This window comes from Nymphaea colorata, chromosome 11 (assembly GCF_008831285.2).
Source record: "Nymphaea colorata isolate Beijing-Zhang1983 chromosome 11, ASM883128v2, whole genome shotgun sequence".
NCBI classification, from domain to species: Eukaryota; Viridiplantae; Streptophyta; class Magnoliopsida; order Nymphaeales; family Nymphaeaceae; genus Nymphaea; species Nymphaea colorata.
The window spans coordinates 9,297,778-9,417,881 of record NC_045148.1 but is presented as its reverse complement, the minus strand read 5'-3'; the positions used below and the strand labels follow the sequence as shown (position 1 = coordinate 9,417,881).

The following is a 120,104-nucleotide window of genomic DNA, read 5'->3' as shown; positions in this document are numbered from 1 at the left end:
GTTAGGGAACTAAACTTGAATAAATTTTAAAATGCGTTCATATGAACCTTCTTTTGTGTGTGTGTGTGTGTGAGGAAGAGGAAGAGAGAGAGAGAGAGAGAGAGAGAGAGAGAGAGAGAGAGAACTTGTCGGAAAAGGTAGTGGCGGTGTTGAGAAAGAAGACCGAAGCTGGTTATGTGCACACCCCTGCACATGAAAAATTATGCAAAGGAGGGTGCAATGACCAAAATATCTCTATTAAAATTAAAAAAAAAAAATTTAGAAGGTTAGAAAAAAAATTGTGAAAAGGTTGAAATGTCTAAAATGTCTATTACTTTATAAAAATTTTTAAAGAAAGTGTGCACTCATCAACATTTTTTTAGTTCAATTTGTTTTCACAATTTAATTTGTTGTTTCTAGTGACATGCTGAACGAGATGCAATTATTATAGTATTGTGCCGTCTTCAAGTATGGTGCATTACTTTGCAGCACACTGGACGACAAGGTGGTCCACTTCAAAAAGAAAATCTGATATTCAAATCTCGTGGCCATTGTCACAACCCAATGAGCTCATCTCATCGGCTGTAATAGGTTCTGAAACAATCTCTATAAACACTGAGGGTGATGGGCATAGGGAAGAGACGATGGCCTCTCTTAGTGGTAGTGGATTTAACCACTCTCCTTGAGGGTAAAAAAAAAAATGTATGGTGCACATACTGGCAAATCTTCTTATAAGCGCTATAATTACATTTCCATGTCACCATGCCTTAGCCTGTCCTAATAATCACCTTGCTGTTCCAACTTAGTGAATCAAACAAGGATAGACTACATAGCCTGTTCATGTTCCTAGAAAATAAACTAAGAATAGGTCACATCTGTTCAAAGAGGAACAGATCCACCCGGTTCCAAGAACAACAGAACAGGACGTACGTCGTGGTTCCTGCTGTTCGACCAAAAGAATAAAAGATATTTGATAGTGCAACAAAACAAGTTGAGAACCGCACTAGTATATGTATGACATTCACTCACTTGAGATGCAGCTCATTGGCTTTCAACCTCTATGCTTACGCCGATCAACATTACCATGGGCAAGCTATTGGCGGGTTCAAACTTGATGAGGGGCGAAGCCAGAAATTTTTTATGAGGGAGGCCGAATTAAAGTTTCTAAATTTTTATTATGGCCGAATTATCATTTTTCAAAATTTTCATATACAACAAGTAAAATTTTCTAAAATTTACATGTAATTTTTTTTTAAAAAAAAAGTTAAGGTGTGTAGGGCCCATGCGGGCCCTACCTTAGCTCCACCCCTAAACCTAATTGAAGTCTTTTGGCTCAATGTCTTGCAATATTTGGTAACGCAGTAATTGCATTACTAAGTGCTCCTGAATCTTAATAAGAAGCCGATCAGATATTTATATATATCTAAATTTAAATATAACTGGATGTCATTTCTTAAATCTAAATCTGAATCCAGTCTAATTTCTTAATCAAAATTTAATTTTTTTTTTCCGTATCCAAACTCTTTGAAATATTTTTTTTGGATTTATAGTCAATTCAAATCGAATATATTGACATCCTTAAATTCATGCTGGCCCTTGGGTGGGCCATGGGCCCTTTCATATCATCCTTTCATAGGGTAGGCAGCAAGTGTCTTTATAAAGGGGTTCGACACATAAGCTTCTTCCCCCGTCCCCCTGCCCACTTTCCTCTTTGAGCATTTAGTCGGGCCGAGACCGAGTTATGCATGACACCTAGATCCCATCAAGCCTCATGACATATAAAGCATTGTGAGTGGAATCCTATTAAAAGCTTATGCAAACACTATAAACCATTGAGATTTGAATAGCAGAAGTGGACATTCTTTAATAAGATCTTACTGAATTGGTCTGAAGGATCATGAGATACATAAGGTCCACTTTGGCCAAAAAAGAATGCAATTAAAGTAGCATTGTCCTACGGGGAAACCACGACAGAGATAGTTGGCATCAAGTCAGTGCTTGATCCCTTAAACAAGAAAGGAAAAACGAACATAAAAAGCATGATATGAATCTTGAGTAGAATAGAGATATATATGTACATTCAGGTGCAGGCTCTAGTCAAAACTCTGACGGACCCACTGTGGTTTATTAATATTCAGTGACGCCGTGAAGCATCAGTGCTAACGTATAACTACGCCAAGCGGATGTCACCATGAAGCCTGCAAGTTAAAAATTTGTGATACAAAAAGTCTAAACCCAAAGAGGGCCATTAGGAAAAGGAACATTGTATTATGTGGAATGCGACATGATATACTAATCCCAGCAGGGGCGGAGCCAGAATTTTCTTTAGGGGCGAACCGACAGTCCGACCTTTGGATCTGGGTAGTGCCAAACTGAATTCTAATACAAAAAATATATTACATAATTAAAAAATATTATTTTTTTCAATGTAAAAAAAAAAAAATTCATTGGCTGCGGTGGAGCCATGGCGTAGGCGCGGCCCCCCCCTACCCTCCGCCCCTAAATCCGAGTTACCAAACACTATCAAAAGGCCTATTTCGCAAGGTTCAAGGGACATAGCATAACTATTTGGGTAGTCGCCTAAAATGTGCATCATTAGTTCAATTCTCATAAATGTTACTACTTTGAACCCAATATACTCTACCAACTCTGAGAGACTTTAGAGGCAAATAAAGAAGGGAAGGTTTTTTTGGGCCTATTGTTCGGGTGGCAGGTTATTTACCCCCTTCCCATGAATTTAAGTATATATATATATATATATATATATATATATATATATATATATATATATATATATATATATATATAGGATGGAAGTTGTGGGCCCCACCGATTTCCTACCGGCCCTAATCTTCCATTTGACGTCCTTGATCACACAAGGAAGCTGACACCTTATTAGTATTATCATTATTATTATTTATGAGATGATGAAGTAAATTAGCCCTTATATGACAAAAGGTTTTGAAACTGTCTTCATAAAAAATAGTTGATATCAGGCATGTATTGGTCAAATCAGCTAATTATCTCGGCTCATACGACAACCAATATACTAGAAAATTAATAAAATAATAATAATATTTTTTTATTTTTGGAATCTAATGGGTTATAGTTGACGTAGGTGAATGCGTACTGTTGGGATGGAAACCAGCTCCGGATGTCAATCGATTGGATTTGGATCAGGCCGAATTATTTTAAATAAGCCATATTTGGATCAGATATCGACCCAAACTGTTTTGATAAGTTGAATATATAACAAAAATACATTTTGCATCAGATTAGGAATTCGTATTGGATTTAGAAGATGACTTGCAATGAGGTTCGGATTTGGATCCAGTGTCAAATAAATATTTGATCACATAATAAGCCAATTGAATTTTCCTATTTCTAAGATCTACACATTTTTAAAGTCTGTTGTTAAAATATAATAACGCGATTCGAATCCAGTTGCGAATTTAAATACCGAATTTGGGACATGATATAGACTTCTCTTCATGGGTACGCTAATCCGAATCCCAATATATGAATCAGATATGATAAAGAATGCATCTTATTCTAATTGACTCTCCACGGCAGTATTTTTATTACCATGTTTGCTTACATTATTAAACATTATCTCATGCTTAATCAATACTCAATAATATATTAGTTTTCCTGCCCAAATGCCATCATCATTGTCACCAAAGTTATTATTTTTTTCGGTTGACTAAAATTATGAGCCCTTCACGTCTACTTGGCTGGGAGGTTTATTTAAAGCTAAAACCATTGTAGTTAAAGAAGTTTCACATTTCAACATCCAATGGAACACTATAATTTAGCATTACAAGGGCCCTGACCCCTTTATGAGGATTGGAAAAAAGATCCGAACACTATCTTGGGCATCCCCATATTCTCTTTTCCTCTAGAACTTGGGCTGTGTCAGAACCTGGATAGGATATAGCATACTTGTCGATTAAAGTGTTACACTCCTACCGTTTACGGTGTTTACGGTTTAAGAAAGTAGCACCCACGGAAATCAGAAGGCAGCCTACTTTTATACATTAGTTGTGTGACTAACTATGTTATGCCCCTTTGAGACATAAAGGGTTTGACCAATTGGTAATACGCCTAGGCATCAGGCCGGCCCGATAAGGAGCTGGTCTTGGACCGGCTCAACACCGAAACTCAGGCCCAACCGGACCAGCCAGATAAATTATCAGGCCAGCCCGGTATCCTTTTTTTCCGGTCCAGTCCCGGGCTCGAGTCAGGCTGGATACCAGGTACCCATTGGCAGCCCGGCCCAGTGCTCAACCTTAAGTGGTAGTACAACGGCAAAAACATGTTTAAGTTATGAATGTCCTTCATTTAACTGCCGTTTCTTATACAATTTAAGCGGTTAAGTTAAACAAATCTAAAGTTGAGCATGTTTGCTGAACTTTTGGAAAAAGAAAAAGGGCCTTTCTGTAAGCTGAGCTGGTTGCTTTCAGCTGCTAAGTTTCCCTTACCCAATTTCCATTTGTTACAATTTGTTTGGTTTGTCTTCTTGGTTCGTCTGCTCGGGCTGAACAATGAGTCGAGCTTGGGCTCGACAAACTCGCGTGTATGAGCTCGATCGGTTATCGATTTTAACTTAGCTTGAGCTGTCAAAAGAGTCGAGTTCAAGTTACAGGAACTCAACTCGGCTTGGCCGTAACTAGTTTAGGAAATTATGCTAAAATCTTTCAAAATTTTACTCCACAGCCAGCTGCTGGCGTGAGTCTTTCAGTCTCTCGAGCTTAAAAGAGTCAAGCTGGATTTTGACTTGGTTTATCAAGTCGAACTCGAGCTGACCATTGTGAAGCTTTGAATTGAGCTCGAGGCAAGTGATCCAAGAGTTGAGTGGTGCTCATGAGCTCAACTCGACTCGTGTTCAATCACTGAACTCAATGCTCGTGTGATAAAATGACCAAAATACCCCTGGTGGTAAAGCAGGAGAACCCCACTGCAAAGTAGCCGAATAGTGCCAAGACAAGTGGGTTCGAGCAAGCAACAGTGAAGAGATATTTTCTTGTTAGATCTTCGATTTGATTCCGTAATCAAATTTGAACATTTAGTGCATTGGGTGGGTCTTACCCCGAGCTCACATTATTGCGCGTTTATTAAGTTTTGATTCCACACTATTGCAGTCTTCCTTGCTAAATCAAAAAGTTCTACAATAACGATTATCGATATGCTCTTCTTAGGGGTTTATCTCATTTTATATCAGCAGTTCATGAGTTTGTAATATGTCATTTCTTCTAAAGACAAATCTAACTTTATAGTCTTTGTGAAAAAAAATTTCTAGAACAACATGTTATATATATATATATATATATATATTGAAATCTTTAACATCTTGAAATTTGTCTAATCACACTAACTCGATGGAATTAGGGGCACATTCATGTTCATGTATAAGGATGTATGACCCCAAAACACTTCTGATAAGATAAAAAAAATGTAAAGATGGAAAGGAGATTATGAAAATATTAAAAGTGTAAAATATACATGTATTTATTAAAAAAAAACTTTAGAATACTCCAACTCTTTTGTTTTAGTGTATATTTCTCTCCCAAAAAATAGACAAATTATATGTATATATATAATCATTAACCGTGACCTACCTACCTTGATTGCTGATAGTTTGTCGAAAGGTGGCCATGGAGGAACTGGTACAAGAGAACGGCTCCGGCAACCACGGCGTCCCCAGGAAGAAGCCGAAGCTCTCCAAGAAAAAAAACCAGAGCCTCTCAGAAATAGTCCGCCAAGAATTCGCGCACAACCAGAGGTTCTCAGAAATAGTTCGCCAAGAATTCGCGCACCATGATCCCAACTTCGCCCGCGTGAACAACGGCAGCTTCGGCTGCTGCCCCGCCACGGTACTCGCCGACCTGCGCCGGTGGCACTACCAGTTCCTCAGCCAGCCCGACCGGTTCTACCACGGCCCTCTCCAGGACGGCCTCCGCCGATCACGGGAGGCCATCGCCTCCCTGGTCAACGCCTCCCACCCTGACGAGATTGCCCTGGTCGACAACGCCACCACCGCGGCTGCCGTCGTCCTCCACCACATCGCCCGCTCCTTCTCCGACGGCACCTTCCCCAAAGGAGATTCCGTCATCATGCTCCACTATGCCTACGGTGCCGTCAAGCAGTCCGTCTACGCCTACTGCGGCAGCGCCGGCGCCAACATAGTCGAGGTCGAAATGCCCTTCCCGTTGACCTCGAACGAAGAGATCATCTCCTCGTTCAGGAAAGCTCTCGAGGAGGCCAGGTCCGGCGGAAGAAAAGTCAGGCTGGCCGTCATCGACCACATAACCTCCATGCCCTCCGTCGTGATTCCGGTGAAGCAGCTGACTGAAATCTGCAGAGAAGAAGGCGTGGATCGCGTCTTCATCGACGCTGCCCACTCCATAGGGAATATAGACATCGATCTTCAAGCAATTGGTGCAGATTTCTACACGAGCAACCTCCACAAATGGTTCTTCTGCCCGCCGTCTGTGGCCTTCCTCTACGCCAAGAAGTCTGCGTCGGCCGACATCCACCACCTGGTTGTCACGCACGAATACGGCAAAGGCTTGGCCGTCGAAAGCGCCTGGGTTGGAAACAGAGACTACAGTGCCCAGCTTGTGATCCCCACCATCTTCGAGTTCTTGAAGAAATTCGATGGTGGTCTCGAAGAGATCAAGAAACTCAACCACGAGAAGGTCGTCGCGATGGGCAGGATGCTGGCGGAAGCGTGGGGAACGGGCCTGGGCACCTCGCCGGAGCTGAGTTCGAGCATGATCATGGTCGGACTGCCGGCTGGTTTGAAGATTCGCAGCGATAAGGACGCCATGAGATTGAGAGCTCATTTAAGAGTTAATTTTGAAATAGAAGTTCCGATTTACCACGTGAAAGATTTGATCAGTGAAGACGGCAAAGATTGTGAGAATCTTGTGACCGGGTACGCGAGGATCTCGCATCAGATTTACAACACTCTTGCTGACTATCATAAGCTCAGGGACGCGATCAACAAGCTTGTCGAAGATTCAATAACTTGCGAGAAACTGGAGGTAATTTGATACCCGTGATCCGAACTTAGATGACTTCTTCTGTTTCTTTTCCGGCGACGGAAAAAATCAGACCTGGCGTTGCAGGTTTGACCGACTACTTTATAGTCGACAGTTTTTTCGTATGCTGTCGCGAACTCACCCCGAGTTATAGTTTGATGTGCGAACTCTCTATCTTTCCTGTTGTACGCTTTCAGTCTCACAAGAAACTTGAATAAAACTTGTGTTGTCCTGTTTGAGTTCAAGAAACCATGCAATTTTGCAGTAATTGAATTGAATTTCTTTTAAAGGAGCTTGTTGGTGAGAACAATTGGAAATCTAAGTGCAATTCTCACCAAGATCCGTCGAACAAGGAGGAAAACCAGTTGATACAACTCATATGGAGAGGAAAAGATTTGCATTTTTTGGAGTTTCTTGGGTATGCAAAAAACTGATACAGGGCTTAGTTTTCGTGCTTCAAAATGCAATTTTCGCTGTACTTTTTATTTACAGCACAAGAAATTAAAGTTTTAGAGATTTGAAATGAAGACTGGTCGCCTATTAACCTTGATTCACGAAACAACATGTTGAAGTGCAAAGTTTTTTACTTTCTTTTTTTTATTAAAAACTTCAGGCACCATTTACGTCCATGTGGGATTATATTCCTGCAATTTGAATGCAGATCTTTTGCAAAATCAAATGGGCAAAGATGAAGCCAACTTGATAACTTTGATTATTGAAAAGAAAGATTTGGAGATGAGGATGAGAAATGAGGCGACCCACATATAAAATATATCTTGTAGTTAGGTATGCTGGTAGTGGAGAATCCAAAGTAAAAATGGAATAAATAAATATGAAGAAAATGAAAGGGAATGCAAGAAAGTGACATGGAAGATGCATCCGCATAGAATAATTGACAGAATACGTAAGGTGACAGCTATATGAACATATAAAGAAATTCGATATACAGGGATCCGGTTGCAACAGGTTTCGCATGCATAATTTTCCGGATTCTATCTCTGTTAGTTAATTGGATACGGTGAACAAATGGGATCCTGATTACTGTATGGCCAGGATGAATCTAGCACACAGCTCTGCATTTTATTTGATTAAGAGTATATTAAAACTAGTTTAAGCTAGTTGGACTCAGGTTTGATTTCAGGGTAGTAGAGCTCAGTCTGAACCCAAATTCAACCCCAATAAGTCAACACCTCATATATTCTCTCTCTCTTTCTATATATATATATATATATATATATATATATATATATATATATATATATATATATATATATATATATATATATATAAGTAAAAAGGAAACCACCTTGAATAAGAGACAAAAAAACCAGACCCATTAAAACTAATTATTAAAATAATTTTTTTTTTTTGCAATCTAAACTTATAGATATGATCTTAAGAGTGGTTTGGTGAGAAATATATATTAAGTTAGTAACCTTTTTAACTTAAATAATGGTTTTCTAATAATGAAGAGAGGAACGGTTCAGAAAATATCAAAATTTTGATAAAGATTTTTTTTTTTTTACAAAAAATGACTTAAACTAAAGGATGATTTATATTGAATTAGTGTTTATAAACACGTTAGAAGGTTTGCATTTTGTTTAAAACAGTTTTTAACACAAGTAAGGCAGATGATTTATATCGCACAAAGGCTCGACGAATCTCAGTTTTGGAGAACACACAAAACGGCTGGAAAGACACCGTTTCAGATCCAATATGATACTAAATGTGGGGGTCCAGATCTTGAATTTGAATCTGCCGTCTCTTTCAAGATCTGAATAAACAAATCACATCACCATCCATATGGCTAATCCAAGTCTATGGATGATGCATGAAATGCATTATATTTTAACTTAATTATGCATGCATTCATCCACAATTTAGAGTTTAAATCCCATGAATTAATACATACATACATACATACATACATACATACATATATATATATATATATATATATATATATTTTAACCTTGCTTTGCACCAAATTTGAACCATAGGCACTTCACAAACTATATATATATATATATATATAGTTTGTGAAGTGCCTATGGGTCAAATTTGGTGCAAAGCAAGGTTAAAACAAGGAAGATACTTTTTGGTGTTTTGGAGCAGGTTTCCAATATAACAGAGATCCATATCCAAATCCAGAAGCTCAATCAAACTAAACTAGGGAGCTAAACCGCTAATCTACATCCAAAAATTCATGATCCATATATGAGATAAAACTAAAATATTTCAAAAGAATGCGACCAAAAAATGGAAGCGCCTTGTGCTAGCACATTTTAGAACAGATCAAGTTGGTTTGAAAATTATTGCTAAACCTTGTAGTGTTCTTGAAATTTTCATTTTTGAGAACATGAACAAAATGCAGGGGAAGTCCCCCATTATGGGCATCCTAAGCTTTTAAACATCATATATCCAATGCTCTCACATTTTGAACTTGCCAACATTTGGTCCAAAATTTGGAATCGGTTATGAATGTAAAAATCAGATTCAGATTGTGACATCGGATTTGGATTTTAAATTTGGACTTACTTTGTTGGACGAGCCAACGGGTTGGTCCTCTTTTTGTTCCCCTTCAACAAATTCAGTCTAGAGTCATAGTCACTAGGGATGTCAGTATATCCGATTTGAATCCGATATCCGACCTATCTGATCCAAAAAAATCAGATATTGAAAAAATGACCTATCTGATTAAGAAGTCAGATCGGATTCAGATTTAATAAATGACATTTAATTGGATTCGGATATACATAAATATCCGATCGTATTCAGATCAGATTCATTTTTATACAAATATCTTGTATCTAGTGCTATTAAATTTTGAAAATTGGCTAAATCCTATTCAAAATTTGGATTCGAAGTCGGTTATACATAAAAATTGGGTTCGGATTGTAAAATCGGATTTCAGATTAAGATTCGCTATGACTTTTCTTTATTAGAATTCGAATCAGAATATGTAAATAACAAAAAAAACAGAAATAATCAAGGATGTATCGGATCCCAATCCAATCGGTAGACAGCCTTAATAATCATGTTCTTTATGTTTCTCTTTTTATTTGATTTCCCAGCACAGTTTTCTTTTTTCTTTTCCTTTCCTTCACATTTTGACATTTCTAGGTTTAAGTTTTTTCGGAGCATTAATGGCTTTTGCAAGTGTGCTGGCCGGATGGCTAAAGCTTATTTGGCATCCGTTTTTCTCTTCTTATTTTCTGTTTTATGTTGATTTTCAGCACATTTTAAGTATAGATTAAAGGAATTTTTGATCAGTGGTTTACTGTACTTTATGTATACAATGTATATTCCTTTATATATATATATATATATAACATGTTTGGAGAAGAAGAGAAACCAGCCGGCAACCTCTTCATTGCGCTAGCTGGTCAATCTTCTTTCTCCCAACCTCTAACAAAGTTAGGTAAATTGTGTTATATATATATATATATAGTAGGAGAAGCTTTTTATCACAATCCATTGGGTTCAAAATAGGTGGCTGAATAAAGTCTTACAGAAACAATGTAAATGATAAGGATCGACGTGATCCAATTGTGAGGTGTGCCAGCAACCTGCCAAAGTTTTGCTATCCATTTTGGCAATAATAGTCATTTGTAAGATTTAATATCTATCTCGGCGACCTTTATAGTTGGGTAATCTTGATTTGTCTTTATTGGGGCGATGAATTGTTCCCATTGCAGATGGAGCAAGTAAATCTAATTGCTTGAGAAAACGAAAACATTGGGGAAGCGATAACTTTGCGGGATTATATTGCTATCTAAGTTGGCAGTAATATTAATTTATTAGATTTATTAACTATGTCAGCAATCTTCATAATTGATATATATATATCTGGATTTGTTTGGTCATGCATGACATGAACATTACCTATATATATATATATATATGAAGATGGCTCATTTCATATGAAATAGCCAGTTTTACACGCACACCAGAGTGAATGGGCAGCGGCAGCAGTAGTGAGAGAAACAGAAAAAGCGGCAAAGAGGGAGAAACACCAAAAAAAATTCAAAAAAGAAAGGGCAGAGAGGGAGAGAGAGCATATACACTCTGCTTTACCTATCTTCTTCGGCAGTCCATTGGCTTTTGATCACGTTCCCTTTCTTCTGATTCTTACTTGATTTCTTATTTGAGGCACCATTCTTCTTGTCATGGCTGTGGCCAACAGACCCATCACCTCCCCTAACACAACACATTGGTTGATGATCATTTGGCATTTCATGCTTATTTAATGTGCTTCTTGCCGCTTCGCTCATTTTCTTGCGGGTTCTAAAGATCTGATCTATCTATATTGACTGATCAAGAGCCATTCAATCACATTGATTGAAAGTTCGTAAGGTAGAACTTGTAAATTGATTTTTCAAGACGATGTAGGCCTCAGGAAAAGAATAACTAACCTCCTTCTTGGTATTGTCAATCACACACACACACACACACACAGAGAGAGAGAGACCTGCATTATCTCTAATGCAGCAAGATAGGCCCGGATATCACAATCTGCATATCCCCAACCTTGAAGATCTCCAATGACCACAAACTTTTCCTGCCCAGCTGACAATCTGCATACATGAAAAAAGAAGTTAAAGATGCTCGTGGAATCCAGAAATAACTAGCTCGAGTTTGATTGCAGACTTTCACAGCTTAAGAGCGGCTAAGGTATCAGTAGGTGCTAAATGAATCTGTTTAAGTAATTCACAGACACGCACGCAGTCAGTGGTGCAAAATGATAGTGAAGAAGAAGAAAGGAATCCATCAAAGATCAATAAAACCCATAAAAATCATGCCAGAAATGAGGCGAATCAATGAATAAATCAATGTAGGGCATATTGATCCATTCAACCGAGTCATTTCTCGCAGAGACATTAAGACCCCTAGAATTGTTCCTAACCAGATAGTCCTCCCTGGGAGAGAACTGGCATTATTTCTCCATGAGAAAAGCTACCAGACTCTCATCTGCCATCGTTACCACAGGGTCCACATGCAAGCTGGATTGTCGAGAAGAATACGGCTGTTTCGGTGGCCGGAGCTGCGAGTGGATGAGTTGATCCGACGGTGAATAGATGCATTCATTTTTCTGCATGGCAAGCAGAATCTGGTGGGTGATCCCTTCGGCATGCTGGTAAGGTCGGAATTTTAATCACACAAGCCAATTAAGCTTGGTAAATTTTTCATTGCGTCATTGAAGAGAAAAAATGACCAAGCATAATTGACGATTACTAACTATTTGTGGAACGTGTTGAATAGGATAGAGAGAGAAAAGAGCGTAAAATGAAAGTGGGTCACGAAGTTCAAAGGATTGCCTAGCTAACTTTTCCTATCTTTCCCCTCTTTCTTCACCTAAAAGCAAAGTAGCCATCATTATTAATTATCGCCCCCTCCCTCCCTTTGCACTAAAAGTTTAGTTTGATTTAAGAGTGAAGAACCTAATGGGAAGGGAAGAGGGGTCAGGGCTACCGAACGGTACACTATTCAATTCAAGTGTCGTGCATGAAGCCATGTACATTATAAACAAGTAGAATATACTACGATGTATCATCAGTGTGACATTCATGCTGACCAGCTATACTACACCAATTAGGGCAGAATTGAACAGAGATGGTTGTTCTTCAATGAAATTTTACTTGTTGTTCTTCAATATAGTTTAGTCACACCCATGCCTTCCTGGTTACAAAGACAAGGTGACTTGACCATATTGAAGAATAGCACGTAAAATTTCATTGAAGAACAACCATCTCTGTCCAATTCTGCCCTAATTGGTGTAGTATAGCTGGTCGGCATGAGTGTCACACTGATGATACATCCTAGTATATTCACCTTGCTTATAATGTAAATGGTTTCATGCACGACACTTGAGTTGAAGAGTATACCGTATGACCACCGAAAACGGCAGCCCTAATCCCTCTTCTATTCCCTCTTCTCTTCCCGTCTTAAGTCAAACTAAACTTTTACTTGAGAGGAAGGGAGGGAGGGAGGGGGCAATAATTAATAAAGATGGCCACTTTGCTTTTAGGTGAACAAAGAGGGGAAAGAAAGGAAAAGTTGGCTAGGCAATCCTTTGAACTTCGTGACCCACTTTCAATTTTTGCTTTCTCCCTCTATCCTATTCAACACGTTCTACAAATAGTTAGTAATCGTCAATTATGCTTGGTCATTTTTTCTCTTCAATGATGCACTAAAAAATTTACCATGGTTAATTGGCTTGTGTGTAATTAAAATTCCGACCTTATCAGCATGTCGACGAGATCACCCACCATATTCTACTTGCCAAACAGCAAAACGAATGCATTTATTCACCGTCAGATCAACTCATCCGCTCACAGCTCCGACCACTGAAACAACCGTACGTCTCCACAAACCAGCTTGCATGTGGTCCCTGTGGTAACGATGGTAGATGAGAGTCTGATAGCTTTTCTCATGAAGAAAGAATGCCAGTTCTCTCCCAAGGGAGGACTATTTGGTTAGGCACAATTCTAGGGGTCTTAATGCCTCTGCAAGAAATGACTCGGTTGAATGGATCTATACGGTGCCCTACATTGATTTATTCATTAATTCGCCTCATTTTTGGCATGATTTTTATGGGTTTTGTTGGTCTTTGATGGATTCCTCTCTTCTTCTTTACTATCATTTTGCACCACTGACTATGTGCCTGTTTGTGAATTACTTAAACATATTCATTTAGGAGTATGCATTGCCTGTATGAAATCTGATTAGCCCAAACCCCTTTTTTTCAGTGCCCAGATTTATTTCTGAAGGGAGCATTCTTTGGCAGATATTTCTTTTTCCTCAGAGTGAAAAAATAGCATGCTTCTTCTGCATGTCCAGGACCCATTGTTGCAGACCGTGATGCCATAGCATTTGTAAGCTCACATGACTAGGGAAAATGTTAAAATAGAAGAGAAGAGAAGAATGAAGAATTGAAACATAGATTTTTACGTGGTTCAGTTCATAGACCTACATCCACGAAGAACACCAGAGCAGCGACCCCTTTGATTTCCTCTATTTCCTTATCTCTTTTTTTCTCTTTGCTTTACAAGGATATATATGATACATGAGGAAAGCAGCAACTTATATGAACGTTGGTAAACTTTACATACAAGATCAAAGGTTATTGAGGAAACTAACGAGAATGGCAGTAATCCTTCAAACGTTCAAATGGATTTCAATGAGGCAAGAATGAGGGAATCCATTGAGTATGTTGCGCTGGCTGTAACAATCACCTTCAACACTCCCCTTCAAGTGGGGTGTAGAGATTCAAACAGCCCCAGTTGCTTTTAATATCATCAAATTGCTTCGTAGAAAGTCCTTTAGTAAACCTGTCGGCCAGCTGCTCTGCGCTCCTAGTATATGGAGTTTCAATTTCTCCTTTTTGTACCTTTTCATGTACATAATGACAATCAATTTCTATGTGTTTGGTACGTTCGTGAAAGACTGAATTTGCAGCTATATGAATTGCAGCTTGATTGTCACAGTGCATGGGAATGGAAGACTTGATAGCAAATCCAAGTTCTTGGATGAATGATTTTATCCAAATGAGCTCACTTGAGGTAGTCGTCATTGTCCTATATTCAGCCTCGGCACTGGATCTGAAAACAGTGTGTTGTTTTTTGCTTTTTCGAAAAACTAGGTTTTCACCAACATACACACAATAACCTGTCATCGATCTTCTATCTGAAGCATCGGCTAAGTCTGCATCTGAATAACCTCGAATATTAACATTGTCATTCAATTTGTACTACAAACCTTGTCCTGGAGCCTTCTTCAAATATATGAGAATTCTTTCCACACCTTTGACATGAACTGCTTTAGGCGAATGCATATATTGACTTACCAAGCTCATGCCGTAATTGATGTCAGCGAGTGATAGTAAGATAAATTAATTTTCTCACAAGTCTTTGATAGCTTGTCACATTTTCAATAGGGTCATCCTTGGTATTGTCAAGTTTAGGGTAGACTTCTATGGGCATGTCTACTGGCTTGATATTTTTTTTCTTTGTTTTTTTAAGTAAATCAAGTATGTACTTACGTTGGTTTAGAAAGATACCTTTGTTGGATCTAGCAACTTCGATTCCCAAAAAGTACTTTAGTCTCCCCAGGTCCTTGATTTCAAATGTATTGTGAAGATACCACTTTGTGTGAACTATCTCTTGTACATCATTGTCTGTAATTATTATGACATCAACATAAATCAATACAACAACAATGTTATCGTCAGATCCCTTGATGAAAACTGAATTATCTGAGTAGCATCTGATGAATTTTTTGTTTTCCAATGCATCGCTCAATTTTTTATACCAAGCTCTAGGAGATTGCTTCAATCCATAAATCGACTTCTTGAGTCTGCAAACAAGATTTGCAGTATACCCTTGTGTTTGAGTATACCCTTTAGCAACAAGGTGTGCTTTGTGGCGTTCAACAAAGCCATCACTCTTGTACTTGGTTTTGAAAATCCATTTGCACCCAACTGCACGTTTTCCCATTGGAAGAGTTTCTAAATCCCAAGTGCAATTTTTGTGGAGAGCATCTAGCTCTTCATGCATGGCGTCAACCCACATTTTTTGGACTTTGGCTTCTTGGTATGTAGTAGAATATTTTTGTTTTTCAATGTGACTAAGGAAGGCCACATGGTGTTTGGGTTGATTGCTATAACTCAAATATTTTTTCAAATGACGAGATATAGAGATGTTGGTAACAAAGTTTTTCAAATGTCTTGGTAGCTAAATGTTTCGAGAAGATCTCCATAGAGTGGGTTCAGACGGGTGAGATTCTAAGGTTTCCAAGTATGGTCCAATATGATCTATAGCTCCAATTTCACTGTTTTGATATGATTGAAGTTCAAAAAAGGCTTTCATATTGTTATGATGAGTTTCAAGGTTTTCAATGAATTCTCTTTCTTCAGGGTTACTACAGTGATGGGTTACGGTGATATCAAAATCATTGTATGATAGACTGTTCGGTGTGACCATGATGTTGTGCTTGGAACTATCCTTCCCTTGTCTTGCATTGTGAGAGAAATTAGGCTTTTTTCATCAAAAACTACATCGCGAGAGATATGGATCTGCTTGGTGGTGACATCATAACATCTGAACCCCTTTTTTGTCTATGAGTAGCCCAAGAAACTACATTTTTTCGCTCTGTGGCTGAGTTTGTCTGTAGCTTTACTCTTAACATAGACTGTGCTTCCAAAAATTTTCATGTGGTCCACTTTAAATTTCCTTTTCTTGAGGACTTCCAAAGTAGTTTTTTCAGCAAGAATTCTTGTGGATGTGCGATTGATAGTATAACAAGCTATGAAAACTGAATCACTCCAAAAACGCATAGGAATATTCATATCAAATAATAAAGACCTAGTCACTTTTAGAATATGACAATTTTTCTGTTCCGCCACCCCATTTTGTTGGGGTGCATCTACACAGGTGAATTGATGATCCATACCGCTTTCCTTTTTGAATTGTTCAAAGAATTTGTGTTTATATTTCGTACCATTGTCAGATCGAAGACATTTTATACGAGTTGCAAATTGAGTTTCAACCAACTTCATCCTTGGTTTTTAGTAGATAAATCAAAGTGATTTTTGAAAAATCATCAATAAAAGTGAGATAATACCGAAAATTTGAGTTTGAGTTCATGGGGGCTGGCCCCCACACGCTGTTATGAACAAGATCAAAAGGAAACATAACATTGTTCAAGGATTCATTGAATGCAAGTTTCACAAAAATGAGAGTCATGATTCAAATTTGGTACCAAAATATTCAAGGCACGACGTGGTGGGTGACCAAGTCTCTGATGCCAAAGTTCACCCTTTCGGTTGATTTGGACAGTCAAGGCATATTGATTGATTTTCAGCAAGTATATCCCATTTTCGTGAAAGTTCCCTCACCAATCTTCCTCTTCAATATAGGGTCCTATAAAACAATGTTAGTGGGAGAGAAAACAACTTGGCAATTTAAATCTCTAACAATTTTTGAAACGGACAGCAAGTTGGTGGAGAGATATGACATATAAAGCACTTTAGATTTAACACCATTTCTAAGAATGTCTAATTTTCCTTCTCCTCGAACATGCATAGAAGGGCCATTAGCAATAACAACAGATTTTTTTCTAGTCATAGGAGAATAATTACTAAGGTTATGGAAGTTCATAGACATATGATCACTAGTTCCAGAATCGACAATCCAATAATCAGATTTGAATAAAATAAGAGCGTTACCGGTAACACTTGCTGAAGCTGCCGTACTGTTTTGATGTTCTTTATCATGATGATCCTTGACATTTTTCAGCAATTCGTTTATTTTTTCGAGGAGGTAAGGGAGATCCGAAGTATCAAGAGTTTTGGCTGCAGCATTGGCTACGGTAGTGGTGCTCCCTTTCTCTCTTTTTTCTGTCCTCATGGTGGTGGGTTTTCCATGGAGGAACCGGCGTATGACATTCCTTTTTGCAATGAGAACAGAATCGTTTTGGATGATTCTTTTACTTATGTTCACTGCTTTTATCAGCTCCATAGAAAGTAGCATGTTTTATATTGCTAGAGTTCTCTTCATGAGAATCAAAATTAGCATAACCTTTTTTCTAGATTCATCTCTCATATGAATTCAGCAAATAGTGCTAAGAGAAGGAAGTTTCAGGGACATTAAAATTTGGCTTCGGATGGGTTCATACTCTGGGCCAAGAGTCGCAAAAAGTTCAAAAATTTTTTGTTCACACATATTTTTTTTTTATCTAAGAGTAGCCGACATATCCATAAGATAGTCAAGTTTATCCCACATACCTTGGATGTCACCTAGCAGGTCGCCAAAACTTTTGTTTTGCTTCTTAAGGTCCCGAATGCTTTGAGAGAATTGATAGATACGAGCAATGTTGTTTTTTTTTTACTATAGAGTTCTTTCGCCTTTCTCCAAATTTGATAAGCAGTTTCTATCAAATAGAATCCTCTAGCGACCTTAGGCACCATAGAGTTAATCAACCAGGACATTATGAGATGATTGGTGGATCGCCATTCTCTGTACGTCGGATCTGTTTCAGCAAGTTTTAGGAGATCTTCGATGACAAAATTCAGTTTGTTTCTACCACTTAAATAGAGTATCGCCGATTTGAACGAAGCTAAATAGTTGCTGTCATTTAGAAGTACATAAAGGCTTGGTTGCTCCTGCATGATATTTTTTCTACCACTCTGCTGGTGGTTCAGACACTTAAATCTTATGTCATGATGAAATGAGCAACGTCCAGTAGCTAGGCGATGGATGAAATGCGCAAGGAATGAACGTCAAAGCTCTGATATTGAAATGGAAGAGAAGAGAAGAACGAAGAATTGAAACATAGATTTTTACCGGGAGGATCCGTTGAGTATGCTGTGATGACTTTAACGTTCACTTTCAACAGAAAGAAAATGATAAAAGTGGGTAGTGACGTAAGCACCGCCGATCCTGGCTATATCAGGCTTACATTTCAGCTGGCCCGACTCTTTGGAGTAGAGGTCGGTGGAGAGGATGAAGTCGCCCCACTGATAGTTTTCAGGGTGCAGAACCTTCCTTCTCAAATGGTAAGCCACCAGCTGTTGATCGGTGGGGTCGAACTTGAACTCAGCTACGCTGCCATCTTCAAACCGTCTGCCAGGACTGTCCATCACCGCCGATGTTAAAAAACCAGAGATTGACATCATTGCAATCCACATAGAAGTAAAAGCAGAAAAGAACTTTCGGTAACGACGACCGCCTTATGCTCATGCTTTGAAGAGATGGGCAGAAGCTTCCTCCGGCGACACTTGCAGGCGTAATAAGGCTGCAATATTGAACTAGATATAGTATATCCCAGCTGGTATGTGCCTGTATATATGTAGTTTTAGTGCGTATATGAACACCCTTTCCCATTGCTCTGCTACCAAGTTTAGTGGAATATGGCCAGGCAAAAGAGCTAGATAAAAGTATTATTGAAAGTTTAAATCTTCGATGTTAAGTTGGTCTGTCAACTAAAAGTATTTTTTCTTTAGTGATGTGACATAAAGACGTCAAAACTTGTTTTCTCTCCTCTTTCCCCTTCGTGAATCATCTGCGCCCCAATATTAAGGTCTCTCTCTCTCTCTCTTGCTACATCTTTCTTTCCCTCGGATATATGTTTTTTAGATTTCGTGCTCTACTAAACTCGGTATCTTTTATATATAGGCATGTATAGTGAAAAAATATACGCATTTCTTCATGTTTGTACATATTGCTTAATTGGCGATGTTAATGGATTTTGACACTGAATTTTCCTTTCCATTCGTTATTTTAATGGCAATGCAGAAGGACACATGGACAGAGGAAGAGGAGAGAATGTTCATTGCTGCCCATTCTGAGATCGAGAACAAATGGGCAGAGATTGCTAAGAGGCTTCCAGGAAGAACAGAGAACTCCATTAAGAAAAACTGGAACGCCACCAAGAGAAGACAGCTCTCAAAGAGACGAGCCAAATCTCTGGACTCCCAAAACCAAAAGCACTGCTCCATCTTGCAGGAGTACATCAAGAGCTTGAGTTCCTCTTCAGCTCCGGCGCCGTCAACAATGGCTGACCACCAAAATCATCAAAATGAAAACGAAAATCCGTTCACCAGATCGACACAGCTGCACCACCCAGATCAAACCCAAGCACCAGTGACTTCATGTGATCACGGCACTGCTAAGTCATGTTCAAAATTTGGATTCGAGCCAGTTATACATATAAAAATCGGATTCCGCTATGACTTTTCTTTATTCAAATTTGAATCCGAATATGTGAATATTCGAAAAAAAACATATATAATCAAGGATATATCGGAATCGAATCCGATCTGTTGACATCCCTAATAATCATGTTTTTTATATTGATTTTCAGCACATTTTAGGTATAGATTAAAGGCATTTTAGATCAGTGGTTTTCTGTAATTTATGTATACAATGTATATTCATTTTATTTATGATTATATATATATAACATGTTTGGAGGAGAAGAGAACCAGCCGGCAGCCTGGCAAAGTTTTGCTGTCATTTTGGCAAAAATAGTCATTTGTTATATTTAATATCTATCTCGGCGATCCTTATAGTTGGGTAATATTGATTTGTCTTTAATGGGCCGATGAATTGTTCCCTTTGTAGATGGAGCAAGTAAATCTAATTGCTAGAGAAAATGGAAACATTGGTGAACATGCGATAACTTTGTAGGATTTTATTGCTAACTAAGTTGCCAGTAATATTAATTTATTAGATTTATTAACTTGTTTGGTCATGCATGACAGGAACATTACCTATATATATATATATATATATATATATATATATATAAAAAGATGACTCATTTGATATGAAATAGCCAGTTTTACACGCACACCGGAGTGAATGGGCAGCGGGAGCAGTAGTGAGAGAAACAGAAAAAAAGGCGAAGAGGGAGAAACACCAAAAAATTTCAAAAAGAAAGGGCGAGAGGGAGAGAGAGAGAGAGCATCTACAGTCTGCTTTACCTATCTTTTTCGGCAGTCCATTGCCCTTTGATCACATTACCATTCTTCTGATTCTTACTTGATTTCTTATTTGAGGCACCGTTCTTCTTGCCAAGGCTGTGGCCGACAGACCCATCATCTCCTTCCCTAACACAACACATTTCTTGATGATCATTTGGCATTTCATGCATTGTCCCTTCATCATTCCCACCTTCCACAGTCCCTCCCTTACTCAAAGCAAGATCCCACCACATCATTATCACTGAAGATATCCTCAATCCCCAAATGATAACCATCTAATGCTCCACTCCCTAAATAGTCCAAGAGGGCTGCCTCCTCCAGCTGGAAACCGGAGGCAGTGGCCGGATTCCGGTAAGCCTCCAGGAACCCACTTGATGAGTTGGGCTGTAGATGATGAATTCCACTACCATAGCCCAGTGACTCAACAAGAGCCGTCGGAGGTGAAGGCTTGGTGAGAAAAACCGGCGGGTTGGTCGGAAAGCCTTCTCCAAACATGCTCATTTAATGTGCTTCTTGCCGCTTCGCTCAGTTTCTTGTGGGTTCTAAAGATCTGATCTATCTATATGGACTAATTAAGAGCCAATTAATCAAATTGATGGAAAGCTCATGAGCGAATGGGAAGTGAATTAGTTTTTCTTCTTTCCGCTCATGTCCGAATTGTTGGTTTTGGTGTTGGTGGTGGTGGTGGTGGTGGTGGCGGCGATTCCATTGTCCCAGTGACAGCGCTTGTGGCCACCGAGGGCCTGGCCGGTGGGGATGAGCTTGAAGCAGACGGAACACTGGTGGAACTTGGCAACCTTGGCGCGCTCAGCCAATTGGTCGCCGGGGTCGGTGGAGGAGGCGTTGGTCTTCTTGTGGCTGGCCTTGTGACCGCCGAGCGCTTGATATGAGGGGAAGGCCTTGTTGCAGACAGAGCAGCGGTAAGTGAGGGTGGGAGGCGCCTCCACCGCTACCGGTACTGGTGTCAGGTGGCGCCTCCACGGCTACCGGTACCGTTGCTCTGTCTGCGACAAGGCCTTCCCCTTATCAAGCGCTAGGCGGTCACAAAGCCAGCCACAAGAAGACCGCCGCCTCCTCCACCGACTCCGGCGACCAATCGGCTGAGCGCACCAAGGTTGCCAAGATCCACCAGTGTTCCGTCTGCTTCAAGCTCTTCCCCACCGGCGAGGTGCTCGGTGGCCACAAGCGCTGCCACTGGAACGGAGGAGTGGCCGCCACCACCACCACAGCCACCAACACCAACAATTATCACGAGCAAGCATAACATATTAATGTTTATGTAATGACGAGGAACACATTTTTCCTCTGCAATTCTGCCTATGATTACAGAATGTGGCTTTTGATGGTCATTTTCAAACCTTTTCATTTTGCATGCTAAGTTGCAAATAAATTGCCTAAGTCCTCCGTCAGGGTTTACTTCTAGTAGGCCTTATTGAGTACTTTGGTTGAACTTACGATTTATTCCAGATTCTTGAGTACTAGATTTTGTTCTTTCGATTTCTGATCACACTTTCTGATCAAACTAAATTATTTGAGAAAACAGGTATTGAGCATTTGGTGCCCCTGTATCGGCTGACTAACAAATGGATTGGGTGACCATATAATACTGTTAGTAGTTCTGAGTAATCCAAGGTTTGATACCTGAAGAAGAGAGCATTATTATAACCCAGTAACAAAAACAATTATGATGAAATAATCTCAACTTTTATCGTCTTCAATCCCAGTTTCCGTGTAAAATTTCAGAAATGGATTCAAAATTGAGGAACTAAAAAATCATTTTTGTGGTTAATTTCTGATGGCATTTCCTCTCCCATTCTGGGGTTTCTAATTAAGCACGAAAACCAATTCTGGAGTAACCGAGGATCCACTGCCGTAGAGTAAATTAGTACAGTAAATAGAACCTCAAGAAGAGTTGAGCGTGTTAATTGCGCTGTAGCTAATCAGATGCAATGGTTGGTGAATCAAGGTATCGAGTCTTCGGGGACCCTCCCTCACAAATATCAGCTGAAGATCTTGCATTTTCTGTGGCTCGGTTTTTCTCCAAAAATGGCTCGCACGTCAACTATTACATGGTAACTTTGCAGAGCCGCATCCAAAAGATTGTGTTTTTGAATCTCGATCTCTTCGTTTTTTTTTTTTTCTGATAGTTTGCTTTGAAACACTGTGCTGTTAACATTTGAACTCTTGAACAGTACCATGGTGGAACAAACTTTGGGAGGACAAATTCTAAGAGGCAACTTCACCGAACTAATGGATAATTATTCTAATCTCACAATTGACGGATGTGGAGTTACAGCATACATTCAATGGACGAACCCCTCCTCTTCTTCTTCTGCGTCTGTGTTTTCTGTATGGGGGAAGCTTCCCATAGAGAGAGCGATCCTCGTCTCTTTTCCTTGAAGCTCGTTATTCGTTTTCCTATTGAAAAACGTCTTTCCTCTCTTTCTCCCTCCCTAGATTTCGATTTGGTGGATTCATTATCGTGGAGTAATAATAGCTTGAAACAGAAAGGTGGGATCTCTCCCTATCTCTCTTCGTCACCCAGAGGGAGACTCCAAATCTTCTTCCCAACGAAAGAAGACATGGGGGGGCTAAAAAACAAAGGAAACCACATATATAAGTGGAGAGCTGCAACATTCCGTTTCTGTCGTTCCTTCCCGACGGCGGCGGCGACGCCACCATCTCAGCCTCACCGCCTCCACGCACAAGATTCCTGACGGAGACGGTGGCGTCGCCGCTGCCGTCGGGAAGGAAAGACAGAAACGGAATGTTGCAGCTCTCCACTTATATATGTGGTTTCCTTTGTTTTTTAGCCCCCCCATGTCTTCTTTCGTTGGGAAGAAGATTTGGACTCTCTCTGGGTGACAGAGAGATAGGGAGAGATCCCACCTTTCCGTTTCAAGCTATTATAACTCCACGATAATGAATCCACCAAATCTAGGGAGGGAGAAAGAGAGGAAAGACGTTTTTCAATAGAAAAACGATTAACGAGCTTTGAGGAAAAGAGACGAGGATCGCTCTCTCTATGGGAAGCTTCCCCCATACATCGTTCGAAAACACAGACGCAGAAGAAGAAGAAGAGGGGTTCGTCCATTGAATATATGCTGTAACTCCACATCCGTCAATTGTGAAATTAGATCATCAGAAGAGTATATTCAGTGATAATGATGTGGTGGGGTCTTGCTTCAGGGAAGGAGGGACTGTGGAAGGTGGGAATGGTGAAGGGACAATGCATGAAATGCCAAATGATCATCAAGAAATGTATGTGTTATGGGAGAAGATGATGGGTCTATTGGCCACAGCCTTGGCAAGAAGAATGGTGCCTCAAATAAGAAATCAAGTAAGAATAAGAAGAAAGGGAATGTGATCAAAGGGCAATGGACTGCCGAAGAAGATAGGTAAAGCAGCCTGTAGATGCTCTCTCTCCTTCTCTGCCCTATCTTTTTTTTATTTTTTTGGTGTTTCTCCCTCTTTGCCGTTTTTTTCTGTTTCTCTCACTACTGCACCCGCTGCCCATTCACTCTGGTGTGCGTATAAAACTGGATATTTCATATGAATATGAGCCATCTTCATATATATATATATATATAAATAGTTAATAAATCTAATAAATTAATATTACTGCCAACTTTGATAGCAATAAAATCCTGCAAAGTTATCGCAGGTTCGCTAATGTTTTCATTTTCTCTAGCAATTACATTTACTTGCTCCATCTACAATGGGAACAATTCATCAACCCATTAAAGACAAATCAATGTTACCCAATTATAAAGATCGCCTACATAGATATTAAATCTAACAAATGAATATTCTTGACAAAATTGATAGCAAAACTTAGCAAGGTTGCAGGCTGGTTTCTCTTCTCCTCCAAACATGTTATATATATATATATATATTAAGTCATAAATAAAATGAATATACATTGTATACATAAAATACAGAAAACCACTGAATATATACCTAAAATGTGCTGAAATCAATTAGGGCTGTCAATGGATCATATTGGGATCAGATATATCCTTGATTATATATTTTTTTTTGGGTATTCGGATTCGAATTCGAATAAAAAAAGTCATAGCAGAATCTGAATCCGAACCCGATTTGTATAGGCGACTGGAACCCTAATTTTGAACAGGATTTAGCAGTGCCGTGATCACATGAAGTCACTGGTGCATGGGTTTGATCTAGGTGGTGCAGCTGTGTCGATCTGGTGACTGTTTCGCTTTCATTTTGATGATTTTGGCCGTCAGCCATTGTTGGCGGCACGAAGAGGAACCCAAGCTTTTGATGTACTCGTGCAAGATGGAGCAGGGTTTTGGTTTTCGGAGTCAGAGATTTGGCTCGTCTCTTTGAGAGCTGTCTTCTCTTGGTGGCGTTCCAGTGGTTCTTAATGGAGTTCTCTGTTCTTCCTGGAAGCCTCCTAACAATCTCTGCCCATTTGTTCCCGATCTATGAATGGGCAGCAATCAACATTCTCTCCTTTTCCTCTGTCCATGTGTCCTTCTGCATTGCCATTAACATAACGAATGGAAAGGAAAATCCAATGTCAAAATCCATTAACATCGTCAATTAAGCAATATGTACATACATGAAGAAATGCATATATATTTTCCCTATACATGCCTATGTATAGAAGATACCAAGTTTAGTAGAGCACGAAATCTAAAGAACATATATCGGAGAGAAAGAGAGATGTAGCAAGAGAGAGAGAGAGACCTTGATGTTGGGGCGCAGATGATTGTGCCACCTCTCACGGCATTCTTTCCCTACCCTCCCTTTCAGCATTTGGTCTATATGAGACCATTTCCTCAAACCAAATAGATCAACCAGACGTCTCAGTAACTTGCACATGGCAACATACTTCAATCATACCAGATGATATATATATATATATATATAAAGTGAAAGAGAGAGAAAGTCTGGATTGTGCCCAGCATGTTCGCAGACAGTCATCTCAAAAAAGATAAAAAAAAAGAAAGGAAAAGGGTCTTTGCATGCAGCAGACTCTCACATTTTCCACGCACCTCCGCACAGGTTTCACCGTCGATGCTGCACCGCCACAAGCCGTCCAGATCTGAGATGGACGGCCCAGAACGCTGCAGCCAGTTACCTCCCCCCCATCTCTCAATCCCGACCGTCCATCTCCTGGCAGAAGCAAGCCTTCAGACCAAAGGCGAGGAAGCCTTTTTTGTTTGCATTCAGAAGGGGAAAATTTTTTTCCCGCCTTGACCAGAATAGCCCTCTGATCTTTTGTAAACTAACATAAGGATGTCGTTAATTTAAACGAATTAAAAAAAAAAACTAAAAATATATGGCTTTTCTTAAGATTATTAAAATTAAAAAATATATTTTTTAAGTGAGAGAATAGGGAATAAATTCTATATTTATATAAATTCCAAAATTCGTGCAGAATTAATGCAAGTCAAAATTTCTGGGGTCGTGTTTAAGGCATATTGGGGAGAGTGAATGAGGATTTATTACTTATTTATGATGTCTGAATTAATTTTCTAATAATAACAATGTATTACCGTTTTCCGAGCGTCCTCTAATCCCTCAATCGCTCCTCCTATCTTGCATGTGATTTATGACTAAACATTGATTATCAGTATAACTACCGGATTTGTCTTTATTTTTCACAACACGAACATAATAAATGTTAATTGCAAATATTGAATATTTAAACTAATAAGCAAGTGAAAACTTATACGTATATATATGTTTTGATTATCTCTATGTAATTTACATGTAACATGCCTTCAAAGTCGATTCAATGTGAACTTAATTTTTTATAGTTGAACTTCTTTATTTTTGTTCAAAGTGTTCACTTTTGTCCAGTCGACCGTTAGCCGATAGTGCCAAAATGTTAATTACCAAAAGTTTTGCATTTACATAAATAAGAAGTGTGCTGTTGTGCCAATCTTTTAATAGTTTAATTCAAGAACTCAATTCCGAAATGTTTGATTTTAATTTTAAGAATAATAAACTAATAATAAGAACATTAATAAATAATAATAAATACGAAAAATAAAAGAAAAGGGTATTTAGGTCATTTTCGCATGATGCGGCTTTTGCACGTTTCTCGTTTGTCTTCTTTCCCCCCCCCCTCCCAATTAGGGTGTTGCCACGTGTCGCGAGGCTGATTTTGGTCGACTGTTCCCAAAATGCAAGTACAATAAAAATTTTGATGATTGCATAAAATCTCAGTGGGAAAGGAAGTTGGGAGGTCACAGGGGAGAGGAAATTCAGGCCGTTGGATCCAAGCCGAGATCAACGGCCGGAATCATCCCGTTTCAGCAGAGACTCGCTCTTGGACTAATAGCACAAGAGCCTAAATTTGTTTTTAGCTGAAGAAGTTTCTTGCATTCAGAGCTTTCATCTCCATTTCTTCTTGCTTCCTTCCCTGCCGGGTCTTGGGGGGAGGAATAATGCAGAATTGCTGTGATTTGGACGGAGATCTTGCCTTCCGGCTGCCGCAAAAATGTGCAAAAACCATGTTTGGAGAAGGCTTTCCCACCAACCCGCCGGTTTTTCTGTCCAATCCTTCACCTCCAACGGCTCTTGTTGAGTCACTGGGCTATGGCAGTGGGATTCATCATCTACAGCCCAACTCGTCAAGTGGGTTCCTGGGGGCTTACCGGAACCCGGCCACTGTCACCGGTTTCCAGCCGGAGGAGGCCGCCTTCTTGGACTATTTCGGGTGTGGAACATCAGATGGTTGTCATTTGGGGATTGAGGATATATTCAGTGATAACGATGTGGTGGGGTCTTGCTTGAGTGAAGGAGGGACTGTAGAAGGTGGGAATGGTGAAGGGACAATGCATGAAATGCCAAATGATCATCAAGAAATGTGTTGTGTTAGAGGAGGAGATGATGGGTCTATTGGCCGCAGCCTTGATAAGAAAAATGGTGCCTCACATAAGAAATCAAGTAAGAATGAGAAGAAAGGGAATGTGATTCGAAGAAGACAGGTAAACCAAACTCTCTCTCTCTCTCTCTCTCTCTCTCTCTCTCTCTCTCTCTAACTTCCAGTATTATTTCTGTACAAGCATAACGCTAATGCAATTATTTTTGTTTGAAGATATCGAAACTACCAAAAATGATACGTAGAACAAAAGTATCCCTTTCGATGGTTTTTTTCTTTTGGCAAGTTCTTGCTTGATGGGGAACCAAACTTAGAGCAGTTATGGTTTGTATGCTACATTTTGTTGAATATTTCTTTGAGCTACTTGTTTCAAAAGAACTTCATCTTTTTCATAATAACAATGGTAGGATTTTCTAGTCAATATTTCATTCGAATGTTTTGTTGTTAATTTTTCTTCTCTTTTTGATATTATTATCTTCCCTCCAATAATTGAAAGGGAACTGCAATTTTAGCGGCACTGCACTAATTAATTTGATAAATGTAAAGGCAACAGGAAAAGGGAAAGAGGATGAAAATTAATGAGCAGTACAAACTCATGCGAAGAAAGACAGTCTATAGTTTAGTTCTTGACTTATATAGAAAACATTACCAGCTTGAGCCTTTCATAATAAACTTCGAGAAAGTATATAACAATCTTTCTATGCCACAATTTGAAAATTAAGATAATACGATGAAGCGCTCCAAACTACTAGGATCTTTTCATATTAAGTTTGCAAGGCTCATGTCGAAGGAGCAAAGGGAGAAGTAATTCCAGAAAGATTCAGCTTCTTCCATTCGCTTTAACTTTTCCCAGTATATCGGCCATCCTTCCAGGATTCGTGCTCATTTTTCCTTCATATTGTCATTACAATATTTAGTGCTAAAGATTTGTGTAAGTAACAACATGCCAAAGTGATCCTTCCATTTTCTTTTGTGGGTAGACGAAGCATGAGACCTTCTCTCTCTTTCACTTCTTTATATATATATATATATATATATATATATATATATATATATATATATATATATATATATATATATATATATATATCATCTGGTATGATTGAAGTATGTTGCCATATGCAGGTTACTGAGACGTCTGGTTGATATATTTGGTTTGAGGAATGGTCTCATATAGCCCAAATGCTGAAAGGGAGGGTAGGGAAACAATGCCGTGGGTGGCACAATCATCTGCGCCCCAACATCAAGGTCTCTCTCTCTCTCTCTTGCAACATCTTTCTTTCCCTCGGATATATGTTTTTTAGATTTCGTGCTCTACTAAACTCGGTATCTTCTATGTATAGGCATGTATAGTGAAAAAATATACGCATTTCTTCATGTTTGTACATATTGCATAATTGGCGATGTTAATGGATTTTGACACTGAATTTTCCTTTCCATTCGTTATTTTAATGGCAATGCAGAAGGACACATGGACAGAGGAAGAGGAGAGAATGTTCATTGCTGCCCATTCTGAGATCGAGAACAAATGGGCAGAGATTGCTAAGAGGCTTCCAGGAAGAACAGAGAACTCCATTAAGAAAAACTGGAACGCCACCAAGAGAAGACAGCTCTCAAAGAGACGAGCCAAATCTCTGGACTCCGAAAACCAAAAGCACTGCTCCATCTTGCAGGAGTACATCAAGAGCTTGAGTTCCTCTTCAGCTCCGGCGCCGTCAACAATGGCTGACGACCAAAATCATCAAAATGAAAACGAAAATCCGTTCACCAGATCGACACAGCTGCACCACCCAGATCAAACCCAAGCACCAGTGATTTCATGTGATCACGGCACTGCTAAGTCCTCTTCAAAATTCGGATTCGAGTCAGTCAGTTATACATCATATAAAAATCGGATTTAGCAATGACTTTTTTATTCAAATTTGAATCTGAATATGTGAATATTCAAAAAAAAAACATATATAATCAACGATATATCAGATCGGAATCCAATCCGTTGACATCCCTAATAATCATGCTTTTTATGCTCATTTTTAGCACATTTTAGGTATAGATTAAAGGCATTTTAGATCGGTGGTTTTCTGTAATTTATGTATACAATGTATGTTCATTTTATTTATGATTATATAAATATAACATGTTTGGAGGAGAAGAGAAACCAACCGGCAACTTGGCAAAGTTTTGCTATCAATTTTGGCAATAATAGTCATTTGTTAGATTTAATAACTATCTCTGCGATCTTTATAATTGGGTAATATTAATTTGTCTTTAATGGGGCGATGAATTGTACCCATTGTATATGGAGCAAGTAAATTTGTTAGATTTAATAACTATCTCGGCGATCTTCATAATTGAGTAATATTGATTTGTCTTTAATGGGGCCATGAATTGTTCCCATTGTATACGGAGCAAGTAAATCTAATTGTAACTTTGCAGGATTTTATTGCTATCTAAGTTGGCAGTAATATTCATTTATTAGATTTATTATCTATATCAGCAATCTTTATAATTGATATATATATATATACATATATATATATATATATATACATGAAGATGGCTCATTTCATATGAAATAGCCAGTTTTAGCACACCAGAGTGAATGGGCAGCTGGAGCAGGAGTGAGAGAAACAGAAAAAAAGGCGAAGAGGGAGAAACACCAAAAAATTTCAAAAAGAAAGGGCAGAGAGAGAGAGAGAGAGAGAGAGAGAGAGCACCTACAGTCTGCTTTGCCTATCTTCTTGGGCAGTCCATTGCTCTTTGATCACATTACCTTTCTTCTGATTCTTAGTTGATTTCTTATTTGAGGCACCATTCTTCTTGCCAAGGCTGTGGCCAATAGACCCCTCATCTCCTCCCATAACAAATTATTTCATTTAGGAATTCAGTTGGTGTAAAATGTTATTTTATGTATATGGTAGAAATATAATATCTAAAACTAAGGTAGTTTTCAAATAAGCAAAGTTTTAAACTAAATTATTTGAGGAAACAGATATTGAGCATTTGGTGCCCCTGTATCGGCTGACGAACAAATGGATTGGGTGACCATATAATACTGTTAGTAGTTCCGAGTAATCCAAGGTTTGATACCTGAAGAAGAGAGCATTATTATAACCCAGTAACAAAAACAATTACATGAACTGATGAAATAATCTCAACTTTTATCGTCTTCAATCTCAGTTTCCGTGTAAAATGTTTTCAGAAATGGATTCAAAATTGAGGAACTAAAAAATCATTTTTGTGGTTAATTTCTGATGGCATTTCCTCTCCCATTCTGGGGTTTCTAATTAAGCACGAAAACCAATTCTGGAGTATGTACCGAGGATCCGCTGCCATAGAGTAAATTAGTACAGTAAATAGAACCTCAAGAAGAGTTGAGCGTGTTAATTGCGCTGTAGCTAATCAGATGCAATGGTTGGTGAATCAAGGTATCGAGTCTTCGGTGACCCTCCCTCACAAAGATGAGCTGAAGATCTTGCATTTTCTGTGGCTCGGTTTTTCTCCAAAAATGGCTCGCACGTCAACTATTACATGGTAACTTTGCAGAGCGGCATTCAAAAGATTGTGCTTTTGAATCTCGATCTCTTCGTATCTTTTTTTTCTGATAGTTTGCTTTGAAACACTGTGCTGTTAACATTTGAACTCTTGAACAGTATCACTGTGCTTCTACGTTTGCAATGACACGTTACTATGATGAGGCACCCCTTGCTGAATATGGTATGACCTCTTTCTCCACACCCCATTTCCAATATCTCCAACTGCCCTTTTACCGCATATAGTTTCCACTCCTAAAAAACCGAGCAACTTTGTGGTTATATTGATCTTGCATCAATATGTTGCTCGGTTTTTTACCAATTGTATACCGCATATAGTTTCCACTCCTCAAAAAGTAATCCAAGGACAAGATAAAAGCATGATAAGTTGAGTTTGGTGCTTTATTTTTTCCTTTAAAACTCCAAATTATTGCACAATTCATCTTTATTATTCTAATCTTGAGTTACTAGGTATCCACTGAAACCAGAGGATTATGATCTGCCGTAACCCTGAAGGGCATGTGTCGTATAGAGGGAAATCCTTCGAAATTGGGTAAGTGGTATAATGATTAGAATATTCCTTTGACCATAATATTCCCAATCAATTGAAAGGAGAGCCTCGACCAGAAAAAAAAAAGTAATAAAAAAATTAAAATGCAGAAAAGGGAAGAGTTGATTCTCTTAAGCAGCCTGAGTATGGAAAATGCAAAAGATTGTCTTCTTTGACATACTATATAATGTAGACAAACGTGCTACCTAGTAATCCTCTGGTTTCAGTGGATACCTAGTAACTCAAGATTAGAATAATAAAGATGAATTGTGCAATAATTTGGAGTTTTTTGAAGGAAAAAAAAAGCACCAAACTCAACTTATCATGCTTTATCTTGTCCTTGGATTACTTTTGAGGAGTGGAAACTATATGCGGTATACAATTGGTAAAACACCGAGCAACATATTGATGCAAGATCAATATAACCACAAAGTTGCTCGGTTTTTTAGGAGTGGAAACTATATGCGGTAAAAGGGCAGTTGGAGATGTTGGAAAATGGAGTGTGGAGAATGAGGTCATACCATATTCAGCAAGAGGTGCCTCATCATAGTAATGTGTCATTAGGGGCGAAGCCAGGATTTTCTTTAAGGGCAGGCCAAATGGAGACTGGGTTTTGTGGATTGGATTTGGGTAGGATCAAACTGAACATATATTCAAAAAATACAATGAGACAAAAAAAAAAATTCAATTTTTACACTAGATTTTTAAAAAACTAAATTGGTTGGGGTGGGGCCATGGCCTAGGCGCCCCCCCCCCCCCCCTCCCTCCGCCCTTGCGTGTCATTGCAAACATAGAAGCTATCCTCCCAAAGTTTGTTCCACCATGATACTGTTCAAGAGTTCAAATGTTAACAGCACAGTGTTTCATGACGAGGCAAAGTGCCAGGTATTCCTCCTCCGATCTGGGCTGCTTGGAGCGTTTCCCCTTCTTCTTCCATGAGACCACTTCTTCTTCAAGGCTGGGCATTGGGTTATGCCAAACTCGGGTTCTAGACAGGCATATATATATTTGACAACAAAGTTTTTTCCAAATCCCAAATGACGTGACTAATGACACAAGTTTTAATCTTTCAAACATTTGCTCTCAGTGGTGTTAGTTTCTCTTTGTCAAAAGTTTTGTTTAATTTCTCAGTGGTGTTAGTTTTTCAGTGGTGCTAGTTTCTCTGCTCCTTAGGAACGAGAGTGCGTTGCAGTGTTCCGTCTGCTTCAAGCTCTTCCCCATTTGCTTTTAGCTGAAGAAGTTTCTTGCATTCAGAGCTTTCACCCACATTTCTTCTTGCTTCCTTCCCTGCCGGGTCTGAGGGGAGGAATAATGGAAAATTGTTGTGATTTAGACGGAGATCTTGCCTTTCGACCATCGGAAAAATGCGAGAAAACCACGTTTGGAGAAGGCTTTCCGACCAATCGGCCGGTTTTTCTGTCCAAGCCTTCACCTCCAACGGCTCTTGTTGAGTCACCGTGCCATGGCAGTGGAATTCATCATCTACAGTCCAATTCATCAAGTGGGTTCCTAGGGGCTTACCGGAATCCGGCCACTATCACCGGTTTCCAGCCGGAAGAGGCCGGCTTCTTGGACTATTTCAGGTGTGAAACATCATATGGTTATCATTTGGGGATTGAGGATATCTTCAGTGATAGGGATGTGGTAAATAAGCCCTTTTCATTTTAAAATACACTTAATTTGACAAACATTGTATTTCTAGTTAGATTTGATAACATGATACGGAGAATATGTAAAGAGTCATGACTGACTCTCCAGGAAGAGTCGAGATGACTCAAGAGGCTCCTCTTTCTTTTGTAGTCGGTGGCTGTAATGATTAAGAAAAATAAAAATAGAAAACAAAATATGTAGAAATCGGTGGAAGCATCATCCACCGACTTCTTCATCCCTATAAATAGGGATGATGGGCATGTGAGTTAAGGGTGTGAAAGAAGTGTGTTCAGTGGGTGTGCTCACTTCTTGAGCTGCTTCGGTGATACGAGTACAACAAGGAGTGTCTTCCTTTGTAAGTGAGGAAGCTCATTACATAAGCTGGTGAGGTGAGTGTTTCTTAGACTCTTGGTGTTTATGTAATACTTTTATTATTAAAAATAGTTATTCATGGTTTAAGTGTTGATGCATATGTTACATCGTTGCTTGGTCAAGTTCATTTTGTGAACTTTCTTGGTGTTGTTATTAAGTTCCTACTAAGTATACTTTGTTAAGAATTATTTTGGACATCGACACTCTGCTGGATTTTCTCTGCATAAATTTGAATTTGGTTCTAAGTTATATCTAGGGCCCACATTTGGTTTTCCAACAAGTGGTATCAGAGCGAGGTTTAGTTTAAGGGCCGATTTACTAGTGAGATTAATTGGGCCAATTATATTCTGAAATTATGGCGGCATTAGTAGTTGCATTAAATAATATTGAGAAACTTAACAATAGCAATTATGGCTATTGGAAATCTTGTATGGAGTCGTATTTTCTAGGACAGGAATTATGGGAGATAGTATTGGGATCAGACACAAATATTCATGTCGATGAGGAAGCTAAAAAGAAATAGATGATTAAAGTAAGAAAAACACTATTTGCAATTAAGGTATCAATTGAAAAAGATTTATTAGAGCATATACGTGGTGCTATAAAGAAGCATGTGATGCTTTTCCAATACTATATTCTTGAGCTAATGACGCCCGCCTGAAAATGAATTAGCTTCATTAACTCAGGAAAACATGTCGATAGCAGAATATTTTATAACTGTTAAAAACATCTGTAGGGAGATTTCTCAAATTGACCTTGAGTCTAAAGTTAGTGAGGCCCGTATGCGAAGAATTCTTGTTCATGGACTTCGTCTAGAATTTAGCAGTTTTATAATTGATGTTCAAGGCTGGTCAGTTCAACTAACATTGTTGGAGTTGGAAAATCTTTTGATCAATCAAGAAACATTAGCGAAGCAAATGGCTGGACTTTCACTCAAAGTAAATAATCAGGAAGCTTTGTTTAGTAAGGGTCAGAGATCACGTTGGCCAGCTAAGCTGGTCATTAGGTCTCTAAATAGGAACATTGATGAAAAGAAAGAGAAAAATATAAAAAAGAAAACAAGAGAAGATACACAACAGCGGAGACCAAAGAATAAATGTTTCATATGTGAAAAATTGGGTCATTTTGCTCGTATTGCAGAGTCAGAATAGATGAATGAAATGCAGTCATGACAAGAAAGCAACATGGGAGAGCTAATGAGACTCTACATAAAAGTTTATTTTTGTATTCAATGGAGGTTAAAGAGGATATTACACAAGAAATATGCAATTGTATTCAAAAAGAAGAGAAGATCAATTATCAAACTGATTGGATAATTGATTTTGGATGTTTAAACTATATGACGGGTGATGAGTGCAAGTTTTTAATTATGAAAGAATATGATGAAAATCGAGTTGTTGGTACTACGAACAACACAAAGCTCCCAGTGGCACACATTGGAGAAGTAGAGGTTGTAGCAAACCTTGGCAAAGACTGGATTTTACGGAAACGTTTATCATGTTCCAGGAATGACAAAGAACTTGTTGTTTGTGTCACAACTTACAGTCTTAGGTTACTATGTATTGTTCGACCCAAATGATGTTAAAGTTTATTGAAATGAAGATGTTCAAAGAACTCTCACATTTGAAGGAAGAAAAATTGAGTCAATATATGTCGTGTCAGCAAGAACAACATATATTTACAAAATAAAGAAGCATGACACTTCGGATATCTGGCATGAGAGACTTGCTCATGTTGGATACAACAAACTTCGGGAGATGTCTAATAAGGGGCAAATGATTGGCCTTCCAAAGCTTGAAGTACAAACAGACAAAGTATCCCCTGGTTGTCAACATGGAAAGGCGAACAAAAGGTCATTCAAAGAATCCAAGTACAAAGTCAAAGCATCATTCGAGCTTGTGCATTCAGATGTATTCGGCAAAGTACAAAACCGATCAGTTGGAGGTAAATGGTATTTTATCACATATATTGATGATTTTTCAAGATATACTTGGGTTTATTTTATAAAAAAAAAGTCTGAAGCACTTGAAAAGTTTAAGGAGTTTCACCAGATGGTGCGAAAAGAACTTGGGTATAGAATTTGGTGTCTACAGACCGACAATGGTGGTGAATATATATCTGACATGTTTATCGCATACATGAGGCAACATGATATTCAAAGGCAATTTACATGTGCCTATACGCCACAACAAAATGGAGTGGCAGAACGAAAGAATCGTCACATAGGAGAAACATGCGGAAGCATGATGCACTCAAAGAACATGCCACCAAGATTTTGGAACGAGTGTGTCAGCACTGTTGTACATGTCATTAATCGACTACCATTGCCAAGATTTAATTTTAAGTCTCCATATGAAATACTCCATAAAAGGAAACTGTTTGTGAGTTATTTTAGAGTATTTGGTTGTGTATGTTATGTCTTTCTATCTGAACAGCACATGACTAAGTTCGACAAGAAAGCACAAAGGTGTGTCTTTGTTGGATATGATTCATATTGAAAGGGATGGCGATGTGCTAATCTTAGCACAGGACAAGTTCATGTTTCTCACGACGTCCTCTTCAATGAAGCATCGTCCTGGTGGTCAGAAGAAAAGAATGCACTTCCATATTCTCCAGTTTTTAAGAGAAATATTCGAAACAAAATACAATTTGAGATGAATCAAGGAAAACCTGAGCCGAAAGACATAGAAGGAAGACGACCAGATAAACAAGTTCATATCCCAAGACAAGAAGAACGAGCAGATCCATGGAGAACATGAGTCAATCCTCTTCAACAATGAAGTATAGAAGAAGAAAAATCATCACAACTTCAAGAACCAGAAGAAGCACCCATAACACTAAAAACAGCATAGAGAAGATTGAGTCAGCTTCTTTTGAAGAAGCAAAAGATGTTGAAAAATGGCAAGCAGCAATGAAAGATGAAATGAAAGCATTGGAGCATAACGGGACTTGGGAATTCGTACCAAAGCCTGCAAGAGTAAAACTCATTACTTGTAAGTGGGTTTACAAAATAAAAAGAAAGGAAGATGGCTCATAGATATAAGGCTCGACTAGTCGCGAGAAGATTTTCACAGCAGTATAGCATTGACTTTGAAGAAACTTTTAGTCATGTTGCGAATATCATATCTGTACGTATTCTGATAGCCATTGCTGCAAGTAAATCTTGAAAGCTATGGCAAATGGATGTGAAAAATGCTTTCTTATATGGAGATCTCGATCATGAAATCTACATGAAGCAGCTTAAAGGATTCAAATCTCCAAACTATCCAAACTACGTCTGCAAGCTAAGAAAAGCACTCTATGGACTGAAGCAAGCACCAATAGCATGGTATGAAAAAATAGTTGATTTTTTTGTGTTTAGTGGATTTCAAGTCGCCTCAGCATATTCAAGTCTCTTCATCAAGACAAGAGGTACGAAGATTACTATTTTGTTAATTTATGTTGACGATTTAATTATTACTGGAAATGACAATGAAGAAACTAATCTCATTCGTGAACATCTCACGGTGAGATTCGAAATGAAAGAGCTGGAAGAGTTGTGACACTTCCTTAGATTGGAAATTGACTATGAATTTGAAGGATTATTTTTAAGTCAAAAGAAGTATGCTCATGACTTACTACGTAAGTATGGTATGCTCGGTTGCAAACCTATCTCAACACCAATTGAGCTAAATGTGAAGCTTAAAATTGATGAAGGAGACAAGCTAGAAGGTGTCACTTTGTATCGATAACTGATTTATCAAGACCAGACATTGCCTATGCAGTTGGTGTCATAAACAGGTTCATGCAAACTCCAAGGAAACCACATTTAGAAGCAATAAAAAAATATTAAGGTATATCAAAGGAACTCTTGGCCTTGGTATACTTTATGATAAATGGACAACTTGTCAAGTTGTTGGTCATTGTGATGCGTATTATGCTGGAGACTTATCAACTCGAAGATCGACTACTGAATATACATTTAGTCTCGGAAGTGGTGTGATTTCATGATGCAGTAAGAGACAGCCGACAGTTTCACTGTTTGCAACCGAAGCAGAGTATAAAGCAACATCTCAAGCAGCACAAGAATGTGTGTGGTTGATGCGACTGTTGAAAGACATTAAACAAGATGTGAATTATACAATGAGACTCTACTGCGATAATCAAAGTGCAGTTAGACTTGCAGAGAATCCTGTCTTTCATACTCGAACAAAACACATAGAGGTAGAACATCATTTTATCAGAGAGAAGGTACTCAAATGAGAGATTCAATTGAAGTCAATTGCTTCAGAAGATCAAGTTGCTGACATCTTAACCAAAGGCTTGCCAATACAAACATTCGCCAAGCTTAGAAGAATGTTAGGAGTGATGAGTAGAGAGTCGGTAATGAAGGGGAGATTGTAAAGAGTCATGACTGACTCTCTTGGAAGAGTCGAGATGACTCAAGAGGCTACGAGCCTCTTTCTTTTGTAGTCGGCCGTAATGATTAAGAAAAACAAAAATAAAAAACAAAATTTGTAGAAATTGGTGGAAGCATCATCCACCGACTTCTTCATCTCCATCTCTATAAATAGGGATGATGGGCATGTGAGTTAAGGGTGTGAAAAAGAAGTGTGTTCAATGGGTGTGCTCACTTTGTGAGCTGCTTTGGTGATACGAGTGTCTTCCTTTGTAAGTGGGGTAGCTCATTACATGAGCTAGTGAGGTGAGTCTTTCATAGACTCTTGGTGTTTATGTAATATTTTATTATTAAAAATAGTGTAAGTGTTGATGCACATGTTACATCCTTGCTTGGTCAAGTTCATTTTGTGAACTTTGTTGGTGTTGTTATTAATTTTCTACTAAGTATACTTTGTTAAGAATTATTTTGGACGTCGACACTCTGCTGGATTTTCTCTGCATAAATTTGAGTTTGGTTCTAAGTTATATTGAGGTTTTCCAACAAAATATAATTCTACCAAGCGAGCTAAACCCCTTTTTTCTTGTCATAAATAGACTTTAAGAATCTATGATACGGATGTTTGATTAACGTTGATGAGAAATGTGTATCTGTGTGACACAGGGGTGTGTAAAGAAAAAAAAATGGCCTTGATAAAGTTCAAAAAAAAAGGAGAATTTCAGAAGGATGGAAAAGGAATGATGAAAATGTAAAAAAACTGAGCTGGAGTTGTGTCTTTGAGACAGTGATTCATGGGTGAGGAGTGCATTTGCGTGAGTGCTTTCGCTGTGGGTCGAAGAAGTCTTGGTGAGTTTTTTAAAAATGATTTTTATGTTGGGCGATATACACAAAACTCCGATGTTTGTGAATAACCAATGCCTTTGTAAAAGTCAGGCTTTGTTCATGTCTCACTGGGAGTTCTTCTCCTTAATTTTATTAGAAACATATAAAAGCTTAGAAACATAATCAAGCAATCAATTTAAAAAATAAAAATAGAAAAGGAAACCGCAAAACACTATGTTGAGAAACAAGCAGAGCAGGGCATCCAAAAACGAGAAACTGTGCTTAATTCTAGAAGATCACAAACTTACTCATAAATCTGATCTGGAGTTGTGTCTTGAGACAGTGATTCATGGGTGAGCGCACCAAGGTTGCCAAGATCCACCAGTGTTCCGTCTGCTTCAAGCTCTTCCCCACCAGCCAGGCGCTCGGTGGCCACAAGCGCTACCATTGGGACGGAGGAGTCGCCGCCACCACCACCACAACCACCAACACCAACACCAACAATTCGGACATGAGTGGAAAGAAGAAAAACTAATTCGGACATGAGCGGACAGCGCTACTGCATGCATGCAGGAAATGTTAAAGCTCCACACTTCCTTTCAATTAAAGGTCTTCAATTTGATTCAGAATGGTTTAAGTAGTGGAAGGAACGAGAGTGCGTTGCATGCGCTGTTACGCATGCAACTTATATACCCCGTAATAGGAGATGTGATATTTTGGTAATTCAAAAAAAAATGTTTTTTCTAGTCTTTTTTATTTTTTTATTGTCATTTTTGTCCTAATGGTATTTTCATCCTTAGTTATACTATGCATAACGAGGTTTGCTTAGGAAATCCATGTTCGTGCAGACACAAGAATCTACCTAGCTAGGTTTTATGTGACATTCTTGTCCGAAGTGTTTGATTCACTGATCCGATGTGATTTAAAATCATTGAGAATCTTTGATATCAGATATGAGGTTTTGATTGTAGACTAAGGATCTCAAATAATTTTTTTTTTCATATAGTGAAAAAAAATCCAATGTTTATTTATCATGTGCATCCCACACAAGAAACCTTAGGTCAACCTTGCCTTTGAGAACGAGGCGATCAAACTGAGCTCCTTTTTATTATTTTGGTTATTTGGTCTATTTTCTGGAAACTGAAACCCGTGTGGGCTCAATATCACTAAGACGAGGAGCTGCCAAACGCGATAATAAGACCCTTAATTAGTATATGGTAAGTTCATATCTAGTAAAATATTTATATCCCACACCATGATATTAAAATTGGTAAGCTTCTCTCTTAAGGCATAATATATCCCTCCATCTCTTAGCGGATATATATATATATATATATATATATATATATCTTTCACTGCTCCTGTATTTCGTTTCACAGTACAGATCCTAGACTTCGACTCACAGTTAAAACGAGTATAAAACGTGAAAAAAAACTTGTTTTTTCAAAAAAAAAAAAACAAAAAACAAAAAATACATATAATACCCATATTATATATATTATACCCACTTTTTTCTTTTTTTTCGTTTTTTTGTTTTTTTATTAATTTTTATTTTTTATACTTTTTTTTATTTATTAAATGTTTTAAATTTTTAAAAAAGTCACCGACATATTATCCAGATATACAACTTTACCGACCACCTCTCATTCATCTTAAACAAGTTACGCCTTCACATTTATTTCTTCAACCGATTCATCCGAGTCGGTACCCGGTTTGCGAGAGGGAAGGGAAATTGTTTCCAGCATTACACGTGGCAAAAGAAGTTGTCAGGCCTTTATTTTCCGGTCCCACGATGTTCGCAGACAGTCATATCAAAAAAGATAAAAAGAAAGGAAAAGGGTCTTTGCATGCAGCAGACTCTCACATTTTCCACGCACCTCCGCACAGGTGTCACCGTCGACGCTGCACCGCCACAAGCCGTCCAGATCTGAGATGGACGGCCCAGAACGCTGCAGCCAGTTACTTCCTCCCCATCTCTCAATCCCGACCGTCCATCTCCTCGTAGAAACAAGCCTTCAGACCAAAGGCGAGGAAGCCTTTTTTGTTTCCATTCGGAAGGGGAAAATTTTTGTCCCGGCTTGACCAGAATACCCCTCTGATCTTTTGTAAACTATGATAAGGATCTCGTTAATCAAACAAATTTAACTAAATACAAAAAAAAAAACTAAAAATATATGGCTTTTCTTAAGATTATTAAAATTAAAAAAATATGTTTAAAGTGAGAGAATAGAGAATAAATTCTATCTTTATATAAATTTCAAAATTCGTGCAGAATTAATGCAAGTCAAAATTTCCGGGGTCGTGTTTAAGGCATATTGGTTATGGAAGTTAGGGAGCGTGAATGAGATTTATTACTTATTTATGATGTCTGAATTAATTTTCTAATAATAACAATGTATTACCGTTTTCCGAGCGCCCTCTAATCCCTCAATCGCTCCTCTTATCTTGCATGCCATTTATGACTAAACATTGATTATCAGTATTACTACCGGATTTATCTTTATTTTTCAAAACACGAACATAATAAATGTTGATTGCAAATATTGAATATTTAAACTAATAAGCAAGTGAAAACTTATACATATATATGATTTGATTATCTCTATATAACTTACAAGTAACATGTCTTCAAAGTCTAGTCAATATAAACTCAATTTTACAGTTGAACTTCATTATTTTTGTTCAAAATGTTCACTTTTGTCCAGTCGACCGTTAGCCGATAGTGCCAAAATGTTAATGACCAGAAGTTTTGCATTTACATAAATAAATGTGCCGTTGTGCCAATCCTTTAATAGTTTAATTCAAGAATTCAATTCCAAAATGTTAATTTTAATTTTAAGAATAATAAATTAATAATAAGAACATTAATAAGTAATAATAAATATGAAAAATAAGGAAAAGGGTATTTAGGTCATTTCCGTTTGATGAGGCTTTTGCACGTTTCTCGTTGGTCTTCTCCCCCCCATGATTTTTCATTCCCTTCTCAATAAATCCTCCTGCGTTTCAGCCAAAAAAAACCCTAAAATTCAGGAAGAGGCTATTGGGGTGTTGCCACGTGTCGCGAGGCTGATTTTGCTCGAGTGTTCCCAAAATGCCAAGTACAATAAAAATTTTGATGATTGCATAAAATCTCAGTGGGAAAGGAAGTTGGGAGGTCACAGGGGAGAGGGAATTCAGGCCGTTGGATCCAAGCCGAGATCAACGGCCGGAATCCTCCCGTTTCAGCAGAGACTCGCTCTTGGACTAATAGCACAAGAGCCTAAATTTGTTTTTAGCTGAAGAAGTTTCTTGCATTCAGAGCTTTCACCTCCATTTCTTCTTGCTTCCTTCCCTGCCGGGTCTTGGGGGGAGGAATAATGCAGAATTGCTGTGATTTGGACGGAGATCTTGCCTTCCGGCTGCCGCAAAAATGTGCAAAAACCATGTTTGGAGAAGGCTTTCCCACCAACCCGCCGGTTTTTCTGTCCAATCCTTCACCTCCAACGGCTCTTGTTGAGTCACTGGGCTATGGCAGTGGGATTCATCATCTACAGCCCAACTCGTCAAGTGGGTTCCTGGGGGCTTACCGGAATCCGGCCACTGTCACCGGTTTCCAGCCGGAGGAGGCCGCCTTCTTGGACTATTTCGGGTGTGGAACATCAGATGGTTGTCATTTGGGGATTGAGGATATATTCAGTGATAACGATGTGGTGGGGTCTTGCTTGAGTGAAGGAGGGACTGTAGAAGGTGGGAATGGTGAAGGGACAATGCATGAAATGCCAAATGATCATCAAGAAATGTGTTGTGTTAGAGGAGGAGATGATGGGTCTATTGGCCGCAGCCTTGATAAGAAAAATGGTGCCTCACATAAGAAATCAAGTAAGAATGAGAAGAAAGGGAATGTGATCAAAGGGCAATGGACTGCCGAAGAAGATAGGTAAAGCAAACTGTAGATGCACTCTCTCTCTATCTCTCTCTCTAACTTCCAGTAGTATTGCTGTACAAGCATAATGCTTATGCAATTATTTTTGTTTGAACATATCTAAAGTACCAAAAATGATATGTAGAATATAAGTATCCCTTTGGATGGTTTTTTTTTTCTTTTGGCAAGTTCTCGCTTGATGGGGAACCAAACTTAGAGCAGTTCTTATGGATTGTAATCTACATTTTGTTGAATACTTCTTTGCTCTACTTGTTTCAAATGAACATGATCTTTTCTTGTCAATATTTCAGTCGATGTTAACAAGGTGCCTAGCAAATTTTTCTTCTCTTTTGTATGTCATTATCTTCTGTCTCCAATAATTGAAAGGGAACTGCAATTTTAGCGGCACTACACCAATCAATTTGATAAATGGAAAGGTAACAGGAAGGGGGGAAGAGAATGGAAATTAATTAGCAGCTCAAACTCATGCGAAGAAAGACAGTCTATTGTTTAATTCTTAACTTATATAGAAAACATTACCAGCTTGAGCCTTTCATAATTAGACGTCTAGAAAGTATAAGATCTCAATCTTTCCATGCCACAATTTGAAAATTAAGGTAATACGATGAGGCGCCCCAAACTACTAGCATCTTTTTTCATATTAAGTTTGCAAGGCTCAAGTTAAAGGAGCAAAGGGAGACGTAGTTCACGAAAGATTCAGTTTCTTCTATTCGCTTTCACTTTTCCCAATATTTAGTGATAAAGATTTGTGTAGTAAACAACATAATAGAGTGATCCTTCCATTTTCTTTTGTGGGTAGACGAAGCATGGGACCTTCTCTCTCTTTCATTTCTTTATATATATATATGTAATGGTTGAAGTATGTTGCCGTATGCAGGTTACTGAGACGTCTGGTTGATCAATTTGGTTTGAGGAAATGGTCTCATATAGCCCAAATGCTGAAAGGGAGGGTAGGGAAACAATGCCGTGAGAGGTGGCACAATCATCTGCGCCCCAACATCAAGGTCTCTCTCTCTTGCTACATCTCTCTTTCTCTCGGATATATGTTCTTTAGATTTCGTGCTCTACTAAACTTGGTATCTTCTATATATAGGCATGTATAGGGTAAATATATACGCATTTCTTCATGTTTGTACATATTGCTTAATTGACGATGTTAATGGATTTTGACACTGAATTTTCCTTTCCATTCGTTATTTTAATGGCAATGCAGAAGGACACATGGACAGAGGAAGAGGAGAGAATGTTGATTGCTGCCCATTCTGAGATCGGGAACAAATGGGCAGAGATTGCTAAGAGGCTTCCAGGAAGAACAGAGAACTCCATTAAGAACCACTGGAACGCCACCAAGAGAAGACAGCTCTCAAAGAGACGAGCCAAATCTCTGGACTCCGAAAATCAAAAGCCCTGCTCCATCTTGCAGGAGTACATCAAGAGCTTGAGTTCCTCTTCAGCTCCGGCGCCGTCAACATTGGCTGACGACCAAAATCATCAAAATGAAAACGAAAACCCGGTCGCCAGATCGACACAGCTGCGCCACCCAGATGAAACCCATGCACCAGTGACTTCATGTGATCACGGCACTGCTAGTCCTGTGGGAGGGAAAGACTACGCCTGCGATTACTGCCATGTTGGTAGCAATAGTAGTAGCAACTATCTGTTAAGCTCTTGCGAAGATCTTTTGATTCATTTTCAGGAAAGATCCAAAGATGGGAGTCAACAATTTAACATTAATGATCTCTTTGAGGTCCCATCCTACCAACTGGTTGAGCCAAAGAAAGAATTGGTGGTTGAGCCAGTGAGTCAAGAGAAGAAGATAGATTTGGATTTGCTGGAATATTTCAAAATGACTTCGACTCCTAGCGGGGGCTAGCGTCGTCAGTCTTTCCTTCTGTGTTTCTCCTGTAACCTTCTGGGGTTTCAAGTGGCGAAAGAAAGAACCAGGAAAGATTAATAGTATCGACCAAGAGGCTGAAAGAGTTACCAAGCTGCCCATCAAAAAATAGCGAGAGAGAGATAGTTCCTTATAGTTTGATGAATAAAAGTTGTATATTTTTCTTCTTCTCTTTTCCATTCTCGGTTTGACTACTGACAGTCAAACTTTATGTACACATGACATGAATGGAGACCATTAATTTGTTCTCTTCTTTCTTCACGATGAAGTTCCTGATCATGGTGCTTAAAGAACTGGTTGAGGGAGATCTTGAGAGAGAAAGAGAGGTGCTGTAAGAACGTGTAGATGGTGCAACATCTTTCAACGGATGAGGGGGGGAAGCTCTTAACGTGAAGGGCAGTGGAGCAGTGCCGACGCATCTCCAGCCAATGGAACATGGAGTGCCGTCTTTCTCCTCCTGCTGCTGATCATTTTGTCCTGCCTGTTGGAGAAGAAGATCTTTGGGTTCCTTCTTTTCTTTGCTCTCGTGTTTCTCCAACGATAAAAGGCGCACCCTCCGGCTGCAGCTAAATTCCATGAATTATGGTTTCTGCCGTTCATGCTTTTTCTCTTTCATGGCGCGCATTCTTGCTGCAACACGTGAATTCGAGCTGCGCGGCTGAGCCGGCTCAATTTCAAGTCGAGCTTCAGTTGGGCCGGCTCAATTCGGCGGCGGGCTGAGGCTGGCTCTTGTTTTGTTTTGAAATTTGAAGGCCAGAGCTTGGGCCAGAGAGGGGGGCGAGGCGAGGTAAGGCTCTCATGAGCTGTAGTCCTACTTCAAAAAAATATATTAATTTACATCTAAATTTTAAAAAAAATCACTGGTTGTATATAAAAATAAAAAATATATATTTTTTTTTACTCTAATAAAAATTTAGAAGCTTTAATTCGATCCCTCTTATAAAAAAATGTTGGAGAAAAGATCTTTTTGTTACTTCTTTTCTTTGCTCTCTTTTCTTTGCTCTCTTGTATAAAAGGCACAACTGCACCCAAATTCCATGAATTATGGTTTCTACCATTCATGTTTTTCTTTCTTTCATGGCATGCATTCTTGCTGCAACATGTGAATTGGAGCTGCACGGCTGAGCCGGCTCAATTTCTAGTCGAGCTTGAGTTGGGCCGACTCAATTTCGAGGGCGGGCTTGAGTTGGGCCGGCTCAATTCAGGGGCGGATTGAGGCTGGCTCTAGTTTTGTTTTGAAGGCCAGAGCTTGGGCCAGAGACCAGGGGCAGGGGCAGAGCTAAGGTAAGGCTCGCTTGGGCTCTAGCCCTACCTCAAAAAATATTTTTTTTAATTAACATCTAAATTTTAAAAAAATTCACTTTTTATATGTAAAAATTAAAAAAAAAATTTCTACTCTAACCCCTTATAAAAAAGAATCTGGTTCTGCCCCTACCAAAAACCATCATGAATTGAGCCATGGAAAGTCAATTTTAATAAAATATATAAAATATATATGAAAATAAATATATTAAAACAGTGCATCACGTACTCGCTCCTGCTGGTGGGCCAGCGGTGCATGCAAAACAGGTGACCTCCTGGCCTCATTCCCTCTTCGATAAAACATATTTGATTACGTATGATCATGAAAAACTCATTGACGACAAAAATATAAGTCGTATTTGGTTTTATATGATTTTTCAACATTAATGGTTTTAGATTTGTAGGCTCATAAGGTTCATTCTAGTCATGAAGGTGCCTCCCAAACTTTTACATGTTCGAGTGTTTCTGCCTTAAATTAATAGAACATCAAAACCTTTAATGAATGGAATCTGCAAAGTTTGTCAACAAGTTTTGAATCATATGATTTTTGTGTACAAAAAGAAAAAAAAAATTGAGGGCATTATAAGATGACACACGATGCCTGCAAGCTTCATGATCTGGTAAAAAAACTTGTCTTTTTCTCTCAAATTTTTGAAAAGCTTGAAGGTTTAAAGCCCCTACTAGTTGATGTTTTATTTTTCTACAATCGATTAATGTCTTCCTATTTCTCCCCCACAAACACGTCTCTGCATCTTTGTCTAATATTTAATGCCCGTTACATTGGCTTCACTGCTGAAATTATACTGTTTAATTTCTTATCTTTCGCTTTTCCTTTTTGCATTTTGAATTTCCACTTTTTTTTAAGGGTGGATTTGATAACTGTTTGTTGCAAAATATAACTTTAAGCTATATATTTTGTTGTAAAACAAAAATAAGTCTTCACAAAGTTGGTTATATACACTGTGTTGTATATGAATTTTTCATGCACCATTTTAATAATGACAAAAAATTACCTATGATTAATTTCAAAAAAAAAAAAAAATTTGTAGCGACAAAAAAGTAAACCATGAAAAAAAGATTTTAGGATTCGATAAAAAAAACTTATCCACTGGTATATGCATATCTTTATAACAAAAAAAAAAATGGGTCTCACTCTTAATGTTGTCATACACATTTGTCATTTCTCATACCTTTTTTGTTATGTCAACACATTATCTCATACCTCTTTTTCGCATCTCATACATTTGTCATTATTTCATACTTCTTTTCTTATCTTATACACATTATTTTATACCTTTGTTTAACATTATCATATTATCTCATACACCTTTTGTTACGTTATACACGTTATCTCACCCCTCTTTTGTTATTTCGTACACATTATTTGATACTTAAATCATTATTTTATATCACTCCTTGTCATTATCTTAGATGGATGTTAAAGTAAATATACATATTAATAATATAGTCCACATCCAACATATTAATAATATAGTTAACATCCAATGCTCGTTGTATACACGGTGGTGTAGCATACAAAACTTGGTCTCAAGTCTTCCGCATACTACCTCAACCCGTCTTTCATTTAGCCAACAATTACTTCCATATGGCCATTTGTTATGGACGCTAACATGTCAATAACATATTACCTTCATTTTAATAAATTTTTTTTCTGGCCAAATTACCAATTACTTTTTTCTTATTAAAATTTTCAGTTAATCAAACGCCTCATAATGGGTTAAATAAACCACCAAAAACAAGAACGGAACCATCAAGTTAACAGAGGGTGGTCATTGCAATTTTTTTCTAAATATAGTGCTTGATTTATGGCTAATATCGCAGAAAAACTCTTTTTGAGGGGTTTTCGTGAATAAAATTATTTTTTTATGATTCAAACAGACTAACCATAGTTTGGACTGGGGCCACGAACGGATGATCCCGATCATTCCTGATTGCAGACTTTGGAATTAAAAATGAGAGCTTCCGAATATACTAAGTCACCCAGACTCTTCTATTTTGCGACTCTCTATTTTACTGCTGCACCCAAGTTGCATCGAGTCGAGTGCACATTTTGCGACTCTCTATTTTACTGCTGCACCCAAGTTGCATCGAGTCGAGTGCACATCGAACATGAATGCAGTTCCGACTTCTTACCCGAACCTAATTAGAATATCATATTACTAAATTACTTATATAATATATATGTTGTTATGATATTTTTTTATGCAATACAATTATTCAAGTATGTTATATACATTAATAATTAAATTGTAATAATAATATATACATGCTTATTTTATAATATATATATATATATATATATATAATAAATTATTAATAATAATAATAATAAAATACCCTCACCGTACCTAAATTTTTTAAAATGTGCTGCTCTAAGTTAATATATCCCAAGTTCACATACCCACCATTTAACAAAATGCTACCGTAAGGTGGTTGTTGGACCACCATGACTTTACGGGACCCATTGTGGAATGTCCACAAAAAGCAGGACTAATTTGCAAAATCACGTGTGACAGTGCGACACAATGTGACGTTTTGCAAAAGAAACCCCTGATTTAGCTGAAGAATCCAAGAACAAACATATTACAAGACAAAAGATTTGGAAAGGAAACATCTCTAGAAGGAATTGAAGCACTGGTTCGTGGAAAATTTGGGCGAGATGCAACTGGCAGCCAGCACTGCCCATAAAATACAAGAGGGAACGTTAACGTTCCTGTGCTTCTTGAGATAGCGCGGCCCCTTTCTTTGGCTTCAGAAGACAATCTTAGAATGCCGGTAACTAAAACGGGCAGAAAACTCAAGCAGCCTTGGCTTCCGGCTTTGGCTTTAAACGTTTCAAACGGGAATACAAGAAGACTCCAGCCAATGCGACTCCAGTTCCTGCGATGAAGAGAATGCCAGGATGAGAAGCTGTTTTCATGGAGTCCTCATGCACCACAGATACAGTAGAAGGTCAACAGAGTTTGAAATTCTTCAAAATATGCGTGTTCTTGTGCAGTTGATCCCTTGAGGAAGAAAACATAATTGTAGGCGTTCGGGCAGCAGATGTAGACTCTAAAACTTAAAGGTTAAATCCTAGAGGAAAATATGGTATAACGGATAAAGATAACTTTAATGCCAAGTCCAAAATTTTGAATAAAAATTAAAATGCTTCTACATGTGTGCCTGTGTGTGTTTGTCCGAGCTCGAACAGAGAAGTTACCAAGAGAATTCATTGGAGAGACGGGGGTTCTAAAGAAGAGCACTGTTGAAACAATAACCACAACCCGCTTCACACAATTGCCAACAGAATGAGTTACAGGGGAGACCATTTCCAGTATCATATACGAAATCTGCATATCTCAAACAGAGCTATCGTTAATGGAGATGCCCAAATGAAAATGTCAAATAAAGCATCACATGATAAACGAAGAGAACAATCAACAAAAAAAACATGGACCGTATATGGAAAGAAATCCAATGAACATAGCATGCCATTTCATCTTTAAATTTGCATGTGCTTATTAAACATGTGTATATGTATGTTGGGAAGGTGTGTATGGAGGAAAATAGTTGCAGCTTGACTCAGTCTGCAGTCCCTTTGAAATCGGCATGTTCAAAAATATAGAAACTGGAATTTTCTTTTTTTTTTCATTTTACTTGTAAAGCTGACTTCAAAATGGCCTTAAATCAACGGTCTGAAACTTTTCTTGGCTTAAAAAATTCTTATTTAAATATCTCCAAAACACTTTGTTTACATAGCATCTGCTACTGCACCTTACCTTTGTTACAGCAATTAAATTTCAAAGAGGCATGTTGCCCATAAATTAGCAAGAAAAAGAACATCAAGGGCAACTGAGGTACCAAGCAAGACCTCTTTCTCAAAGTGTTACCATTCAAGGATAATTGAGCCAAAGACAACAAAAAGATAGAAACATGAGCACACACATGCAAAAGGCTTACCTGCTGATAAGTATGGAAACAGAAAGCGGCCAGGAGGGACCTTATGCATACCTCTTGAACATTCAAACCCTGAGAAAGTAACGTTTATATCAATTGGCCTAGACTGACAAACTTCATGGTGTAATATTAAATATGGAAGTAAGAAAAGTAATAAGTGAAGTCTGTAAGCTCTTACAGATGACTGCAGATAAGCCGGAGTAAACTTAATGCCCTCGGTAAATATTGTAACCGGGATCATAAAGAAAAATGACATGATTGTTATGATTGAGAAGAGGTTTATGTTGTCAAGACATTCCTGTCAGAAATGAGATACAATCCATTTCTATTCAAACAACCATGCAAATTTGTATTACCATAGCATAGTAATCCAAAAAGGAAACGGGAAAAACAACTACCTCTTTGTTCGCCATAAGCTTCTTGCTTAATACATTACGAGATTGGTTTGCCAGGTTAGATGCCATAGCGCTCCAAAATCCAGCCCTAACATCATAGCAAGCAAAAAGCAAAGAGTCTCAGCTACAACTAGATCATTCTTAAATTCATCAACCAATTGTTCTATACGATATAACAAAAGCTTCCACAAGCTCTCTGCCCTCAACAGTGATTATTGAAAAATATCAGGTTGAGGCTCTGTTATAGTTGGACAAGCCAATGATTACCTTTGAGTATGACCAAAGGCCTTTAGGAAACAAGAAACGCAAAATGTACACAAATTCATATCAAGACAGTTGCATACAACAAGAATGCTAAACGTTCTAATTCAATACCAGTTGAAAGAGACTTCAGTCATTGATGCCAATGCCACTCCACCTACTATTGGTACAAGGGAAGCAACTACAGCGAGTGCCGGAAACTGTGGTTACAAGAATTGACAAAAATGGTTTTGATAAGGGATAAAAACAAAACAAAAGAAAAGAAATCCTACAGCACAAAAAAATGAACATCTATTAAACGAAAGAATGAATCTCAAATGCCTAGAGAATACAGTAAACAGAAAAGAAAACAGGTTAAAGCATAAACGAAATGAAACTCTAGTAAATGAAGTAATATGACTGCAGATATAATTTTATTTCAAAGAAACTAGTCTGTGCTTTTATGGCATATACCAAGGGTAAATCGAGCAAAAGTGTACCATAGACAATTTGCAGGTGCCAAATGTGGCCCTGAGGGGTCAATTTTTTTCATCTGAAAATCAGGATCTCTCTCTCTCTCTCTCTCTCTCTCTCTCTCTCTCTCTCTGTGTGTGTGTGTGTGTGTGTGACATTCAGCAAGAATGGTCACAGATACAGATGAAGTTCAACTATCCAGCCATCAAGTTGGCGCAACTCCAGGTTTTCTGTTGCTTCATCCCCTTGGGAGGAAGAGAATATCATCCTTTGTTCTAAGACCATGAAGGAATATGGATGTAAGGATGAAGACAGAAAGTCATGGAAAAATTAGGGTTTTCCATGTTGGTACTTCATGCTCTCGCAGAAATGCAAGGAAGAATATGAGTGGCTATGGAATAAAGCTTCTTCAACTTCTGAATAAATCCAGAGAAAAGTACTAACAATTTATTACCAATGAAGGTGATTTGTGGTTTTGCAGAAGAGACAGTAGAAGAATAGATAGCAAACCAGGGTTTATCCTCTTCCATGGATGCGTGATATGAGAAAAATTATGCATTTCACTGCAGAAGTAAGAAGAAGACAAAGAGGGGCTGTACAGATGCTACTTTGACTCAAGGCCAGACTAATGATTATCATGGTCACGACTGTCAGATTTGCAGGAAGAGATGAGACTCTCTCTCTCTTGATGGACCAGTATGAATAAAATTAGGTGATCCTGTGCTGGTTGGAATTGCTCTTCCTGCACAGGAAAAAGTGGAAGAAGATGAAAAGGCCAGACTGTTCCTTTTCCCAACAGATAGAGCACCATGAAAATAATATCATAATCAATCAAACACGAGATGCAGTGGCAGCTAAAAAACATTGTCTGGCTATATTTATCCTGGATAATGCATCCAAGCAGTCAAGCATGACTCAAGAAACAAACAAGAAGTCTCTTGCCGAAGCAACATAATGGACAGATGGAAAATCCTCTCTCTCTCTCTCTCTCTCTATATATATATATATTGACAAGGAAGCTAATCATGGAATCGTGGGTGTAAGTGGGTTTGCATAGAAAGTTTGATATCCGTGTTTCATGCACTTAACCTTTTCTCTGCCTAGAACACATAAGTTTGAGTTGGTATCACATGCTCTCTCTATTTCAGAGATAGTTTTCTGGTGCTTCTGAAGCTCCAAAGACAGAAGGGGGATTACTGCTAAGACAACACATTACACCCAAAAAATAAACACATGGACTGTGCTGAACCCCTCAGTAATTAGTAACATGATCCCGTTCAACATCAAGGGTCACCACTTTGGCCCTTCTCAGATGTACAGATGGATTGAACTACAGATAGATTGGACTTGTACATCTTTCACATAGTTTCGTACAGAAATGTACCTTCCAACAAACTTGCATTCTCAGCAAGAATATAAATATTCCTGAATAACTTTGATGGACACTGGCAATGTCATCTTCTTCACAGTTCATAATTTTCAAATTTCTGTGGCAGTATCTTTTGTTGAATAACATTGATGAAGGTTGTTTCTACTTTCTACAGCTATTAACATGATCCATCAGTTTATATGCTTCCATACAGCAATTGATTTCTAAAACAGTATGTATAATATAGATATATTGACAACATATATATACGCATGCATGTCATACTCGGACAAAGTAAACTGCATAATCCTACGATGGAAGTTAGAAGACAATCATCACATTGATCAACTTACATTGACGAGGAAGCTAATCATGGAATCATGTGGATGTAACGGTGGGCTTGCAAACAAAGTTTGATAGCACTTGACCTTTTCTCTATCTAGAATATATAAGTTTGAGTCAGTATCACATGCTCTCCCTATTTCAGAGAATAGTTTTCTCGTGCTTCTGAAGCTCCAAAAAGAGAAGTGGGATTACTGCCAAGACAACACATTACACTAGAAAAATAAACACTCGGACTGTGCTGAACCCCTCAGTAATTAGTAACATGATCCCGGTCAACACCAAGGGCCACCATTTTGGGTCTTTTCAGATGTACAGATGGATTGAACTACAGATAGACTGGACTTGTACATCTTTCATATAGTTTCATACAGAAATGTGCCTTCAAACAAACTTGCATTCCCAACAAGAATATACATATTCCTGAATAACTTTGATGAACACTGGCAATGCCATCTTCTTCACAGTTGATAATTTTCAAATTTCTAGGGCAGTATCTTTTGTTGAATAACATGGATGAAGGTTGTTTCTACTTTCCACAGCTACTAACACGATCCATCAGTTTATATGCTTCCATACAGCAATTGATTTCTAAAACAGTATGTATAATAAATTGACAAACAATTCAAGGAACCGTTATAAAAAAAATGCCTAGAATTGGCTTGGAAGTATGTATGTCCACAATACAATTTCATTACTCTAGAATTAACAGTTTGAATAGAAGTTCCTTATACAGTGCACAAATAAGAGAATTTGTTTTGACATGTCGTTCAATGGTTCAGACACAGGTTTGCTAGGTCACTACATCCTTTAAAACTGCTTTTGTCTGTATCCAATGACGGGATTTCTCTTCCTATTAACACCTATATGTCAGAAAAAGATTTTACTTTACTGAAGTACATAAAATAATATTCTAATACACATCCACATTCTACAGCTACAACTGAATCAAGAAAAACAAAGGTAGGAACTGCTTGAGAACGGCATGGCCACTGGAATTTTTATTTGATCCTCCCAGGAACTAAGAGTTTTAACTAAGAGTTTTGGTGAGACAACAAGACAAGAAAAGAAAATTGCATAAAACTTGTAACAAGTAGCAAGCAAAATCCAAACAACACAATGCTGTTCCTTCAAGCATGTATCCTTTCAGACTAATCTGCTAATATAATGAATATTCAAGACAGAATAAGGATGAGACATACAGTAGTCATACACAAAATTAACTTTCAGAACCTGCTATACTACGTGAAAGGGTACTTTTCTTAGTTCAAAAATGAATGCCACCCACAATGACTATAATATGATAATGCTCCACAACATGGAACAAATGGTATATCAATCTGGGAAAGCATTACCATAACTACACAATCATGTGAGATCAGTAATTTCAATAAAGTAAGATGTTTAAAAACCTTACCTCTCCAAGAAACATTGCAGAAAGAACAACAGTGAAAAATGGCTCCAGAGCTTTGACTGTGTGTGTGAAGGAAACAGCAACTTTTCCAAGACTCAGATTGGTAAACAAATTTCCCAATGTGTGTATCATTGCCAAAGGTAAAATTGTCATGAGCTAAATGCAAGATATTAAGAGAAAATAGTGTCATGATCCATTTGAAAAATGAAAAACAAGAATTATAACCTAGCCACCCAAAAATTTGCAGTAGTACCTGTGATGAATTAATCTTCGGTCTCCTATATAGACCGGTTATCCACATGAACAGAATAAGCAAACATCCAACGGCTAATTGAAAACTTGTCATTGTTATTGGAAAAGGATAAACCTTCAGGACCTGTGTAAAGCCCATTTCCACTTAATATAATTCCCATGCAGTTAAACAGATAAATGAGTATTGCTACTAAAACACTGGTCAGTGCAAACAGAGTCATGCTCTTATAACCCAACTAGAACACAAGTTCAAACATAAAAAAGCCAAGATTTGAAATAAAAAAGGCATAACAAGGGCTAGTAAGCTACAACCAACTTTATGACAAATGGAGTAAATTTGACAGACAAAGGTCAACAATCTTGTAATTAGCTTTTGAGTTTGCGGCTGTTTGTCTCTTCCACACAGTTCCTATAGTTTTTATTCCATTGCTTAGTTAGAGCTGTTGCTGCACTCCATATGTGATCATCATGTTACCCTTGGTAATTTCCCTGCAAGCACTTTTCCCCAGGAGCAAAGTTTGGTTTTTTTTTAAGAAAAATGTTAGGAAAGCTTAGAATTTTAAATATTGAAAAGATCAACAGCAAACAAGAGTAACACAAGAATAGGCTTTCTAGTATTTTTTGTGATGATATTTTGAAAACACAAACTTAAAATGGTCATCATAGGTAAGGAAAGATGATGCAGTTCATGGTTCGCGACAAAACAATATTCGCCAATAACATTAACGAGTCTTATCGTGACTTGCCAGCAACGCAAACAAAATGTGACACTTCGGCTGAGCAAAAAACTTAGGAAGCAAAGTGTTCCTTTCTTAGTCCGAAGTGTCATATACAGAGAAGTCGTACAATGAAGCAAACAGAAAAACATATTGACTACTTTGCGAAAGAGGAGAAAGCTGAAAATGAAGATTAAAAATATCATTATTGATTGCTATTACTAAAACCATTCAAGTCATTCAATGTAATCACGTGACCCCTGAATCCCATCTTGTAGGCTCAGATAGTCAAAGCAGGGGCTGAGAACTACATAGTGGAGGGGAGCATTCATAGGGCATATGCATTTATCTACTAAACATTCGATTGTGCTGACACCAAATCAGGCTGTATCCTGTCGAAAAACTGGATAGAAAACAATATCCAATAGACTTTTCAGCTCTTTAATGTGAACGGTTTCATAGTTATAAGCTATCCTCGACATGAATGTCAAGAAATCAGGAACCTGTCTCTCACATCTTCACAGGCTAGGTTTCACATTACTAGTGGGGGTGTTGATGAAAAGACCATCTGGGAACAGAATATACTGCACAACCACTCCTTAAGTTTCATGGAGTAGGAATGATTATTCTTAAACGGGCATCGGAGAAGTAAGTGATTTGGCTCGTGCAATCTTTAGAAGGAATTAGCCATGAGAACAGATACAGAACTATTTCCTTTTTATAAAACAGTACCTTGTCAAGTCATAGGTGAAAATTTGACATTTTAAAGAATCTTCTTCCCGCTTTTTTGTAATCGATAAAAACGGAGCACACATGAACTCCTCGAACTAAACTCCCATTCTTCTGGATTTAAAAGTACGGATGGATACACCGTGCAATTAAACGCTTGCCAAGAAATACTAAACCACAAACTGATTATTTAGTTCCAACGTTCTCGATAAGAAGCATAAAAATAGTAACAAGTTGCAGATATACATCCATACAGTGACAATGCCACCACCAAAAGGGGAAAACAATGCCATTTGCCCAACACCCGTCAAACGTTATTGCATGAACATCAGAATCACTTGACAACAACAACGCAAAATAAAAGGTCGTTCGAAGGCCAAAAGAAGCATCTGAAACACTCACCTGTTTGTTGTAGATATTGAACAAGATATTCAACAGATACCAAAGACCAAACAGAGATCCCAGGACCAGCGTCTGAGATGTTTCCTTGGCCGGTAAAGGGAAGCCCCCTCCGACGCTCTCCGGCACAGATGCCGCCTTGACGAGCACAATCCTCCTCCCGCCATTCTTCTCCGGTTCGACCGGAGAGAAAGAAGAAACCAAATAAAGACGGTTAAGGGTGCGGGGCTTTGAGAAGATTGCCCTGCTGAGATGGAAAGACTTTCCGGAGTTGGAGAGGTTTCCTAGTGTCAGTAGGTCGTGTCTAGTCCTCTTGAAAATAGATTGTTGGCAGCAGGAGAACGCTATGGCTCCGCTCTGCATGTTTCCTCCCTCCCTCTCTCACACGGAGTGAGAGGAAGACTGCGACCTCCTCTCTGTAGATAGAAACGAGGAGCTTCGAACTTCCTCCCTCTCTCTCTCCACTCCGTGCTCTGCTCTGAATCTGTGGGCTGCTAGAGACAGTCCGAGAGGAGGCGACGCTTCGGACATCGCCGGGAAGAAATTGGTGGTCGCGGGCGGGGGCTGCTTGTGGACCTGGCGGTTCCTTTCTGACAAGTGACAATGGCGTAGCTGTCAGCATCCTCAAAAACTTCAAAAGGCCTCCGAACTCGAACTCTAAGATTTGGATCTAAACCCAATCGGTGATTCAAGTCGGCTCCCGCTCTAAACTCTAAGGTGGTGAACAACCAGTGGAGCGACTCGTTAAAGCTCGGTTCCTTCAAGCCGGTTCATTCATCGAGTTGAAGTCGACTCGTTCAAATAATCGTGTTAAGTTCAAACTTAATTCTATTCAAACAAGTTTGTCGAGTCTTTATCGAGTCAAGTTTGAGTTCAACGTAACGATGAGTATCAATTTTATTCAAATGAGGTTGTCAAACCTCAATCGAGTCGAGCTCGAGTTCAATACATAACTACCGAGTCGAGCTGCTTTCATCGAGCTCGAGGTTTCATTAGTTGAGCTGAGCTCGACTTGATTGAACTCGGATTCGACCCGACTCATGTTCACCCCCTACTCGCCCTCAACCTTACAAATAAAAATAAATTATTTTTCCCGCGTAGATTATTTTTAATTTGAAAAAAAATGTAATTACATAAGTTAAATGACTTTGCTCGCCCATATGATTCTAGTAGATTATTTAGTTTAAGTCCATGAAGATCTGTGATAGACCATAACATAAAATAAAGCTTGGGCTTTCACTTGAGTGATAGGATTAATCCCCTTGCTTTCCCATTTAGCCCAACTGAATCTTGAGACCAGATCCGGATCAGTAATGGGTTGGTCCCCCCGATCACGATCCCTTTTATTAAAGAAGGGTGCGATCCATGGACCGCACCCGCAACTTTGTCCAGATTCATTGAATCAGGACAAAAAAAAGGTTTTCGTGAAATGCTCATTGGCTTAAGCAAATTCCATTTTGGAGCTTTATCACTTTTTAACCAAACGACGATTTTGACAAGGAAAACTGTCCGGTCAAATTCCCTCACCATGGAACTTCTATTTTTTAAGAAATTAATTTTCAAAGAAGGGTCTGATGTGACATAGCCACAAATTTCATTCCCCAAATGTCCCTGAGGCGATAAAATTGAGGAGCATTCTGCAATTTTATGGTTTTTCTATCAAAACCAACCTCCCGTTGTGTATATAAAATTAAAAGTAACAGACTCCAACGAAGCCGTTGTCTTTTTTCTTTTTTTAACTTCAGAAATTGACTGTTTCCTGAAATATCAAAAACGATTGAGCATGTATATGAAACTGACGCCTGTCCAGTGAGGTTGTGACAAACTATCTCAAAAGTGTCATTTCTGGGACACACCATCTCTTGATTGAATGTCCACGACACTAGATCTCCGGGCATCAAGGCCTGGCCGACCCAGTTAACGTAAAATAAAAAAAACATTTTTTAAAATATAACTTAATATATGAATTATAACTATATATATATATATAATTATATACTTTTAAATAAAATAATATAAAAATATGAGAGTATTTTCTAGTGATCAACTTTTTCTGTACGTGTGCATGCAAATATTCATTTCGCATATAGTTTTGATTCCTCGGAAACATTGGGGCAAAGCACGTAAACGAACAAGAAGAAAAGATTGATGAATAGGAATGAGATGTTTCTAGTGCCTACCATCGTCCTTCTCAGGGGGAGAGAGAGGGGGGGCCGCCGGGGCGGGTGAGCCCAGAAAAAAAAAAATTATATGTAAAAAATCAAATTTTTTTAGTTTAGCTTGACCCGTTGCTCCTCTTGATCTTACCGTTGCTCCTCTTGGCGCTACCGTTTCTCCTCTTGGCCCGACCCGCGGATGGTTTGACCCGCTTTTGAAAAAAATTTTGGTTTCGCCCCTAAATTCCTAATCCTTCTAAACTATCATTTTCTTGAATAATGTCTTATGGTTCGTTCATTTTTTTGTCCAAATGTGAATTCCTGCGCACAAAAAAAAGACAAAGTTATCTGGAGGACTTGAAAATCTTATGAAGAAAAATTTCCTTTATTTCTAACATTATTTTTATTAACGTTCGTGCTTTTTATTTTTAAAAATATTTAGCACCAAGCCGCCGACTAAGTTGGGGGTATCTCCCCCTCGATCTTTCGCGGGGTTTTACTTACCCCGGAACTCGCGCGCTTCCCGGAATTGGAAGCGAGAGAGGAAAGAATGCGGAGGTGGAAGGACGAGCCACCCGCTGTCAGAGTTTACACTGTTTGCGACGAATCAAGGTCTCTCTCGTTCTCTGTCTCTTGGATGAATATGTTTTGGTGTGTCGACTTTGGAAGCGGCCTTTTCTTTATGCTTTGGCGCGATTTCGCCCTACTTCGTCTCTCTCTTTGTTTTTTTTTTTTACTACGGTGGTCTGACTTCTGTTATATCCGGATCATCCAGAAAGAGTTCTTTTGTGATTTTATGGGGATATATTGTATCTCCTTCGGATTTTTCCTCGTGGGTATTGGCGTGACTTCTTTTTCTGTTCACTTTAGGTATTTGATCGTGAGGAACGTACCTGCTCTAAGATGCATCGACGAATTGGTGAAATTGTTCGGCTCCTACGGGGAGATTTCTGAGTGGGTTTTCTCCTCTGAACCACAAAAAGGGTTTTGTTTCATTTCCTTCTTGTTGGTTTTTTTTCCCCAATGGTACGTGCTTTTTTCTGAAAATATTTTATTCATGATTGGTAAGGTATAGGATCTTGGATGAAGAAGAACGGGAGCAGTTTACTGAGGTTTGCTGGATAAAGTTTTCCCAAGTCGGCAATGCAAGGTGATCCTTCATCTTGAACAAGTTTGGTTTCTTTTGCCATCACAAAAGAAACAAATGAATGATTTAGTCACAGTGGTCGCCACTCTCATTTCAAGAGAGAAATGGCTTGTACTTGATGCGTTATGTATTCTCAATCTGAGTGGTCAAATATTTGAAGGTAGTCCACGAACACGTCGATACTGCCATAGTGCTATATTAATAGTAAAATCATGTAAAATTCGTCTTTTTGTTGATTGTAGATGTTTTATTCCATGAGAACTCATAGACAATCTCTATGTGCCAAAATGTAGTTGGTTTTGGTGTTTTCATCATTCCTCAAAAGATTTAGCTGATTGTGGTTCCCTTTAATAGTCAGGTTGTAAGCGATTTTCCTTTTTATAGTCTCTAGATTGCTAGCAGTACAAGACAAAAAAACTTATGGATTATTCATAAATGATAAATGGCATTGTTAAATTACGATACCGTTACTGCTCTTGCATCTTGTTAATGTTCCAGAAAGCTCTGCATAACTCATACTTTTGCCATGTTTAAATTGAAGGAAGGTGGAAACTGTCTGATATTGTCTTCATATCTAATATTATTCTTTTTACGTTATGGTAAAAATCATTCTAGGTTAACTACTAGTCTTAACTTCGTTAAAAGCAAAGTGTAGACGTTTTTAAGTAACTGATACATCAACTGTTGATTATGATCTTTTTGCATGTTTTTTTGTGTTATTGTATCTTTTGTCATTGTTTTTGTCTACCAACAAATTTTTCTTTTCATCTACCAACAGATATCTTTTCCCTCTCTTCTCATGAAGCTTGTCTTTTAGTTGGCATGTACTGAAGTGGTTTAAATAAACATGCTATGTTCTTTTCCTGTGGTTTCAACCTGCTATGTTCCTTTATTTGTCTTCTGTCAGGTTTGCAAAGAGAAAGCTTGATGAGTATGTTTTCTATGGGAACCGACTCCAGGTGTCTTATGCACCTCAATATGAGATACTCTCAGACACAAAAGAGAAATTGGAAATCAGGAGAAGGGAAGTACTAAGCAGATTACATTGTGGGTGTCTGACTGTAAGGATATTTTGTTTTAGTTTATTATTTTTCCAATTAGATATCCAACTCACCAATCTAACTTCTTGCTTTATTCTTAGCTAATAATGCGTGTCCCACTTGGACTAGTCTAAGCAGGTCAAGCTAGAGGGTAGAAAATTTTGGACTTGTCAGCTTACTTTGTTGGATCAGTAGCAAATCTGTTAACTAGGGCAATGGGTATCAGCCGTGGTGTTTTACAACGTCGAGAACTCAGCTAAGTTTCATGTCCTAGGAGTGGTTTTCCTTGTGTTAAGAAACAAAGGAAAAAACTTTGTTGTTTGTAGCAGGGTTCCAGATTCAACCTGTGATGATAAAATGGTTGTCGACTGATGTAGATTATGAAACTTTAAAATATTCAAGTTGCTAGAAATATTATAACGCCTTTTCTAAATTATGACACTACTAATTACATTCATCAAGAGAGTAGCAGAACTCCACTCTATTAATTGCTTAGGTATTTATCCTGGTTGGCTTGCAGCTGGAAACCAGAAACCTCCAAAATCTAAAGCTCCACAAAGGGACATTTTCGGACCTCTACTGCCACCTGTATACCAAAAAAATTATGTCCTTGATCAGTTAAAGCCTCTGGAAGGGTAGTAATTTCTTTCTTTCTCCTTAGGTAGCTGTGCCATTTATGAATGTCTAACTTGATTATAACCAATTTGCCGTTCTTGTACAGCCAATCCAGTACAAGTGGAGATGTAAATGTAAGCTCCATGCCATCCAGCTCAGGGCAGGTAAGCCTTAAATTATTAATGGTTAAATTGGAAAATCTTTATGAAATTTTAATCACTTGCTGGTTGTATTGTGGCCCTTCAATGTAGTATTTGATGAGTACTCTTTTTGTTGTATGATTGTATCCTATTCTTGCACATGCTTGGATGTCATGTCTACAAAGTGCCTGTTAGCCGCACATGGTTTTACCTGCATCATGTAAGGGTATTTATCGTTTTGCTATTGTTTTGGCTCATAGAGTCTTTCTTTTATGAAAGTTCTGTCTGGGTGGGAAGTTAGAGATGGTTGGTTTGTTGGTTCAAACTTCAAAGTATGATTTCACATGAAATAGTTGGATTTGTTTATTGAGCTTTGGGCACTGGGTGATGACTCTGCTTTCCTCGACTGTTTTGAACTATGAATAATGATGACTTCAGTTTGCAGTGTCATTACTGCAATTTGATTAGGACCCTTTTTTTTGTTTTTGGGAGGAGGGTGTACTTCTACATTGGCTCCCATATTGATTTGTATCATAGCTGGCAGACTGAAGCCATACTATAGGACTATTATGGCTGCTCCAGAATTTTGATCTAAAAGGATCCTTGGATAGTGTCTATTTGATCTTTCTCCAAACTTGGCGTTACCTGCCATCAAGCTCTGGTCTTGAAACAATAGTTTAATGCCATTATCCTCAAAGCTAAGTCAGATGGGTGGAATGGTTCAAGTACGGTATGGAGATGCGGGCATCGATACGAAAATGTTAAAGGTATGGGGATATGTAGTATACATATTTATATATGCAAAAATACCACGAAAAGTTCAATATAAGAGCAACATTTAAATAAACAAGTAATATAAATAAAGATTATTTTTAATCCAAAAAAGTATCAGGTATGTCCAAGGACCTGTTTTTCCATGACGGTACAGCGACGCAGGTATAGGGGCCTTACTAAAGTACCCATGTGACTTTATTTTTATAGTTACTTTATCGGCAGTTTCAATGTTGTTCCTCTGATTGATAGCTGGTAATTTTTTGTGCTTGTAATCCCCTCAAGGTCTACGTAAATTTTTGTTTCTTTGTGATCCCCACAAGGTCTTGAGGAAAAAAGAGAAGTAAGGTGTCAAATCTGCCTTGATACTGTTACCCTGCATCATAAGGAAAGTAGAAGATAACAAATGAGATAACTATGAACAGAAAGAGAGGCTATCAGAGAAACAGGTGGGAAAATGAGATATTATGCTTGCTGGGGGCGGGTGGTGTGTGGGGTGTGCGGTTGTTTGGGTTGTTGGGGGGTTCTATTAGTGGTCCAGAAAGCCATGTGGCCTTTTTACTAAGTTACTGTAGTGATGTTGAACAGTAAAGCTTTTTCTATTTAAATGGGTAAGCTGGAAGCACATGTGCTGTATCTCTTTAGTATCTCTTCATCATTTCATGACGGCAACCTTGTTCGTGCAGTTCTTTTTGCTTTGCTTCTGATTTGATGAGTTGTGATTCAGTAGTTTTTGTCCTTGAAACCTTTTTCATCTCCAACATCAAAAACATTCTTTGGTTATTTGAACAGTATTTTCCATTGGCGTCAATGAATGAGACAGTTCAATTGGTTAGAGAGAAGCTGGATAAGGTGAATTTTGCATTGGTGCTTGTCTAAGTTGTTGCTTTCATTCGATACTTTGCCCTCTGAATATTTACTGACAGGGCATTATCATGCGGAACGTGCTCAGATACAATCAACAGGTACTGAGCACTGTAGTCATCCTGAAGCAGGTCCTTCCATGAAGAAAGCAAAGGTGGACAACAGACGAAGGATCTGACAAATCTTTGGCCCTCCCATAAGACAACAACGGAGTACGACTGCGGTAGTACGCATGCATATCAGAGGTGAAAGGACACAGCTGATCCGCACCCTCGAGCACTCCCATAAGCTAATATTCCCTCCATTTTCCTCTTATAGTCTGCATCGATGTAAGGGGGGATGATTGCACTTTCAGCTTGGTGCGGTGTTCCACCTGATAAGACAACAACGGAGTAGCATCCATGGAATTTAACCGGCGTTCCATCTTTATAAGATGACTAAGTAGTATCAATGTTTTTGAACCAGCGACGTGCGTCTCTAGTGCACTACCAGCTGACCCGCTATGCTTTGCCCTTGCTGGCTTGCATTGGCAAACATATGAAAATGTTGGTTGACCAATGGTTTTAAGTTGTGAAAGAACAGCAATTAAACAAATGAACAGAAAGAGTAAGCATGAATAAAAAAACAACGGATGGATAAAAGAAAATGACCTCTTTTATAAATGGGGGTTGCAGAGTTCAAACTTCATTTTGCATATTGCCTGATAGGTTAGATATAAGAGGCCTTCACTTCATTGCTTATCATTGTCAAGGAATAAGTAGACGGCGAGTTAAGCTAGTAGGATCAGTTTCTTCCTTACTGAACACAAAAAGATAAGAAACACCATAAGGCAGCCGATTGCCTTCCACTATATTTTTAAATTTCTTAAGATTTTTTGTACCTTTAATTAGTTTATATAATTTGTATTTACTTTTGAAAAAAATGGTTGTCATTTTTTGGATTTAGATGAATCGTTTAAGTGGTCAAGCCTGCTGAGCCGGTTTAGGAATCGACTTTTACAACATGGGACAGCATAACCCTGCCGAAGCTTTGGCCGGGTCTTCAAGCCCCTGACTCCACTTAAGCCAGGCCCTGGCCCAGGGTCCAGCTAGACCCACTTTGGCGCCTACATATGCATCCTGGCTTGGTTAGGCCAACGAGCCACGAGCCAGCCGGCCAATAGCGGGTCCATCAAAACGGGCGGAATCCTGGCCCGCCGGATTCCAGTTAACCGGGTAAGTCAGGCCGCCCTGTTGCTTAACCTACAAGCCACAAACTGTAGAAAATGATGAAACCTTCATTCCAGTATTGTGTGGCCCATTTGCGACAGCAAAATATTCGTCAGTTTTGACGATGCCGGACTTTTCTTGGTACTTTTTCCGATCGCCGGCAAAATGCAACCGGAAATTGCAGACTTTCGAGTCGGATCCGTTGTTGGAACGGAAACAACATGATAGAAAATCGGTTTTCACCCACCCTTGGGTTTAGTGGATGACGGAAGTTCTCAAGAAAAATGAAAAAAGATGTCCGACAGTATGTGGAGTGGACGCACCTAATCACACTGTTCTACACGCAATTGAAAATGGATCGGTACCAACCATTTCCAGAAGGAAGGGAATCGTAAACTCTTTTTCTTGCATTATTTTCGAAGGTTTAATGAAACGAAATGAATAAAATATATATATATGAAGGTTTTCCCCTAATATAAGTTAGGTTAGAAGTTAATATCACAAAGAACTTTTGTGGGATCAACTCTTATTAGACACGTAAAACAATATTGAACTCTAAATGAGAGAAGGAAATGGTTCCTTCCACACTCACCGGAACTGTGAATTTTACCAAGAAAGACGCTGAGTTGGACATTTTGAAAATTAAATAATGCGAGTTGCCAACTTGTCCTGACTTTTCTTCGTGTGGGGAAACGCGTCCACTCGTCTTAAAATCCAATCCACGTATATGTTTGGAATCTTGCACCACCTTGTGGACGGTGGAGTGCCGTATTTCAACTTTTCTCGATTTCCTGGACGCAAGCGAACATACAGAGCCTTTCTCCCGGTGGGTAGTTGCTGATTTTGCAGAATTTTATGTCTGCCATTAGATGAGAAAACTGAAATTAATCAGATAATTTTACGATTCATCTGGGCATTAAATTCTTCGACATGAAAGGTGTTATACACAACGCCTTAGCAGGTGAATGACACATGTATTTTTTCTGTTTCAGTAGGTATGAATAACGCCCATGTTGGCAAGTCTACCACTGCCCATTATTGGTCATCATCCATGGAAATATAACGCCACCACCCCGCTCGATTTCTATAAAGATACTTTAGAGAAGGCAAAATGCGCTCAGTAAATGCAAGCATTAGAAAAGCCACCAACTTGACCTACCTGCTTTTGACAAATTGCACGTTACATAACTAGTGCCAGCTTCCAGTTATGATTCGTAAAACCTTTGAAAATGAAACATGATGAAAATCCGCAAGAAAGCAACACATTGTGAAAGTCCATATAAAGCAAGTGGGTGTATTATATGAGCTAATTGTCTCTGTACCATCCGTTACCATCATGCCCGTGCCGACGCATGCAATCACTGTTAGCATTAAAACGCATACAAGCATGGGCATGCTTTCAAGATGTTGCAAAATAAAATGCCAAGTTCCATAATGCTTTATTGCTCTAATATGACATCGACGGGTTCTAACCAAAATCTCTCAAATATGTACAAATAAGCCGAAAACATTAAGTGCATTTGCTTCATAGTCGTTAAAAACGGCAGCAATAATATGATAATAGCAAGCGTGCAACGACCATGGGCACCGCAACTCAATCTAGCAACTTTGGTGCCTGGTTGTGTCAGCCACCACCTTCACAGGGGGGAGAGAGAGAGATCAGTGTGAAATGCTAAATATGTCAAGGGATGAAACCGGGGTCTCACCTAAATCCGATGAGACAGACAAAATGCTCTACCAAAATTATTTTCCCATTTCCAATCAGATGGATAGGGAATTAGGCACCAATTTGCTGGACGTAGATACAACACGGGCAAAATGCCAGACCAAAGACGAGTTCATAAAAATTTATAGACAGAGCAGCTCAGCATCGGCAAAACAACAACCAGACATCATTTCCAAGTTAATTTCTAGCATATACAGATTTCATAACTTATAACAAGGAAATCTAAGCAAGTGTTTGGTTTATTTCACTTTTTCACTCCTTTTTGTTCCTTTTTTTTTTCCACCTTCTTGATTCCCTAGGACATGTAAACCTCAACACTTGCAGTTTTCATGGTTTGACAAACAGGACAGACATCCAGAGAGCCCTCGCAATCCTTACATATGCAAAGATGCCTACAAGGCCACAGCAAGATGGAAACTTCCTTACTTTTGCAGATCTTGCAATTTCTCTGCTCCTTCAATTCTCTGTTCTCCAGGAGCATTCTTGTTGGTACGCCGGCAATCATATTATGGTTATAAGAGGAAGCAGAGTCATCCACTTCACTGTCTCCACAACCTTCCTTCCCATGATCAGTTCCTTGAGCAATTGCATGTTCAAGGTTACTTCTAAGGGAGTTAACCATGGCTTCATTGTACCGGGCCCTCTGATGCCAACTCTGAGCCTCCAGTGCCACTTCTTTTATTCTTTCGACTAATTCACGGTTCTTCCTGTTCATGTTCTCAATCTCAACTTCTTTTTCCCGCAATTTCCTTCCCACCTCTTTCTCTATTGTGGTTAACAAGGAAGCCATTTGCCGCTGCTTCATTTCCTTCACTCCTTTCGTAATATGTTCTTCCTGAGAGAGAGAGAGGATTGTCAGAATGTTGACCAGTAAGCAAGAAATTAATTTCCAACGTCCACTGACGAGAAATCCTACACCAAGGAAAGAGTCAGAACTGAAAGATAGGACATAAGCAAGCTTGAACAGCTTAGGTTGGGTCTCTTAGAGGATGAGCCTGTATGAATCAAGCCTGAGTAGTAGTTAAGCAAGGTTGGTTCAGCTTGAGTAATTTCGGAAAAAAAAATATTGTCACTGCTTTGAGGGGTAAGGTTAAATATTCGCTTCTGAAATCAAAATATACCGTACTGGGGCACTCATAAACCCATTCATGTTAATCAAGGTTGACATGGATGTTCGTAATTTGTTATGTGAATTTGTAATTTTAGCTCATCAAACTCAGTACCTAGCTTTTGGTGTTTCATACAGGAAAGGAACAAACATACTTGAAAGTATTTATAATCACATTTAAATTCCTCATTTTATTTTGCTTGTCAGGGACAGACCTGAACTCGGATGTAGTGATCAAACTCTTCCTTCTGATGATCAAGCTCAGCTCTTAAACTATCCCCAAGGGATGAAATGACCGGAAGGGTCGTCATGCTTCCACTTGCAGAAGTAACAGATGAGTTGGGTTCATCATCATCATATGACAGCCTCAATCCAGTTGACACAGCATTTGAGTTTGGAATGCTTGCAGAACGATCTACTTCATCATGAGCAAAGTTATTCAGAGAGAAGTGAAGCTTTTGCTGTCTTGATATAGCCTCTGTTTCTCTGCCCCTTTTGCTTGGCCTATTGAGACCTGCTGTACCTTCATTTTCATCACAATTAACTTAGTCAACATTAAAAGATGTTTCATCACAAATAGAAAAGAAATGGCAGAAGATAAAAGATAAAATGCCTGAGAAAACAATATGACACAGGCAAGAAAGACAAGAAAATGTTAAAAAATTATATTCATTCATATTTGTCTGAGAAAGGCACATGTTACAGATAGTCCTTGTAGCCAAAGCAAATGCAAATGCAAGAGATGGTCTACTAGACAAATCACCTCAGATGAACAGACCATAAAATTTACAAGCCTGACAGGATAGTCAAAACCCAATATAAGGCAAAAGAGTAAAATATAATGAAGCGTATTTATGAAAACCCAGACCACCGCAGAAAAAAACTATATCGAGAACCTCAAGCTGATTTTCTTTACAATTGCCTCAATTTCGACCAGAAGCAGTCTTGGGAATTAGTGCTTGGCTGCTTGCTTGGCAATTGACATCCATGGCCTGAGGCCATGAAGCAATTGAACAAGAAGATGCAATGCCAAGAAAGAGAAGGAAAAATGAGGAGGGAGTCCATTATAACAGGCCACACATCATACTTGGAAGTTGAAAGTAACATCTACTCTACAAGTGTAAAGACTAGAAACAACCCATATCACCAAACAATAATCAAAGTAAAAGATCTGTAGCATCAGAAAATAACACAGAACCTGAAGGAGAAAAAGATAAAGGCAACCTATCTAAATGCTATAAATTAGTGTGAAGCTCCATTGCAACAAACTAATGATGAATGCCAAAGCATCTTAGCACTTAATATTGCAATTAGAGCAGCATAAATGGAAATAAAATGAAAGAGTAAAAAACAAGCAGCACATAGAGATTCTTGTTTATGCTTACCAAATAACTGAAGTTGGGTTGATCCATTAGGATCGTATTGTAATTGATTTTCTTCTAAGAAAACAGGGAAAACTGGGGTGCCATTGCCTCCTCCAAACATCTTCAAGGCACACCTAAGAACAAGAAGGCAGATCGAACATGTCAAGAACTAACATCCAGTAATTTCAATAAAAAGTAAGCAGAATAAACACTTACCGTTTGGACTTTCAGGAAGGCCTCAAATGTTGCGGAAATGTGATAGCAGCCCTCTATGAATTGGAGAAACCACCACTTCTCTGTAGCATAAAAAATTAAAACATATAAAAGCCATAAACGTGAAAAAGGTGCAGAAATCTCCTTGCGGGAACACTAGTGAAACCACAGCAGATGCTTACAAGTAGTAAACTGAAAACAATAAAAATCCAAGAAATCCAATCAAACTAGGCGTAGATATATATAAGTAGCACTTATTATGACCTACAATGACAAGACGAAAACACTAAATTTTCACCTATATATAGTACACGCGTGATGATTACCAACGGGAAAAATACAGAAGGAGCAACTACAAAATTAAGAAACCATGTGAAGAACAAAAGAGAAAGAAAATAATTGCTAGGTGCATAACCAAACGCCTAAGCAAATCAGAAGAAGATAAATCCACTTCCAATTTAAGAAAGAAAATTTTACGCCAGAGAGAAGATCTCCAGACTTTCTCAATTTGTACACCACCAAATATTGTACAAAAAACCACAAAAATTTAAAATAAAAAACTGTGAAACGCTTGTATAGATTGCAAGGCTACATAAATCGTCCTTTTGCTTCAATAAGAAACACCGTAACACCACTGAGAAACAAAAGAAGAAAAACTAATTCACTTCCCATTCGCTAGAAAGTTTAGTAAACACGCAAATATCAAGAAGCTTCATTCTTCAAAAGAACTAAATAACCGTAGAAATGACAGTGCGTTTCTGAAAAATCTATTAACTATAAGAAAAAAAGACAAAAGAAACTAATTTACGAGATCTATCAATAAAAATCGCGACAAACAAATGAATATCTACAAGAAAGTAAGATGCACTGAAATGCAAATATTTTCACAACATTGGCACTCAAATTGCAAATCTTCAACACGCACTTCGCAAAACGTCGATAAAGCGCACAAACAACAAAATCTTAGGGTCAAAATACCAGAAAATTTCTAACGCAGCAAAAAAAAAAAATCCAGCGGGCAACTCCTTCACAGTAACAAACAAGAGAAAACGAAACACAAGCACCTCCGTTTTCAAGAAGAAACGAACAAACCGAAAATAAAATCTGTCAACCACTCAAGAAGGACCACCCGATAATCGACTAGAAGTGTAAAAATCAACAAGCAACAATCTGAAGAAACAAATCCCACTGAAACGCACGAAAACGATAAGATTCATGGCAGATTCCACCCAGAATCCAACCGGATCATCAAGAACGCGAAAGAAACAAAGCAGACCCCCTGTTTCCAATCCGATACGGCAGCGAAGAGGAGATCGAGAAAACCTCTTCAGTAGAGCCGATTACGCACCTCAAACTGCGGGATTCCCGATCAGAATCGGAATAGGAAAATAGAAATCCGATCGGAGGCAGAGATCAGCGGTGATGAAAAGGGAAATCCTCGCGTCGAACTCGATGATCCCCGTCTCCTTCCGCCGTTCCTCTTCTTCCTCCGTCGCCTCTCCGAGCAATTCCATCTTACTGGTTTATTGTTGGGAAATTTGTTGGTCGTCCAATTTAATCAAAGGCCCCTACTTTATCAGGAATTTACGGGGGCGCCATTCAGCCAGAGGGGAGGATGATTAGCTTCTTTGAAGTAAAATTACTCTCTTATCCTTCCCCTTTCCTAATTACGATTACGTCTCTCGTTTCTAGGAACCCAAACAGGTCGGGTCCGAATCCAATATCCGAACGGACTCTGGTCTCCTAAACGCATTCCCAATAATCGTCGAGTTCGGATTCAGTACCAAGATCTGCATCCGAATCGGAATTATTTCTCAGACCAGCTATAAGACCAATGCATCAGATTAGCATAAACTTATCCAGATTTGGTATCATCCAATCAAATCAGTTTTCCACTGATTTCGACTCCAATCCTTGATATGTATGCATGTATATGTTAATACAATTGCTTGTTATTACTATTATTCTTATTATTATTGAGAAGCAGAAAATAATTGCAATATCAGAATTGCATTGTTTTGGTAGAGTTGCGAATGGGTTGGATCAAAACTTTTATTATTTTGAGTTATGTGGAGATCTACCAACACCTTCTTAAGCTGTGTTTGGAGCCAAGCCATTTACATCCTTATCCACCCCCCAATTCGATTAACTAAGTAGTTGCAGGTTGTATTTGATAGCTTCGGATCTGAAATTTGGGTTTTGCATCTATATTGTAAACTATAAAATCAATTTTTTTTAATTTTATTTTTAAGAGTGAATTTCGCATGGATCTCTAATCTCAACTAATCTTTGCGGAAACTGTAGCAAGTTAAGCTTTTTATATGAAATTGGTGAAATTTAACTTCATGGCAATTTCTTATGTTTAAGATATCCATTTCCTTAATAAGGAAACCACACAATTCTTGCCAGCTTTTACGTTAAGAATCACCTTCCAATTTCAAGCACAAATTAAAAAAAAAAAATCTAAGATGAATTTTAAAAAGTGGGACTAAGTGAATATCAAGAATGTGTCGTCGATGAGTAACTAAAGCTTTCCTAAGCTCACATATTCTCGATCTAAAGTAAGATGAGCATTGGATGGCGGCTCTGCTTACTGGTCATAGGCAGCTAGTCTCTAATTCGAGTGTATAATTTCTACCTGTACCTAGATAAAAAGGCTCTATGCGGGCATTTAGAGTTTTGCTTCCAAGACCAAATTTTTGTTATGTTTGGATGCTATCAAGATTAGGTCGAGGAAAACCCAGTTTTGACAAAACCCGGTTTTATAAATAGGATTGAAAAACTTGACCATCTTCAAGTTATTCACAGAAAATCAGTTTTGGGCCGCGTGTTACTTAACAAACAAACAAGTTTTCAAAACTTATTAAAAAAATTAGTTTTTTATAAAACTAAGACTTCTCTGAAACTTTCCTGTGCAGAAGGTGAATAAGAGCCTGAGGTTTTACTGTGGAAAGAAGAAGAGCTAGATTTCTAACATTGTGTCATATTTTTGACCGATTCACAGCTGACTCGAATCAGCCGATTCGCTGAATCGGCAGCCCGACTAATTTGGTTCAAGAACCGATTTTCACAACATTGATATGAGCTTCTTCTCACTTCGAAGGCCCATTTTTGTCCAAGCGGCGCAACACGAGGGCGATCCGCGTCATTACGTCTCCAATAAATTGAGCAGACCAAAATAATCAATAGTAGGGGCATTTTCGTCATTAGGTAGGCACGTCAGACTCCCTCTGGAGAGAGGCCCGCAGGGAAAGAACTGTGATGCCTTTTCTCGAAAGTACGTAAATACCCTTAATGCAAATTTTGTAATTCTGCCCTTTTACCTTTTGGTCAAAGGTCACAAGACAACGATCACGGTGATCCAAGATTTGAAATCCAGATAAGATCATCCTTCATCTTTTTCATCTGGTCTTAAATTCATGGATTGAAATCCTTACTGAAATCCTTAATTTGTTAAATTGAAAACATCTCAAGACACCATTTTTTTTTTCTATAAAACTTCGGATCTAAGATATGAACCCAACCCAAAGAAGGGCTTGAAGGAGAGCCCGACAAGCACCTAGAAGTGTTCCATTTTAAGACATGGTACCTTTATTAAATATGAGTCTATAACTACCAACTCTGAAATATAAGAAGAAGAAAACAAAAGTTTTGGCTCTCGCCTGAATGGTAGGGGTGAACGTGAACCGAGTCGAGCCTGACTTTAGTTAGTTCGAACTTGGCTCGACTAATGAAACCTCGAGTTGGAGAATAGCTCGATGGAAGCAACTCGAGTTCGACTCGACAGTTACGTATTGAGCTCGAGCTCGACTCGATTAACGCTCAACAAACTCGTTTGAATAGAATTGATATTCATCGTTACGTGTTGAACTCAAGCTCGACTCAGCAGTTACGTGTTGAGCTCCAGCTCAACTCGATTAAAGCTCGACAAGCTCGTTTAAATAAACTTGATATTCATCGTTAAGTGTTAAGCTCAAGCTCAACTCGGCAGTTACGTGTTGAGCTCGAGCTTAATTCGATTAAGGCTCGACAAACTCGTTTGAATAAAATTGATATTCATCGTTACGTGTTGAGCTCGAACTCGACTCCATTAAAACTTGACAAACTCGTTTGAATAAAAATAACATTCATCGTTACGTGTTGAGCTCGACAAACTCGTAAACTTGTTTGAATATAACAACTTGGTTAAGGCTCAAGCTCGAACCGACAGTTAGGTGTTGAATTCGAACTCAACTCGATTATTTAAACGAGTCGACTCATGAACTTGAGCTCGACTCATTAAGCAAATGACTCGACTCAAACTGGTTGAAGAGCCAAGGTTTAACGAGTCGCCCCTACCAAGTTTGGTAGGGTTAAAGACACCTCGATTCGATCCGTATATGTTTACTCGCGAGGACGAGACTTGCTGAGGAAGGGGGAGAGTAGGGGCACGATTGTCATTTAAAAGGCCCTCCCTGCGCTCCCGTTCATGGTGGGGCCCGCGTTAATTATGAGGGCGTATTTATAAATTGGAAGGAATCGCGAGAATTCTGGCAACAAAAAAACAACGGGGAGGTCGGGAGGGAGAGGCCGCGGGCCCCACTGTCTGTTTGGCTCCCGAGGGCGGTAAAACTTGGCGGGATAACCTGAGGAAAACTAGGAATTGACACATTTATCCTCCAGATTATTCTAACCCGTGATTCGCATTATCATCCAAATGACGCTTTCGCCCCTGACGGAGCCGTCCGTTTTGGAGGTGGGAATAACCGCGAGTATCCTGAAACGCATTCTGAGACATTAAAGTCCTGAAGGAAGAACAGTATTAGTTTTCCACCTTTTATTGTAATTCTGTAAATATTTATTTTTCGAAAAAAGTAAAAATATAAATAATTTAGATCTGTGTTACTACATTCAAATCTGTGTTAGGTGAAATCCACCGCGAAAACAAAACAATAGATTCTGCAACTGGAGGCTTCAAATTCACGTTATGTTGCAAAAAACATGGATATTCACAATTTCAATGAATCTCTTCTAAGCAATGAATTTTGACTTGAAATGTCACGCAAGGACTGTGGAAAAGAAGGGTATTTTGGGGAAAAAAATGTAGCATATCAGGTTCTATGTGGCCTCTCTTTTGATTTTTCTGCATAACATGTTATGATATTAAATGGGTGGGCAGATATTTCAAATTGAATCAGACAATTCTGGCAGCAATTTCCAAGTTTTCTTTTTCTTTATATTTGAGCTCTTTCATTGCTTTTATCTCACTTGAATTGATTCAATCGTTCCTGCCAAGAACTCATAGGTATCCCGTGAAATGCTAGGTTTTCATTTTTTTTTTTTTTTGTCACTACTTAGATGGTTTTAAAAGGACACCGGATTTCGGACCTCCATGTAAGTAACCTGTATCCAGATCCAAAGATGGCCTTCGGCGACTGGCACACGGCAACTCCTTTCCAGAAATAGTTGCGAATTAAGTACTAAGCATGCACGGGTTTGGTCTTTGGAACCGAATATGTTGGGAGTTGGATCAGAAGCAAGTCGGGTACACCTAACACGCATATCAGATCCGGTCCAATTGCATCCCCAGCTTGTAAAGTAGGTCGCAGTCCTTCATGACTTCACAAAATATAACAAAAAAGAAAGAGCATCTTAAGATTAAAATGAAAGACAGGGAAAAGCCTACAACTCATAATTCTTTCAAGCAAAATGCCCAAGATTAAAAATTCAATCAGGGTATTTAGATAATCTTAGATTTCAGATCAGAGGTTGATCTGAAACCCATACAGCATGCAACCGAAAACGTGTGATAGTTTACCGCAAATCCGCAGTTAACAAACACGCCCTAAGAGAATAGAAGCAAAGAATGTAAAGGGAACAAAAAAAGGGTCCAATTCAGTGTAGGTAACAACAACAGGAAACCACTTGAGGTCCCAATTGTGGTGCATAATGTAACAACAATGCATAAGATCCTGGGCAAATCTTCCTTCATAATTCATACGGCTAACGTTCATGAACCTTGCAATCGGAGACACGACAGATTTTTCCCATTGGAGCTGCACGATACAAGGCCAAGGAAGTGATTACAGGTACAGCAGGTTAGAAGGTTCCCGCCATTAGATTCTCTCTCTCTCACACACACACACACACACACACACACGCACAAAAGTCATCATCATCACCACCATCATGGATCTTCCTTTTTGACGCCTAGCATCTCAATATTTAGTGTGTACATCCGTTTACCACAAGATTAAAGCAATGGAGAGGCTTTTTCTGGTTGGCAAGGGAGGGATCCTAGTGGGGTTCTGAATGAAAGGACAAATAGACAAGACATGGTACACATACACCTCTTTTTCAGGTCGGCAAGTCTGACACATCTAAAATGATACACCTAAAATACTCGTTTATCTCATAATTGTCAAAAAAGTGGGAGGTTAGAGTTTCAGGAGATTCATTACAGCAGCGCACAGTAAGTGAGAATGGATGCGTTGCTACAAAAATGATTGAACATGTAATAACAGCTTTTCCCAGATCTGGTTTCGCAGCAAGGCAGAGCAGTAACAGAGGATGCAGGAAGAGACTTCTCTTCACAAAATGAATGTGTAAGTGAGAGAGAGAGAGAGATTAGCTGGTGACGCTTAGCCTTGCAAACGTCAGATATCCAGTGTGACCTCGAGATTCGCTAGATGGCCGCACTGTAATTCTACTCGTTCTCTCGCTTATGCTACCACCATCAGAACACTGCCTCTTGCAAGGAAGGGCACTGGCTGTTCCTTTATCATTAGAATAGCCCTCCATCTTGATTTCCTTGACTTCATAGGTCCGCAGGAGTATCTCAAATGTTCGAATATCTGCACCAGATAACAAATTTTAGAAAGGAAATCCATCTGATAGGACCTTTAGTTCAATTAATGGGGAAAAAAAATTGAAGGGAGAACTTAATTGAGGGGTACAGTCGACTAGTTAAAGAGGATCCCGATCAGTAGATAAAAGTTTTGTTCATTGAGTACCATGATCTGATAATGCTAGTACAAAACATTGTGAGTTGATCAGGTTGTTTACTAGGTCAAGATGGTACCACAGGTGAACCTAAACGGAAGACTGTTCTAAGAATAACTAGGCCGTGTGCCATTGAGTTCATGTATGCACACGTGCACCCATGTAGTGGTTAACCATGGACAACTTTTTTACTGGTTTACTTTGATTAGCTGTCAACGAACTCTTCATTCTTTTCTTCCTTTTGCCATTCATATTTCTTTTTGGACGACATAATATCTATGGAAACCTGATTTGAGTGCTCACCAGTGAATTCACATGACCTCAGTGTCTCGCATGCTCGTTGAACTTGCTCAATGCAAGGTGAGAAGGAGCATATGGTTCCATCACATTTCAACGTTTTGCCAGCAGACGGTATGGCCAGCCAAGGTTGTGGAAGGTCAAGAAACACAGCATCTGCCATCTTATAAAACTTCTCTGGAAATCCTTCGCCTTGAATATCGCGGACATCCACAGTGATTAGGTTACTTGATTTGGTCTTCTCAAAATCCTCTCTGCAAAAGAAACGACAATTATAACTATATAAGCTAATCATATATCAAGGTTCGATAATATGCAACATTAAAGATGATTAATTGATTAGATGGATCACTGAAACAGCCACTACTACATTTCAATTTTCACTACATCCAAGCAACCATATATTAACCGTGCAATCATATAAAAGCAAAGTCGAATCATTAACAGGATTGGGATGATATCAGCATTGGTATAAATATCATGCTCAAAGCTGGTTTCTCTAGAGTCTAGACACCATGGGAAAGATTGCTGAAAACCTCAATCTCTAAATGTGACATTGTCAGTTGCATCCTCTTTATGAGCCTGAAATAATATGGGTCAACAATGCTCATTTCTTAGTTAACTCAAGGAAGTAAGCCACTATCTGAAAAAGCGGATTCTCATTCTTCTGTGCCGGTGCACAAAGCAAGCACACTTAGACTGTGATGAGCAATCTTTGGTCTGCCTATCATTGTCCATTAAGGGCCGACTTTGCTAGGCAAGAGGACCACCACTGGGCCAACAGTTTCTAGTTCCTAGGCCATCTACAATTGTTCCTTAGGCAGAAACCTTACACAGTTGTGCAGCCATTGTTTCACCAGCACTCTACACAATGCCTTAGCAAAACTAAGAAAAAATTAGAGTAAACTATTCAACCATCAATTAGCCTCAAGGAAAGTGGATAAGCTCATGAGCCTCCTTACACCAGCAGATGCTAAAACAAAATAATTTCTCAAACAAACTATATATATATATATATATATATATATATATATATATAGAGAGAGAGAGAGAGAGAGAGAGAGGAGTATATCCACCAACAGCAACAAAAACCAGACCTTTTAAATTCTTAAAAATATCTTAAACACATTATGAACAGGCCAACAGATTGATTTTTCTACTATCCAATTCTTGATGTTGTAAGAGCAGTTGATCCTCTAGTAAAAAACAAGAACATTCAAACCCAAAAAATGATTGATTTAATATATGTTTATCATATGAATAAAGTTAAATATACTGCCATAATATAATTTAAAAGTGGTACTCTCGCTGACATAACTTCTGAAGCCATCTGGGATGTACACCTCTGTGCGTGTGTGTGCATATACATGTGCAGGAAGTTATTGCAATAGGCACTAAAAATAGCTCCTCAACAACTCTGAAAGATTATCATGAATGGGCATGAATTTCATGCCCTTTTTCCTTGTACAAATCAGAGAATGACCAGTTCGGAGTTCAAGCGTAAGATTCCCCTGGTTATGGCAACCAATTCAATCAAGTTAACCCACTACGCATCATAAATAGCGAAATGACTACTCAAATGATGGCAACACAACAATATATACTCCAGAGTGAAAAAAAAAAAGCTCAAATTCCATGCCTATGGTTACTAAGAATTTGCAAAACTTTCATCACAAGTACCCTAAAAAGAACAAGTTTGTGACAAACAACCCAACTGTACCTTGCAGAGGAAGCTCGAAGTTCATGAAAATCAAATGTATAGACATGGCCAGATGGAGCGACTGCCCTTGCAAGGGAAGTCGTGAGTGACCCACTACCAGTTCCAGACTCCAGAACCAGACAACCTGGAACAATTTCCAAGTATGATATCACAAAGCTGATATCTGCAATATATAAAATCTGAGTCCTGTGGCTTAAGACTAAAGTCCAGAGCTCCGGAGTAGGAGCTAATAAATACACAAATCCACCCTTCTTGCTCAGTACCTTGGACCCAAAAGGCCTTCCAATCCAGTCAGAATGTTGGAAGACACCAAATCTGTTTTGGAATTCCGAGCCATTTTGCACTTTGATTGCCTTCATGGTATCATACCTCTCATACACAATAACGAGGTCACCATCACAAATTCGCCGATGAAACGAATTCTTACATGCAGGATCCATTAGGAACACGAAAAGGATATTTAAATAATGATTTGGTGTTGAGGGTCCTTCTTCTTCCAAGTATGTACACCTGAGTAATCTGAAAAAATAATGGGGAAAGGTCTAGCCGCTTAGTTATAAGGAAACGAAAGTAATAGCAGTACAATCATGAAGAAAGCTGTTTTCCAACCGACGCGGAAATGGAGATACTGAAACTGTACACATAGTAATGCATAAAAAAGATCTCCAAAACATGTCAAGTTGGATTAAATGCTTGTCACATGTCAAGTTGACACAGTTGTAAGAGATGGACTACTGCTACATCTTTTCGGAGTTGAATATAATGGAGAATCGACATGATGTAAGGTCCTATCCGTCAGCAAGACAAATTTGAAAAACTGAAGCACTTGGCATCATATAATATACGCATTTTCAGGAATCCGAAGTCCCGATGCGATAAGTTCCTGCTTGACGGGAATTGCATGACTTTAAGCTAGGATTAATACTCGGCTACTCCTTCTGGCTTCTAATTCTCAGTTCTCACTTCTTAAGAAGCAATTCCTGGAAGGCTGGGTGGTACTATCGCCCTTCAACTTACCCGACTACCTCAAAACGCGTCAGCGAAAATAAAGAAAAACCTAAAGGAAGAAGCAAAGGCACAGAAGAAGCGAAAAAGACAGCCCTTTCTCAATCTGAAACGGCATTGAAGACAAGATGGAGAAAATCAGGAAAAGAGTAGTTGGCAACTACCACGAAATGCTCCGTTCCCGGCGGACTGCAATAATCTCCGAAGGCGGTCGAGATATACTCAGTCGGAACGGAAGAAACTCTTGCCACGAGCCCACGACTCTCGGCGATTCTCTTCGCCGTAAAACCCCCTTCTTCTTCCTCTCTCGCCTTCGCAAACTACTTCCTGCTCGCAGGGTTTTTGTTTGAGGCTAATTGGCAAAAGCCCCACATCTAATAGAGAATTGCAACGAAGTTCGAGAGACATTGGGGTATTGAAACTGGGGATGTCATGATCCGAATGCACACCCGAATCCAAATGGATTGGGTAACAAAAACGAGTTGCAATGAGCAATGAGCAATAAGGCAATTTTGTATTCAATTCGGTGTCCTAATGAATCCAAATGACAGGGCAATCTTATTCTCCTGTAAATTTTGGATTTGATGTTAATATGATATTTTGGTTTCCAAGAACTTCATCTTCCGTGTTAGGGCTTCAGAGATGTGACTCGCATTTCGATTTAGTTAGGAATGAACGTTGGATCTAATTTTGATGATGGCTCCCTGTGGCAGAGGACATCTAAAGAACTCGGTAGAGGAGGGATAAAGAGATTCTGGGACCTCAACATGATAAGAGATGAGAGGGTGTTTTTCAGGTACCAAGTTGAACATTTCACTCAATCCTTTATTCTTCTTTATAAATAGGATATGAGAACTGAGAAGTCATAAGTGACACACATTTTATTTAGTTTTTATGTTAATAATTTCGTATATTTCATTGCTTTATATATATAAACAATTAAATATATATAAAATTATTAAAAATGAATATCTACAAGAAATAAAGATGCACTGAAATGCAAATAAATCTAGGCATTGAGCTGGACTACCGCTAGATACCTGGTAGTCGGTTTGATTTGGATTCAAAAAAAAAAAAGCCACTGGATCGCTGCTGGATACCTGATACCCAGTTCGATTAGGCTCAAAAAAAGAATGATACCCAGTTCGATTAGGCTCAAAAAAAAAAGAAAACACCAGGCCAAGCCGATAATCCCGATATTTTTTCTAATATTTATTTTATTAATATATATATATTTAATTATATTTATATATATTATTTTATATTAAAACCAAACCTAATCGAACTTGAACTCGGGTTTAAATGCAAATATTTTTGCAACATTGGCACTCAAATTGCAAATCTTCGTCACTCACTTCGCAAAACGTCGATAAAGCGCACAAACAACAAAACCTTGGGGTCAAAATACCAGAAAATTTCTAACACAGCAAAAAAAAAATCCAGCAGGCTACTCCTTCACAGTAACAAACAATTGAAAGCGAAACACAAGCACCTCCGTTTTCAAGAAGAAACAAACAAACCGAAAATAAAATCTGTCAATGGTTCAAGAATCACCACCCGATAATCGACTAGAAGTGCAAAAAACAACAAACAACAATGTGAAGAAACAAAACCCACTGAAACGCACGAAAGCAATGAGATTGCAAGGCAGATTCCACCCAGAATCCAACCGGATCATCAAGAACGCGAGAAAAACAAAGCAGACCCCCTGTTTCCAATCCGATACGGCAGCGAAGAGGAGATCGACAAAACCTCTTCAGTAGAGCCGATTACACGCACCTCAAACTGCGGGATTTCCGATTAGAATCGGAAATACGAAAATAGAAATCCGATCGGAGGCAGAGATGAGCGGAGATGAAAAGGGAAAATCCTCGCGTCGAACTCCATGATCCCCGTCTTCTTCCGCCGTTCCGCTTCTTCCTCCGTCGCCTATCCGAGCAATTCCATGGTGTATTGGTGGGAAATTTGTTGGAGGTCAAATTTAATCAAAAGCCCCTACTTTATCTCGAATTTACGGGAGCGCCATTCTGCCCTGCCCGAGGGGAGGTTCATAAGGTTGAAGTGAAATTACCCTCTTATCCTTCCCCTTCTCTAATTCCGATTGCGTCTCTCGTTTCTAGGATCCCAAACGAGTCGGGTCCGAATCCAATATCCGATGGACTCTGGTCTCCTAAACACATTCCCAGTAACCGTCGAGTTCGGATTCAGTACCAAGATCTGCATCCGAATCGGAATTATTTCTCAGACTAGCTATATGACCATCGCATCAGATTAGTTTAAACTTATCCATATTTGGTACCATATCTATTTCCGTTCCATCACTTACTCATAAATCGTAAAATCAAATCCCGCTAGGAGATTTCGGCACCTCTTTCATGACTTTAATATTTTTTAATTTTTTATGATATTCGAACCTCTGAATTCGAGCAGAATCAACTTCAGATCTAAAAAATATAAAACACAATTAAAATTTTTCAGATCCAAAAAATACATAGCACAATTAAATTTTTTTTATTTTTTTAATAAAAATTTATTTTTTCATTGATCCGAGTGAAGCCATGGTATTCGCATTTTCAGGAATCCGAAGTGCCGATGCGAACTAAAGTTCTTGCTTGAGGGGAATCCAACCGGACTCTGGTCTCCTAACCACGTCGATGGAATGCTACTCGGCTACTCCTTCTGGCTTCTAATTCTCACTTCTTATGAAGCAATTCCTGGTAGGCTAGTTGGCACTGTCGCCCATCCTCTCCAACTTACTCGACTGCTTCAAAACGCGTCGGCGAATGTAAAGAGAAACCTGAAGGAAGAAGTGAGGCAGACAAGAAGCGAAAAAGACGGCCCTTTGTCAATCTGAAACGGCATTGAAGGCAAGATGGAGAAAATCAGGAAAAGAGGAGCCGGTAACTACCACGAAATGCTCCGTTCCCGGCGGACTACAATAATCTCACAAGGCGGTCGAGATATTCTCGGTCGGAACGGAAGAAACTCTTGCCACGAGCCCGCCATTCCCTTCGCCGTAAAGCCCCCTTCTTCTTCCTCTCTCGCCTTCGCAAGCTACTTTCCGTTCGCAGGGTTTTCGTTTCCCGAGGCTAATTAGCAAAAGCCCCACGTCTAATAGAGAATTGCGACGAAGCTCGAGAGACTTTGGGGTATTGAAACTGGGGATGTCATGATCCGATTGCAGAGCCGAATTCAAATAGGTTGGGTAACATAAACAAGTTGCATTGAGCAATAAGGCAATTTTATGTTCGATTCGGTGTCCTATTGAATCCAAATGACAGGATAATCTTGTTCTCCTGTAAATTTTGGATCTGATGTTAATACGATGTTTTGGTTTTCAAGAACTTCATTTTCCGTGTTAGGGCTTCAGAGATGTGAGTCACATTTGGATTTAATTAGGAATGAACTAGTGCTCCCACCAGCCAAAATTTTTGGCTCTGCTAATAATATAAGGTTTGCTTTCAAAGTCTGAAGGTGTTGCAGACTTGCTCACTTGATAGCGAATGAGTGGGGAGATTGGAGTACCTGCTTTCTTTTGTTCCAACAATGTGGCTGCTCCTCGGCAAGCTAAAGCTGAGGTGCCTCCTGAGTCCTGAGGAGGACTTCCAGAGATTCACTCTTGCTCTCATGGCAGCGGCCTAGTAGCAGAAAGTTGAACAGTAACATGGCCACATGCAAGCCGAACACTTCAACATTCGCCGCCATTTGGTTCATGTGGTATTTATAATATTGCTCCAGATTAAAAAGGGAACAATGCAGAAGAAAAATAACTCAAGTCCTAACACGCTAGCACATTGTGGGTGAATATGGATCTGATGGTAAGTGGACAATATCTTTCAAAGAGTATCTGATACCTTTGGCTGTATGGAGACAGAGTGCAGAAGCAATTAGTTTTGAAGTGAAAACAAAAAATTCCCACTTGTTATTTGCAAGGGTGCAGTCGATCTAGAAAGAGAAGACATTTTTCATGTGATAGCATCGGAATTGAAACAAGATATTGCTTGATGCTCCCGTTTTACCACAAGCAGAAACTAGACACTTGATTGCACAATGGATGTGCGCACCAGAGAACATCACAGGCATGAAAGAAACCAAAGCATTTTCCCCAGAAGCAATACATACACTTATTGGTAGTCATTCAGCGGAACAGACAGTAGTCATCATCAATCAAGCTCTGTGCTCAACATAAGACCCTGAAAGCCCAGAAGTCCCGAGCACTGTAACCTGCAAGCAACAAAAAGAGAAAGCAATGAAGGCTGATCATTAACCACACGATCCACATTTTTCATTTTCTGACCGGTTACAGAACAGTTTTGGTAGGATGAAAAGAAGAAGAAATAACTAGCATATGAGTTTTCTAATAGAAGCACAAGATAAAGGCTGAACTATGACAAAATTAAAGGTGGCACTGACTAGCCAACCAGAAAGCACTACACAGCGTATTACAGAGCTTGTCAATAAATCAAATTTTAGCTAAAGTGACTAAGAGGGGGAAAGTCAGCTTCAAATGCTGCCATGGCCCAGTATAGCACTACTAAGAAAAATCAGACGGCAACAAGGCGGCTCTTTAAGAGACATAGGTCGTATTGTGAATATTTGACTGAACTTGCCGACATATGTTATTGCAGTTACGGAGAGAATGGCTAACAAATTTCCGAAGGCCCCTGATTTCAACAGATATCAGATTCATTATGGTGCCTCAACAATCTGACATAGGAATTTTTCTGATTCCTAGTAGGTAACTTTAGAAAGTGGGTTCAACAACAAGTCTGTAAGAAAAATCTGGCTGCCTTTTAGTAGCATAATAGCAGTGACTGGATAATGAGAGTGGCAGAATTTCCATGTCACTATATGAATGCACATGACAGCCCTCAATTGTTATCCTCCCTTAACACTCTCTTTATTAGTAAATACGAAATTAAGCTTCTGTTGTCCGGTTAACAACCTGAACTGAACTCGACATGATGTATCTGAACTTTTTATTACGAGAATAACGGATCTTCTTATGAAATAGGCGCTGATTGAGGATGTTAGCTATAGAAATCAAATCTCTATGTGTTCTGAAGTCGCTCATTTAGTTGTTCGCTTCCTCAAGATGTTTTTGCTCCAAGTTAGAAATGAATAAAGAAATGGACTTGGCACCGCTTACCTGCATAAATGCCATTTTTTATACTTTTGGACCCCTTAAATATCTAGTGAAATTTTTTTCATGCAGTGAAACATCCCTATTAACCATGTACAGGCCTTATTAAGCCACAAATAGCATATTTCAAACTAAAAATAATTTTCTTCCCCTTTTTGACATTTGGATTCAGATTGTCAGGGTCGTCAAGAACTTCGTTTTCTTCTGGTAGCTGCTATTCTCCTCCATTTGATGACATACCACGGTTGGATTCAGATTTTCAGGGTCCTTCAAAAGTTCGTTTTACCAACTAGGTCTCTATGCTCCTCCAGTTGATGACACACTACATGCATGTTGAGTCTTTTGATATATTTGTTGGTAACCTTAGTCAACACAAGTTTCCTGTGATATTCCTGATTTCCAAAATGATGCTGAGGGAGAACATACAGTGCCAAAATTCATTTTATAGGCCGATGAACGAGACAAGGTTGCTGAAAGGAAATGCTAATATATTTTAGGTAAGTGGTATCCCATGATCCAAGGGAACAAGTGACCTATAAAAGCCACGGGAAGATATTCAAAATTATGCAGATTGCATAAAGGACCTTAATCACATGATCTATAAAGCCACCAACTTTAGGTAGATGGGAAAGCATAAAATTTTTCATGCTATGTACACCTTCTTGAATCCTTAAGGAGTTGTTTGGCAACAGTAACACAATCCATATCAACTCTAAGGTTGACTAGGAAAAGTATGAAATAAACCCCTCTGCATTAAACTTAAAATTTTCTGGCAGCAGTTAAGATATCAAAGGTGCAAATTATTCTCAGCAAGAAAGCATCACAGGTGGGTTGAAGCCCATAAACTAGAAATATAACATGACAAATAAGATATTATTACGTGCAAATAAGAAAATCAGTTTATTTAGTTGGATGATGGTTCTACGTGGTTTCATACAGCAGTAACTAAGATGAACTTCTTACAAGTTACAACCAAGTTTTCTTACAAAGGATTCCAAACAGATAAAGTACTTTATTGACCTCAAAGTTTACCAGGATGAGAGAAGGTACATTGTTTTACAGTAACATATGGCATTACCTGGCCATAACAGATACAAGCTAACAAGATAAAGGAAAAGGTCATAAATTTGAAGCAACAATCACATACATATTCAAAATTGCTCATCAATGAGTGGGTTTCATAGCTGAGGTTCAAGGAGTTAATGAAGTTACTTGAGAAGGGACAACAAATTTCAGGTTTGTTAGCAGAATTATATTTCTAAGCTCACAACTGTAATTAGTGTTGTCAATACAGGTATTCCTACAGATGGCCCCTGTAAATATGCCTCTTATACAGAGTTAATATTATATTTTGTAATCATTGACAGAGATTTGCCAAAGAAAAAGTAAATGAAAGGAAGAAATATTGCTAAGTACTGAAAATATCAAAAGGCACCTGAATTACCAACATTAAACAGAAATAACCATTTGTCAGTTAATCCTAGATCATTACCAACGTAATCTTGGTTTAATATGATAAAAAGACCAGACTACCCTTAATAAAGACAAACTATATGTTCATCATTCTGTATTAGCTTCCTCAATTATATCCAGTAATATTAACACATGACTAATTATAGCCAACTAACTAAGTTTGTATGTTAATATTTTAAAATAAATTATCTGATATTTTTTCTATAATGTTAGAAAATTCTAGGAAAACCTAATTGTATTTATAAAGACATTTTTAATGTTCTTTTATAAGGTAAGACCACAACTTTTTAGTTTTTACTGATTTAATAATTAAATTCTCAAAGTTAATCTTATGAATAAACCATAGAAAAAATTAGCTGTGTTTTCAGCAATATGAAAAGGTTATGCATGCTTTCGTTTTTTCCAATTCTTTAGAGATGTTCTTGAAATTTCCCTATTGGAAAAAATATTAGAACTTTTATCATTTACATTTTGTTTAAAAATTTAAACCTCTTTGCATGTTTCTATATGCTTTTATATATCTGTAACAGAATAAAAATTATTATCATAAAGAGGCGCCTTTTATTTATTTATGTGAGTTGTTTCATACTTTAGAATTTTTTTAAAGTATATTTTCCCAAGATATATTAAAACTCATTATTATCAACAAGATTTTGGGTTGCTGAGGTGTAACCAAGATTGTCATCTGTAATAACCTGTGTAGCCCACAAAATGCACCAAAATAAACAACTTAAACAAATGAATCATGAGTTACTGAGTTTCTCCCACTTGGCCTTCCTCTTCTTCCTAAATTTCATAAAGCAGACTTAGAACTTCTCCATGCTCCTAATCCACAATGAGCCCATTGTGCTATGATCCATAGGAAATCTTTCAAGCAGATGCCACTTATGTGTAACGTCTGTAACGTCTATGAGAAATTAGATAAGATGAAGTCCTATTCAGTTTTTCAGTCTTCCAATTTGCTAAGTCGATGACTGCATCCATACTAAAGTGATCACTGAGCTCATAAATTTCTACATGAAAAAGCTAACATTTCTGAATCACAACTCAGATAGAATTTGGCAAAAAAAATCACCTTTCCCCATTCAGAACCAAGGTTGCTGCACCGCATCTTTAAATGTATCATCTTGGTTCCAAGCTCCATTTCTACTTTCTTCTTCAAGTAGGCTTCATCAGTGCCAAAGGCATCCAAGTATGTAACATACCGCTTGTACGCTGCACTAAGAGCATCTCGAAGATCATCTGGCAAAGGCCCAACATTCTGCAAGTAGCCAATAATAAAACAGTCCCAGTGCCTCAGTTTTGCAGCGATAAGTGCCAATCGCCATTAAATTAGTAACGACACACTATCGTAACCTTGACATACCTCACCACTTACACCACTTATATCATCAAGCTCCATCCTTAAAGATACCAAGGTACCACCAAATTGCTCAACTGCCTCTGCTGCACGAAACACATTTGCCAATGCTTCCTGGCCTTGTTTATCATTACTAGCTTTAGCCAACGCATTTTTTGCATCATGAACAACAGCATCTGGAAGCTCATCCCAACTTGCAGCCATTAAATCTTTGAATGGCTGCAATACGTCGGAATCTGTAATCTGGGGCAACTGGCTTATATCAGAACTATATAGGCGAGTGCTGCCAAGTCCCATTGCAAACGGAAGCCTCGACTCTGCAACCAGGCAATGCATCAGAAACCAGAAGTTTTTGCCTTAGAACATGAAATTTTTTACAGGACAGAAAAAGCATGAACAGAAGAGGTCTTATAAATGACCAGACAATGATAATGGATCCACAATCTACTTTCTCTCAGAATTTTCATATTTTAGTTTTAGAAATCCAACTATCAAGCTATTTTTGTGTTTTCCTATGACAAATAGATTGAAGACATATCAGATGCACTCACTTTTCCAGGAATAGGTTAAACATGGATGATGCATAGAATTCATGTGACAAGTGACAAAGGTGGTCATAAGTTTCCATCACTTCTATGACACCATCACTCACCAAACTCTTTTTACAAAGTCCAAACGAATTCTTCAAATAACCTCACCATTATGACCAGGATTAGACCATGAGAACGTTCTTATCCACTTAGTTAGAAGGAAAGAAAGAGAACAAAAGGTAAAGCCCCTTGACCTATCAATACTAAATCTTACGGATGCAAGTTACGTTTTCGTTGCAATTATGTAAACCAGAAGTAGTGCATACAAAGAATAAGATTAGGACCAGAGAGAACCAGATATTGACCATTGACTTCATAGTTTGCTGTAAGAAAAAGAGAAACTTGACTTGAAAGGAGCACAAATTACAAAAGTAAAGAATAAACATCAAATATGGAAAGAAACTTTACCAGAAATACCACGGGATACATGTGATTGAATACCATTTAATGCACCGTAGGAGCTAAATGGAAGAGGCCGATGCGAACGAGAATTACTGATTAACAACCGTGCCACGGACCGTGCCAACATCCTTCCAGCCATCCCTCTGCCAATTTGACACATAATTAGAAACCAACAAAGAGCGTGAACTATGGAATAGGCTTTAGACTCATAATCCAACAGCAAGTCGAGCAAAAACTCGTCCATAAGACCAAAAAGCAAAAGCAATAAACTGAACACCTCAGCAAATCACTCAAACGGAAAAAGCAGCCACAAGCGAAGTGCAATTTTTTCTCGGCCCAAAAAAGCCCAAGTAAGAGTAGCTCTAACTGACCCTTACAAAAAGAAAAAGCAAAAGAGAAAGATATATTACATTTTACAAACAGACTATCAATCAAAACCACAATAAAATCCATTATTCAATGAATAGGCAAGAGGAGGAAGGTCCGTCATCAAACACGTTAACTGTCAACATTTTCAACACATGCTTATCAACCGAAGCGCAGAAAGTTTTGATTTCTAATGAAAAAAACAAGTCGCACAAAAAAACTATAAAAGCATCTTTTCCATATCAACAAGCAAGATCGGAAAACCGCCGATATCTCTACTTCTACGATGAAGAAAACTAAATTTTGCAATTTCCCCTTAGCTAATTCACAAGAACTCTTTGAAGTCGACCTCTCACACAAAAGATAAGCAAGGCGTGCAACCCAAAAACAAGGCGACTTCACCAGAGATCAAACTGCAAGTTACTCTAACTCAAAGAGAAAACAAGAGAAACGAGAAGAACCGCCCGTTCTGTGTCCGACACAGCGACGTTGATGAGATCGACCAAGCTTGGACAAGAGAAATTTGCAAGAACCTCAAAATGAACAAGAGAAGCCAGTGCCGACCTCAAAATGCGAAGTTCCCCAGAAAGAATCGAAATACGCGAACCCGTATAAGATCCGAACTCGATGATCTACGACAACCGAGGGGCGTCCGCGTCACCTAGCAGTGACTTCCTCGCCGCCTTCCGCCCTTCCTCTTCCTCCCCCTCCGTCGCCTCTTGCACGTCCCAGTGGTTCTATTGAAGGGCTTAATTACCCGAAAGTCCCCAAGTTTAGCGGGAAATCCTGATGACGCCGTTCGCATCGCGCCCGGGTTGGGGGCACGGTTCAAGTGAATCCGTTTCTTTTGTTAAATCATGCTCTGGGTTCGGTTTTTCTCCATGAGTTAGAGACATCCGATTCAGTTTGATCTAATCCTATGGCCCGAAAAGACTTTGGAGCCTGTGGGGGAGCACACTGTGCAGTCTCTTATGTATTATTTTATATTAAACAAATATTTTTTAATTTAATCTGGCCGAGCTTTGGCCGGGCTCGGGCTTTTCGAGTCGAGCCAAGCCCGACTCGTTATCGGGCCGGGCCCGGCCCGATACCTAGGCTTAGTTCCTTGGAGTGACACTTATAAGCTCAAGCTTTCACTTAAATTTGAGTTAGATTAATTTACAAATGAATCAAACTTGATTTGAGCTTAACCTAGTTTTGAATCCAGCTTGAATTGGCTCAACTTGTTGTGCAGCCCTAATATATCCTGAATTTGACTAGTTCTATGAAACACCTAATCTCGGTAGATTGCAAGAAATTAACAATCAAGCCAACCCAAATTGGGGTTCTAGTTTTAGAGTTTTGCTTTGATGGGAAAATAACACAGTTTTTCGATCTAGTGTGATATATGTTATAATATTTCATGAATCTGCCCAAGTTCGTTAATAACAAATTGTTACTATTGCCAAACGGTTCCTTAAGAACCTAAATAAACCACCTGGATCTAGGTAGTAGTCATATTCAACTCTTTATATCCAACTTTTACCAAGTATAGGAAGCTCCTTATATATAAATATATATATGTGTGTGTGTCCCATGAGATATAAGTACTTTTAAACGAATGATCCGCCAGTCAATTTTCTGGCTCGGCCACTAGATCGGATTTGAATTGGATTTACTTGTTACCATACCCTTTTGGTGGAGGCTCACGTAGTCCGAATTTGGATTCAAATATAAATGAAAATAATGTCTGAACCTGAACCTGAATTCACAGTCTAAATCCAATTTTTAACTTCAAAATTGAATCCAAATCCGACTTTAAACAAACCCAGATAGCATTGCAATGTATACATGAATTAAGAGTCTGCTTTCAAAATGGATGGATATTAGATGTAGGGTGCTTATTTAAAACTAAATCCGAACCTAAATTAAATCCAACATTTATTAAAAACGTGATATAGTTGTCATAAAGTAAAGAAATATGTCAGTTTCTTTTGCACGATCCACGCCCCTGTAAGCAAAGTAAAGAAATTCGTCACGTTGATGCATGATTTTTCTTGCACCAGTATAGTTAATGACTATAGTGTTCTTAGTTCACACTAAAAAAGAAATTTTTTTGTAAAGACAAAATTGAAAATGAAAAAAATAAAAAAAAACTATGAAAGACTTTTTTTTTTAATAAATTAACAAAATGTCATTCTCTCTTTTTCTTGTAAAGAAGATGCAAGTAGATCAGTCGAGCATGTACCTTTTGTTGACAGACTCGAGTGACTCATGCATCTTATAGAGATATATACGTCATCACTGAATATAATATATGACTTCTCATAGTAAATTCAGTATGAAACAACAAACTTTTTACAGATAATAGTTATTTCATTATTATTTTAAGCTTCTATGAGTGCCACATTAATGATATTTTCACCACTCATTTTCGCTTAGAAGTTGGTAATTTGGTATTTTTGCCCTCGTTTTTATCATGGCCAGCTAACTCATTTCATGATTCTATAGTAACAGCTGACTTAATTACTTTATAATCAGTTCTAAATTAGTCCTTTATTCTGCACACACACACACACACGCACACACACACACACACACAGAGAGAGAGAGAGAGAGAATCAACTACTGAAAACAAATTGTTGTATTAGTGATGCCGAAAATGATTTCCCTGAACTCTTACCAACTTTCATGTAGACGAAGCTGTCTTGAAGAGGACTCAGACTTCATGGTCTTGAGCACAAGATTTTGTTTATCTCATAATTACTCAAGGAAGACATTGAAATCAATCATATGCCTCCGTAGAATGATATATATGTAGAATATACTATAGAAATGCAGGCTTTGCTGTATATTTCAGTTAAGTACTTGTATAATTAAGGTGAGTCAGTAGTCAAATTAAGAATTTCGAAAAATAACATTTTGGCTCCTGTCAAAATTTAAAACTTTAATTCTGGCTCCGCTCTTGTAGTCAGTAGTCAAATTACTTGGATTACTTAGTTCTTTACAAGGACCATAGCATATCTGGCAATTCTAAAGCAAATCAAGTAATGCAATTTTAATTCAAGAAGCTGTACAAGATAGGGTTCTTCCCAAAGAGCCATCAATAGATAGAAGTACATACACAAGGCAGTAGTACATGACTAACTTAAACTACCATGATTTGCATAAACCAGCTAATCTTTTTCACAGATTCCTTAGACATGCACTCGATCATCTCCCCATTCTTGGAGACCCCTTCCATGGTCCATCATCCTCGTTGAGTTTCCCTGACCACTGTCTCCTTTGCCGGAATCTTGACTCCATATTCAATGGCCTACCTGAGAAAATACATAGTACTGTATCTATATAAGTGGTTATTGAAGTAACAGAAGATCTAATCTACCTCATTAAGCAACAAAAACAATATCAGCTTCATTGTCTAGACATGTAAGAATATTACTTTCTAGTTCATATACTTGAGCAGCACAACTGTTCTTGGTAATCACATGATTTAATTAGGTCACCCTTCATCCGCAAAAATTAAGTTCTTTTAACTTGTATTCCTTAGCTGCAAAAAGATTTCCACAGTTAAACTTACATGTGGGTGAGCTTTCTGAATTATAAGTTTGGAAGAATTCCTTGTTTGCCTTCATGAGTTCGTTCCACACTGCAAGCACATCAAATATCAACACGTATAAATATAAACGCATATTTCAAGCTATGAAATTCAACAGATCGATCTCATGAAACCTTGAAAGTGTATGTAAGTACACTAACGCAGATCACTGTGGAATTCAACAGACCGATCTCATGAAATCTTGAAATTAAGTTTATGTAAGTGTGCTAACGCAGATCACTAAATCATATGGTACTGCTACTAACAAAGTTCAACTCCGGTGCTGTCAATCTGGCGTGGATCAGAAGTCACAAGAAGAAGAAGAAGAGAGTCGTGAAACAGAATCCTGGTGAGTGTTCTGACGTAGATCATCGGAAGTCACAGAAAGAATTGAGAGAGAGAGAGAGATCAGCAGTTGCCAAACAGAAACCTAGCAAGTGTTCTCACGTAGATCAGAAGTCACAGGCATTGCTGGGAAGGGAAGAGAGGGATCACCGGTCAAAGTAACCAGCGGTTCAATGCCCGCGTGCCGGGCAAGCGCTTGGACGCAGTCATCGCGGGCCATGCGCAGGATCAAGCACCTCTCTATCAGATGCTGCACCTAAACCACACCACAGAACAAGAAACATCACAAGATCACATTCATGGCTTCCCTCTGCAAATAGATAAACATCACCTCCTATGTATTCTGATAATTAAAGGGCAGTTTCTCAGTACCATTCTGATATAACTGCGAGGTTGGCAACACAGACAAGGTTGCTCTCTGCCCAGACACATCTTCTTCTTTCTTCTTCTTCTTCTTCTTCTGGTTGGCAAAGGTACTACACAAGGTGATCAAAGTAACAAAGGTTTCATGATCAACAGGAGTATTATGTATTTCATTAAATGTCTTCGTGAGATGGGGAAGGAACCCGCTTTTGATTATTTGTAATCTGGTGCTATCCAAGTGGAAGATCAATGGTTCAAGCACATCCAATACTATGGATTCTCCCTCATCCGATTGTGGGGATAAGAGCGTGGCGGCCATGGCGGCCACTTGAGGATGGCCCTACCTCAATTCATGGCCTTTGAATGCTGCTATGGTCCGAAAGAGCCAGGTGACGGGAAGATCCATCTCTTTGACACGTTTCACTCTCAAGTTGGTGTGGGCCCCAGTGCCTGCCTCGATTTGTATAGGTCAAGGTGGGACCCATGTTGTTCATCTTTTAGTCTGTCATACAAAGAATGTCCGACTCCGTCACCTTTGCTCCATCTCATTCTTTTCATTAAAGAAGTATGAGCTGGTTTGAAATCACTTAAAGCCATTTGTTTGCCTCTCATTCGATCCCTGTAATTAATCATTTTAACAAACATTTTTGTTTTGGTTGTGTTTGTTTCACCGCGGATGATATCTCAGAACTGCGATGATAAGATCGGAACCTTTCCCCCTCCTCCTAAATCCGATCATAAATCCATGGTTTTTAATATGTAGCATAGATTTCAAATTTGTGTTATTTAGGTCCTCATTATATTTAAAATGAAGATCTCTCATACCACACTTCTTATGTAGCCTCAGATCTTAGATCCGAGGCTATCAAACGCAACCTCAAAAAATAAAATGGTAAACTAAGGATTTCAAGAGTGGATCTTAGGATTAACTTAAAATTGTTGGTTTGATAAACCAAGGATTTCACTATAAATCATTGGTCACGTCAGATCCACACATGGATCTTTATCAAATACCCTTTTAAAGTCTTAGTCCGAGGATCTAAAATCTTCCACCTCCTTTCAAGTTCTTGCTAGTTAATCAAACGGATTAGAAATTTGAAGTACCAAAATAGTTGTCTGTCTACACAGTGTTTCTTACAAATTGTGGATTCTATCTCGCCATGGATTCATGTTTAGACAGTATATATATCTCATAAAGTGTGGATTTTGGTACTTAATTTCTTTTTCTTTAAAAGCATTGAACCATTGACACTTTGTTTCTGTAATTGGTGGGAGAGTGACCGAACATACTAATTCGATCTCAGTATATCAGAAAATAGCTAACGCTCAGCGAGATGATTTCAAAAAGATCGGTGCAGATATTGGCGCATTCAGACTATTCAACTGCTGCATGTTCAAGAAAAGGGAAATATAGCTACTGGTGGTTGCAGAGATCTTCATTACAGACAATGAAAAATGGACGCAACTATGAAGAAGTTGAAATTTCTTTTATACATTTCCAAGGTACGTGACTCAAGGAAAGCAGTTAGGACGCCCTGACTGTTTCAGTCTAAATAAATGGAAAAAAGAATCGTGGAATAAAGCAACCCCGCGGTAGGAGCGGGATTTATTTTTCCACGAAAATTAATGTTAAGGTGAGAAAAATTCTCTCGGTAATCTTGTTGAGCATCAACTATTTCTCTCTCTCTCTCTCTCTTTAACCATGTTGTTTGCTGCTCTCACGCAACAAAACTTGTAATGTTCCGTTCATAATGTCTTAGACGGAAAAAGTCTGTGAAAATTGAATAAACGAGGCTTAAGTTGAAGGGACATATAATTAAACGTCATACTGCATATTGAGGGTATAATGATTTATTTATGTGTATATTTAATTGAATGTTGCACCTGCATGTGCGTGTATATAAGTGGTGGGTAATACATTCACTACAAATATCTCTCTCTATGCATGTGCACATGCATATTCATGCACTTGAAGTCCACAAATTCATGCAGGCTGTGGACAATACAACCTCTCTCTCTCTCTCTCTGTCTCTTTGGGACGCGGCAGCAAGTTGCTTCAATTGGAAGTATTATAACGGCAGATGTGTAGACTTTTGTTTCTGACTAGCTCTCTCTCTCTCTCTCTTTCTCCTCCTCTTCTTGCTTTGTTCTAGTTCTAGTTGATGTTATTCATATTTTTTGTTTATTTTCTTTGCTAATTTTTATCTTATGCCATTTTTATCTCTTCATATTGGTGACGCCTTGTCACCATACTTTGTTTTTTAATCATTTTCCATTTTGTCGGCCAGATCTCTCTCAATGCACTTGAAATCCACAAAAATTCCTACAGGCTGTGGCTAATACAACCACCACGACACGACAAGCATCTGGCCTCTCTCTAAATCTACAACTCGTCTTCCTATGTTTGTACGCATATTCATGCACTTGAAATCCACAAAGTTCAGTGAATACTACAACCACTATAAGCGTCTCTCTCTCTCTCTCTCTCTCTCTCTGCGTGTGTTCAGTGTGTGTATGTTTCTCTGTATGTATATACGAATATGCATGCACTTGGAACCCACAAATTGCCGCCTATGAATAATGCGACCCTTGTTGTAATAAATTTCTCTTGGTGTCTGTGCATGTATATGTGTGTGCTAGAGAGAGAAAGAGAGAGAGAGAGAGAGAGAGAAGTGCTAAGTCATATAACAGCCTCACACTCTGAAAAGTTCTTCACACCACACCACGAATTTATTCTTCATAAAACCGTATCTGCAATCTACATGTCAAGGTATAAGCGGAATTTACCACGGATTCTCATTATATATATGTAACAGTATGCATGGACGAAGTGTTTGTTCTTCTCAGATATAAATTTGGGTAATTACATATGAGCGTGTTGGCACAAGGTATGACATAAGCTAATACAATCTTTCTCTGCACCACCAAAATTTCTCCAACTTCCGTTGATGGATCGGCTTCCATTTAAAATAGATTAAACGTTTCGTCATATCACCTCCTTGTTCGGGTCCCAAATGAGCATTGGAGTGGCTTGTCTGTGGAAACCAGCATAGATTATTAATGTCAGTAAAAAGCTAAACCAAGAAATTATTGAAGGATCTTTTAAATGCTGGCCTGGAAACTTGTAGATTGGCATTTGGTACCAAGGAAGTGCACTAATTTTAGTTTCTAAAATGATGAATCCACTGTTGAGATGGGTATGATCCAGGTTGCATATTATATGAATCACATGGAAATTAATGATTCTACTCTTGTGGGACAAATGGTGAGGGAATTCCTATATATGTTCTCCTTTGGGTGAATGTATTGGAAGTTATACATCACTAAAAATTAAATAAAAGAACTAAAAGAGAATAATATTCTTTCCCAACATCTTACTTGCAGGTGAGTTTTCAGAAGTAGCTGGGGAGTAAGCCTGAAAGAATTCCCTGTTTTCCTTCATCAGCTCCCTCCAAACTGCACGCGTTTTGAAACATGTCAATCAGAAACAATTTCCGAATGGGAGAAAGGAAAAATAAAATAGAACGAGCTTCCTCTGGAAAACCTCTCGAAAATTTCAAGAAACTCGACAAATCCTTACAGTATCAAATTGGCTCCATGCAACAAGTAGAAAAAAAAAATGCATCTTCATGAAATGGTCAGTGAGAAGAGAAAACAGAAAAAATGAAGAGAAATTTGGCCATTTCTGCGGCAATCAAGTTATCAAACTAATTTATTGGTCACTACCACAGAGGCGTGCATGAAATGCTCAAGTTCCTTCATTTTTCAAAGAGAAATCTGTCTAAACTTAGAAGCATAATCTCCAAACTGATCGAAACTTGGAATCATCTCATGACAATCTTCTGAGTTGCTTGGTCTAGCAAAGGAGAGAGTGATATAGGTGAAGAAACTGTCCTGACAAGAGAGAGAGAGACGATCACCTGTCAAAGTGACCAGAGGTTGGATGCCTGCATGCTGAGCGAGCGCCTCGACGCAGTCGTCCATGCCCATGCGAAGGATCAAGCAGACCTCTATCAGATGCTGCACCTGAACAGCAAACACAAGATTAATCCCATAGAAAAAAACGTGAAGAAGATCATTATCATCATCATCATCAGCCCAACAGCAACAACTAGAAACAGGAGATTGTACCATCAACAGAATTAAAGAACCAAAACAAAATGCAGCCATGTATACCTCTGTGATCACATGTTGACGAGCTACTACAACAAATAAATAAATACAATAAACTAATAATAAAAGTAGTTTTATCATATACCATTCTGATGTAGCCATGAGGGTGGCAATACAAACAAGGTTGGTGGCCGCCTTGGCACATTCTCCCCCTTTTCTGGTCGCTCAAAAGTGGACAAACGATCAGATTGAACAGAAGAAGGAGAGAGAGTTTATGTGAGGGGAAGAAACAAAAGAAGGAAGAAAAGAGACATTTGAAGGCGTACAGTACATGGGACTTTTCCTGTATCTTCGGGAGAGGGTTGCGGTGAGTTGAAATTGTTATCCTGATGCTATCCGAAGCGATAGGCCGAGGGTGCGCCGATATCCACCGCTGCGGATTTCCCTCCCCTCATCCGCTGCTCGGAGAGGGAGGAGGCGGGACCACCAAGCTGACGTGTCAACGATGCAGCCACCAGAGTAGGACCATGTGGGTCCTCCTGGGTCCCACTTGCGTCATGGTCCGCGCTTTAATGCGGGTAGGGACCCAACCGGAGGATGGGGACCACGAACGCTACGTGGCATCGGTAAGCTGTTCACGTGCTGCTCCGTAGACGTCTCGAGAATATGTGAATTTATTTTTTTCATTAAATCATCTTGATAATAGATTTAAATAGGAATTGAAAAAGGAAATTGTTAAAATTGGTAGAGACTAAAATATGAAATTTTTAGATGGCATTGTTTATTTATTACGTTTGATTTTTTTTTAAGGAAAGAATCGGATTCAAATCAAATATGCCGTTAATCAATATATTTTTTTCGAATATTCACATGTTTGAATTCGAATACACATCTAAATCCAAACCCAAAATCTGATTTTACAATATTGAATTTAATCCAAATTCAATTTTTATATTCATATTTGAGTCTCAATCTGAAGCTTCAACCAAATTTTACTCATTTCAAAGGGTTCTTATCTTAAATCTATTTGTATTAGCTATATGATATTTGTGTGAAAATAAACCTAATATGAATACTTATCTGAATTTGATCTGATATTTATATTTATGTATATTTAAATCGTAGTCTAATCAGATGTCATATCTTAAATCCTTAAATATTTTTTTTCTCATATCCAATTTTCTCAAATTGGTTGAATTAAATATCCGATTAAAATCAGATATATTCACAATCTTAGTTTTTTAAAAGCAGATCAATAGCTTATATATTATGTTTTACAAAAATAAAGGGATGCAATTTGCATCGCATGTCAACTAACCACTGCATCATTTTTCCCCGTAGACAAGAAATTTGACATCGAAAGATATAAAACCAATAACTTGCCACTTACTACCCAATGGTGCCAAAGAGCAGGTCATATTTTTTTGGAGCATTGCAAAGCAATTTAACTATCATATTGGTCTAGTGGCATAGTGGTTGGGTTAGGTCGAGTTTATAAAAACACAGGTCTCTAGTTCGAGTCTTGTTGGTGTTAAAGTGATGGGGCATGCCATTTGAATTGAATGGTCAATTGTTGCAATTGTTGATACTGACTCAGCTCAGGACCCCGAAGGTAGAGGAAGGAAACTTTCAAGCTTCGTTCCGGGTGGTAGGGATGAACCTCAACACCCATTTTTCCTTTTACTTTTTGGCAATGGTCCATAGAGAGAGAGAGAGAGAGAGAGAGAGAGAGAGAGAGGAAAATTGAATAGTAAACCAGAGTCACTCAGCAATCAGTTATTTTTTTCTTCACCCTCTTTATAGATAATTTATTGATTGAATAAAGCACTCAACACCTCATAGCAGCTTCAACGGTTCAACTAAACTATACAGCCAGTAGGATTTAGGGAAATAATATTTTACCATGCATGTTGATTCACTGGCAAGTTTGGATCTAAGGTTTCTCAAATTTCTCAACAGTTTCTCTGTTTGTATATGCATTCCTCCATATCCAACAAGTTTTATAAGAAAAAATATGTATATGCCTCTCCAGATCCAACCAGGGGAAGTAACTATGGAGATACTGCCGAAACAATAGAGGGCATCCCGTATAAGGATGAACAACTTTGGTTTTTTTTTATGGTTTCCGTTTTTCATTCAGGAGCGAAGCCAGGATTTTTTTTTAAGAGCAGGCCAAACAATCCGTGGGTCGAGCCAAGAGGAGCAACGGGTCGGGCCAAAGTAAAAAAATTTGATTTTTTTAATATAATTTTTTTTTTCTTGCGCTCACAACGGCCATGGCCCAAGCCCCGTCTCCATCTAAGATTGCGTATCCACGGAGATCCAAAATCCCACAACCACCATTCAAGAGAGCTACAAGAAGAAAAGCAATGGGAAAATCAATTATTTTTGAGGCATGAAGGGAATTGAAAAAGGGAAAACATATCCCATTGGGGAGTGACTTGGGACAAAGAAGAGCGCTAAGAAATTTTAGTTATCAAGAGAGGCACAAAATTTTAAAGCTAAGAAAAGAAATTCTAAATTGTTTATCCTTATATGAGACATTCTCCTCTATTGTTTAATTACTTCTTCTTGTTGGATATGGGGATGCATATACATGATTTTTCCCAAGGAATTTATTGGATATGGAGGAATGCATATACAAGAAGAGGGAAATTTGAAAAAATCTTGAATCCCAACTTGCCAATGGATAAACATGGTGACATGTGAATACACATACTTCATTTCCCTTAACCTTATTGGTTGTATACTTTAATTGAACCTTTGGAGTAATAATGTGGCAATGAGGTATTGAATGCTTTCTTCAAGCAATAAATCATCCATTCGGAAACTCTCTTCTTGCAGCTGCTTGAAAAAGCAGGATATCAAACACGGGACAGAACAAACACACGGTTGTGTTCTTAATCTCATCAAACAGCAAACTATAATGTCCAATAGGATAGAATAGAGGGGTGTGGAGAACAAGATGCCCTCGTCCTTCCTGTTGATGGAACATGAATCAAACGACCTCTTAGAAGGTCATTTTCAAAATGTTAAAGAGGTCTTTTTATTCCACTTTTTCCCTTGTTCTTTCTTTTTGTGGAGTGGCAATTTCCAATCTTTTGATAAGATTGCCGTATCGTACAGTGCAGATAATTTGTCCATCGATCTCAGAAGGATCTACTAACTTATACAGGTCTGCTCCAAAAGGCTAATGGCAAAAGCATAATAAGTCTTATTCATCCATTCCATTATCTTAAGACTGAAGCAGAAGAACTAAAAGCGAGAGTTTGGTTGAGAAATAAGCTTATGTTTGAAAACAGTAACTCATTGCTACTAATCTCATGAATCTACCTTAAAATTCATTGCTACTACCCCATGAATCTACCTTCAAAATGTGGTCGTGACAAGTGTTTGAATCTACTCTATTTTTTTTATGTAAATTCATGGGATAGTAAGCTGTTGCTATGGACTCAAATCGCCGCACCTGAAAGTCCCACCCCACAGGTAAACCCGTAAAAGAACTTGCTTTAATCAACTTCGACTACGTCCATAAGGATTTAATGGTTGATATTACAGGAAGGGCGTTTGGGGGTCCAATTTTCAAAATGTCAAAATTGTGCTCTCCGAGGAAGAGAACTTCAAACCTGATAATTTCCTCCTGAGACACCACCGAATACAACACTGGTTACTCATCATACCTTTGTAATAAGAACCAATTCGAATAAAGAAACATAATGAGACCAAAATCAATCTTCCGAACGATTGATTGCGACAAACTCAAAAAAGGCCGGCATGACAGTCTAACATTTAACTGAACCATAATCTACATAGGAAAATATTCATCCTTCATGACATTCGCAAGCAAGAAATGCTACACAGACACTTGATCGCATCATGATGATGAAGTGGTGGAGTTCTCTTCTGAACAATTTAAACAAGCCTAGCGCTTGTACAAAAGAAAAAACTGTACATAGCAGATTAACAGGGTCTGCCAACCTTCTACATATGAGTGCAATTCATGGACACAGAGACTATCTATCTTGGACTTGGAGACAACTCACCTAGTATTGTAAAGGTTAGCCAAAAAAGTAAAGTCCAGAAGGTGAATACGGTGACAACATGAAGGTTGAGAAGATAAAAAGATCGCATTTGAAAATAGCACGGAACAATTGTTTCACACAGATGTTGAAAACTTGCGCCAAAGGGACATAAACTACATATAACATAAAAGGAACCAACAAGAGTTAATCCTCACAGCAAAATCGGTCATATCCCTTCGGACATTAGATGAAACTTAACATTTTAGTATACACACATATAATATTGATTAAATATCATAATTATATAAAAAAATCAATAAAATTAAAAAAAATCTTTTCAGGCCGAACTGGCTTAGTCGGGCCCACCTGGGCCAGCCTAATGCCTTTTTTTTTTTTTGCTCAAGCAGGGCCCCGAGCAGGTGGGTACCGAGTACCCATCGATTATCCAGCCTGATGATGCCCAGCCTTTCACCATTTCATACGATCTAACACACTATATCCTCTGGGCACAATTAACACTACTTTTCTGATGTTTGTTCCCTTCCAATACATAAATATGGATTGTACATCTACTACCTACCATATTCATGTTTGAAGTATTCCTGATTTCTCACATGAATCCCAAAGAATAGCAATCCAATTAAAATTCAGACAAGGAAATGCACGCAATCAAAAGAATGCTGATTTGCAAGTAAACTAAAATGGATTTCTATACAACGCATAGGAATTCAATTCATATTGAGAACCCCATGAATCAGAATTATTCATATTGCAACATGTGGAACCAAAAGAGCAATAAGAACATGTTAGAGATTAGCTGCACAGGGCATATATGTGCCCCAAACTCCTCTAAACATTAACGCTCACCATCCACAAAACCTATTGTTAAATGCTTTCCAGAATTCATACTCGCTAAATGATGCATATAACCAAACTTTCAAATAAATGTATATAAAGAAAAAGTGTGAACAAAGAGAAGATTGAGCTTGGCACCCACTGATTCATCAAACCATGCCATTAGACATGACATCAAACAAGAATAAGAAATGGAGAAAAAACTGATGACACGTCCAACTCCGGCGGAAAGGCCACATGAAATCCATCCAGTAAGGATCAAATATCACAAATGTCGATAATTTCATATAAATTACAAGGTAGTAATGGCAGCAGAAAAAAAAAACAAAACTGCAAAATCAGTGGGAAAATGACACAAGGACAACAAAAGTCAATGAAACAAACTGACATACGATACTCCACATGTTCAATCGTCTAGCCAAGTACGACACCCAAAATTAAGCGTACGAGTATTGGCAGGAACAAAAACCTACTTCACATTTGACAAAGAATCACGTCGTGAATCTACAGGGCGACATTGTTTGTCATTGCCCTCGTACTCTTGACCCTTTCCTCTTTGATTCGATTTGCTTCTAAAGCAACATAACCGGTCAAGAGAAAACAAATGAATGCAATCCATCTGCACAATATATATCCTCACCATAGGAAGCAAAACCACACATGTTGAATGCTAAAAGCATTACCATAATAGAAGATGAAACATAGACCAAATTAAGAATAATTCCCTCATATTGAAAAGGTAATCATCAAAACAGATAACCAACTTTCATATCAAAAGTATAGAGCATTCGAATCTCATCCAAATCAAAAACAGAAATAGTCCGTCCCATATTCTTAAATCTAAAGAAGAAGAGCTATATGCTAATAAAACTCGAATAGCAAAACCCTACAAAAGAGTTCATTTCCATCATAATCCGGACAAAAGCCAAACGAGGAAGAAGAATCAAACGAAGACAGAACCTTCGCCCGCGCTAATCTCCCCCGGCCTTCTGGTACACATAGGTGAGCCCGCACTTGCCGCAGTAGTGCCGATCAAAATGATTGGCCATGAACGTCCCGGCGCCGCAGTCGGCGTTGGGGCACTCCTTCCGGAGCCGCTGGACCTTGCCGGAGTCGTCAACCTTGTAGAACTGGAGGACTGCGAGCTTGACCTTCTTCTTCTTGTGCTTGATCTTCTTGGGCTTAGTGTAGGTCTTCTTCTTCCTCTTCTTGGCGCCACCACGGAGGCGGAGAACGAGGTGAAGGGTGGATTCCTTCTGGATGTTGTAGTCGGCGAGGGTGCGGCCGTCCTCGAGCTGCTTACCGGCGAAGATGAGGCGCTGCTGGTCCGGGGGGATGCCCTCCTTGTCTTGGATCTTGGCCTTCACGTTGTCGATGGTGTCGGAAGACTCCACCTCGAGGGTGATGGTCTTCCCCGTCAGGGTCTTCACGAAGATCTGCATCTTCGCTAGATGCAGAAGGACGGAGTGAGAGGAAGCAAGAAGGGAGGAGGAGGAACCAGAAGGGCGGGAGCCAAAAGGAGGGGAGAGGATGAGAGATTAGGGTTTCAGAAGGCGGAGCGCTTTATACGATATCGTAAGTATCGGCGTATCGAGAGTAGCGATACGAACTATGGCGTCGTATCGCCTGTTACGTGTTACATAGTGTTGGCTATCGTTAAAATAATTTTCGTTGTATTTTCACTTTGATTTTTTCACTGATTTCCATAAAATAAAATATTTTATTTCTCCTAAAATTTTCATAAAAGTTTTAACGCCCAATAGAGGTCTGTATCGGCTGATAAATCCAAGCGCCGGATCGGCCTCGTGGCATTATCTTGGTGGTGAAACGATGCGTATCGGCCCATAAAGGCCCTTGTATAATGATTTTAACAACGATGTTTTATTCGTTTGAGTATCGGATCGTTTATCATTTCCTATTAAACGATACGTCCGGTTCGAACGGTACGCAACGTTTACCTCTGCCCCCACTTTCGGGTGAGAGGAAGGATTAAATTTAATCTCACTCCCCGAAAATATACAAAATTTGCTAACAATTTAAAAAGTAATGAATTTGTTAACGTGGTTTTTTAAAGTAAACCCGAAAACAAAAAAATCCCAAACAAAACCAAAAAATATAAAACAAAAAATACTAATAAATCTGTACCATGCAGAATAGGAAGCATGTTCAACTGGAGATCATATTTCCGAGAGGTTTCATGTAACTATTTTCCATTTTTCGTGTCTCTCGACCTCACATATTTGCCTCAAACGAGGGGTCACTCACATGCAAGTTGAAGAATGACATATCGAAGTATCGACGACACATGCCCTGTACACTAAAGAATGAAGGGTTGGGTGGGGGTTTCTGCTTTATTCGAGCACGAGCAGTGAGTCAAACCCCGCTTACCTAAAAAAAAGTCGTGTTTTTTTGTTTTGATTTGTCAACCGTGTGATTGAAACAATATAGTGCAATCATATGTCATATATTAGCCTTTTGCTGCCTTTTGTTGAGAAATATTTGAAGGTTTGCTGTGTATGCATTTTTTTTTTATCAATAAAAGGTGCAAACATTTTTGACAAGGGTTTCCTTGTATATATATGTGCATGTGCGTTTAAATGTATGTATAATTCCAATTAAATATATAAACTCACATATTGATTATATATATATATATGTGTGTTTATTATATTACTTGAACAACAAGCTGTAAAACTAAGAGAACAGTCCTGCTGGTTCAACCTGTCATTCATAAGTTTAAATTCAAGTGAAAGTGTATAAGTTTGTGAAGGAATTGGCACAATGGTTTGGGGTGCACTGTTTATTTCAAGTGCTAGAAACATTGTCCTCTAGTGTTGTAAACATGGGACAAGTTGATGCACAATGAAGCGCAACACCTAAAACACCAAAAGCAAATAATGTATTATAACATAATGTTATTGTCTTAAGTACCTGACCCAAAAAGTGTTTTATGAATTTGTCAAGGTAGATTCATGAGACGATTAATATGCCAAACATTCTACAGAGTCATTTGGTAGTAGCAGAGACACTTTTTTAGTGTTTTGTAAATATGTCTCGACGCTTGCTCCATAAATTCGCTCCAACCTCAGCAACAGATTCATTCGACATTTATAACGTGTTTTTGCTACCAAACTATTTTTAAAGGGACGAGAGGTTAGGCGAAAACTTCGGCTCTTTACTGACAATGAGTTTTCCTGTTGAGCGGCGGGTCTCTTTTATAGAGAAAGTGCACAATGAATGAACTTTATTGAACTCCAAATCCAAATTATTGAACTTACTCCGACCCACATTTAAAGGAAAAGGAAAACAAGTTCCAAGATAAATGCAATTCCATGAGGCAATAGAAGCACCACATTTTGCTGTTTTCATCCACAAGAAAACAAAACATTAAAAAAAAAAGAGAAAGGGAAAAAAAAATGTGGTGAAGAGGGAAAAACGCAAACTTGTGGTCGGGTTGTTTGGATTTTTAGCAGAACCAAAGGGCACCGCATAAAAAACTCCCAAATCTTCAAAAGAACCACGAACTTGCCATTAATCATTAATCAAGGTCTCCAAAATCATAGGTGAGTCTATGTTTGTGTTTTAAGATACGGGTCGGGTATGATTCAAGGTGATATTGGATCACTAAAATCTTTGATTTGAGAATCCAAGGTCCAACCTCTCCATTTGTGGTTGGACTTTGGATCTGAGGTTTTTGTCACTTGATGTGGATCTGAAATCCACTGTTTCTTTAGACAATGGGTCCTAATGAATATGGATTTCAGATTAGATTCACCTTTAAGATGAACCAGCCTTAGACAACAAGGTCACTTTGGTGTATTATCCAAAAATGAACAACTTTCATAAGGCTGTCTGCCCATAATATTGTTTGCAACACACTTTTCACACTATTTGTTTTGTTGAAGTATTGTTTTTGCAATAATTTGTTGTATTAATATAAATAACGTAAAAACATATTATTTTGGAGATATTCATGACAAATTTGAAGAAAGTTTGGATTTTAGTGCTGAATTGAAACCAGAAATGATAAGCACACAATGTGGTAGATTGAACTTGCTTTTTGATTGATGGTACAATTTAACTTTATTTCAAAGGATATGCATTCTCAGATAAGACCAAATCATACATAAAACTGATCTACAAATATATCTATGGGCTATGTTTTTATATTATTTGAACAAAAGGATTACTTTTAACATTTATCACATTTGATAAGTTTGTTTTAACTCAAAAATACTTTTATTGTGCAATGAGACTAGTATATTAATTAATATATATTATGAAATTTACATCAGACACCAATGCAACTCATGAATAAAATAAGAAAGACAGTTTCGAGAATTCTTCGACTGAACCAAAAATTCGAACTTACTTTTCCTTAAGAAGAGAAAAACTTGGTCTTAGATCATCGAACAAGGCTTGGGCCGGGGTCGAGCCGAGTCGAGACCACTGAAGCCAATAGAACCAAAGCAGTGGCAGGTTCCGCAAACGTTCATGAGGGTCGGGGTTGTTTTCGTCATCTAGGCTTCCTATAAGAGCCCCGAAAGATCTCCTCCACGCCGGAGCAACTAATTCTCCGCCATGGCGGTAGATTCAAACATCGAATTCAACGGAAAATTCTGAGGGGGAAGGGCAAAGAGAGGAAGGTGAAGAGGCGAAGGATGGAAATGTCGAGCTTGAAGTTCTTTGCCGCTCGCAGCCCAAGTCTGAGAAAACCGTTGTCATGGAGCTGCAATTCCCGGAAACCTGATCTACTGTTCAGGGTGGTTGCTTCTTCTTCCCAGGACAATGGTGGAGAGGTTTCCCAACGGTCTTTAAGCCGGCGTCAGACCTACGCTCTACTGAAGCAGCAGATGGCCGTTGCGGCGAAATCTGAGGTCCGGTTCCACGCTTTCTGATTGATCTTTATCCTCTGGTGAATTGCTCGGTGGGCTTATTTGACTGATAGCCATCATAATTCGATTTTTCGCTCTAGTGTTTATGTGATTTCGAATTTAGGATGTCGAGATATTGACTCAGTCGAAGTGATTTGGGTGTTCTAATTTTTAGTAATGGTGATCAGTATTTAGATTTAAGAAAGATTTCGGCGATGACGGGAAGAAGTAGAAAAAAGAAGTATAGGTATTTTGTTTGTTTCGCATATTTGTTTAGTTTCAAAGCTTCTTATGATGGATATGATGGACATTGTTTGTTTAAATTCCGTTTATTGAAATAGTAATACGTGATCGGAAATATAATGATTTAGCTTTTCTTAAAATCTGAGGCCGTGGCTGCATGTAAAGTTTTTCCTTTGCATCGACTCAAGTCAGGCTTTCTTTCTTCTTTCCCCTTTTCTTATGTTAGAGTGTTTCCGCCCTACTGATCAACTACTTTGTTTATAAATACTGATTCAACATAAAACATGTCTTAATTCAAGTTGTTTTGAAGAACAACGCTTGTTTCTATACTATTAAAAATTTGGTGTCATAAAAGCCTTCCATTTTTTTAGTACTATAACTTCTCATTAAAACATTATTAAAAATTTAAAAGTCCCATTTATACGGTTAGATTATACAAGAAAGTACTTTAACAATCAATTTAGGAGGGTCTGTTTTTTGTCCCTGACCTAGTTGTCTGGGATCTACCAATTACTCTACACACACATATATATACAAACACACGTATGTATGTATGCATATATAAATATGAAATTTAGGGTGTTTTCCAAAGTTATCTTTGATGAATCCAACCGAAAAGTTCAATGGGAATTAAAAAAATTCATGAAAAAATATATGAAGAAATCGTGGGAAAAAATGATGTGTAGACCAGTTAATTAACGGTCTTAAATTATGATTCACAAAATCCGACCTAAACAATGGATTTCCATGATATATATTTTCTAAAATTATATAGTTTTGAACATTTTAAGATCACTCGCTCAAGTTGGACTTAACAGTTTAAATCGCCAGAAAGGTGGTATATACATAGGAGATCACATTTCTAGGCATCATATTGTGTGCGTGTGTGCTATCAACTTGGTCTATGTTATCCATTTGTGTTTGCATGTTCGTGCATGTATTCATGGCAGAGTGTATTCATTGACCTGCACTTAGTGACAGTACAGGTCTTTATATTAGCGTCTTAATGCTTTGTTAGCCACTCCAAGGAAGAAGATAGTGTCATGTTTAATTGTTAATTTTGGAGCAATTTGGGTTAGGAGATGAAGCTACATCACTGTTTAACGGACATAGCCTCATTTCTTGACCAAAACTTGTGTTCGAGGATAAGTTTTCAGTACTTATTGGTGAATTTACAGATACATTTCAAAAGAACTTCCATCACATGAGCACACCCAAAAATTACAGTTATCATCATTTTTAGCAATTCCCATTTGTGCATAAAATCATCCCCGTGACGATGGAAACCCAGGGTTAGCTGCCTTGTAGTGAGCAATAATAATAGCTAATGGCTGTTAAGTAATTCTAATATATGCAGTCCAAATAAGAAATAATAGCTCATGCATATAGGCCTGTCTCTATTCCCCCCGGCTTGATTTTGGGGTGTATTTATTCAATTCTGATTACTGAGATTGATCTTAGATGGACGTGAAATTTATTTGTATATCTCAGATAAGCTGCAGCGGTTGCGATGGTAAACTTTTGCTTTCCTTACTTGGTTGAGCAATTCAAATATTTGATCATGAGCTGATTGAATCGTGCATTGTTGTGGATGTTATACTGCTGTTTGTGTGTCTTTCTCTTGAACTCACTATTCGCTAAGTTGTTTGGGTTGATTTCTTATTCTTCTTCCTATATGATATTTCATTTCAGGATTACAAGGAAGCTGCAAGACTTAGAGATTCATTGAGGTCATTTGAGGAAGAAGAACCAGTTTTACGCCTTCGTCGAATGTTGAAAGAAGCAGTTGAAGATGAGAGATTCGAGGTACCTGATGTCAAGTTTTGGAACATCTTTTTCACTGAAGTTGATGAGAACCATGCTGATGTCTTTGTTGTTGTGTTCATCAGTGGCAAAGTTATTTTTCTTATTTGTGAGCTCAGGCATGATCCTTTTGGACATCCTTTGGAGTTTCTCATGTCTATTTGGCCTAAGGGAAAAAACTAACTAAAAAAAAATTATTAGTTGGAATGAATCCAGATAAGAAAGACCAACTATTGGACATAGACTATGCGTGAATTTGTTACTCTCAACTATTTTTCTGGATAAACTGCCGGTCTACCACCATGTCTTGCTTTAGTATACAATTTTTCTGAAATAAGATCCTACCCTGTGTTTGGGGGGATGATTTTTGTGGGGATTTTAGGAAGAAAGAGGAAGCACCAGAACAGAAAATTCACAAGTGCTTATTTGGGAGGACTTTGGTTCCTTTTCCTCTTTGGCACCAAAACCAGAGGCTGACTCTTGGTCAATCTCTCTTTATGTATTTTTTTTAAAATGGAACAAATAAATATATTAGCAGGTCCTTCCAATGCAATGAACTACCATTTGCCCCTCTGTTCCTGGTAGATTGGTGGACAAGAATGCCCACGTTAAAGACTGGAACCGATTAACAGGTGAACCTTAAGGATAAGGTCGGTTAGGCATCTTTAGGATTGGGTTCTTGGAATATATTCCAGGCAGAAAACTGCATTTCTAACGTACAACAGCAATGTTGCAAATACAACTGATAGAAGCTGTGTTTTTCAAAATGTGCAAGTGTCGTTGCAAATACAGCATTGAAGACATGAACAAAATGGTTGCTTCTTGGACATAATCACTGTCTAGTGTCTCATCATACCTTATACTGTCAGTGCAGAATTACCTTCATAACTCTTGATTGGTTTCTGTCTAGCCCAAATGCTGAATGACTTCAGTCATCCATGTGTAACTTCACTTTTCAACCATATTCAGCCTCAGCTGCTTTTTACCTGGTTCTTGAACAGCTGGATTTCATTGCTCTCTCTTTTTTACTTTTTTTCTTTTTTGCTTTCCATGTCACTTCTCTTTTTGACCATAGAAATTTGAGATTTTAGCCTCTGTTTGATTATCACCTTTTGTTTCCTTTTCCATGGCCTAACATTTAAAAGATATCATAAGTTTTGCATGGGGTATTCTAAAGTTTCCAATCAGATTTTCACCTGAAAATCGGTCTAATTTACCACTGAAAGGAAGTGACGTTTAAGATTTTGTATTTGCTTAATCATTTGGTGTGATTTTGCTTATGTAAGATGTCACCTAATTTGGTATCTCACGAGTCAAACACAAACAAATAAAGCTTCTCTGGACATAGTTAAGTGAAAAAGACGAATATGCCTTTTTTTCCTACCAGTCCATTTTTAAAATGTACTCGTTCCCTGTTTTTGCAATGCTGTCAGCATGTCAGTGAACATAGCTAAAAGCTTTATACAGAAAAAAGAAAATTATGGTTGTCAGAGTGGTAGATAGCTGTTGAGATGCTGGATGCTATTTACTGGAATACCTAAGAGTGATCTTAAATCAGCTAGATCCAATTTGAGGTTCAAGTCTTTCTAGTTGGATTTTGATGATTTGATCTATGCCAGCAGAATAAAGATGTGAAAGTGTTGTGCCTGACACACTCAACTATGTTGAATGTCCCAAGATGTGGCACATGCTTGTTTCAATGAAGTTTACTCTCTTATGTGAATCGCTGAACATATCTCAAAATGTGCATTGCCAGTTTGAGTTACTGAGCTTTTTTGGTCAGGATGCAGCAAAATTGCGAGACGAACTGCAGCTCTTAGCTCCAAGTGGACTGCTAAAATGTTCAAGTGATGCAACTACCTTGGTAAAATATTGTCCCTCCTTTTCTACGGCATGGATGCTGGTATACACTCCATTTACAGTGTCTCCTGCAGTAGGACTGCATAAAATTGGTTTTCCCATATTTCACTCTTATTTGAAATTGATCTGCTAAAACCTCGCATATCAGAGTATCTTCAGTGTCAGAGTGGGGTTGCATGTATCATGTTAAGTGGTTGCAACCAGCAACCCACACATTTAAAGAGGGTGAAGGACCTTATTATATGGACACTTAATCTTTATTGCTCATGTTTGACAGGCACAAGCTCAATCTTTTAATCTCTGTTGTATTGTTCAGGGCATCCAGGTCCATGTCAAGAGTATTTATATTGAAGGACGAAGTCAGCCTTCAGAAAATCAATTTTTTTTTGCTTATCGTATAAGAATTACCAACAATTCTGAACGGCCTGTTCAACTACTCAGGAGACACTGGATCATCACTGACGGCCATGGAAAAACTGAGCACGTGTGGTATATGCTCGCTCTTTCTCTGTCTTGTTGCATGGATTTGTTAAATCAATCCTTTTTCTACTAGGGGAATGGGTGTTAGAGGAGGGCTGCCAGTGCTCTCTCTCTCTCTTTCTGTGTGTGTATGTGTGTGTTGCCTGCCTTTATTAACTCTTTCCTTTTCCCTTAGGGGGATGGGTGTGATAGGAGAGCAACCAGTGATACATCCACGGACAAATTTCGAGTATTCTTCTGCATGCCCCTTAGGAACTTCTTCCGGGAAGATGGTAAGCTTGAATTGCTGTTCATGGTTGCCTTTGGCTCCATAGTTTCACTTCATGTCGTCAACTTCCTTGTCAATCTAATAAGCACAATGTTACTTTGCAGGAAGGAGAATTTGAGATGAGGCACGTCGACAAAGCCAACACTACAACTTTCAGTGTTGTTATTGCTCCTTTTGCTCTGTCGGTCCATGATTATGATATTGATGAGATTTAGCGCCCTCTTTCTTTTCTTTTGAATATGTTATAGTTCCTTAAAGTAACTGGCATAGCTTCCACAATTTTTAGGCTAGTTGGTCCCCTAGATGAGCTTGAAGTCGTGGTCTGCTGTAAATAATTGTTATGTGGAACATAATCAGCATTTCAAACCCAAAAATAATGACAGATTCTAGCTTATATGCCCCGATTGCATCTTGTGAGTCCTTTAAATGAAGTTCGAACCATGTTAAAACCCTGGTTTTGTCATCAAAACTGAATTTAAAATAGTTTTTTGGCAAAACCAAAAAGAAGTACCTTGAGATTATGGCAAACCGTGCTGGAGATGGATTTCTTATGAACAACTTCTCCTGCTCATTTGAAAAAAAATGACTTTTTGTCTTTCTTTTCTTTTTTTCATTTTGAGTTATTTTTCATAGTCTCCAGTGCGTTTAACACATATGAGGTTATGCAAGAAATTATCCGAAACATTTTTTCAGAATAAAAGCATGTGCTTTAGGGCATTTAGCATCGTCATATTGGCTTGTTGTCTATATTGGATCAGGATCGTAGGCTGTTTAAGATGCCAAAATTATCCGAATCATTTTGTTTAGAACAACAAGAATATGCTTTAGGGCATTCAGCATCCGCATATGCGCCTATCTGTATCTGGATCTGGATCGATCTGATTAGGCACACGCAAAAATTCGGTCCAGTCATGCACTCGGGCCGTAAACGTATGATGCATGGCAGGTATTTATATTTTTAAATCTCATTTTAAAGTAATTTTATCACTTTTTTAGTTACAAAAAACAAAAAATATATAGATAATAGACATATAGACCAATATATTGCACTTGCAAGAGCGGAGCCAAAAAATTGTAGTTAAAAAGCACTAGTTATAAAATTTTAAGCGGCATTAATATGTAAATGAAAAAGATTATTTTAAAATATCAATATTAAAATGAGCACTTTTTTGCATGTCTGTGCAAGCAATTTCTTACATTCACTCCTATGTGCTTGACATCGTCATCTCTACAGAATATTTTTTTCATTCCCCTCTATCTGGTTGGGGATTTGGGCGCTTGGTTCTCATCCAGATCAAGGCTTATTGGGTCTGGTGTTGAAGAAATATGACTGATTAACTAACTTTAGGGCCGTAGAAGAGTCGAATCGCATCGAGCTCTAGCTCGACTTGACTCATATCTTGCTCAACCTGAGGTCAGATCGAGCTTGAGTCAAGCTGTACAAGGTCAGCTCGAGCGCAGTACAACTTGATAAACCAAATCGTGGCTCAAGCTCGACTCGTTTAAGCTTGTTTACCAACTCCAAATTTGACCTGATCTCTTTCCTTTGTTTTAAGTTTGAAAATTACAAAAAAAGGATAGCCTAGATTAAATGAGCTTATTCGAGTTGAATTCATGTAACTCGAGGTCAACTCATTTATAAGCTCAAGTTCTCAGTTGAGTTCAAGCTCGACTCATTTAACAAATGAGTTGAACTTGACCAAGCGAGTTTTGAGTCGAGCTCGGGTTGGCTCACCTGTACAACCCTAAGTACCGGCCAACTGGTCTAAACCACGAGCATTAGAGATGCCAGTGAATCAGATTCACCTGGATTAGTTTGGTCTGATTAGAAAAGGATCAGATCTTATATTCAGATTTTGATACATTTTATGGTTTTGTATTGGAATCCAGACCCCAATCCTATCTAAATTATGATAAAAGTTTTAGCTTAAAGTGCATAATTTTCTCCTTTGATCAGCTACTTAAGTTACCGGATTCTTTATACGGCCGGTCTGGGAAAAAGCAACAAATGTAGACTCTTACATGGCCGGCAAAGCTGCAACCTATTAAGAAAAGAACACACAATATCTGGTTTTCTAAAGTATATTTTCAAAAAGCCGACACATAAATAAAATTCTTCAGCTACATAATTTGAAAAACTTCAGTCTTTTAAATATTATTGGTAACTTCCTTGAAACAACAGTGCACTTTGGTTGATGCCAGTCCATGAGTTTTGATTCGTATTTCTGATGTAAACCCATCTTTTATATAATAAAATACAGCAATTCTTCGTATTATCACTAATATTATTTTAAAATATTTCCTGTTTTTGCACTATTTTTAGTATTCCAAATTGATTTCAAGTATAATTTTTTTAAAACATGTAAATCGGCCTATTCATCTTGGTTAAAAAACCTAATTATTTAGAATGCTAGCTACATGTTAAAGCAACCAATCTTTTGAAGACCATTTTTAATTATTAGCTTACAATTTAAGTCACTGGAGCCTGAGTTTAAGAGTGAGTTAGGTTGTTATAGTAGTATTGGTCTAATATTCAGATATAAAGTTTTGCATTTAAAAATGTGTGTGTTTAAAGGAAGTGAATTGTAACACCTCATAAGTTTAGTCTCGTATATAAGATTGTGAGGAGTGTTTGAAAACTTATAAAAAGAGTTATTAAAGTGATTTGTTGTATTGGTTTTTTAACTGAAACCGCTAAGAGGTGGATTAGAATTTGTCGTCTCGAACGAGAGACTCTAACCTGAAAATAGGTCGGTAATATTTTATTTTCCAAATAAACCCTAAAATAACGGTGTCAAGTTAATTTCTTTTTTTTTTTTTATCAAAATTGGTGTTCAATTGGATCGAACTTGGGTCCAACACCTAAGATCTGGATCGGCTCCTAAGTAAGGACCGATTGCGGTCCCACCGTCTTGGACTTTCCGGACACTTTTGTCTTGCTCGAGAGTCTGGGCACGGGACACGTTAACGACCCCACGCAGAAGTAAAATTGGCAACGATGTCCTCAAGATGACGCTGCGTGTGGAAACACACTGAGATCAAGCCATAAGTACTAAGACTAAACGAGGAGGTAGTCTTAGGCCTTAGGAGGAAAAGGCCAAGGTTTTCTCGGGAAAAGTTCAGAGATCCTGAAACTTTCTCGATAATAAGCCGAGGCTTGTTGTTTAAAATCGTTTGTTGTTCGTGCAAAGTTCGAATATCTTTTGCTTCTGGAATACCGTCAGATTGAGTATTCCAGACGCCAGACGGGGTGCGTACAGGCAGAAGAGGGAAAGAGAATGAGTGAGTGAGGGGAGGGACGAGACAGGCTTTCAGTTAAAGCATTAGCTTTAGCAGGAAAAGAAGGAAAGCATCTCGTTTTACACCCGGCCAATTTGCCTGCCTTTGATCACCTTTGATCAGGTGAGGTGAGCACCACCTTTTGGAAAAACTCTTTTTCTATGGTTTCTTTGAGGAAACTCGAGCTGGAGGATAAGATGATACCAGGGAAACAGAAGCGGGGTTGCTTGTTTTGCTAGATTTTGCATTGAAATTTATTATTTCTCTAAACTGAGTACAATTTTCATTTACCCATTTATCGGCTTTGCTTGATTGGGGCAACTTGTGTCGGTGGTGGCGGTGTTTTAGAGTTCCTTGTTCCAGAGACCAGACATTGGTTTAGTCATTGGCAGTCGTGGTTTGATTGGTTTATGGGGTGTCTATTTGGTTTCCAAATTGTTCTCTGCAGTTGGGGTTGATGGTTTAAGGCCTTTTTCTAGTCTTCTGCCGATTTGGTGTTTTAGTCATTGGTTATCATTTTTGCTTTCAAATTTTAGGACTCCTGTAAGAGAAGGTTGTAGTTTCATTTGGAATTTGTATTGCCCATTTTCAAATCTCTATGGTTTTTATTTTTTGTTTCGTTGCGATTTTTTATTTGTAACTTTCCGCCTTGTGGACGGCTTGGTATATTCATTCACCTGTCCTGGAAGTTCTAACCATTTTATTGGCCTTGACTTGTTCCTCTTCCCTAGTTGTTGACTTGTTTCTGTTTGGTTTCTTCGAAAATTTGTTTCTTTTAGAACTTTCAACAAATGTGAGAGTTTTGAACCTCTAATCACCTTCTTTATTATTATTATTGTTTTTGCTTTCAAAATTTTGTGGCACTATTTTTTAAAGAAATTACGTCTAGTGTGTTTATCCTAATCATGGAAACTGTGAGGAGATTAATGCTTAAGGTGGAAGTAAATCAGAGTTGCTTTAAATTTGCCGCAAATTGTACAGGATCCTTGAAGGCAACTTGGAAACCAGTAATGACTGCTGAAACCACCAATTTGGAGTACTGGATTCACTGGCAAGTTTTCCTTTGCGCAGCATGGATACTGCTCGCAATGGTTCTTGCATCAGTTTTGATATTGAAATATAATGTCTGGAATAAGGGAAGACAACATGGAGAGGATTCAGACCTACAAATGGTCGTTTCCTTGTATGCAGATGAGTCTTGGAAGCCTTGTCTGAAAGAAATCCATCCTGCCATCTTGCTGATTTATCGTGTTGTTGCGTTCTGTTTAATGCTGTCTGTGCTCATCGCCAACATTACCTTGAGAGGAGCTCACATGTTCTACTTCTACACTCAGTAAGTTCATTCCTTCTACACTCAGTAAGTTCATTCCTAGTGTAGTGCTAATCAATCCTAGAGGGAATAGCAAACATCTGCACTTGAAATTCAGCACATGATGTTGGACTGTGTTAAGGCTGCTATAATTTGAAAGCCTCTTTATCTGATCAGTGGAATCACCTACCGATACTAGAACCCCTGATCCCAATTCTGTGAAAGAAGATTCCCAATTATGTTGCACTATATCATTTGGAAGCCTCTTTATCTCAGCAATGGAATTACCTACTGACACTAGAACCCCTGATTCCAATGTGAAAGAAGATTCCCAATTATGTTGCACCATATCATTCATAATATCTTTTGTCAACATGCTGCTTAATCTATCTGCTTGTTAGGTTCCAATATTTGCCTTGAAACTTTCAGAATCAATGGTGTATCTTTTATAGCTTCTCTTTTCAGGCATATCCTGCTTGAACCTTAGTGGTTTATAGAGTCTGAAAGCTGCATTGCATATGGTAACTTTGTGTTGTACATCTACTTGCTGCTGAACAGGTGGACATTCACCTTACTAACGATATATTTCGGGGTATGTCACAGATGTCAATTTATACAGGCTATCATCATTCTTTGTGGCCATCAGATACAATAATTTATTGCTTATATGCTCTGTTTGTTTTATAGATCGGTTCCTTATTATCCATGTATGGCTGCTATACGGGCCTGAAAAAATTAGGATGTGATAATGCTGACCGTATGAAAGTAGATAATGAAAGAGGCACTTATGTTCCTCCTGTAAATGGGGAAAGTGAAAATGTGGCTACAAACAACCACTACAGAGGAATATATGATCATGAAAAAGCTGGGATTTGGGGCCATATCTTTCAGATTTTATTTCAGGTATGTATTTGTAGACTTGAAAAAAAAAAGTAGAGATAAGAAGTTACTCATTCTAGAATGATTGGCTTCTCTACTTCAAATGACTTGTATTTTTTTATAGTATATTTCTGGTGTATTTCTTTCTTTGTTTTGCCTCTATCATGTGAGTACTTTGATCTTGTTGTTGTTTTTGACAGACAAGTGCCGGAGCTGTGGTGCTTACAGATTGTGTTTACTGGTTCATCATTTTTCCATTTCTCACTGCTAAGGATTACAACTTAAATTTTGTAAGTGATACATTCCTAAACTTTTTCCTAGGCAGCTGTATGTCTTTTTATATTTGTATCTATTAGACTAGTTTCATTTTCCTTGACCTGTCACACAAAAACGTGGCTGCTGGTGTATACTAAACCCAGGTGCTTTTGTGTTAGTGTTTAACTGTTTTGAATTCGGGTAGCATTCTTCATTTAGAAAGTAAACTGAAAAGTTAATGCTAGTAAACTTATCATATTGTGTTCTAAAATTCTACCACATTTGATGTTTAAATATTTTTTCATATTTACTGCTAAGCTGCAACTCTACATGAAATGGACATCTCTTAGTGAACTTTAGAAATTATCAAGAATTGTACAACAGTTCAGGACTCTGTTCTCCTCCTCCTGTAGGTCTAGCCTAATGATAGCCCGGTTTCTACATCTATATTCCTATCAGTTGTCAATGTTAGTGATAGTACTTCTTTTTAAGACTGGAAATATTTGGGGGCCAAGAGTTTAAGTTTTTATGCATGTGGTGGCCTCTCTGATGATGAGCCTTATGAGATGTACCTGGGAATGTATATAAACTTCTGCTATGTCTCCTTTTGCAGCTGATGATCACTATGCACTCAATCAATGTGGTCCTCCTCTTAATTGACACTCTGCTTAATTGCATGGTATGTTTTTGGATCAATAGTTTGGCAGATCTCTTTCTTTTAAATAGAATCTGGTGAATTGTACGTATGGGAATGCAGTTTGATTATATAAATGTTTTTCCTTCCATTCTGTTCTCTTTTTCAGCGATTTCCGTGGTATCATATGGCCTACTTCATCCTATGGACTTCTATGTATGTCGTTTTCCAATGGGTAGTCCATGCTTGTATTTCTACATGGTAAGTTTTTATCTACTTCTCCCTTCAGTTATTTTGACAGGCATGATCCCTTGTGAAGAAATTTGAATTTCTTGTTTCAGGTGGCCATACCCATTTCTAGACCTCTCATCTCGGTTTGCTCCTCTGTGGTAAGTTCTGACAATTTGCAGAACAGATCCATCTTCTAGAAAAGATTCCGCTGACTTCCTTTTCTTATTGCCTGTTTGATTTTCAGGTACTTGTTTGTTGGCCTGATGCATATCCCCTGTTACGCGGCATTTGCTTTAATAGTAAAGGCTAAACATTTCTTCTTACCAAGATGGTTTCCTCGATCATATCAATGCTACAGATGATATATTTCACCATGTAGAAGCGACGCATGTTGAGACAGTGGTCTACAACTCTACATATTGGAGAAAACATGCATAGGAAAATTCTCAAACAGATGTAAAAGAAAAAAGTAGATGAGATGAGCGCTCATTTGCAGATGTAAATACTGTTTTTTTCATCGCCATATTTAATGATAGTCCTTTTCCCCTAGTTGCACCATGGTAAAATTCCTCTTTCCTTCTGACCTTGAAGCTCTGCATGGAAGGGTAAACATTTTTACCTGTGAATAACGTTGAAGAAGGCCGTGTTATAAGTTCTCGTCAGCAGATTCCTCCCTAAATTTCGGGTGGGCCCAGCATGCTCCCGTCTTGATGAAATAAGTAAATGGTCTAATAACTGGGTCAGACCAATGAGTCCCACCCATAGAAACTTTGGTGTCAAAGAGGTGTTTTATGAATCTATCTTAAAGATTGGTCAGAGAGTATTAGAATAATGTTCTACAAATCTGCATCAACCTTTAGGCTAAGTTTATGAAACACTCACAAAATATACTGCTGCTGCCAAACAACCTCAAATGAATCATATTTATCCGATTTGGTGACAAGAGAAGAATCAGATTTACTGTCAGGCATGAATCCAAATTCCGGTGCAAACTGTATTTAACCCAGTTTGTAGGTAAGCCGTGGTACATTTGACATAGATTTTTGCTAGGGGTTTCGAGGGTTGAAAGGGACAAGCATTAAGATTTTGCCACTGATAGGTGAGCAACAAAGTATCTTGGCTAAAATACAATTTTAATGTTCGCCAACTACTTTTGTGGTCATATGGTTATTTTTTCATTTTATGTTATTCGCAAAAGATGTATTTGCAATGATCAGTTGCTTGGTCACAATTTTTTATGACAAAATACATCTTTTGCAATGGTTTTTACTGAATAACCATCCGGCAACAAAATAGTAGGTTGATCTCAATTTTCTTATACTTTATATATATATATATATATATATATATATAAGTTACAAGAGCATCTATATATTGCCTACATCATTCCACTACTGGTTCGATAGCAATGCAGTTTCAAAAAGATGGCAAGTGAATTCGTATTCCAATTTACATTTGGTTAGGTCATCAGACTTGGAAAAGTTAAGACCCTACCTGTCTCTCAAACCAAAGTCTGTTTGGGGCTGAGTAAACCATCAGAACATGTTGATGCACTTCCTTTTGTAATTCAAGTTATCATGATTCTTTTTTATGACAAATCCAGAAACTACTCTTTTTTTTTTTTAAATCTCAAGAGAGCAAGCACGATCCACATTTTATACGATAAATCTCAGAACAGTATTTACGCGTTGGTGAAATTTTACATGTATCTTCTGATCTTTTAAATACATATTGATCTATTAGGAATTTTTCACTTAAAATGCCAAGCGCCAAGTATAATTTCAAACAGATTTGATGAAATGCAGTTTTAATTACCTGCCAAATAGATGTTTTCAACTTGCGATAAGAAGAGTAGAAACAGTTTATTTTGCAGCTAGAGCTAAACTTTGTTCTCTCAAAATCAGAAAAGAGAATGCATTCCTGCCATTATATTTTACGATCTCAAATTATTTCCTGTAATAAAGTTCACAAGTACTTATGTTTAATTGGCTTGTTAGTTGTCAATGTAAGAAATACAACAACCTTATGCATGGAGGATCCTATGATACTCTTTTAAGAGATTTGCATGTACATGCATCTACTATAACCACATGTCTTAACTTATATTCTTTTTCAGTATGAATAATATGCAACTATAATGCGGGTGTCGAATTGCTGCACGAACTATTTAGATGAGTTCTGGATATGGTTGTTACGGCTAGTATATTAGCTAAGCTTATTGAAGCTAGCTAGTATATCCTCAAAAACTCTAGCGAGTTTGAGACAGAGATTGTGTTTGGATGAATTCCTGATACCACTTGAAAGTTAAGTGTCATTTTGCCTCTAAAATGCTGTTTAATATGTATATGGGTGATCGTAAAAAATGAGTTTATAAAGAAAAAATCCAATTGTGGAAAAACAATGTTTTCAAAAGCAAGTGAATAATTTCACTTTTTGATTCTTTGAACCTTCTCTTTCCTTCTCGATTTCTCATAGAACACACTTTAAAAATTTTAATTTTTAAGAAAAGTTAATTTTATAAAACGATTTTTAAAAGGTTTCGTTCAAAGACTATCTTAGTCCTAGTCGAAGACTAGAGATTTTCGTTCCGTACCAAAACACTGAGGTCCTCTCAAGCTCGTATTACTTGGGTCCAAGTGCCACCAAACGCTATTTTGGCAATAAGAATAGCAAAGCAGTTGGTAAGAGGCTGTTTGACAATAACAATAGCATGCAACTATTTTATAGAAGTGCTAAAAAAAATAGGGTAAATTCACAAAAACACTTGTTAAAATATTGCATAATATGAACAATTATTAAAATGCTTCAAATCTGCCATAATCTTTGGGACATATTTTTTAGATAATTACAAATTATTTTATTTGTCAAATAATCTTTAAAGGGTTGTTTGTTAGTGGGAACACTTATAAATATGCCTCAAAGAATGTTTTATGAATATGGAAGTC

The 120,104-nt window shown here is 38.3% G+C and overlaps 11 protein-coding genes across 17 annotated transcripts; 4 read left to right on the top strand and 7 right to left on the bottom strand.

The window, feature by feature from the left end:
- Positions 1 to 5,614: 5,614 nt before the first annotated feature.
- On the top strand, positions 5,615 to 7,291 carry LOC116263955 (putative L-cysteine desulfhydrase 1). The gene has a single exon (XM_031643794.2). It carries the CDS (start codon positions 5,634 to 5,636, stop codon positions 7,032 to 7,034), a length of 1,401 nt encoding a protein of 466 aa, XP_031499654.1. The 5' UTR covers positions 5,615 to 5,633; the 3' UTR covers positions 7,035 to 7,291.
- Positions 7,292 to 48,344: 41,053 nt separating this feature from the next.
- Positions 48,345 to 56,689, bottom strand: LOC116265024 (phosphoenolpyruvate/phosphate translocator 2, chloroplastic-like). The gene is made up of 9 exons (XM_031645537.2): positions 56,084 to 56,689; positions 54,238 to 54,360; positions 53,988 to 54,140; positions 50,521 to 50,606; positions 50,149 to 50,233; positions 49,929 to 50,048; positions 49,754 to 49,822; positions 49,014 to 49,143; positions 48,345 to 48,691 (listed from the first exon to the last, which is right to left on the bottom strand). Exons 1-9 carry the CDS (start codon positions 56,441 to 56,443, stop codon positions 48,609 to 48,611), a joined length of 1,209 nt encoding a protein of 402 aa, XP_031501397.1. The 5' UTR covers positions 56,444 to 56,689; the 3' UTR covers positions 48,345 to 48,608.
- A 1,995-nt stretch (positions 56,690 to 58,684) lies between these two features.
- On the top strand, positions 58,685 to 63,277 carry LOC116265005 (uncharacterized). 2 transcript variants are annotated; one of them, XM_031645506.2, is made up of 8 exons: positions 58,685 to 58,848; positions 59,107 to 59,190; positions 59,306 to 59,386; positions 60,291 to 60,430; positions 60,944 to 61,058; positions 61,145 to 61,202; positions 62,742 to 62,801; positions 62,902 to 63,277. In XM_031645506.2, the coding sequence occupies exons 1-8, from the start codon at positions 58,787 to 58,789 to the stop codon at positions 62,989 to 62,991; spliced, it is 690 nt and encodes a 229-aa protein (XP_031501366.1). In that variant the 5' UTR covers positions 58,685 to 58,786; the 3' UTR covers positions 62,992 to 63,277. The 2 variants fall into 2 exon arrangements, with proteins under 2 accessions (XP_031501366.1, XP_031501367.1); XM_031645507.2 differs by having other exon boundaries at positions 62,876 to 63,277.
- Positions 63,278 to 65,913: 2,636 nt separating this feature from the next.
- On the bottom strand, positions 65,914 to 69,956 carry LOC116264795 (probable BOI-related E3 ubiquitin-protein ligase 2). The gene is made up of 5 exons (XM_031645197.2): positions 69,781 to 69,956; positions 68,436 to 68,515; positions 68,241 to 68,353; positions 67,071 to 67,378; positions 65,914 to 66,582 (listed from the first exon to the last, which is right to left on the bottom strand). The coding sequence occupies exons 3-5, from the start codon at positions 68,338 to 68,340 to the stop codon at positions 66,043 to 66,045; spliced, it is 948 nt and encodes a 315-aa protein (XP_031501057.1). The 5' UTR covers positions 68,341 to 68,353; positions 68,436 to 68,515; positions 69,781 to 69,956; the 3' UTR covers positions 65,914 to 66,042.
- A 4,624-nt stretch (positions 69,957 to 74,580) lies between these two features.
- Positions 74,581 to 81,852, bottom strand: LOC116263857 (uncharacterized). Of its 2 annotated transcripts, none has more exons than XM_031643656.2 (4): positions 81,344 to 81,852; positions 77,431 to 77,949; positions 75,717 to 75,964; positions 74,581 to 75,265 (listed from the first exon to the last, which is right to left on the bottom strand). In XM_031643656.2, the coding sequence occupies exons 2-4, from the start codon at positions 77,868 to 77,870 to the stop codon at positions 75,039 to 75,041; spliced, it is 915 nt and encodes a 304-aa protein (XP_031499516.1). In that variant the 5' UTR covers positions 77,871 to 77,949; positions 81,344 to 81,852; the 3' UTR covers positions 74,581 to 75,038. The 2 variants fall into 2 exon arrangements, with proteins under 2 accessions (XP_031499516.1, XP_031499515.1); XM_031643655.2 differs by lacking the exon at positions 81,344 to 81,852 and adding an exon at positions 78,600 to 78,894.
- Positions 81,853 to 82,334: 482 nt separating this feature from the next.
- Positions 82,335 to 88,501, bottom strand: LOC116263526 (succinate dehydrogenase subunit 5, mitochondrial). The gene is made up of 5 exons (XM_031643265.2): positions 88,334 to 88,501; positions 87,410 to 87,546; positions 86,418 to 86,728; positions 86,127 to 86,312; positions 82,335 to 82,659 (listed from the first exon to the last, which is right to left on the bottom strand). The coding sequence occupies exons 2-5, from the start codon at positions 87,540 to 87,542 to the stop codon at positions 82,603 to 82,605; spliced, it is 687 nt and encodes a 228-aa protein (XP_031499125.1). The 5' UTR covers positions 87,543 to 87,546; positions 88,334 to 88,501; the 3' UTR covers positions 82,335 to 82,602.
- A 2,264-nt stretch (positions 88,502 to 90,765) lies between these two features.
- On the bottom strand, positions 90,766 to 92,277 carry LOC116264616 (uncharacterized). 4 transcript variants are annotated; one of them, XM_031644938.2, is made up of 4 exons: positions 92,064 to 92,277; positions 91,794 to 91,947; positions 91,329 to 91,397; positions 90,766 to 91,086 (listed from the first exon to the last, which is right to left on the bottom strand). In XM_031644938.2, the coding sequence occupies exons 1-4, from the start codon at positions 92,121 to 92,123 to the stop codon at positions 90,962 to 90,964; spliced, it is 408 nt and encodes a 135-aa protein (XP_031500798.1). In that variant the 5' UTR covers positions 92,124 to 92,277; the 3' UTR covers positions 90,766 to 90,961. The 4 variants fall into 4 exon arrangements, with proteins under 4 accessions (XP_031500798.1, XP_031500799.1, XP_031500801.1 ...); XM_031644939.2 differs by having other exon boundaries at positions 90,770 to 91,068; positions 92,064 to 92,272; XM_031644941.2 differs by having other exon boundaries at positions 90,770 to 91,086; positions 91,842 to 91,947; positions 92,064 to 92,271.
- Positions 92,278 to 94,819: 2,542 nt separating this feature from the next.
- LOC116264624 (uncharacterized) lies at positions 94,820 to 96,516 on the bottom strand. Of its 2 annotated transcripts, none has more exons than XM_031644951.2 (4): positions 96,313 to 96,516; positions 95,975 to 96,080; positions 95,433 to 95,510; positions 94,820 to 95,089 (listed from the first exon to the last, which is right to left on the bottom strand). In XM_031644951.2, the coding sequence occupies exons 1-4, from the start codon at positions 96,370 to 96,372 to the stop codon at positions 95,046 to 95,048; spliced, it is 288 nt and encodes a 95-aa protein (XP_031500811.1). In that variant the 5' UTR covers positions 96,373 to 96,516; the 3' UTR covers positions 94,820 to 95,045. The 2 variants fall into 2 exon arrangements, with proteins under 2 accessions (XP_031500811.1, XP_031500810.1); XM_031644950.2 differs by having other exon boundaries at positions 96,231 to 96,320.
- Positions 96,517 to 101,755: 5,239 nt separating this feature from the next.
- LOC116265032 (ubiquitin-40S ribosomal protein S27a) lies at positions 101,756 to 102,582 on the bottom strand. The gene has a single exon (XM_031645548.2). The coding sequence runs from the start codon at positions 102,484 to 102,486 to the stop codon at positions 102,016 to 102,018; it is 471 nt and encodes a 156-aa protein (XP_031501408.1). The 5' UTR covers positions 102,487 to 102,582; the 3' UTR covers positions 101,756 to 102,015.
- Positions 102,583 to 105,611: 3,029 nt separating this feature from the next.
- On the top strand, positions 105,612 to 110,966 carry LOC116265031 (uncharacterized). Its single transcript, XM_031645547.2, has 6 exons — positions 105,612 to 105,921; positions 107,854 to 107,967; positions 109,748 to 109,828; positions 110,141 to 110,313; positions 110,480 to 110,576; positions 110,677 to 110,966. The coding sequence occupies exons 1-6, from the start codon at positions 105,706 to 105,708 to the stop codon at positions 110,785 to 110,787; spliced, it is 792 nt and encodes a 263-aa protein (XP_031501407.1). The 5' UTR covers positions 105,612 to 105,705; the 3' UTR covers positions 110,788 to 110,966.
- A 2,683-nt stretch (positions 110,967 to 113,649) lies between these two features.
- On the top strand, positions 113,650 to 117,708 carry LOC116264955 (uncharacterized). The gene is made up of 8 exons (XM_031645430.2): positions 113,650 to 115,184; positions 115,719 to 115,752; positions 115,848 to 116,063; positions 116,240 to 116,329; positions 116,908 to 116,973; positions 117,098 to 117,189; positions 117,270 to 117,317; positions 117,404 to 117,708. Exons 1-8 carry the CDS (start codon positions 114,757 to 114,759, stop codon positions 117,519 to 117,521), a joined length of 1,092 nt encoding a protein of 363 aa, XP_031501290.1. The 5' UTR covers positions 113,650 to 114,756; the 3' UTR covers positions 117,522 to 117,708.
- The last annotated feature ends 2,396 nt before the right edge of the window (positions 117,709 to 120,104 follow it).

Coding starts and splice junctions, on each gene's coding strand:
- LOC116263955 (XM_031643794.2), top strand. CDS start 5,634: ATGGAGGAACTGGTACAAGAGAACGGCTCCGGCAACCACGGCGTCCCC.
- LOC116265024 (XM_031645537.2), bottom strand. CDS start 56,443: ATGCAGAGCGGAGCCATAGCGTTCTCCTGCTGCCAACAATCTATTTTC. Junction 50,607..53,987: donor CTGCAATGTTTCTTGGAGAG/GTAAGGTTTTTA, acceptor TTGTAACCACAG/TTTCCGGCACTCGCTGTAGT. Junction 49,144..49,753: donor GTTTCCATACTTATCAGCAG/GTAAGCCTTTTG, acceptor TGAGATATGCAG/ATTTCGTATATGATACTGGA.
- LOC116265005 (XM_031645506.2), top strand. CDS start 58,787: ATGCGGAGGTGGAAGGACGAGCCACCCGCTGTCAGAGTTTACACTGTT. Junction 58,849..59,106: donor ACTGTTTGCGACGAATCAAG/GTCTCTCTCGTT, acceptor TGTTCACTTTAG/GTATTTGATCGTGAGGAACG. Junction 62,802..62,901: donor TTAGAGAGAAGCTGGATAAG/GTGAATTTTGCA, acceptor GAACGTGCTCAG/ATACAATCAACAGGTACTGA.
- LOC116264795 (XM_031645197.2), bottom strand. CDS start 68,340: ATGTTTGGAGGAGGCAATGGCACCCCAGTTTTCCCTGTTTTCTTAGAA. Junction 67,379..68,240: donor AACCCAACTTCAGTTATTTG/GTAAGCATAAAC, acceptor ATGAAAATGAAG/GTACAGCAGGTCTCAATAGG. Junction 66,583..67,070: donor ATCACTACATCCGAGTTCAG/GTCTGTCCCTGA, acceptor TCTCTCTCTCAG/GAAGAACATATTACGAAAGG.
- LOC116263857 (XM_031643656.2), bottom strand. CDS start 77,870: ATGGATCCTGCATGTAAGAATTCGTTTCATCGGCGAATTTGTGATGGT. Junction 75,965..77,430: donor CTTCGAGCTTCCTCTGCAAG/GTACAGTTGGGT, acceptor TTTCTTTTGCAG/AGAGGATTTTGAGAAGACCA. Junction 75,266..75,716: donor GAGGTCATGTGAATTCACTG/GTGAGCACTCAA, acceptor TATCTGGTGCAG/ATATTCGAACATTTGAGATA.
- LOC116263526 (XM_031643265.2), bottom strand. CDS start 87,542: ATGGCTGGAAGGATGTTGGCACGGTCCGTGGCACGGTTGTTAATCAGT. Junction 86,313..86,417: donor TAAGTGGTGTAAGTGGTGAG/GTATGTCAAGGT, acceptor GGCTACTTGCAG/AATGTTGGGCCTTTGCCAGA. Junction 82,660..86,126: donor TTGGTTCTGAATGGGGAAAG/GTGATTTTTTTT, acceptor TGTTGCTTGCAG/GTTACAGTGCTCGGGACTTC.
- LOC116264616 (XM_031644938.2), bottom strand. CDS start 92,123: ATGTGTCTGGGCAGAGAGCAACCTTGTCTGTGTTGCCAACCTCGCAGT. Junction 91,948..92,063: donor CTCGCAGTTATATCAGAATG/GTACTGAGAAAC, acceptor GGTGTGGTTTAG/GTGCAGCATCTGATAGAGAG. Junction 91,087..91,328: donor TTCAGAAAGCTCACCCACAT/GTAAGTTTAACT, acceptor ATATAGATACAG/TACTATGTATTTTCTCAGGT.
- LOC116264624 (XM_031644950.2), bottom strand. CDS start 96,308: ATGATAAAACTACTTTTATTATTAGTTTATTGTATTTATTTATTTGTT. Junction 96,081..96,230: donor GTCAACATGTGATCACAGAG/GTATACATGGCT, acceptor TTTGCTGTTCAG/GTGCAGCATCTGATAGAGGT. Junction 95,090..95,432: donor TTCTGAAAACTCACCTGCAA/GTAAGATGTTGG, acceptor TGGTTTCCACAG/ACAAGCCACTCCAATGCTCA.
- LOC116265032 (XM_031645548.2), bottom strand. CDS start 102,486: ATGCAGATCTTCGTGAAGACCCTGACGGGGAAGACCATCACCCTCGAG.
- LOC116265031 (XM_031645547.2), top strand. CDS start 105,706: ATGGAAATGTCGAGCTTGAAGTTCTTTGCCGCTCGCAGCCCAAGTCTG. Junction 109,829..110,140: donor CAAGTGATGCAACTACCTTG/GTAAAATATTGT, acceptor TGTATTGTTCAG/GGCATCCAGGTCCATGTCAA. Junction 110,314..110,479: donor GGAAAAACTGAGCACGTGTG/GTATATGCTCGC, acceptor CTTTTCCCTTAG/GGGGATGGGTGTGATAGGAG.
- LOC116264955 (XM_031645430.2), top strand. CDS start 114,757: ATGGAAACTGTGAGGAGATTAATGCTTAAGGTGGAAGTAAATCAGAGT. Junction 115,185..115,718: donor ATGTTCTACTTCTACACTCA/GTAAGTTCATTC, acceptor GCTGCTGAACAG/GTGGACATTCACCTTACTAA. Junction 117,190..117,269: donor CATGCTTGTATTTCTACATG/GTAAGTTTTTAT, acceptor TTCTTGTTTCAG/GTGGCCATACCCATTTCTAG.